The sequence below is a fragment of the Topomyia yanbarensis genome, chromosome 2 (assembly GCF_030247195.1).
Source record: "Topomyia yanbarensis strain Yona2022 chromosome 2, ASM3024719v1, whole genome shotgun sequence".
Classification (NCBI taxonomy): Eukaryota; Metazoa; Arthropoda; class Insecta; order Diptera; family Culicidae; genus Topomyia; species Topomyia yanbarensis.
This window is the reverse complement of record NC_080671.1, coordinates 133,834,706-133,978,884: the sequence shown is the minus strand read 5'-3', so window position 1 is coordinate 133,978,884 and position 144,179 is coordinate 133,834,706. Positions and strand designations below refer to the sequence as shown.

Sequence of the window (144,179 nt, the reverse complement as noted above, 5' to 3'; positions counted from 1 at the left end):
CCAGCAAAAGTGGTACCGATAAAACCAGAAACCCCAACTTCAAAACAACCCCCGATATTACCTTGCTTACACCAGACTTTGACGCCATCATGACCTGGCCCCGATCCACTTAAACAACATCACTCAACATGTCAGGCCAAGAACCTCCACCAACCGATGACTACTTGGACTACTCGGAACCCCCACCAACCGTTGACTACTCGGACGTCATCTCAGAGTAACACAACACACAAACGCTCAACCCAGCAGTCAGCAGAAAACAAAAGCAACAACATTCAATAGCCGAAACCAAACAAACAATCCTCCCGCGTCGATTCCGACCGGGGACGTTCCGGGTTCCCTCGATACACCCCCGGTGGCTGTTGGCGCGGGCCCAAGTTTTTACTCAGACAAGTACTCACACAAAACATAATAGAAAACAATCGACTGCCCTTATGTTCTTCCAACCAATACTTACTAGACGTCACCTTGCCGTCAACCACGCAAATACAAAAAAAAAACAAACAGCAAACGTAGTACTATTACATCGACCCCTGGACGTAGGGATAACAGCGACACCAATCGTCGGCTCCGCATGCTCAACCCCGTCGCTGGTTGCTCTTGGCATCCAGTTCGGTTCCACCACAGGAACAGTGAGACCAATACCGAAGAACGCAACATATACACTAGAGTGGGACATGGTTATATGAAAAAAATAAAATTTGGCTCCGAGTAACTTTTCGGGTCCCATTCAGCTCCCAGAACAACTCTGCAAATTTTTAGCTCGATCGGTGAAACTATATTTTTGCGCCAGCGGTTTAAAGTTTACATGGGATTTCGTATGGAAAAATTGTCTTTTGCAAATTAATTCTTCCATTAGTCGCCCGTTATGCCCTAAAAATAAATGGATGTCTGATTTTTATAGGAAATTTGTCAAGGAAATAAAGACTAGAAGACTGCAAAACGATCTGATGCTTGTGGAAAAAGTTATTAAGCAAAAACCGATTGATGCCCTGAAGATTGATGAAAATTTCACTTTTCATAGCATCACTGCTTCTGACGGTTTTATTATATACAAAATTTTTAACTTTCTCTTATTATGTACAAAAGAAGCCTCAATTTATCCCTCATAACCTTGCGAAGTGGCCAAATAGCATAGATAAACGATTTAGATACGTTAAGAGAGGATTAAAACAAAATTGCGTATAATTGGACAACCAACAGCAGTGGTGCTAGAAAAAATGAATATTTTATCAATCGTCAGATCATCAATCGGTTTCTGCTTAATAACTTTTTTCTCAAGCGTCAAATCGCTTCGTGGTTTTCGAGGCTTTGTTTCCTTGTTAAATTTCCTATAAAAGTCACATAACGATTTATTTTTAGGAAGTAATGGGCGACTCCTGGAGGAATTATTTTGTAAAAGTTAATTTTCCCATGCAAAATCCCATGTAAACTTTAAACAGTGGGCGCAAAAATATAGTTTCACCGATCGAGCTAAGAATTTGCACAGTTGTTCTAGGACCCAAATGGTACCAAAAAAGTTGCTCGGAGCTGGAATCTAATTTTTGTCCCACTCTAATATACACCCATTGCACAAGTATAATACCGGAAGCTATCCACTCACAATCACACCGAGACACATCACCAACAAAACCTGATCTCCGTGCATCAACAAAGCCTCCCTCCCCGGGTCACTCCCGATTCGGGAAGTAGCGGAAACATCCGATGAGTCCCCGGCGGTTACCGGCGGGGGAAAACCAGCGGTTTCCCGGGTAAGTTTCATCAATCTCGGTTGTATCCATCTGCGGCACTTCACTCTCGTACTGGATCCTATGGTACAACATCAACCGAATCAACACCAAACACTAGAGACTCCGAAGAAAACATAAAAACCTGCTCCCCTTGCATGAGCAAAGCCTCCCTCCCCGCGTCGCCTCCGACTCGGGCAGTATCGGAAACATCCGAAGAGTCCCTGACGGTTGCCAGCGCCGGGAACCCGGGGGTTCCCCTGGTAAGTTCCACCGACCCGTATCCATGATCGTATCCATCTGTAGCTTTCTGCTCTCCCTCAGAACCCTATTGCTTCAACACAGCTGAACAAACGTCAACCATCGGAGAAAATATAGGGGAATTGTGGGAAAAACCGACACCCCACAACTTTCCCTAAAAATCAAATTTTTATTCATTTCAGTTCCGACAGCATGAAATAACAAGTTACTTTACGCTTTTCCGGACTTGCCGTAGACTCAGGTGATTCGCATTTCTAATGCCAAAAGATCCTGACTCCTACGGTAGGAGACAAAAAGTTAAGTCGCCGGTGAGCTCTAAGCTTGCATATATCATCCTTCCACGCTTTTCTAAACTTTCTCCCTTCAACTCTTTGCTCTCCATTGAGTACTATGGCTCTTAATATTGAAAAATATACTTCACCTTCCAGTCCCTTGCTAATTAAATGCCGTAACAAATGTTGACAAATTGACTCAATAGGTCGTTAACAAAAAATGGTAAAAATAAAAAAAAATAATTTTTTTGAAGTGCATACAAAATTGAGCCTTGTTAAGAATTTTCTGAAAAAGAATTCTGTGTAATTTCATTGGTTTGGTGGCAACCCAGAAAAAGTGCTAAGCTTAAGGTGTCGGTTTTAACCATAATTCCCCTACAGCCTTCGGAGGGATACGAACCAAATGAGGAGTAGCCTTTGGATACACAGGCCAGGCCCGTGCGCAGAAAAATTTCAAGGGGAGGTTTGATTTTTTAACGTTTATTTTAAAAGAAACGTATAGAAACCCTCAAACTTTGAAGATTTTTTCAGAGGCCTGGACCTAGTCTTGTGAACCAAACGACTCATTGGGTAAATGTTTGTTATCGAGAAGGAGTCATCAAAAGACTTCGCTGCATAGTGGTCGAATACCCCAAAAACGTGAACTTAATTCATTAGAGGCCAAACCATTGAATATATTGACAGCGTATCTTTGGACGAATTGTTCGTATGAGTATTCCCTACAACCTGATAAAAATTAAAATTAGGCATGCATTACTACGATCAAACCAAAAAAACTTTTTATACTGACGAGGTAGAAAGTTGGTGTCTTCGACAAAGTTTTAGACGTGCTCGTAATGAAGAATTTTGTAGAACAACTTGAACTTGTAGGACTTGAGGTTATCGATTTATAAAGCGTTTTCTATGGCAACACCCTTAAATTTAGTAAAAACACTAAATATAACTTTTTCCGCTGTGACTTTTCGAGCAAACCATGTTCCAAACAAGTATGGATGCATTAAAACCACATAATATTGTTGAAGACTGTAAGTAAAAATACTCATTCGTTCCAAAGTCCTACAAGTTCAAGTTGTTCAACAAAATTCTTCATTATGAGCGTTTCTGAAACTTTGTCGAAGACACCAACTTTCTACCTCGTCAGCATAAAAAGTTAATTTTTCTAGTTCAACCATAGTAAGCCATGTCTAATTTTAATTTTTATCAGTTTATGGGGAATGTTCATACGAACAATACCGCCAAAGACACCCTGTGAATATATTCGATGGTTTGGCCTCTAGTGAATTAAGTTCACGTTTTTGACACTTCCGACCACTGCACGAGTGGCACGACTTAGAACAAAAGGTGGTCACATTCGTTTTCGAGCTCTCCATCGAGACAGAGGTTGTTTTTTCTAGTCCGTAGTGCTGTGTGAGGCGATAAAGAATAGTTTTAATCCGCATTCAAGGTTATTTTGCCAGTTCGGTTCGGTCCTCAGTCTTTTGTTCGCGTGTGAGGATTAAACAATAGCCAGCTGTATAAGCTGGATCGGTTCGTCGTTGGACACCAGTTTAAAGCAAAGTGGTTTTTGTCTTTTGTAACACATTTATTGCTTTCTTCCGTCTGCGCGGGCGCTGACCCCGTGCGTTGACGTTTTCTATGGTTCCCTCTCCGGATGGTCAAATGGAAGTTGAATCGGGTTCAACTTCTAAGGCTCCCCCCCGGCCCAAATGCTATCCAGAACTCTCAACTGGTCCATTTGTGGTCTTCTTTCGGCCCAAGACTAAATCACTGAATCTTCTTCAGATTTCTAGAGACCTGACGGAACGGTTCTCGGCTGTGACCGAAATTTCAAAGGTCCGCTCGGACAAGATAAGGGTGTTGCTAGCCAACTCAAAGCAGGCAAACGATATTGCTTGCTGTGAGCACTTTACGCGGGATTATAACGTGTATATTCCGGCTGTAAGAGTACAATCCGAAGGCGTCGTAACCGATGAGAGTTTGACGTGCGAGGATCTGCTGAAGTACGGGGTTGGCCGATTCAGAGACCGCTTACTTCAGCCAGTTAAAATACTTGAGTGCAAACGTTTGCACTCAGTAGTAGTTGCGGGGGATGGTTCAAAAACGTACCCCCAATCAAACTCTTATCGGGTGACCTTCGCTGGTACCGCTTTGCCAAATTTCGTCCTCTTGCACAAGGTTCGTCTGCCTGTGCGTCTGTTTGTGCCGCGGGTCATGAATTGCACAAAGTGTAAACACCTGGGTCACACAGCCACCCATTGTAGCAACAAGGCCCGCTGTGGAAAATGCGGGGAGAATCATCTAGATGATTCGTGCAGTAAGCAAGCCGAAAAGTGTCCTTACTGTGCGGAGAGTCTGCATGATATCTCGGCATGTCCCGCGTACAAACTACGCGGGGATAAACTGAAACGTTCCCTTGCGGGACGATCCAAACATTCTTTCGCAGAAATGTTAAAGAATGCTACGCCACCATCCTCAGCAAACATCTATACTCACTTGCCTCCTGACGAGGGCGAGGCTGGTAACCCACAAGAGGGAACATCTACTAGGGTGCCTAGAATTTATAGGAAGAGGAGGAACACTTCCTCTCGTAAAGTTCCTTGTAAAGGCCAGAAGGTGTCCCTTGAGGGGGCTCCGAAAGTCACATCTATTGGAAGTGTTGCAACCAAACCGAAGCAATTAGCTCCTGGTCTCGGAGGATTAAGCTCAGAGAAGGAGTTCCCAGCACTTCCAGGAACATCAAAAATCCCAAGTGTTCCTTTGTAACTTAGTTGTTTTTTTTAATTTATTGTAAAAAACGAACAATCGGCCTCGTCGAGCTACCGCATTTGGGCCTAAATAAATGTAATAATTATAAAAAAAAGAAGTACAGATTTATCTAGAAAGGATTACATATTTTTGTTAAAAAGTGCAGATTAGTACAAAAAAATTTACCTTACAGCAGCGTAAAATAATTAATCACTACAAACGCAGCATAGTCTGTAAATATTGAGTTGGGCCGCTGACAAAGTGACATCGAGAAGCTGAGCTGGAGCTGTCGCTAACACTGGCATGCGAGACAATTCGCGCAGGTCTGCTCGGTCTTCATTCAGACATCAACCTTTTGATTTGCTGCAAGCAGGTTTCTCGCGTATCGAATCTTAGTGTCAGTTTGAGCTCGCCGGCTCGAATGAAAAATATGCACGTCATATGATTTTTAAACAACCTTGTTATTGATTTGGTACAGAATCCGGTACAGATTTTTCTACATAAAGGTGCAGATAGAAAAGATTTTTGAACTCCCGGTAAAGATTTAATTGTGGCAACACTGATTGGAAGATGCAGCACACATCGCATTATAGATAAGCTTTTCTAGAACTTTGGCTAGACAGTTTAATGTCGGGATTTCTCTGTATTTTTCAATATTGTGCATGTTTTCTGCCTTATGGATGGGAACTATAGCAACTTCTTCCCATGCACTTTGGAAAACATTTTCTTAGATTGAGAGCTGGAAAATTATGCTTATTGGTGCAGAGAGAACTCGGGCACAACGTTTTATAAAAGCAGGAGGAAAGCAATCCGGACCAGGCTCTTTCACCGGATCAACGCTGGACAGAGCACTGAATACGCATCATTTACATTAGGATGAGGTAGGTTGATAGTATACGTTGGCAATGTTTCAAGGTACTGTTGTTGAGGTCTGCCGACTCGGCTGCCGACTGTGGAATTTAATTTCAAAAATAGACATTTTTGGTATATTTCCGGAACGTTTTCTGGTATTAATAAACATCCAGAATGTCGAGGGATTATTTCGAAGGCTGCGTTGAACTTGGTTCAGATACTCACCGAATGCACGGTTTCGGGCTATTGCAGTTCCATTTGACAAAGAATAGTGTTGTTGTCCTCGGTCCTACGACGTAAGTATCGCTTTCGTTGTTTCTGGAGCACGTTGCGTAGGCGATCAAGCTCGGGATTCCACAACGGAAAAATATAATCTGCTTTTCAGCCAACACGTTTTTAGGAACATAGCGGCGCTGAATCTTATATATTGACGCGTAGAACGCCGCAACTGCCTGATTTAAATATTTTCCATCCTGCATATCACGCCAATTGACTGCACCAATGGCCATTGAGACTTCATCGAGGTTACTTCGAGTAAAGTCAAAGTTGAGTTCGTCGTTGATTGTATCAAAAGCGTCACTACTATCAGAACGCGTATCATGTCTTAGAACAAAGGGTTTATGCCGAGGGTCTACCTTCAGTATAGATGTCGGAGGCTTAATCAGTTCAAACACGTCCGTGTCGTCGACGAAGGCTAAATCAAGGGTCCGTCCATTCACGTTGCTAAGAGAGCAGATTTGATACAAACCACTAGCGACCAGCGTTTTTGTGATAGCTATCTCTTGTTCCGATGTTGCCTTTTCAGGAATGTAGCACTTGTAAAAGCCTATAAAAAGTACATTGTCTTGTCAGTTGGTCTTCTCAAGGCTATTCTGGACCGCAGAGGAGTGAAAGTTGTAGAAGTTGTCAAGATCGCTGTTCGGTCTCAGATAAATTCAGCAAACAAATAAAGATCAGCCTGGCAGTGAAACGCGTACGACAACTTGTTCCAAATGTTCACATTCAGGCAACTTTAGTACAGTTTCAGTTAGGGTTTTCTTCATCGCTATAAGAACACCACCTCCGCAGCTTAGATGACTGGTAGAAGAGTTGCGATCGCATCGTTAGATTGTGTAGTTCGTCGATAGCTCAGCGTTTAATATATTATCAAGTGGCCAGGTTTCGGTGAGAACGATAATATCGTAGTCACAGGTAGTGAGGGCAAGCAAGAAGGCGAACGTTCTGGTAGTAGACGGACAGAAAATCATGTGCTGTATGCGATGATGTGCTATGAACCAAACGGTGCAGATGATAATTAAAAGCAACATACTCGTCTGAGAAGGGAGTTCGGAAGACCCCCTCACGACCTCCGATTCCAGGGCTGGGACGACTGAGCTGAGCTATCGATGATCGGTAGCACCAAAAGTACCGTTGAGGCGGCATACGGTAACATTATCAAAAAGAGGAGTATGATGCAACACGGAGTGAGTGGGTGATAGGGTTGTGAAAAAAAAATTGTATAATACTCGACTGAGATGGGTGTTGGAGTTAGGTCCGCAACGAGAGGTTTGCGAAATTTTTGAGTAGAACATTCCTCGAATTGACGGAACAAAATCCCTTCCGGCCAGGTCGATGGATCCAATGCAGGCATTGTAATTCTCTCTCACTCACGCAAGAAGAAGCTTATCCAATGTCCAACTTTTCCGGGATAAGATGAGTCGCAAAATTCTCCGTCTCCACAAATAGCGTGAGAATAATTTTCCGGATAAATTTTTTTTGATTTTTTCCTTCTCACCGGAGACGATGATAATATTTTAATTTCATGGAAATCCATGAAAGCTTCAAAATATACACTTAATTTCAAAGAAAAGCATCAAAGAAGTATGACAGACTTGTTTTTTCGTGTTTTGGAATAGCGACAGCAAGGCAGCGAGCGCAAAAAGAGTACCGTGATAAACTCATTCACTTATTCTCCAGCGGTTTTATTTATCCGGAGAAATACCACGTTGTATTTATCCGGAGAAGTTGTGTGAGTGCCAATAACTTTTCGTGTGAAAATGTGACTTTTTATTGTCGCAGTATCAAATTATCCGGACGCATTTACTCATATGAGCGATAAATGCAATGCCTGATCCAATGCGATCGTTTCCAAGCCAGGGTCCAGACCGGTCTGCGTTGGTAAGACTATTAGCCGTTTCCGCTTAATCTGTGTGTAAACTGTTGGACTTGCGTTGGTCCCATTTGGATTTTTTGTCATAGATACAATCTTTTATGAGACTTCGCAACACGGCAAATTGGAGAAAAACTCGCCCAATTCGGCGCTTGTTAGCGCCAACAATATATAATATAACCGAAAATCCTTGAGAATACACACCAGTACAGTATTGAAAGATTGTATACAAAAATTATTAAAAGATTAATAATTTAGACTTAGAATACCATAACACTTATCGCATTACGAACAAGGCCATAACTTTCATAAGCATGATTAAATGAGCCGCTATAAACACGTTTTGTGAAGATCGCACACATCAGTAGAATTAATTATAGCTTGGGAGAATTTATCCATTCCTACTTTCATTTAATAAAATTAGCAAAAAAGGAAAATACACTAAAATTTCTCGTCTCGATAAGCAAACACACATATTGAACCTATGTGAAGAGAAATTCAAATCCCATTCATTGATACTCTTCCACATTTTCTCACCTTGATTTAAGCACGTGACAGCTAAGGTTTTCTAGTTGGCAACCGCGAAAATCAATGAATACATATTTGCGATTGGAATACACCGCCGAAATCCCCAAACACGTTTTCGAGGTTTGCCAAGTTGTAATTCGGGTCTGGTTCCGTTGTCAAAAAGCAAGCGGTGAAATCGCAAACGCTGAATGAAGCTTTCTCGTTCGGCAAACATTGGCCTTTCGTTCGCTTATTGTTGGCAACAGTCCTCCCAAGGCGGCTCGATCAGCCCTACGCTGTGTGTATGTGGATTCGGTGTATGCAGTTCAGTTCAGGGCATCCAAACTTTGGCAGGGAACGGAAATAAACCATGTTGGTCACTGCAGAACATGTCCGCCTCGGTGCAGCCAATAAACTGTGACTCGACTATCCGATGTGACTATTCGAGAGTCCCCTGGGATAGGGCTTCCCGCTCAAACTCAATTACTCCCGTTTCTGTTTGAAAAAAAATTATACTCATGAAAAAAACAAGTTTAAAATTATTTGTATCCAAGATTTCTTGATTGAAATTAGCTAGCAGAGCATTTTTCCTATTTATTTTTATAGTCCAATAGTAGACAGTCAATTAAGGAAACCAAGTGCATTAATTGTTTCGCAAACCCTGCACAACACCGTCAAAGGCGGCTTCATGCCCCAAAATCGCAACCCTAGCATGTTCGAACTTTGACCGAATCCGTCGGTTGTAATCAGAATATTGAACAACACACAATCAGTCGGAGAATGTAGAGGCGCCTTTTGCGTGATGCAGCGTACTTTCCCCAACGCCGAAGGCCGAATTGGGAAGGTGTGGCGGAAAACTGTAATCGAGGTTTATTTATCGACAGATATTCCGCAAACTTTGTGATTTACGGTGAAAACTTTACGCTACATGTATTTTCACTCTACGTGCTTTTCTTACCAGCTTCCCGTCGGTGACTGCACCGTGCCAACACAAAACCCGCGTGAAAGAGACCCCAGCATAGAAATTGTTCACCACCGGAATCCGGGGAACTAAGGAAATGAGTGTTGAGGGATGTTTGTTGGCAAGAAACTCAAACTTGGATCTCCTCGGGGATGGGGAAAAAATAAGTGCTATTGGCTCGGGACGAAGGCATACATACGGTTCAGTGCTAAGTGAATGGTTTTTCTTGAGTTTTCGGCAACTTTGGCTCGGTTGTGATCAGTAATTGAAATTTACTGGCTGATTGGAACCATGTGACAGATCTACAAAATTTATTCCAGACGCAGCGTAATGGAATTAACATTTTTGTCGAGTTTTGGATAAACAAGCTCGGTTCTGTGGTAGATTGACATGTATTGAATTTGGCACTTGCTTCACAGATGAAGCGTAAGGGGGGAATGTTTTACTTGTTTGGTTATTGTTAGTGAGATGGAACATTTTTGGATTGCAGGAATCTTCGTTGTTTCTGTACGTTTTTTTTCATTTTCATTTATAGACGGAGAAGCGGGGAAGTAATTCAATCTTTTTCAAATTATATCAAGATCAATTTTGAGAAAATCACTATCGAAATGATACCAAAGTTTTTCAGTAGTTCGGTATATGTATTGTTTTTAGCTTACTCACATTGGAGTTTGTGTAAAATGCTCGAGATTTGCAATTGATACCCTCTAGTAAGTTTGTTTTTAGTTTTTTCCACTTCCTCATCATTTCCTTTTCGTTCTTCGCCTTTCCTTTGGTCTTCCGAAGTTGAACCTTCATCATGGTCATGGTGGTTTCGATCGGACAAAGTTCAGGACAGTTTGGTGGGTTTATGTTCCTTGGCACAAAATCCACAGAAATAGCAGCAATCCTACTCCTGCACGATATTAGAGTAGCGGCTAGGAACCAAATCAGGCTAACACATCGATCCTGAATCGCGCTGCCTCAAAAGCGGTAAAAACCGTTTTTGGGGGCTCAGTTTTGTACATCTCGCCGTTTATAGTACTTTTGGTCATGAATGGCTCACTACGCTTGCCACAAGTGCACATAGCCTACCAAATCAGGACTTCGAAGCTAATTTCAACATCTTCTCCCGTTTGAAACGGAACTCTACAACAATCTTGGCCTTACCCACACTGAAAAAATGTATATATTTTTCGAAATATATTTTTCGTACATATGATGAATCATTCGTAGTTCTATTGAAACACTTTTATATTTTATTACGAGTTTTTCGTACAAACCACGAAACGACTTTCGTTGACTTCATTAATTGTTCGAATTGTTCGCTGATATATACGAAAGTCTTTATAATATTCATGAGTACCATTCCTCAAACGTCAAAAGAGCTTCAATAGAACCGTATCCGTGTCCGCCGGTTTATGGAAGATTTTCTAAACCTCTTTTTCTTTTAGTAGATCCAGAATCTGGAGCAGTACGGACTCGACCGGATTCAGATGAGCCATCGCGAATCGTTCGTAATATACACAAACACTTATTAAAACAAACGAAACATTTCGTTTCATTCACGAAAAATAATTTCGTTATAAACGATAACATCCGTGCAATGTACATCAAATATATAAAATTTACGAACACTTTCGTTCATCAAACGACCATTTCTTCAGTTCATGAAATGAACAATGCCTACTATTTACAATGCACGAAAATGCTTCGTTGCAGAAAACGACGAACTCGTGTATTGCACGTTCAATTTCATTATATTTACATATATTTAGTGCATGACATTTTCATTAGCAGCGTTTTCAATCCGGATTGTTTACGAAACATAATTTTTTTTGGCCAAGTCCCGCACCAAAATGACGGATTGCATTTGAAATTAGCAATCAGCGCCCACTCGATTTTTTTTCTATTTTCGTCCAGTTCCTGGCCTGTGATCCACTGTAATTCCTTTTTGGAACCTTTGGAGCGTCTTTGAAATGGTTGAATGATGTTTAGGGGAAGATGGGGTACAATGCACCCCTAAGGCCATATGATCATAATTTAGCTACCGTAAAAAGAGGGAACATTGATCACTCGTAATTTATTCCAAGAACAATCTTTTAGGACAAATAGTCCCGTCAAAGCATGATGCGTCATTATAATGAAAATTGTGAAATAATTGACCTTTTCATGTCTAGAAAACCGTAGACTTTAGAGTTTAACCGTAGAAATAATGTATAGCCCCCTATTAAGACCCGGGGCTATTAAGACCGTGGGGGTATTTCGGACCCCCTCGATTTCTCAGAAAATCGTAAGACTTTGTGACTGTCGTACATATTCGTGGAACCGCTATTTTAAAACATTAATTTTGTCAGCTGAATCTAATTATTTGTTTATTATTTTTTTTTTTGGAATGAAGATACAATTGTTTTATTTTTTTGCTATCCTCGAAACAAAAACTACTATAATAATAAAACCGTGATTAAAGCAACAAATTAAAGTGAAAAAATAAAGGTAAGTATTTTAGATAGTTTTTTACATGAAAAAATTAAAGGTAAGTATTTTAGATAGTATGAGCGTACGGGGTTATTCGGACCCCTATTCCATCATACACCGTTCAACGGCTTGCGGCTATGCAAACGATTGCAAACGCCACAGCAAAGAAAATACATGATGTGCCAAGCGACAGCTGTGACTAACCAGATTAATTAAGTTTTTGTAACGCATTTTTGTTTTCTTAAGGAGTTTCTCTAATAAAAATTTCATAGGTAAACATAACTCCATAGTGAAAAAAATTGACGGTCTCAATTGCCCCGTAGGGAGGTCCGAATTACCCCTACGTTGTTAAAGGATGAAAAAACGTAGAGTGTTGCAAATCTTCGCCTAGCGCTGCCATGGAGTGGTGCAAATGAATTTGCATGGCTTCAAAATGTAGCTGAGGTTCGTAGATAAGAAGAACGAATAAAACCGATTCATATATGTGACACTCAAACAACACCATGCGCATGCCTCGCGCACACCAAACGCTACATTGATTAGTTCCCCATTGAACTAAACAAACCCTAACAAAGAAAGCAGTTTGCTTCTTTCAAATAAATGTTAGCTCGACCAGCGTGACCCGACCGATACGTGCTCCCCTACAACAGCATAAAATCAACGAACATCCAAACCCACATACGACAAGGATTTGAATCACATACGACAAGAATCACCACACGAAATATAGATGATCATGGAAACGAACGAGGATAACCGAACACCACCCAGTTATATTTTTAAGAACATTGTTAGATAAACGATGAAGTTCTACGATACCAATTCAATACCACCACAAGCGCAACAATCCGTGTGCCGTCACTCCACTACTAAGCAGAACTAACTGAGGTTGCAATTATTCTTGGTATAAAATTTCATTTCATATCATGCTGTAAGGACGCCAGCCACTCTTGAATATACCAATCAAGAACGTCCATGTTAGTCCGACACATACGAAACAATGTGTTATTTCTAATTTTGCTGTAGAAGTAGAATACAGATTCTAACAAAAAAAAACAATTATAGATACCATCGATATTAGGCGATGCGAGTTCAAGTTTAGGTAAGGAAACATAGCTGGGACAGTTGACAACATTTTACTAACAAAGCGTCTATGAAAATGTGAAAAAGCGAAAATTTTAGATAAAGAAGATTGCCGTCAAGAAGGATCGAATCCGGCCTTGTACGTCAGATGGCAGAGCAAAAAAAGAAGAAAATCACAAACTAGACAACCACGAAAGAGAAAAACAAATATTACTGATATGTAGATTATAAACAAGAGTGTCGAATTCATTACAGAACTTTAGAACTATCACATATCAAGACGAAATAATCTTTCGATGAATACAATAGAAATATTTTTCTTGTGACATACTTGTACTATTGTACACAGCATAAAAAACGATGATTTCGACTAACATATCATACAGTAACCCAAATGATTTGAATTTAAAGTAGAGAGGCGGTCATGGATATTTGCAATTGGGGGGGTCGCTGAATACAAATTTTGCATTAAAAAGGAGCATCATGAATTCAAACTTATTAGTAAATTAAAACTACGGATATTGTATTAATCGTAGCGGGCTTTCGCCCCGCACGTCGAACACTCCGTACCGATATTTGTTTCAAAAAGGAGCGTAAGCGTCAAATAAATTAATATAAGTCAAGTTAGATTCTCTATGCAACCTAGTTCAAATAGAACTGGACCCACTTGTTCTGTGACTCTCGGAGCGATCGGTCTATCTTTCCCGTTCGTGCAGTGTAACGTTAAAAAGAATAGTGCCATTCCGCTGCAAAGGTTATCTTGCGCATTCTCCACCACGGCGAGGTTTCAGTATTTTTTCCCTTCCTTTGTGTTTCTGCGAGTTCGCCGTTATCCGGCCGTTGAGCAGTGAAGCAGTGTTTTTAAGCCGTCTGGATACCGTTATATACACAAGTTAAATATCGCATAATACTACCCTGGCTCAAGGTTTATCCACGCGCGGCAACCGGGCCTTACGTGATTTTCTTCCCGGCCAAAGATAAAGAGTGTTTGAATTTATTGAAGATTTCTCGTGCTCTGACGGAACGATATTCGACCGTGACAGAAATGTTGAAAGTACGGTCTGATAAACTTCGGGTAAATAACTTAAGCCAGGCAAATGATATTGCTGGTTGCGTGCCTTTTACGAAGGAGTATAGTGTATATGTGTGTTTTTTACATGCTATGATTGATGTGTTTCGGTGATGATAAAAATAAAACCATTTCCGTAGTTAACGTTTCAGCTTACTATATTCAGCTATCTTCAGAACTATTTAGTAATAAGAGTAATCAAAAAAGTACAATCAATTTTACATTTGAATATCTTCTTAAACCGGTACGGTAAATTAACTTCAAATGTAAAATTGATTGTACTTTTTTGATTACTCTTATTATTAAATAGTTCTGAAGATAGCAGAATATAGTAAGCTGAAACGTTAACTACGGAAATGGTTTTATTTTTATCATCACCGAAACACATCAATCATAGCATGTAAACATCCACAAACGGCGATTAAAACTGTAAAACATTAAATCAATTGATCAAGGAAAAAATAGAAGAATAAACGCGATGTTCATCGTGTCAAGAGTAGCAAGAAAGTACAACGATGAGACAGGTAGGCTGACCAAATGCTTACTCAAAACCGCAATCAAAATGGCGAAAATGAAAAATCGACTAAAGTTTCTATTGAACTGTCGGAAGTGCAAACTGGTACCAAAGTGCTTGAACTATAAAGTCGGCGTAATGATGCACAGCGCAATATCCCGCCAGGAACTGAAAAAACTGGAACACCGACATAAAATCAGAATCATCAGTGTGCTCGTTAGCGATACGAAACGTCTTTTGGAACAACTACGTGGCAAAAAACACCATCTTTGTGAAAAAATCCAATTTCTGGTAGACGAACATGATTGGGAAGAAATACATGAGACGGTGGAGAAGAGAGCAGCCAATGTCTACAACAAAACGAAGCAAACCGAAATAAAAAAATTAAACAATCTGAAAAGGAAAAAGATAGAAGAGATCAACCATCAGACCGAATGGATAGAGAACACAACGATCCACGAAATTCCCGATTATCTAGAACGAACGCTTCTCCTGGGCCCCAACTTCAACATACAACCCAAAAAAAACATTCCGTATGTTCGTCTCGTAGCGGACGTTGAGACAGCTATAAAAAACAAACCAGAGGCCGACGACATTCGAGCTGAAGTGTCTACAATTGTTTCCAACTACATCAACTACCAGAATCAACCACGAACGAAGGAAAACGAATGGATACATAAAGACATCGTAAAAAGCCAAAAATATTTGCAAGAGAACCCAAATCTCTATGTGACAAAAGCTGACAAGGGAAATAAAACGGTAATATTGTCAGCCAACGAGTACCACCAAAAAATGACCACGATGTTAAATGATACATCGACCTACAAGCTACGAAAAGACAATCCATCGAATAAAGTGTTAAAAAAGTTAAACACCATAGTGGAGCAGTGGTGGTTAGACAAACACATAGACTCAGCAACCAAGCGCAAACTTAAAGTATACAACTGTAACCCACCGCGAGTCTATGGACTTCCCAAGATCCACAAAGAAAACCGTCCTCTCAGACCCGTTGTATCCACCATCGGCTCAGCAACTTATCGTATGGCCCAATATCTATCAGAAATTTTGAACAATTTGGTAGGTAAAACGGAGTACCATGTGCGCAACAGTTTCGACTTCGCAGAAGAGATATCCAAGGTGAGGGTACCGGAGGGATTTGTACTCTATTCGCTAGATGTAATATCCCTCTACACTAACGTTCCGGTAAACAAGGTGTATGAGTATGTGGAGGAAAGATGGAACGAGTTAGAGCACGAAACGAGCATTCCCTGGCAAAGTTTCAAACAGGCCATGCAGACGGTACTAGAAGCTTCCTTTTTCCAATACGATGGGAAATGTTACGATCAAATATTTGGTGTACCGATGGGATCCCCATTGTCTCCAGTTATTGCAAATATAATTATGGAAAAACTAGAAAAAGATGCAATAGAAAAACTAAAGCATAAAAATATATCGCTCACAGTATACCGCCGATATGTAGATGACTGTTTTTTAGTAGGACGAGAAAACGAAATAGAAACGGTTATGAATGTGTTCAACGGGGAACATAACAGCATTAAATTCACGGTAGAAAAGGAGCAAAATAATTGCATCCGCTTCCTAGACCTGCATTTCACTAGAGAAGGAGAAAAAATAAGCAAGACGTGGTACCCTAAGCAAAAAACGGGTCGATACCTTGACTACACATCAGAGAGTCCGCATAGCCACAAGAAAAACACTGTCATCGCACTATTTGACAGAGCGCTTAAACTCACAGATGTAGAAAAACGGGAAGAAACCATAAAAGCGGCATCGGACATGTTACGCTGCAACAACTACCCGGAGCATTACATTAAGCGTGTGCTTAAAGATCGAGTAGAAATACTTTACAACACCATGCGAACCAGGAGAACAGACGAACGAACAACAAAATATGCAGCGATGCCGTACATCCCCTGTTTGAGTGAGAAGATCGGAAAGCTTCTACGCAAAAATGACGTCATCGCAGCGTACCAGCCGATGGACAAAATAAAACACACAATTTTTACCCGACTGAAGGACAAAATCGCAAAAATGCAACAAACAAATGTTGTCTATTCCATCCCTTGCGGCGGCTGTGACAATAGAGCGTACATTGGACAAACATCACAAACACTGGACAAACGCATAACGCAACATAAAAATTTCATACGCACAAGCACGTCGATCACGGGTTTAACTCAGCATGCGATGGAACATGGACATCAGTTTGATTTCTCCAAGACGCGTGTATTGGAGAAAATCAACAACGAAGCAAATAGGCTGGCAGCTGAAACACTACATATAAAAATTCGAGAGAAGAGCGCAGTGAACTTACAGCGCGACGCTGCCGGTTTCTCCTGTGCCTACAACGGCCTTCTCAACAAGCTGCGAACGACTCAACACTACGAGCGAGAGCGACAAAGAGAGACGCCACATACGTGAGGGAAAATATTCAAATTTAGTTAGAACGTGATAGCCACAGTGAGAACATGAGGTGAACGGGTTAAAATGTGAGTGGATAGGTTTAAGAAGATATTCAAATGTAAAATTGATTGTACTTTTTTGATTACTCTTATTATTAAATAGTTCTGAAGATAGCTGAATATAGTAAGCTGAAACGTTAACTACGGAAATGGTTTTATTTTTATCATCACCGAAACACATCAATCATAGCATGTAAACATCCACAAACGGTGATTAAAACTGCAAAACATAGTGTATATGTACCATCAAGTAGGGTTGAATGTGCAGTTATTGTCTCCGATCCGAGTTTAAAATGAGCGGATCTGCTGATACATGGGGTTGGCTATTTTAAAGACATCAGACTCTTATCGTCTTAGAACTGGGACGATAGTGTGCTAGTGTGGGCATCTGTTGATGGAGTTAATTACGATGCTTAAATGATTCCAGTTTAATTCTGAACGCTTTTATCCAAGATACCACGGAAACATTATTAGAACGAAATATATAGATTTCGTCTTCCAAATTCTTAATCAGCAAACCAGAATATCTGTGCCTACTATCGAGACATCACTTGGCACTAGCCAGTTGTATTTTGGTTTCTAACTGGCGCCGATTGGGTGCTGGTTTGGACTTACCTAACTGAATTTTATTATTGAGGCTTATTTCAGTAACTGTACGATAAGACAATTCTCTTTGACAAAATCATCTAAACACAAAACCAAGTCGCGTCTAAACATGTTCAGCAGATATCGGTGACGAATATTTTCTAGTCGTTTCATGTACTTTCTATGAACCTAAACTCAAATTCAAAATGACAGAACATTTCAGAATCTTTTCGATCAGCTCAAACAATGCCAGATATGTTTTTTTGGATACCGTAATGTTTTGTTTTTGGCACTTAAAGACACTTTATGGCATCTAACTATTAGTATTGTTTTTTTGGAACAGGTCGTGGGGTGTCAGGTAAACCCTTATCAAAGTTGAACCAATCGTAAAAGAATATTTTTCAGTGTTTAAATGCGATTTTGTGAATTCGTATTAATTTATTCCGCGCTTGAAATTGTATCCTCAGAATATAGTGCAGCTGAAGTGGATTAAGAGTCAACTATATAATCTTTTTAAATTCCACTCCCTAGTTCCACGGTTGGCCTAATGATTTGGAATAACAAATTGATAAGAAGCAGCTTCGAAGGGAACAATTCATCCATCGTACGTACAATGTTGAGTATAACGGAGCAAGTTGCTGTAGCGTAACAAATTATCCTTCGTCTGTTTTCCATAAGCATCGTACCCGCATACTACCTAGCTTGGTATCGAAGCGAATGAACCCGGGTCTCGTTTGTGTGATGCAGAGAATATTGCAACGCTGCAAAGAACGTCTATTCCGGCTTCAGATCACTTTGATTCCTTACAAATCATATTAATCAGTTCGGAGCGGATCATAAGGAAATTGTGGGCTAGGAGAAAATTCAATTTTGTGTTCATTTTTCTGTTCGTCGTCTCCACCCTAAGAATAATTAAATTGTTGTTCGTCGTCACGCAAGCCCCCGTCCCTTCTAAGAATAATAGGCTTTCTCGGATTCACTGCATTTCGTTCCGTAATGATGTTAAATAGTCAGTTTTGTTTCGAAGTTATATATAAAAGCTAGAATAAAAAAAAAACAATTGAAAATCTTCAAGCAGATTCCTAATTTTAAGCCCCAAGTGTACTCAATAGTATTTTAATATGCGTTTAAGAAAATCAACTCAGATTCACTTCCGCTTAAGTCATATTAAACCATTATTAAACTGCAAAAAAGAATACCACCCAATTCATTTGATAATTTTGTTTCGAATCATGCAAAATAGTTGCTGACGATCTATCTGAATTTTGTTTTTGAAAAAAAGCTACCTTTGTTACCTACAATACATGTTGCGTACACCAGCACAGAAATTTCTCGTTTTCATTTTTCCGCTTTTTGCGCACAAAAGATGAGTGTCAATTTGCGACGGTTATCTTCACACAACTCTATTTGCCCAACTACGCGCCATTTTATAGAATGGACTTCCGCCCTTTTCAAATGTTAGTCTAGAATTAATCAATTTTCTATTACTTCACTCCGGTTGATAATGCCAGTTTACGAGAAGAAGACCGTTCCCGACCGAGCGTTGACACGAACTGGAACGATTTTGTCAACAATATTGAAGAAATCTCGCGTGTTTTTTGAGAAGGGCCAATAAGCATGTTGTCAAAATTCACTTTGAGAAAAAAAAATCCGGACAAACCGTAACTCGCCGAGAATGGATGTTAGCATTTTATGAAAGAGAAAAGTTTTCTCTTTCGTCTGTTGCTGTGATTTATAATCGGAGATTAATGGTTTGTCCAGAATTTTCTCTCAAAGTGAATTTTGACAGAATGCTTATTGGCTCTTCTCAAAGACACGCGAGAAATGCTGGTTTTGTGACGGGAATGAATAAACCTTTTTAACATACTGTATTACAAGAATCTTGTTGTACGGACAAAAAGTACAAAAATGGGCCAGAAAGCAATACAATTGAATTGTATTTTCATATGTAATCTCACATAATCTAAAATGGAATTCTAATTAAAGAGATAGAGAATCATAGAGCCTTACCAATCCACCGAGGTGCCTTTTATTTCAAATCCTATCTGGTCGGGCGATTTCGTTAAACGACGGTTGGCTTAGGTACTGCCCTACCCGGTCATGGGTAGAATTTCCCACACATTGAAAACTCTTTTCCACCGCTCGCCTCATATACCGGATGGTGTGTGATGCGGTGGTACAAAGGTGCAATCAGATAGAATCCATTATCCGTATTTTCATGCCATTAGTCAGCCGGAGACGGGACCGGCCCAAACGGATAGTACGGTGACCCACTGCACACTGTCGGTTCCTGTACTCCTACCTAGCAAACCGGACAGAAGGACGCAGTCCCCATCGCTTTCGCAGTGCACCTTGCGAGAAGATAAAGGGTTCACAGAGGTAAGTGTCGGAATAAATTTGGGACCAAGCTGTTTGTGTTGCATTCAATTTGCCGAAGAAAACGCAAACAAAGCATCGGTTGAATTAATTTGAGCTGAGTGAACGGAGACAGAGGATGTTTTGTGGTGCGGGGAAGAGGCGAAGGTTTAAAAATAGACAAACTTAGTGCACATCAGTGCAATCGCTTGGATGGTTGATGTAAAATGATTTTCTTCCTAATTCTCATGAACGGTAAAACTGGATTTCTTATTCGAGTGTTTGAGCGAGGTGCACCATAAGATCTAATTCCGGTTCAAGTGAAATAGATTAGCACGTTTATGAAAACCGATTTTCGAACGGATCTTCGGTGAATTCCTCGGGATTGGTTGTCCAATTTGAGTAAAATCGTGTGGAACTCCAAAAAATTAGTTAACTTTAAACGCAATGCGCAAATTTGGGGAGCAACCAATCGCTTATACTTTAAAACGATACCATCAAATAAAGGACTTCTAAGGAGTATACAAACATCGTTGAGAGACTTTCTCTGTATCTTGCGTCATAAGGAATAAACGCAAAACCGTGTAATCAGTAAATTGACTGGTGGTCATTTAGTTGTGTCCGCCTGGAATGGAACAACGTACAAACCTCATTCTCGGCATGATGGAAAATAATATACTTTCAGTTCACAGGCAGCGCCGTCATCCACCCACTCGAATTACACAGCCATTGGTACGATACGATAGTGTCTGACCAAGGGCGACAGTGTCGAAAGTACCGTCGACAAAATTTTCTGCAGAATGCTGTGCATGTTCCGGCTATATGTTTACGACTGGCTGTTTTTGGACAATTAAGTAAGCGAAATTGGCAAATATCACACCTGCCACACGTGATGCAGTTTCTTGCGGTCTGTTAGTTTGCCCTAGGGGGGGTTCTGGTCAGGCAGTGTTAGGATTATAGGAATAGAAACTTGATACACGAACTGAGCGCGAATGGTGCATATCCTGTGTCACGTAGCTATGACGGGATAAAAAGGGGTCGGGTCAATTTCGGACTTCGGATGGGAATTGAATCGAACGTGACTGGTAGTGTTTGAGTTAAAGCGAATTTTTTAAATAATTGAACACGAATAATTGAGCCATGCGACCCATCAACAGAATTTTATACTCTTCCGTATTAAAAATTTTAGGGTGAATTTAATTAAAATGATAACTACTGCTAGTTTATCAAAATGTTAAAAGATGCTATCATTATATAGGGTAATTTCGAGAAAGATGCCAGATTCCCTATATCTCGTACATAGAATCAATTTAGTACGGTAATGTGATATAGCGAGTTTGTCTTTTGAAGAATTACATCACTGGAGATGTAAAATAATCCTTGTTATTAACCGATAAAAATATTTTTAATGATTTTCACTATCACCGTGAAATATAGGATTATGATTACCTAAATATTTAGACGGGCGATATGTATCTAAGTATGGTTACTTCGGGTTATTCTTTAAAGTTTCAGACACTAACTTTCGTGAACGCATTAATTTGTATTGATGTCAAGTTTGAGATAAAAACGAAAGTTTAAACGAATTAGTGATCTTATTTTAAATGAAACTTTTAAGAATCAACCTAAGTGGTATAAATTTATAATACGGAGGAACCGTCAAAAAACTTCTTTTAAGGAACTCCTACTAACACATAGATATATATCGCTCGTTCAAACATATGGATAAATAGTACCCTTAATAAAGTTGCTCCAACTGAACCATTATACAATGTCGTAAAAGATAGAGAAGTTTTATATTGTTGGATAAAAATTGTTTCTAGGCAATATCAAATTCAAGGTGCTAGCTGATTTATAGTCATTCCGCAGCTTCATCAAACTAAACTTAAGACACTTTATCACGAAAACATCAAAAAGAGCTAAAAAATATTTTTGTTCATCATTTTTCACTTCGGGACCAAGGTGCGGCGTAGCACCTGAACATTCGCCATCTCTCCCAAAACGACCTTTGTTTTTAAAATGTTCGTGGAAGCTTGATGAATTTTATTTTTATGACAAAACCATTTATTTTAGATACCTGTCGCAATTCATAAAAATGATTTCATCATATATTTTATGATTTACTTTGATGCAGGATTGATTTTTAGAAATTTGCGACATAACTCCCGAAATTGCCCGACACTTCTCCATTCATAGAGATGTGTCACATAATGAATGTATCCAATGCCTTAAATAAAAAAGTAGGGGAGTTTGGGAATAGATGAACCACAGGGATAGGAGAACCACTAAGGATACTACTTCATATCCTAATGATTTTTACGCCCACATTATTTTTCTTGTTAGCTCTTTCGGTAACCTAACCACACACGCATTTGCGACAGCGCCAAACATTTGTCGACGCTTACAAAAAAGATAAACGATAGTTTTTTATATGTGCTTTTATATTTGCCGGTAGAATGGTTCAACTTTTCTTCTGGGGTGGTGCAAGTATCTCCACCCGTGGGGATTCATGATACATTTAACATGCATTTGTAAAATACTAATAATTATGATCAAACGTTAATTTTCATTGTGAGAGATATTACATAAGGTAAAGTCTGAATTTTTTCCTTCAAATTCATACGCAGAGAATATTGCATCTTAAAAGGCATAAGAATTATTTCAAGTGCCCAAAGTATTATTCGAGGGATCGTTGTGAATCTGAAAACGTAGCTTCATATCATTTGATATGTAACCGGCCTGCAGCAATGCAATAACTGATTTTTTGGTCTCCATACACAAACGAACCACGTACACAGAGTTATATATCAAGGACATGTTATTGTTCCTTACCCAGTATGATAAAGAGCTACAGGATTTATCAGTAGGGTTCATTATTCCTGCGGGAGAGTCGGTTTACTGTTTTGTACAATGATTGTATTGTGCTGTGACTTTCTCTACCTTTTTCTGTCACCTACTTCTTCCTTGCCAACATAAAAGTGATGAGACAACATGGCAGGGCTCGAATCTCCGAATCACTCGGTAAACGTCCCAACTGACCCAGTGTACTCTGATTCCTAATTCCTGATTCATCATCGAATTTTCATACGAGGTAATGTGACTCATATTCATGATTTTAGAAACTTTCTTGTGCGTTAGCAATTCGGAAAAGGGCATCGGAAAAATTGGTTTTTGTCGATTTCAAAGACATTTTCAGTTGAATCTTTACGATCTTAGTCAATTGTATTTGCTTCGTTGTGGTTTGTATTCTTCATTTTTGTTCCATGCAAAGTTGCGGGATTTGCATTCCATTTAGGTACTTAGGTCTTATCATGATTTTCGAACACGGAAAAAATCCGTTTATAAATTCATGAACAAACGACCACGTTTTCGTGAATTGCATGAGTTACGAAAACCGTGACCAAATCCCTGAAGTTATGAATAATAAACCTCGTATTAATGAAACTTTTTGTATGTTCAAAAAAATAGTTCACCCCGGCTTTACATTCGAATGTTTGGTTGGGTTACTGTTGTTTTGTCCTGGACATGTTTTATTTTTATTATGATTCTTGTTCATGATTTGGGAGACACTCAAACGATGTCCATGATTTCAGGAACTTATTCGCGATTTTTGTGATTTTTCATCACGTTACCGTGTTATTTTAGTCAGGAGTACAATATTGGATTTTACTGTCAGACTAGCGAGATTTATATTCATGATTTTAGTCGCGATTGTCGTAATTTATATTCACCATATCGTGATATTTTAGTCATGAGTAGAGTGATTCACGTTCATGATTTATTATTGTCACGAGTTGTGTGATTTGTGTTCATGATTTTAGCATCTTAGTCTTTCGTAATTTCTGTTCATGTGATTTTTTGTTGTAGAGATTACTTTCAAATTACTTTTTTACACGTGGAGTAATGTGACTCATGTTCAGGAACAATTCTCTTCGCCTTATCGCGATCTGTTATGTTTTGGTTACTATCGGTACTGATTCGCTGTATCTTGCTCAGTGAACTGTATCTCGAACACGTTTTGAGGCGCCAATTTCGACTTTCTGTCCAGACATCACACTGAACCAAATGAATAACGATATTCGAGGTCCTAATAGTCTTCTTATATCTTCTGCTCGTAACGGGTGTTCAATACAAAATGAGAATGATTTCAATACCTTTCTGTAATTAATTTTTTTCTCTCCAAGAAGCTCTCTGGACTCCCTAGAAATGGGGTGGCATGTTTCTTTTCGTTCGGATGCTGTCAGTTTAATCGAAGATGGTGTCGAAACAGCAAGCACTCCACGAGCGTGTTGTACGGTTTTACTAAAAGCATGGTCATCGTGGAAAAAAGTTTACGGTAGACCACTTTCGAGACGAAACAGAGACGGACGAAACGAGTTTGCGTGAGACCGGCCGAAAATATCGCTGCTCCCATACCTTGATTCACCGAATCCTCAAGATGGAGGACATCATCTGTCAGAAGAAGTCTCGGTTTCCCCCGGACTAGAAGATAGCGATCGTGAAATCGTAGTGCCGGTGGATGACGAAGAACGACATACGATTCCACATCACATTCGTTCGTCATTAAAGTACTGGAGATGTATAAAGCTAAAGTTTAGTCGTGAGGTTCCTGTTGTATGCGAGAGATGGACGGGAGGGCCGCATCTTGAGGGGACATTTCAAGAAGATTCCTTCAGCCCGCTTTGATTTTCTTTGGCGATGAATCCCATCAGTAGGGAACTCAATCGAAACGGGTATGGTTATCAGATAAGGTATGGAGAAAGCTCACCGAAAGAGGCGATCCATACCTTCTACACAGACGATCTCAAGATCTATGCTGTATCGACAGAACGATTGATTGTAGTCATCAAAAACTAGTCGAAAGGATTAGTGATGACATCGACATGGAGTTTGGCCTAGAAAAATGCCGATCTTTTCAGCTACCATTAGGGCGTTTGGTCGACACTGGTGGCTACGAGATCGACGAAGGTGAGATGATTCGGTACATGGTTCGTGGCGAATCTTATAAGTTTCTCGGATTCCGGCAGCTTCCCAGGATTCACCACACTGACATTTAGCTTGAGCTCCGAGATAAGTTTTTGATTCGAGTGAACTGTGTCTTGAAATCTTTTCTGAACGCGGGGAATAAGGTCGCAGCTATCAACACGCTTGCTGTCACCATGTTGACATACAGTTTCAGCGTCATCAAAAGAAGCCGAACAGACCTGGAAGTTCTTGAAAAAAAAAAAATTGAGTAAGGCGTTTGGACAAGCAGGAGTGAGTCATCCTCAGCCGGTGCTGAAGAGATTAACATTGCTACGGGATGAAGGGGGACAATGAATAGTCGACATCCACGCATTATGCGTAATGCGACGACTGTGTGAATATTTTCGGAAAATGACAACTGACATGGACCAAATCAAGCAATTTCACTTATCGCAGGCGAACTACACCTTTAACTGCAATCTTCAAACTGTGGAAGAGAAGCTTGCACAGTGGAAGCAGAAAGATATGCTCGGTGCATATCTGGTGTACGTCGACAAGGCTGTAAAGAGCTTGTGGCTTAAGCGAGGTGAACTCAGATTGAGACGTTAAGGATATATACCGGATGCGTCATTCAGTGCACAAGACTATCGAACACATTATGGTAGGCTGCCGCATACTAGCCAACGCAGCCTGCCGCATACTAGCCAGCGAGCGCTAGAAAAGCGTTACTTCAATTTTACACCAGCTATTGGCGCTGCAACGTGGTCTTTAGGAGAACCTCTTTTGGAAAATGTCTGTTTGAAGCTGTACTGGGATCGCACTATTGGATCGGACCAATTCCTACACTACAACCGTTCAGATATACTGGTATATGACAAGGGTTGACGTCCAGTCACCATAGTCGACGTCGCCGTTCCACTGGACCCAATCTGGTAGATGGTGGAAAAATACCAGATCTCGTCCAATGACCGTTAAGTTGAAGGAAATGTGGAGGTTGGATGAAGTTCCGAGAATTGTTTCTGCTGTGCTTTAGACGTCTGGAGTCGTTCGGCGAAGCTACTGGAGGCGCTGAAGGAGCTGGAGTTGGAGAAGAGTTGGCCTATCCAGAAGTCGGTGATATTCAGCACATGAGCAATCATCCGAGAGTTCCTGGGACGGGACAATGGGCCGGTTCCAGAGGATTCGCTGAGCAAAGTTTTAATTTATTTTAAGCAAATTTTCGACATGTTCGTGTTACCGTCGTTGGGGGCTACTTTACGCAAAAAACAGGCTTCTTTGAACATGACACTCAATAACTACGATGGCGCAACTTTAAACTTGAAACTTTATAATGTTTTACATATGGTAGAAGTACCTCCAAAGACAGTGAAAAGAACTTATGGAAAATCAAGATTGAACGTGAGAAATAAAGAACTAATATTTTTTCCTAAAATCATGTAAACTTCTTGATGATAATCATGCATTATGCTCGTTATTTATGTGTGAATGTAAATGAAGGTCGTGCTTATAAAAATGAAAGGGTATATGCAAAAACTGCGTAACACGCATCCAGTAACCTTGTTTTGAAAAGTCCTACAACGAAAATCAGCAAGCCGAGAAAACACTGCCCAAGATATGCTTTTTTATTGAGACTTATGATTAAATTAAATTAAAATTATTTAGAGAACCTTGTTTTGGTATTTTTCTCAAAGTAAGATTAATTGTTTTCCGGCGTGCGAAGGAATTCCCGACAAAAAAGCGAATGGATTTGTTGTATTTAATGGTCAATTCATCCATCTTTGACAAGATATCCATTTCCAATATCCTGAGAAGCTTTTGTTGTTTATTAAGGCTTTCACCATAAGATCATTTGCAGAACTATTCTCCGCTACTCTTTCTGTCATTCCACAACGAATTGCTTCAATACACATAGTTTAAATACCTGTAGAAATGAAAAGAAATGAATGCGCTTTTATATTTTTGCCAAAAAAAAAAAAAAATAAAAAAAATCAACAACATATGATCTACGGACATTTTTTTTCTAATTTTTAATTACCAATAAAAGTTAGCGCAATTATTGAATTCACGAATTTGAAAACACATTTCTTTCCGTGTAGAAGGAATGAAATTTCCTACATCTGAGAACAATTTTCAACTGAAGCTCAAATTAAACAACATTCCGTCACAGTTTGGGAAAAGTCTGGAAGCGTGTTAAACAGTAAAGCAAGGTGGCAAACATTTTGAATGTGTTCCATTTCCTACACGATTCCATCACGGCAAAAATCAATTTTCTGCTCCGACCGACATTAGACATTCCGAGCGAAGTTCAAGCTTCCTGCAAACGTATCAGATCTGTCAAATTAAATTAAGTTTGCCAGAAATTCGAGAGACAAAATTAGCAAAGCCAACATATCCCAGCGTTTAATAGATGCTCAGCCTTGCGTCGCCCGCAATACGAAGGATTTGCTTCCCTGTGTGGGATTGTGCGTGCCATGTGGGTGTATTTGATAAATCACAAGCGTTTATCTGACGACATAGAATTTAATTTAAATCAATTGTACCGTTGGTGCTTGCAGATCGGAATGATGTTCTTGTGCGTTGCCTGCCAAAGCATTAATTATTTATGAAAACATTTATCTTTGAACAGTGAACGGAAGCGCAAGGTAGCTACGGATGAGGATGGCAAATCCCTTCGGGAGGCTCGTTCTTATTCAGTAGGTAATACTGTAGACATAAATTTGCATAATTTGTTCGAATCTGGATTTGTTGTTACAATGTTTGGTTGATTTAGTTAGATGGATTGAATATCAACATGTTGGGGACTTTATTGGACGTGTTGTGGCATATATGGATATTTGTTTGTCTTTCTTTGGAGCTTCCAGAAACGAAAGCAAATTTAAAACAATACACAATTCTAGCTAAGTTAGTATTTTAAGATATGAATTAAATCTGACGAGTTCAATAAACCCATATTTATATGCAGGAGTAGTTAAAACAATAAATAATATACAACTTAATAAAAGTAGCATAATAATCCGAGCCGCCTTAAAGCCACTCGGGGCATTAGGCCACTACTGATCTGAGAGGCCGCAAAATCTTATAATCTTATAATGATAGCACTGTATAGAGAATTTCTTCAGCTACACTCGTCTTTTACCAGAATTGTAATATGTTACAATTAGCATGAATTATGGGAAAAAAGTTCGAATTATAATGTGAAGGATATTTCGATTGAAACTTTAAACTCGTTTTTCTCGAAATCAACACGATGTCACTTAGTCCGGTCTGACTTGACACCGACCATATAGACCACATTAATACCCAAAATTTTAGATATTTTTAATTATTTTCAACCGCAATATCAAACCAAATGTTTCACTGCTTTTTATTAAATGAGGTTCGTTCATTTCAAAATGGAAATTTCCACGGAATTCTTTTCTGGATCCGCCTTGTTTAGCACTGAGCCAATTGAATCGGAAGCGCATGTGTTGAGGATTCCATTTAACCATTACCATTGGCTTGACATTTCACGACGACAACCTTTATAAAAAAGTCAAGTGGCATTAAGCCATTAGAACCCATGTACTGTTTACGATTAAATTTGCTGAAACTTGTTTACACTATGTTGGGCCATAGTTTTTAAACTATTCCCAAGTAGCATTTCTAGTTTTATAGCATACTTCAAGTGCATTATAAGTTTTAAGAATGGCTTCAAGAGCCCCATAAAACTTCAATTATTACTTGGGTTTGGCTTTCAGTAGCACGCGGTGACGTTGTTCCATTTAGAGTTGTTCTGAACTTCTTGGTCATGAGATGAATCACGATTATCCACTCCACTTTGCTAACAGATGCTCGAATCTTGCAATATTTTTCCTCGCATTATTTATGGCAGCAACAAAAATAATAGTTCTTTGTTGGCGAACTTTTTGGACGAATAGTGATTGCGGTAGGCTGTTTGGTATAGGATTCAACTGGCGTCAGAGGTGGGAAAATACCGGTTTGTGTTTCCTTTACATTGTGTGCAGTCTTACCGCTGCTTGTGTTTCAACGAGACACGAAAACTAAACCGAGTTTCGTTTACACAGCACCGCGGTTTGGTTTTGATGTTCGTTTACCAGTGCACGAGTATGGGAGGGAAACAAGAAAATAACGAAACCAAACTTCGGTTGTGTTGCGGTTGTGTATTCGGGTTGATGTTTATCGGCTAAGCTAGTGCTGCTAGTATTTTTATTACGAATTCTAAACAAATTTCTTTTGGGTATAATATAAGGTGTTTGTTCGGTAATTGAAAAAAAAATGTCTTCAGACATCTTTCTGTTCAAATAAATTATGTTCGTTGTCATAAATGACGTTCCTTTAATGAATATTGCGACATTTTCATAATGATTTATCATCAGGAAGTTTGTAATATGGGTCTGTTTGGTATGGGAAACTGCCCAAAAATCGAAAGTAAAAGGAAATTTAATAGCCTCCACTATTTTTATATCTAAAACAGCAGATCAAAATTTAAGATGACGGTATATTGAAGATATTCTGTCATCTACAATCACGCGACATGGACATTTTTAGTATAAGAAATATGTCAAAAGATTGCAAATTGACAATTTTGCCGAATCAATTATATCTACATTTCTCGGTTTTATGCAATTTTTCGCCAAGACAAGGTAGCGGTTTTTAGTTTGATGTATGCCATCTTGGTTTTCAGCATTGAAACGAACATCAATTGTGGAAATGTTAACAACTGCTCAGAACCAGCCATTTCGATATTGCCCCATCGACTCTCAATAACTAATTGAACTCAATTTAGTTGTCTATTCGGCAGCACTGCACACGAATTTACTGGTTCTTCTTTTAACCGCAGCACCGTGTATATAAAAAACTAGGTTCGGTTTTCTAAAGCCGAACCGAAACCGCTGCTAAGGATACATCAACACAAGTAGAAACTCGTGCACACATCTAAACTCGGTTTGGTTTTAGATACTGAGACTCGGTTGCGGTTTTGACTTCGTTTTACCGTGTGAACGAAATCAAAACCGAATACGATGTGCATCACTCGTTTACACGTGTTGAGATTTTGATAACCGTACCGGTGAATGTACGTACCAGTTGGTTTTTTTACACACCTCTGACTGGCGTTTAATGTTACTAGTTAGGGCAGATTCTTAAAGCGAACTGAGCTATGTATACTTTTTCATAACTCAGCTATTTGCACGGCTTAATACGTGGGCTTAAGGTATCCGTGCGTTTTTTGTATATTTGTTGTAAATATACAGGGCGTTTGGTTCATAATTAAAGTTTAAATTGCCTTTGATTATTTAAATTATTTGAAGTGTCCCAACCTATACGACACTTTTTTGTCATTTTGCCGTCATGTAGAAAATTGATCCTGAGTCTTATTTAAAATTGCAAGTAAACATCTTCCAGCCACATAATATATCTACAAAATAGTGTACTACAAGATAAAAAGTATTGTCATGGAAACAAGATATTAGCCTCTAAACAATCCCGTTCCAACCTTGACTACATTCCCTTACTAATACATACCGCTAGCAGATTGGGAATTATTTATTTCATGATTTCTTTACAGAAGTTCAAATTTCAACATTGAAAAACTCTTTTCACCTATCCCCGGTGTACCTTATTTGAAGAAATAAATCGCTCTACACATACCATCAAATTTCAACCGTTACAGAGTTATTGAAATTTTTATGTGAACAATTTATTTGCCTCAATGGAGGGATAAAGGGTTTATTGCGATTGTTTTAGTAATTGTAATTTGTTTATTGGGGGCTTGAATCAGATGGTCATGCGCCCAAAATGTATCATTTCAATAACATTATGTAACTATTCTATTCAAAAATATCAACAAGCAACTTGGTGACGAAGCTTTTTGAAGAACGTTTCTGGAACAGCACGATTTGCGATGTGCCATTCAAAAGCATTCAATCGATTTATTTCAAACTTTACATACACATCTATCCATCTATCAAGTCAATATTTGTATGTATATGATTTATAGACTCCCAAACGGCTTAACCGATTGCCGTAAAAATTTGTACATAGTAGACTTTTATTATGGAGCGTGTTTGTGTGCTATTGGTTGGGAAATATCTGCCCGCCAGATGGCGCTTCGGAACAGATTACAATTTCCTCCTATTTCGTTGAAAGTCGCAGCAACGCGCGATGGGTATTAGCTAGTTCTATATAGAAAATACCAATCCCCTACGTTGAGTTTTTGAAATAATCACATGAGGGCTTCTTAATCATGAACCCTGTATAACACGCATACGAAAAACTACTTCAAATTGAGTTCTGTCAATCTTCTGGTATCGTGGAATTAGATAAAAATAGGACACCGTGTTGAAGGTAGTTTCCCCATAAACCAGAAATTAGTTCTTTAGAAGCAAGTAAAGATGTTGATGCTAATTCATACGCATTCCATCAATTGTAGTCCGAGTAATTATTGAAATAGTGAGGCACTCTCCCCAATATGGATAAAATAGGCTCTTTACTCTATTACGCCTAAAACAATATCGCTTAGAACGTGTACGAAACAGAAAGTAATGCAACATAAACACATTGGTGAATGTATTACACAGTACTTGAAAGTCAGAACTTGAAAAAAACGCCAAAAGTCTAATACAAAAAGTAGATTCCGCCAAGTAGCCCCCGACTCCTCTAAATATTATTAAATAAAAATGACACTTATATTCTAACAGCAGCATTCGCGCAAAGTTCGATCTCCCTGGTTGCTTCGACACAGAACCAAAACGAAACTTCGCCTTCCACCACCGTCGCCGCTGTCGCTTGCAGAATAGCGAATTCAGCACTTGCTTTCGGCAGCAAAAGGAGAATTTTGGCCTACCTAAGCCCTACATTTTTGAATAACAAATATATTGGTGTGGTGGTCTGAGGGGTGATTTAAGGAGAGGAGTGAACAGTAGAGGGGGGGGGGGTGTAACCCCTCTCCGTAAATCATCAACTACGCCCCTGTTAAAATCCAGAAACCTTATGCGAGTCGAAAAAAAATTAGGGATTAGGTTGACGTTTTTCAGAGTGATTGCATACCCTTTCTATATGAGAAAGGCAAAAAGGTGCGAAATCGGCAAAGTCCCAAAAAGTCGATTTCAATAAAAAAAATTTTTTCGAGATAACATAAAATCTCGACGTTTCATGCATTTTAGAGATGTTTGGCATCAAACATACGAATTCAATTTCTGAAATTTCATGGGGTCCCCCCTTCGAAAAAAAAATTTGAGTTCCGCCTTATATGGGAATTTCATATGTGACCGGACGGTTTAGTCTATATTTCCGGACCCATATAAGCGATCCGTACGAAATTTTATAGAAATCTGTGGGGATATTATAGCTATCATTTGGGACTAAGTTTGTGAAAATCGGCCCAACCATTTCCGGGAAACTGATGTGAGTTCGTCAATTTTGAAAGCTGGCCGCTTTTCCCGGGCACTTCCGGAACCATCTATGGTGGTCAATGTAGTCAACGAAAGTTTGATTGGCCGTCGGTGACCTAGAACAGCAAATTGAAGTTGTTTGAGAGACATTTTAGCGAAATTTTTACCTTTTTTGCTTTCATCGGAGTATCGATTTGAACCGCAATTTGCTATGTGATCGCACGCCACAACCTGTAACTCCGGAACCGGAAGTCGGATCGGGATGAAATTAAATAGCCATTTACGGGAGCGCAACACCTTTTATTTGAGACTAAGTTTGGTTGAATCGGTCTAGCCATCTCCGAGAAACCGAAGTTACTGCTATTCTGAATTTGGATACTTCCGCCGGGGCTTCCAGAACTGATGATGGTGGCCAATGTGGGCAAAAAGACTTTGAATGGATGTTAGTGACCTAATACTACAAATCGAAGCAGTTGTAGTCATATTTTGGAAAAATTTTCACCTTTATACATTCATTGCAGAATTTATTAAAATCGACATTTTCTGCGTGATTGTGCTCACCACCCTGTAATTCGGATCCATCAGGAATTCAATAGCAGCCTATGGAGACGTCGTATTTTTCATTTGAGACTAAGTTTGTCAAAATCGGTTCAGCCATCTCTGAGAAAAATGAGTGACATTTTTGGTCACATATACACACACAGACGCACATACACACATACATACATACATACACACGCACAGACATTTTCTGAACTCGACGAACTGAATCGAATGGTATATGTCACTCGGCCCTCCGGGCCTCCGTTAAAAAGTCGGTTTTCAGAGCAATTGCAATACCTTTCTATTGAGAAAGGCAACACATGAATAAGTAAAAACATGAGCATATGTTACCAAAAGAAATACACTCTACGAAGAGAGTAACCAAAAATAGGTATATTTCCACCCAGTGCTACATTGTTACTCTGACGGGTTACAACTTCAATTTTATTTCAATATTACACTGTCAGACCCCTTAAGGGAAATTTATACTAAATAAAGGCTATGTCTAGGGACTAAGGAAGAATATTTTAAGAGCTTAGGTTTATTAAAAAGAAAGAAAAAATATATGTCCCGATATCGTCAATGTCCCCGCTTTATCACTCCAAAATTCACCAAGAGGCTTCACTATATTCAGGATCTTGGTTTTAACGTGGTCAAATACTATGTCGTGTTGCATGTTGTTCTTCACAATGAAGTTTTCTGATTGGACTAAACTTTTAAACGTTATCTATATACAATTGCACACATGGTGGAACTGTATGTATGTCACTTCCTTGACATTACGATCCATGTTCACTTTTTATAACAGTTTTCCTACAGTGCATGTAGGTCAAAAATTTTATTTTAAGTCGATCAAAATTATATTTTTCCGCTTTACTTTACGGCACTTTTATTTTCTGGTGCTGGTTCATCAGCCGGAGGTGACGATATAATACTGTTTCTGAAGATCGATTTTATTTGCTATCAATGCATTATTTTGTGTTAGTTTTTCGAAATTTAAATTTTTACGGTTCTCAGTTTTCGTGTGCGTGCGCTAGGGGCAAATGTTGTTTCGGAGCTCGTTTTTTGAAAAATGTGTAAGCCGAAAAACAAAATTTTTTTGGTAACAACAGTTAATTAAATCAATTGCATTATCGTGATTTTGGATCTGCCGGATAATACGTTTTATTTAATATCTTGTTTTGAGCGACTGTATCAACTGTTTTCGTTTAATTGGTGTTTGGTTAGTAGAATATGGGTTGGTCCAATTCGAACCTTTTGCCGTATGTACGATCTGACACGCGATCGCAAAAAAAACCGTTTGAGGGGAAAGTGTTCGCAGTCGGTGGAGCTTTCAGGAAAACATAAGTTTTCGCAAATCGGTTGACAAATTTCGACTTTATATCTCATAACTTGTTTTTAGGTAATGTGGTCTAAGCTCTTACTTTGTATTATATATTTACTACAAAGTTTTAAATATCAAAGAGAATTTTTTCATTTCACAATTCGAAATTTAGTGAAAATCAAATAGGAATAACTTAAGCCAAAATAGGAATTCATTTCTATTGCAAAAAAAAATCGATAAGAAATGGGTGGTCCGAGTTGGAACAGGGTTGGGGAAATTCGGACCTTTCATATACTTTTGCGCAGAACCGTTTATACATAATACGGTAAAAGATTGAAAAAAGCCGGCATAGAAAAAAAATGTGCGCAATTGACGCAATTGGCTTTCAGGAAAAAATATTCATTTGTGTATCGGTTGACACGTTCCAGTTCTATAGCTCATAAACACTTACTGGGTGCAAATTGGCCCAGTTCCCCCTATATTGTTCAATTATTTGAGACAGTGGGGTATACCGATGTTCCTTATGCTATTATTTCAGGTATCGTAGAAGGATATTTAAATGCCATGATTGTCGTTTTAGACCGAGCTGGTACAGATGATAACTTTGAGGCTTAGTAATTGCTATTATTAGTATTTGACAATCATTTGATAATTTTACCGAACACACTGTACGTACACCGAAGAATGTAGTCTCATTTTGCATTTAAAATATTTTAAAATTAATTAGGCACTAGACCAGCTAATATTGGCAAGACGCTAGATCAGGCTAAAAAAAATTGAGAGTTGAACTGTTTCACCAGATCCTCAAACTGCCTGCCAGATCGAAAAAGCTGGGAAAATTTAGACATTCTTTTCCCTTGAGCCTATTTTGGACGGTAAACTTAACATTGACGCTGAAATATTCTTGTTCAGTTAGTTGCCGGCCTTGCCGTTAGCTTTGTCATCTATAACAATGCAACACTATTTGATGAGCAACTGTGGGTAGAGTGTTTTGAGATTGGTTCTTACGATGCCATCTACTCATTCCGATTTGGTGTCTGAACATCTTGTATTTTCTAGGGACATCGTAATCCATTATTTATAACGTTTTTGTTTGGAATTATTTCACTAATAAACTTTTAAAATTTCATTCAAGTTTTAGTGACTATCTCGAGTCATAATGATTAGTTCATTTATGCATTCAATCAAGCCCCTTACGAAATAAAATTCTGGCTACGGGCCTGGTTACATACTTGCAAAAACTTTTCTGAAGTTTGTCAGGTTAATAATTTATCCATACTTCGAATCCTAAAAAAAAATTGAACATAGTTAAGTTTTATATATCTCCCAAACAAATCCATGCAATATTTATGTTTAACCTTCTCTGAATTAGGAATAGCATGCCAAACAGTAAGTTGGCGGCTATTCTCAAGTTTGATTTTTCCACATAGGAAAAATCATCATGTTCGCCGGCGTCGGCGGGAAAACATGATGATGAGTTATGTTCTATCAATGACCATGCGGTAGACTTGGGTGCAATGCCCAGCTCCTACTTAGCAGAAGGCAAAAGATTCTTTCTCCCAAGTAACAATTTAGGTTTTATGGTACTCCTAAAGTCGCTCTTAAAACTTAGATTACACTTGTAGTATGCTATAAAACTTGAAGTGTTTCTTGGGCTACTTAAAAATCTAGCTAAATAGAGGGGTGTTTATTGTTAACATGGTGGTTTTAATACTTAACCATTTATTAATAGTGTTTTAGATGATAATTGCAGGATTTTCACCTTTAAAATTTTCCGCAAAGTGGAATTCTTATAGCGTTTTCGTTTTTACCTGGTGCTACACAACATTCCGGAACCATGGCCCTAGCATCCTTTGTCCATACGCGGTGACGGTACTGATAATAATTCACACGTGGATGATTTGGAAGAGTATCTAAGGTTGAGGAACGCTGACTAACGGTTTGATCATCTTTAGCATTCATCGGTATCACCGACCGTCTTCAACTTTTACACACCACAGAGCGCCGCAAACAGTAGCAAACTTCCCCCATTGCCATCATCATCAAGCCTAAGAAATGTGCAAACTATTTCCCGTCGGAAGTCAGTTGCCAAACCGTCCGCAGGAAGTGGAACTGTGCCGAGTCGAGCTTTCAGCAATTTATAATAAAATTTATCACTCCCTCGACTATCGCAGCTTCTCCGCAACCAGCATCTCATTCAGGATGGCCACAAAACGGTCCATTTTGGTACCGCATAAATTCCCGCGAAGGGACCCACAAGAACCGACCATGCTCGACTGTCCACCGCTCGCCGTCGTCGTCGTCGTCATCGTCGACGCGCAGCAACAAACGGGAGGGTTGAGGAATTTACTTTTTGCGTCGCTTGGCCGCTGTTTCGGAGACACCAATGCTGGTTACATTTTATTCCACTTTTTTACCCAACAGCGGTCCCACTGATGCTGTCTTCTAAATGCATTTACATATTTTTATTCCGACCGTTCTGCGAGCCATATTAAGCAGATGGGAAAAAGTACACACAAAAATAGTGCAACCGAAAAAGCGAATCAAGCAACCAACGCAGCGTTCCTGGCACGGGCTCCGGAACGATTTGCGTATTGTTATTTTTTGTATTCAGTTAAATGAGATGTGGGAATCCCATTTGAGTTCTTTTGCATTTACCAGGAAAAGATTGAAGTGCAGGAAGCTTTCAGCAAGCGTGAAAAGCAATTTTGGCAAAGGGTTGAAACGCCAGGTAAACGAGCGTACTTACTTTTGGCAAACCTAAATTGGTGAGTTGTCGAGACAAAACCGGGGAACGCTTTAGAATATGAGTGAGATATTTGTAGATTTTCTAAAAGGGCAATCTGATTTTCCTAAACTTTTCATGCTTTACCTAGTTAAAAGTCTTACCAGTACCGTTGACAAATAGTTCAATTGGTACTACTGGACTATAGTTGCGCACCCGCTGCTACTTGTAATGAAAAGGTCCGGTAGTTCAGAAACAACAATTCTGTTAGTACGAAAATAAAACAGGGCACTTTATACGACTATTGTAAAAAGTGAAGTATATTTAAGCTCTAAGAAATGATTCCGCATAAAAAATATAAATCAAAATAATCCGTTGGGTAATTGCTCTTGAGTGTAAAAGTAAGTTTAGAGTGTATTATTTACACTGTTTTTTACTGCTGTCAGCTTTTCGAAAATTGGAAGCAACGTCGCGGATTCTCAATGCAAGAGTCATCCTCAAGATTCTCGGTACAACAGCCGAACAGACAGACGATTCTTGTCGAAAAAGGCGTTTTGAAACACCAAAGTTCACCCGAGTTAGAAGGGACACAATTTTGTCCCATCCAATGCGATTTCCATTCAAAAATCTTCGCTTAATGAAGCAAAGGGACCTTGAAACAGCCAGCCCCGTGCTTCAATAGATCCACGCACAATTTCGAATCGGTGATCCCACTGTCGATCTCAACTTGGTAAGCGGACATTTAGACGCGGTAGTCCTTCATACAAGCCTTGTCGCCACTAATGTCATTTGCTTGCTTTAGACAGAATATCACAATTCTTAACTTATCTGGATGATCTTTTCGGATATCTGTCACTGTTGAATATGTCATGTCTATGTCTATGTCTAAAACTACAAATTACAGCGGATTATCTTTTGTCCGGAAAAGGCTCAAATTTGGTCCAACCGAGTTCAATCAATGTTTTTAAACGGGAAGTCGGGTTCTGGGTCTTTTCAGGAGATTTTATTTGTAACCCGTCGCAAAGTGAAAACTTAAAGAGTACGTAGCCAAAGACAGAAATTACGGGAAATATATTAAATTGGGGATCTGCAAGGGATGACATTTCCAACGGTTTTCAAACGAAACTGTTTTCTCAAGTTAGCCAAAATTTTATAAATCAGTGAACATCCGACAGTATTGTAACATTACTTTGATCCTCCCAATTCACGAAAGAAATTGGTGTTATCAAACTGAATCTGCTCTCGAGTTTGTGTCTGTGGAATGTATTCACATGTCTATGTCGAATTCTTTAAACCTTTACATCTGCAGATTTTCTTCGGGGGGATTCATGTCCACCGCGGCATATCCATTGACAATATTGCTAGCATTGGAAAATGCTTTTGTGGCCATCGTCTCAGGAGAGCGGAGCCATTTCCATGTACACACGAACTCATTGTTCAAAAGTCAAACTTAAAGAATGACAAAGTCAACTCCAAATGGGCGCAAAACTGAAACTTCGTCAAGGACACCGGAAGGTCACGCTACGGCTCTGTGTAGAAGCCCGTGGAATGGCACACGAATATTTTTTCTTTAATTTAAATTTTTTTGCCGTTAAGTAATCCCGAAGACGGTACCTGAAAAGTCTAAACAATCGGAACGAACTCACCAATAAACGCAGGGTCCAAAATAATCTATCTTTAATACGGTATCCATGGTGTGTGGCAGCCATTGTTCAGAATGCTGCTATAAACTGCTGTGGGTGAGATTTCCAGAGAGCCAAGGACCGAGAGGAACACTTAGGCATACATACGTATAAAGTGCAGAAGGCTCCAAATCGTACATCCAGATGCTGACGAGGCCTCATCATGGATGATGAGACTTACGTCAAGGCGGCGGATACTGTTCTTCACCGCCCAGCACTAGTTTGATGTTCCGGTGGAAGTAAGGAAGCAGAAATTTTCAAAGTATGCCAATAAATACGTGATTTAGCAAGCGATCTGTTCATGTGACAAACGGAATACGCCATTCGTGACTATCGGGACTGTAAACGGGGAAATTTACCTTAATGAGTGTCCACAGAAGCGTCTGCTTGCTCTGTTGTAGCAACACGAGGGCCCTACAATCTTCTGACCGAATCGCGCCTGGGAAAATCCGATAACGGCAAATGTGGATGGATACCGCAGCGAACGTTAGATGCATCTCATCCAATATTTCTCGGCGTTGCGGTTCCGGATCAGACCGCCCCCACTGGAGCGCAACTAGCGGCCTATCTTCTTCGGGGATCCACACATCTGGTCGTTGTTTGCCAGTTCTTTCTACGCCGTTATTTTCCAGTTCTTTTTACAACACCACGATGGCGTGCGGGACACAGATGCGGAACTCTTGGCAAGACTTTAGCGTTGTCTAAAAGGTCATGCATTGGATTCGGTGAAAAGTCGTTTTTTTGTGGCACAATCAGTACCACACGTCATAGAAACGCTACGGAGGCTGTACAGGAGGCCGGAAATATTAATCCACAGCCTGTTAAATGGACAGCGGAACGTCTCACCGCCGAGAACTGAGAATCTACAGTCGATAATATCCTTTGGAATATCGGTGCGCAACTCGTGGACCATCTTCTAAATCCGATATTACTCCACGAACCGATGAGGAAACTACCATCACATATGAGTGGTCTTGGTATAAGCGGTTGCTGATGGATATCATCCTGGCGACAGTCGGAGATTTCATGATACAGCTAGTCGATACTGCGTCGGACGTGACTCTATTAGTGGGCTGTACGAGTCGACAGACTAGACCAAGCCAAATTGGACCAGATGAACAGAAACTGTACGTACGTGCAGGACCAGAAGGAAATCACGCAATGACGACAAGCAATGTCGAATGACCACTCGACGCGAAATTTTTGTCTCTTTCGCTATTTGCCGATGACACTTGAAAGCAACGGCAAGCAGATTGAGACGTTTGAGTTTCTAGACTATGGATGTCAAACTACTCTTATGGAAGTCGGGCTGACAGCAGATTTAGGCATCGAATGGCCAGCAGAATCTCTATCTTGGGTGGACAAGAAATAACACCCGGGAAGAGAAAGGATATCGGTCGTGAAATTTGGTAAAGGGCACAAGAGCTAGTTTAAGTCGAACAAATTGCGGCCGGAGCAGAAGCTCAACCTTCAAGGACAATCACTTCAGTGCGACGAGTTGCAGAAGTTGTATCCCCATTTGCGGGGACTTCCGTTGCGTAGCTATATGGATGCAGTTCCCAGATTCCGTGGCGGTCGAACAGCTACACGTTCACACGGAGAAGCACATTGGGAACCGTGAGCTACACAAGTTGATGTACCAATGTTTTAAAGTGGAAGAAGCAGTAGTAGCAACTCCAATCGAGTCTGCAGATGACATTTGAGTACGTGGCATTTTAGAGCGTACGGCACGTAGGACAACCGAGGGTTTTGTGGCCGGATTGCTCTGAAAACTTGACCTTTTCAAACAGAAACCTGCTTGCTTTGCGTAGGTTACAGTCGTTGGAGAAACGACTTTACAAAGATCTGTGAGGGCGAGTGATGCAGCTGATCAAGAAGGGTACATGCACCAGATCATCCAGGAGGAGCTAGAATAGTCCAATACTAACCGGGTATGGTACCTATCGCTGGGTGTAGTGCGGAATCTAGAGAAGCCGAAGAAAGTTTGCCTTATCTTGGACGCCGCGGCACGAGTGCATGGTATATCACTCAACGACATGCTTTTGAAAGGACCAGCCATGCTGACGTCATTGTTCGCTGCTCTGATACGTTTCCGGCAAAGAGTGGTCGCAGTATGTGGAGACATTCGCGGGATGTTCCACCAAATCTGCATCATCGCACAGGACAAACAATCACAGAGATTTCTGTTCCGTGAGCTTCGAGATGCATCGCCGCACATCTATGTGAAGAATGGTGTCACCTTCGGTGCTACATGTTCTCACTGAACAAGAACGCACGAGAATTCGAACAGCAGTTTCCCAGAGCGGTCGAAGCCATCATCAACGCTGATTACGTGGATGATTTCCTGGACAGTGTGGATACTGTTGAGGAATCAGTGGAGTTGGTGACTAAAGTGAAGCACGTGCAAGGAGGTTTCGAGATCAGAAACTTCTTGTCGAACTCACAGGAAGTCTAACATCAATTTGGAGGAAGCCCAGAATATCCAGAAAAAGTCTTCAAATCTGGACGATTCCATATACGTGGAACGTGTATTTGGAATGGTATGGCAACCCATTGTAGATCTGTTTACGTTTGACGCTTCACTGAACGTGGATCTGAAAATGATCTTAGCACAGAACATTACGTCAATAAAACGGCAGGTACTACGGTTGGTGTTGTCATTGTACGACCCGCACGGATTTATTGCCCATTTTGTCATTAACGGAAAAATCCTGATGCAGCATATCTGGAGAACTTGCATAGATTGGGACGATAAAATTACGACAGAATTACACGGAATATGGAGGGATTGGACTTGTCTACTAACTACTTTTATTTGGTTCAGTGTATTCCTACCGATTAGTTGTTTACATAAATCGCTCCAACTATTTTTACTTTTTGACGAGATTTGTGAAGTTTTTATTGTTCTTTGTCGTGTTAATCGACTGAAAATTTTGTTTTTAACATTGTTATTGTGCAGTGTGAATGTGTCTCCTGTTTGCTTTTGTGTTGCGAAAAAAACAGCGAAGAACGCAATTGAGTGAACTTCTGTGACTTAACCACCAAAACTTTCCACTGAACGCAGCGCCATCTATATTTCATTGTTCGCATTCTCAGATCGGCACGCATTATGGCAAGTGCATGCGATCACTGCGCGAAAACCGTCAAATCGGATGACGACTTTATCGAATGTATGGGTTTTTGCAAAAATGTGGTACATATGCATTGTAAGAAACAACTTAACAAGCCGTTTTTGAAAAATACTCGCGGAAAACCCAAATTTCTTTTGGATGTGCAATGACTGTGTCAAGCTGATAAAATTTGCTCGCTTTCGCGACACCGTTTCTTCACTTGTGTTATCGCTGTTATCGCTGGGAAAACGGATGACGTCTGTGCTGAACTAAAGGCCGAGTTATACAAAAATAACCAGCAAATTTCGCGCCTCGCTAGAAAGGTTTCAAAATCTACTGCAGTCCGGCCAAACTCCGGTACCTCTCGACCACCTCAGAAACGTCGTCGCGAGGATGACCCTGATCCGAGCAATATTCTTGTTGGTGGTCGAAAGCTAGTCGATAATAGCAACATTGTTACGGTTTCACCTCCCGCACCGTTGCTCTGGATGTATCTTTCCCGCTTTCATCCTAGCGTTAGTAAAGAGACTGTCGAAAAATGTCTAAAGAAGGACTAAATTGTAACGAGGAGAAAAAGGTTATTCCGCTTGTTAAAAAAGGCATAGACGTGAGTATTTTGAACTTCATATTCTTCAAAGTTGGAGTTCACCCAAAGTACCGTGATGCAGGTCTTAACCCTGACACATAGCCGCAAGGCATACTGTTCAGGGAATTTGAAGACAGCCGTACCCAGAACATTTGGAACCCGCCGACTGATTTTCCACCGCCTCCAGAAGAAGCATGTACTTCTCTAATGCAACCCGGCCCATCAATGGTCCTGCAGAGGACCCCGCAACGATTGGCCCTGCCTCTATATCAAGCTACACCGCCCTTATGAAGGAGTATCGATGCCGATCGCATACTGGGATGCAACGCAGTTGGTACTATCGAAGCCCTCGATTCCCCTGCTACAGCCGAGCCCTTGCCGCCAGCGTTCAGCAGTCGTCCCGGTCCTGTATGTGTGGGTGGAGAAAGGGTTTTCCAAGCCGCATTTCTCGGCAAGTATTATACAAATTGTAACGATACAACGGTTGAACCGATTTACGCTGCTAGCTAATCGTACGACTCTCGCCGTAAGCTGCTACCACCCGTTCCTGCTCTCCGCATTCCGCCATCGGGTTTCAACGCATACTGGGACGCACCGCAGTTGGCACTATGGAAGTCCTCGATCCCCCCGCCACAGTCGAGCAATTGCAGCCAGCGATCATCAGTCGTCCCGGTCCTGTGTGTGGGATGGGTGAAAGGGTCTTCCAACCTGCCGCAAATGGCAAGTATACATCTGTTCCGAACACTTCAAGCGCTGATGCATTCTTCGCTTTCAGTTTTTTGCCTTTTGCTCCGACATCTTGTTATCAGATGCCAACCATTTCTCTCGACGACGACGATATTCGTATTTTGTGGCGCGACACAGTTGATTCGGGATGCCTCGAATCCCTCACCACAGTCGACCAAGCGACCGTTAACCGTTCCGATACTGTTCGTGGGATTGACGAAAGGATCTTCCTACACGGCAACATGGCTTTGCTCTCTGCTGTACCTGATCCGTCCTCCAACAACATCGAGGTTTACTACCAGAATGTTGGTGGCTTAAATTCATCAACTGACAGCTATTTGCTGGCGACCACGGGTTGCTGTTACGACGTTATCGCCTTGACCGAGACGTGGCTCGACAACCGTATTCTGTTTCGCCAGGTCTTTGGTTCAACATTCGATGTCTACCGCTGTGATCGCAATGCCCTCAACAACCACAAGACATCAGGCGGTGGTGTGCTTATCGCCGTTCGCCGTGGTATAAAAGCCCGAGTGATCAACGATGACCGGTGGGCGAGCTCCGAGCTAGTGTGGATATCAGTGAAACTTGCCGATCGCAATCTGTTCCTGTGTCTTGTATATTTTCCACCTGATAGAATTCGTGATTCCAGCCTGATCGATGTACAGCTTTCCTCCGTTTCTTTTATCGCCTCGATCGCCGCCCCGTCTGATGATATTGTTATACTGGGCGACTTCAACTTACCTGGCTTGACCTGCTGCCAGGCAAGTCATGGATTTCTACGATTGGATATCGAAAAATCTGCGCTTACTAACAATGCCAGTTGTATTTTTGACAACTACAGCAGTGCAACTCTTTGGCAAATTAATAATGTCACCAACGAGAATGGACGCACATTGGGCCTCTGCTTTGTAAGCGCTCGGGACTACGCTCCGTACTGCGGCACTGCATCGACTCCTTTAGTCAAGCAGGTGCGTCATCATCCCCCACTACATCCTGTATTCGCTGGTAACCTAGGAGTGAATTTTGAAGACGTCTCAAGCTCTATCGTCTACGATTTTAAAGACGCTGACTACGACAGCATGGGACGAAAATCTTAACAATGATGACGCGAACGAAGCAGCGATGACGTTTTCTAATATTCTTAACAGTCAGCACAAATCAACACCCTCCCTAGCAATCAACAGTGCTTAGACGATTAAAAACTGCCAAACGAGCCGCATTTAAAAAGTTCTCGAAGCATAAGACACTTGCATTACGAAATTACTACTTTCAACTCAACCACGAATACAAACAGCAAAGCAGTCGCGCCTTTTTTAGACACCAGCGAAACGTCGAGCGTCAACTGAAATCCAAGCCCAAATCGTTCTGGAACTATGTTAACGAGCAGCGAAAAGAATCCGGTTTACCATCTTGTATATCGTTTAATGGAGTTTTAGGCACCGACACTAACGAAATTTGCCAACTGTTCTTCGACAAATTTTCAAGCGTTTTTTCCAACGAGCGCCTGCCACCACAACAAGTCGCTGCCGCCGCCAATTTAACTCCTTCTCTAGGACGAACCATCAACCGAATTTGTGTCGATAATGCTGCCATTCTTGCAGCAAATGCCAAACTGAAAGCATCTTGTTCCCCGGGTCCAGATGGTGCCCCCTGGATTTTTGTCAAAAAATGCATCAGCGGGCTTCTTGAACCACTTCGGCGAGTCTTCGAGCTATCACTCACTACTGGTACATTCCCTTCCTGCTGGAAAGCAGCGCACATGTTTCCAGTTCATAAAAAAGGAAACAAATCTAACATTGAACATTATCGGGGAATCTCGTGTTTAAGTGCTGTATCAAAACTGTTCGAGCTGGTTATGTTAGATCCTATTTTCTTTCACTGCAATCACTACATTGCAGATGACCAACACGGTTTCATGCCTAGACGATCGACAAAAACAAACCTGCTCTCGTTCACAACATATGTAATGGATGGATTCGCCGACGGATTGCAAACCGATGCTATTTACATGGATCTATCTGAGGCCTTCGACAAAATCAACCATGATATCGCAATAGCGAAGCTGGACAAACACGGTATTCATGGATAACTTCTGTGCTGGTTTCGTTCCTACCTCGATGGAAGGCTACTCCAAATCAGCATTAAGGACTGTCTATCTGCACCATTCTTCGCTACATTCGGCATACCACAAGGAAACCATCTCGGTCCAGTAATATTCCTCCTCTACTTTAATGACGTCAATTTCACATTACAATGACCCCGCCTTTCTTTCGCCGACGGCATGAAAATTTTTCAACAAATACGGGATAAAACCGATGCCGAGCTTCTTCAGAGGGAACTGGACAGCTTTAGTACGTGGTGTGATCTAAACAGAATGGTTTTAAACCCGAGCAAATGCTCAATTGTTACGTTCACGCGGAAACGCCATCCGACTCAGTTTAACTACCATTTCTTTGGCTCGAGTATTCCAAGACACTCTCACATCAAGGATCTCGGAGTCATCATGGATTCGGCACTAACATTCAAACCACTTATTTCATACGTCGTGGAAAAGGCATCACTATAGCTTGGGTTCATCTTCCGAATAGCGAAAAACTTCAGGGACGTATATTGTCTTAAATCGCTTTACTGTGCGTTGGTCTGCTCAACGTTAGAATATTATTCGGCTGTTTGGAATCCGTACTACCAGAACGGGATTTTCAAGGCTGTTCAACGCAGGTTCATACGTTTCGCCCTTCAACATCTCCTATGGCGAAACAGATTTCAGCAAAATAATTTTCCTCAGCCTGCCAACCTGACGGTGCTACGAATTGTGCGATACGAAAAACACACGGATAATCCGATGTCTGCCATTATTGAAACTGATGCCAAAACATTCGAAAAGCTACAACATGTTAACTTGGGTTGGATGCGCTGCAAGATCTCTGATTGTGTAAACGTGCTCCGCTGTTATCGCTGCTCGGAGTACGGCCATAGAGCTGCCACATGCAAGAAGTCCCCATGCTGTCCGATTTGCGCCGAAGGGCATGAGCACAAAGAGTGTGTCTCAGACATCCAAAAATGCATTAATTATCACAATGCAAATGTGACAAGAAATCCTGAAGATCAAACGCCAACTGATCATGCTTCCTGGAGTTCTGAGTGCCCCCTGTATCAAACTCGACTTAGACAGTCACGCCGTATTATTGACTACAGTACATAGCAACTAGTGCAACACGGTGAAGCCGCCCAGTTTTCCGACCGATGTAATCAGCACGATTCTGCCACCGACGCCCATATGACTGGCACGGAACATAGATGTTATAGCAGCGACCTTTACCGGTCAGGTAAAGCTAAGGAGGGTATATGTCCTCACGAAGCTATTCGAGATACTGCGCGCCCTGAATTTGGTCTACAATTGCAGTTTGCCAACGAACGGAATCAGCTTGACGCCATCACCGACTCCCATCTGTTTGCCATGGAACTTGGATGTTATGGCGGAGACCTTTCCCGGTCAGGTAAAGCTAAAGAGGGTATATGTCCTCCCGAAGTTACTCGAGATACTGCGCACCCTGAGTTTGATCCACCATTGCAGCCTGCCAACATACGTAATCAGGTCAACTCCGTCACCGACACCCACCCGTGTACCACAGAACTTGAAGGATACGACATCAACCTTTTCCGGTCAGATAACAACGCTCTAAACAAGTCAGACCAACTCGAAGGACATGGAATTCCTGTATCTGTTTCCTCAGGTAAATACAATGAATGTATAATAGAGTGGCTCGCAGGTGTATGGGAAAACTTCAAAATGATTTAAACTAGCGGGCACAGCACTTTTTGAGTTCCTTTTATGGTCCCAAATGCCTGTGCAAAATTTGGTAGCGATTGGTTGCTTCCCGGGTTTGCGCATTGCGTTCAAAGTTTGTGTGGGATTTTATGTGGGGAAATTCATTATTTTGCATTTACGTTAATAAAGATCGCTATTTCACTCAATATGAAAAACTAGCTTTATAAAACTATAGTTCAAACCACAACTGATTAACAACTTTGTCGAAAACCGTAACTAGCTACGAGTTTTCAAAAAATAGTTATAATGATTTTAAAACTTATGGTAAAATACAAATCCAGAAATTGATTACTTTTTCCAGCACTGCCGGTGCAGAACCGACATCGACATTACAAACTTAAATAAATGAAAATATACTCATCGCAGGAAAATGGGACCATTGAATAAATGTTCAGAATGAATTGCTGAATAACCTAGACGTAGTCAGAAAATGAAAAGAAGAGGGGAGGAGAGCTTGTGTACTCCCCAGTCCCTTTTTTAGATTGTTTGTATAAGACAAAGAATCATTACGTCCTTGCAAATGTCAACTCCTGAACTTTCTTAATATTTTGATAGACCCAAATATGAATCATTAGAATATTTGATGTGGAAATTAACATTTACAATATTTAGGATTTACACCTACAAATTTATGTGTTATTTTGCTTGGGGCAAAAACTAACTCAGGTCTGGAAATCGCGTTGGGTTCTAGCCTGAAGTATATTTCTGGTTCGCTAACATCACCTCTGTTTTGCGTGAGCCTAACTCAATTTCATCATAAAACGCTTGTTTAAAAAAACTATCCTGGGTTCGTTCCTAGATTCTCAAAAGAAAACGTCAATAGAAACAATTCCGAGACTTCAAGGAATCTAAGGATATGCATTTTTTTAAATTCTGACTCTGAACGGCTAAGAAATAGAATTTTAAAATATGTAAAACTTATAAACCGCTGTACCATTTTAAATGAGATAACAGTAGAGCCCTTAAATAGTAGCACTCAAACACGTAATATTAATTTTTAATTCGGCGGTTTGAACCTGCGTTAAGGATGTGTTTCTTATGTTATACTAAACTATCTAAACAGGGAACTGGGGAGTACACAAGCCACACTCCCTCTTGTTATCATTTTCTGACTACGTCTATGTTATTCAACAATTCATTATGAACATTTCATTCAAAGGTACCAAGTCTCTGCGATGAATATATTCTTCCGAAGTAGGACATACAGATGCTGCCCCCGTTGAAAGCCCACCCCATTTACAGGCATTCGCTTCCACAATCACTCGATCTACCACCGTTCAACCGTCAGGAGAAAACTTGCAGGGACATCTTAAAATCTACTATCAGAACGTGAGAGGGCTACGCACAAAAATTGATGAGCTGTTCGTCGCTGCTTCGGATGTTGATCATGATGTTATTGTTCTGACCGAAACGTGGCTGAATGATCAAATCAACTCGCTCCAATTATTTGGCTCAAGGTACTCTGTATATCGTAACGATCGCGATCCTAATAGTGCAGGGAAGAATCGTGGTGGTGGTGTGCTCATTGCAGTGTCCAACCGACTATCATCCAAACACAAAAATGACACTCACAATCTAGAACAACTCTGCGTAAATATCCGTGGCCCCTATACTAATGTCTGTGTGGGTGTTGTATATATTCCCCCCGATTCCGCAAGTGATCTAGAAACTTTTCAGAAGCACATAGACTCCGCACTTGACATTGCAACTTCCATTGAACCCAACACGGCACATCTACTATTTGGTGACTACAACCAGCCTGGACTTCTTTGGAAGAGCACTCCCTCCGGGTATGCTTTTCCAGACCCTTCTAAATCAACCTTTTCGAGGGCGAGTACTATCTTACTGCACGGAATGTCTGTACTGAGCATGCGACAAATGTCTACAGTGAATAATAGGCGAAATCGAATCCTGGACCTCCTGTTTATAAACGAAGAAGCTTCAATGAACTGTACCGTATCAGAGGCACTTGAGCCTTTAGTTGCTGTAGACGCACATTATCCTCCACTTCTGGTAACGCAGATTTGTCCGCAGCTGGTTCTCTATGACGAGATGGAGGATGTTAGGGAGTTCAACTTTTCGAAGACTGACTTCTCTAGGCTTTATAACTCACTACAAACAATCGACTGGGAGACTTTCTTGAATTTCGCGATCGATGTAGATGCTGCCATAGAAAAACTCTCACTGGTGTTAAAACAGCTTTTCAGTGTATATGTGCCTACACCCCGTCCCCGAACAAAACCACCATGGTCCAACAACCGGCTACGTAAACTGAAAACATTGCGAGCTGCTGCGCTTCGACATTACACAATTCGAAGACACCGAATCACCAAAAGGGAGTTCACTATAGCCAGTAACAGCTACAAAACATATAACCGCTTTCTCTACTCAAGACACGTAGCACAAACCCAATCGAACCTAAAACGAAACCGAAAACAGTTTTGATCCTTTGTAAATGGGAAACGTAAAGAAAATGGGCTTCCTTCCAGTATGTTCCTCGCAGGTGAAACGTCCAATACTCCCAGCGGTATTTGTAATTTGTTCGCAAAACATTTCTCGAGTGTGTTTAAAAATGAATCGGCTAGCTCAACTCAGGTGACTGTGGCCTTCAAGATGTCCCTCGCGATGTAATCAATTTTGGAAACATTCAATTTACTGACGAAGACATTATGGCTGCCATAAGCAAGTTAAAGTCCTCTACATCGGTGGGGCCAGATGGGATTCCTTCCATTATACTGAAAAAATGCGCAAGTGCATTGTGTACACCTTTACGACTAATCTTCAACCAATCACTGTCGCAATCAGTGTTTCCCGTGTGTTGGAAAAAATCAGTAATGTTTCCCGTTTTTAAAAACCTATTTTAATCCACCTAGCGGTGCAATTGTGCCTTTCTCAATCATGAATCGCGAGAATGTGTGCGTTGTTTATATTCATTAAAAGCTTTTAAATGCATATATTACATTTTATTATTATACATCACATGACAATTATATACAGGAAAATAAATCATTATTCGAGTTCTAAAATTTTGAAAAAGAAAAAACAGCCACGGTAATATTGAACTGAAAAAAGGTGCAAAATCGGCAAAGTCCCAAAAAGTCGATTTTTATAAAAAAAATTTTTTCGAGGTAACATAAAATCTCGACGTTTCATGCATTTTAAAGATGTTTGGCATCAAAAATACGAATTCGATTTCTGAAATTTCATGGGGTTGAAAAAAAAATTTGAGTTCCGGCTTATATGGGAGTTTCATATGTGACCGGACGATTTAGTCTATATTTCCGGACCCATATAAGCGATCCGTACGAAATTTTATAGACATCTATGGGGATATTATAGCTATACTTTGGGACTAAGTTTGTGAAAATCGGCCCAACCATTTCCGGGAAACTGATGTGAGTTCGTAAATTTTGAAAGATGGCCGCTTTTCCTGGGCACTTCCGGAACCGTCTATGGTGGTCAATGTAGTCAACGACAGTTTGGTTGGCCGTCGGTGACCTAGAACAGCAAACTTAAGTTGTTTGAGAGACATTTTATCGAAATTTTTACCTTTTTTGCTTTCATCGGAGTATCGGTTTGAATCACAATTTGCTATGTGATCGCACGCCACAAACTGTAACTCCGGAACCGGAAGTCGGATCGGGATGAAATTAAATAGCCATTTACGGGGACGCAATACCTTTCATTTGAGGCCAAGTTTAGTCGAATCCGTCTAGCCATCTCCGAAAAAACCGATGTGACTGTTATTCTGAATTTAGATACTTCCGCCGGGGCTTCCGGAACCGAGGATGGTGGCCAATGTGGCCAAATAGACTTTGAATGGATGTTAGTGACCTAATACTACAAATCGAAGTAGTTGTGGTCATATTTTGGAAAATTTTTCACCTTTATATATTCATTGCAGAATTTATTAAAATCGACATTTTCTGCGTGTTCGTACTTATCACCCTGTAATTCCGGAACCGGAAGTCGGATCCATTAGAAATTCAAAAGCAGCCTATGGGAACGTTGCACCTTTCATTTGAGACAAAGTTTGTCAAAGCTGCCTTCGATCGTGTAGACCACTCTCTTCTTCTGGCAAAGATCGAGCGACTGGGTGCTCCATCAAATTTTACAGGATGGCTTAAATCATATCTCGTAGATCGTTCTCTGTCTGTGAAATTAGGAATTAACGTGTCATATAGCTTCATCAACTTGTCGGGTGTACCTCAAGGGAGCAATCTCGGACCGTTGCTTTTTTCTTTATTCTTCAACGACGTCTGCTATGTTATACCCCCAGGGTGCAAATTCATATATGCTGATGATCTCAAACTCTTTCTCATTGTGCGGTCAATAGAGGACTGCATCGAACTTCAGCGACATCTAGATGCTTTCTGTAACTGGTGTAATCGCAACTTGTTGGCTCTCAGTGTGTCCAAATGCTCTATAATATCTTTCACGCGCAGAAAAAATTCAATTCTCTGGAGCTACAACATCGCCGACCAATTGCTAGAGAGAGTGTCAGTTATCAGAGACCTTGGTGTACTCCTGGACTCGCAACTGACATTCAGAAACCATTACTCTCACGTTATAGCACAGGGAATTAGAAACCTTGGCTTCATAATAAGAATCGCCAACGAGTTTACTGATCCATATTGTCTGCGGGCATTGTATTTTTCACTTATTCGGTCTGTCCTGGAAGCTTCCGCAACCATTTGGTGTCCTTATACGAGCATTTGGACTAAGAGAATTGAAGCAGTACAAGCAAGATTCCTCCGCTTTGCTCTTAGAACTTTGCCGTGGCGTAACCCAACAGAGCTACCACCATACATTGATCGCTGTCGTCTGCTCGATATGGAAACTCTGGCAAAAAGGCGGAATACATCCAGAGCGATATTTGTTGGGAAAATATTGACTGGTCAAATGGATGCCCCAGATATTCTCTCACAAATCAACATTAACGTATCCCTCAGAAACCTTAGATCACGTAACTTTTTAAGACTAGACTTTCAGTGCACCGAGTACGGTCAGAACGAACCCATAAGGGCGATGTGTAATGTTTTCAATAGTGTGTATGACCATTTCGATTTTTATGTTTCTAGTGATGTTTTCAAGAATAGACTTAGGAGATTGACTTAGCTTATAAGATTATGTGAAAATATTTCTGTAATGTTATTGAAATGCTGTATACCTTGTATGTAATTTTGTTAATTTGTAATGTCAGTTCTTTGTAATTGTAGAAAAAACGTGCGAAAAGATTATGGGTTTTTACGCGCATTCGAGGTCTGCTTCTGAAGTGAACCTTGAAATGGGCTTTTCCCATACAACAACATTAAATTTCATGTAGACCAACATGGGTCAGATGAAAAATGGAAATAAATAAATAAATAAATAAATAAAGGTGAGCGAGCTGTTCGTGTGCTCCACTTCTGGGGAAAAGACTTGATAAAATTAGGTCCCCCGGGTGAATCGACTGTGTTTGTCCGGCTAAGCAGCAATAGCGAGAAATAACAGTAAAATAGCAATGAGGCAGGCGTGCTCGTGAAATCGTGAGTTTTGCACATATTATTTGTAAATTTAAATCGAGAAATCCTGATTTAAGCTTTCATGCTTCTAAATTTTAAAACCTCAAAGTGAATTCTTAAAATTTATCATCCTATACTCTGAAATTGTAAAACGTAAATTATGTACCCTAAATTGTATAATCTGAATTAAGATGTACAAATAGATAACATAAAACTGTTACTTAACCTATGTTGTTTAATCCCCCGTGAACCCACGATCCGAATAATAATAATAATGGCTATCGAACACCTTGATTTTTTAATGTATCGTGTTTTGGGTGCTGGAAACCTATAAAAAAATCTGTCGATATTTTATCTGATTACTTTCATAAACATAAAATTCTGTAATGCCACCCACGTTGGTGGTATCCCTGCACCCAAATCGGTCGCAAAAACCGTCCAGTAATTTTTTCCCCACTTCGTGTTAACTCTAGCCATCTCCGGCTAGCCGCATCTCTCGGTCCACGATAAAATTTTCCCGACGCCCTGTAGTTTGTTTGCCCGCCTGCTAAATGTGGACAAGCGAGAGTTTGATTTAGGAGGTTGTTTTTGTTTTACGCGAAGATCGTAATTCAAGCCTCTTTTGCGGAGCCAATGTGCCGTGACTGCGAGCAGCGCTACTGCCACCAGTCGTTATTCACGTGAAAGGCTTTCTATCATATCTTCTTTTTCTTTGCGCTGGCTGCTGTTGCTGCTGCTGCTATGGTCGCCACAGAGTCATAATTTATCATGCATGAATTATTTTTGCACTGGAGAACTATGTGTGACCATATGAAAATGTGGTTAGCGAGGCTCCCGTCATCCATTCGAAAGTGGCTGTGCGTAGGTTGTCTGACGGTACTTTCGAAAACAATTTCCACCAGTGTGAACAGCAAAATAGGACAATATATTGTAGCACCCATTACGGTGGAGACATCCCAACTCGTCGCGTTCGAAGGCAACCGAGCCGCTCAAGATCCACACCCGCAATCGTACACAGTAAGGCAGAAATAAATTACGCTACTCAGAGACGTACTTCCGGAACCATTTAATTCATCCTTCACCCAATTCGTGCTGCTAAAACTGTACTCCATTCTTTATCGACGAACATCGTCGATCCTGTTTCACCGTTTTCCTTATCGTATGCGCAATTATGTACTTGCAGCGGTAGCCGGCTTCGCTGTCTGCTACGTAGTCGTTAGGCGCCAGATGCTTTCTCGGAGCCACACGTAGCGCGGCTTGAGGTTTCTTATAATGAAGCCAACTACATATAATAGTGTAGATAGGGGGTGATAGCATAATAATTGCATTGTTCGAGAAAATTAAAAGCAATCTAGAGTGATTAGTGGGCTTATGTTGATTGCAGGGGGCTCCCAAAGTGTTTTTGCTTGTTTTGTTTGCTTTGGTGGTGGATTAAAAAATGTGGTGTATTCTCCCGGTTGGTCCTTATCTGCAATTTTATTCGTCTGTTGTTCTTTATTTTTCGTGGAGAGTTTGTTTATTGTCCTGTATACTGTATGAATCTCTTACAGAGTGAAAATAATGAATAAAATAACGAGTAATATGATGCATTTTGTTTCTCGTAATCAGATAGTTAACTATAGCTTTAAGGTACTTCGGCACTAAATAAATACATACTGAGTCGAAAAACACAGATTTTCGGGTTTACCCAAAAATTAATTAGCATGTGTCTCAATAACAGTTATTGAATATTGAAATAAATCCATTATAAAATAAATAAGGTGTTTTAGTTGAAACAAATATCAGCAAATATATGTTTTTCCTGTCGATAACAATATTTCTCAACGGCATCAGTTTTTTTGGACATTAATTTCCCAGGGCTTATGTCTAAGCCCTATATTTTATAATTTTTACGTGAATGACATTGACGATTAGTTTGCTAATTCATGCACGCTAAGACAACTTGCAGACGACTGTTACAGGGCCCAAAGCTATTTTCCCCGATTTTCACGGACCGTTACAAAATACTTTGGACAAATTATTTGCTTAGACCTTCCAGCTGGGCAACGGGAAGCAATCTCCAGGAAAAAAACTGAGCTGGTCGTCTTTTCTATGCAACACGAGCCGGCGCAACTCCAGTTTCTATTAATGGGTGTAACGATCAATCAGGTCTTCACCTTCAAATATCTCGGGGTATGGTTCGGCTCTAAAGGTACCTGGGAATGTCACATTTGGTTTCTGAAACAAAAATGCCTACAAAGGATCAATTTTCTCCGGACAATAACCATGGTGGGGCTCCCACCTAGGATACCTGATCAGGTGAAACCAAACATCGGTATTGTCAGTGATGGAGTATGGGTATTACTGTTTCCTGGGCTTGAGGAGAGTAGTCTGTGCGCTTGTGACCATTGCTATCACGACATCGAGCCCGTTGTCTGGATATGCGCCGGGTATTGTGACGGCAAGTCTCAGTTTAAGGATTCCCTTTGGGCCCGTGGTAGACCGCCCAATGCCCACTTCGAAATACTCCGGCACATATGTTCTTCATTTACATTTTTAACAAAAACGATAAATATCCTAAATTAAGCCCATCTCGTTCATTTCTCGTTTTTAGAAGTTCGCTGTCCTGCCTTATGGAGCCGAATAGCACTAGAGTGCCACTATATGACTGCCGTCGCCCGTACCACGCCTTCATGAAAGGAATTTGAAGCGAGGGCGAGTCCAGAACCGTAGCAATTCTGATTTCCCGAGGAGAGGGTTCAAACCTGCAGTATTCTTTTAAGTTTTCCTGCAAACTTCAAGTCATGAACGGTATCGTTCTTCCAATTCACCTGAAATTTGTGCAGAACTTGGTGTTTGCAATCGATTAATCATCCATCATCTACTCGCCAACTCCAACCAACTCAAATGCAACAAGCGATTCCGTAATAGTTGAGTCAGAATCAGTAACTGGTTTTGACTCGGAAAACATTTCAAAATTGTTCAGAATTCGAAATTAAATACTTCCACGTAAAATTCCATGTGAAAGTTGTGAAATTTTATGTGGATTTCAAGAGGAATTTCTAGCGGAGTTCCATCCGGAATTTTTCGTGGAGCTTCAAGTAGAATTTTACACGGGATTTCACGCGGATTTTACGTGGAATTGTACATGGCATATCACACGGTATTTCACGTGGAATTTTCGAAGAACTTCACAAGGAATATCACGTGGAATTTTACGTTGAATTTCACGTGGTCTTGCGAGTGTGATTTAACGTGAAATTTAACTTGACGTTTCACGTAGAATTTGAAGGGAAATTTCACGTGAAACTTCAAGTGAAATTTCAAGCCTGATTTCACACGTATTTTATGTGGAATTGAACGTAGCATATCATGTAAAATTTCACGTGGTTTTTCACTTGGAATTTCACGTGAAATTTGAAGTGGAGTATTCAGGAAACTTCACGAGGAATTTCAAGTGGCATTTGACGCGGAATCCCATGTTAAATTTCACGCAACATTTCACGTGGTTTGCACGTGTGATTTCATGTGAAATTTAACTTGGAATTTTACGTAGAATTTGACGGGATGCTTCACGTGGAATTTTACGTTGAATTTCATGCAAAGTTTCACGCAGAATTTGAGGTAGAATTTTTAATAGATTTCATGCGATTTCACGTGGAATTTCAGGCGACATTTCACGTGGATTTGCACGAGTGAGTTGACGTGAAATTGAACTTGGATTTTCACGATAAGTTTGACGGAGAATTTCACGTGGACTTTCGAGTGGAATTTCACGCGCAATTTACGCGGTTTATATGTGGAATTGCACACGGCATTTCATGTGGAATTTCACGTGGAATTCCACTTGGAATTTCACGTGAAATTGATATGACCACTTGGAATTTCACGTGAATTGCACACGTGATTTCATGTGACATCTCAACTGGAATTTTACGTAGAATTTGACGCGGAATTTCACCTGAAAATTCAGGTGGAATTTAACCGAATTTCATGAGAAGGTTCACGCAGAGTTTCAGGTTGAATTTCAAACAGAACGCGGGATTTCATGCGAATTTTTTGTGGAATTTTACGCGACATTTCGCGGCACGTTTGTGGAATTTTACACGACATTTCACAAGCACACATTTCACGCGGAATTTCTTATGGAATTTCAAGTGGAATATTCGGGGTACTTCACAAGAAATTGAACGCCGAATGTCACGTGGTGCTTCACGCGGAATCTCACGTTAAATGTCACGCGGCATTTTACGTGGACTTTCTCGTGTAATTTCACCTGAAATGTAACTGCGAATTTCACATAGAACTTGACGGGGAATTTTACGTGATATGCGTGGTAGTTTACGTTGAATTCCATGCGGAGTTTCAAGAGGAATTTCACGTGAAATTTCCAGTTGAATTTTACGCAGCATTCCACGGATGATTTCACGCCGATATTACGTGGAACATTACGTGATACTCCTCATGCAATTTCACGTGAAATTCCACTTGGAATTTCACGCGGAATTTTACATGGAAAATTCGAGAATCTTCAAGGGGATTTTTATGCGGAATACCTACAACGTTGAATATCACGCGGTGTTTTACGTGGACTTCCACGTGTTATTTCATACGAAATTTTGCTTGGAATTTTACGCAGAATTCGCGGAGAATTTCACGTTGAATTTCATATGAAATTTCACGCGGAGTTTCACGGAAAATCCGCACGGAGTTCCACGTGGAATTTTAAGAAATATATTACTGGGAATTTTATGACGAATTCAGCGGAAAATCTTTGTAGGTAACTGACGTGAAATTTCATGTGGAATTTCAAAAGAAGCTTCGCTTGGATTATACACGCGAAATTTTACGTGGGATTTCATGTGAAGTGTCACATGGAGTGTCACGTGAAATTTTACGGGGGCTTTCACATGGAATTTCAAAAGGGGATATCACCTGGATTTTCACCTGGTATTTGACGTGGATTATTAGGGGGAACGTCACGAGAAATTTCTCGTTGTATATCAAGCGCAATTTACATGTAATGGCAAGCGGCATTCCACGTAGACCTTCACGGGTAATTTCACACGAAATTTCACTTGGAGCTCACGTGGAATTTAGCGCTGAAATTTAACGGAAAGTTTAACGTGGAATTTCATGGGAAAAATCAAGGGGAACTTCATGTGGAAGTGTCATGTTAAGTGATCATTCATGTGATTTCATGTGAAACTAACCAAGAATTTCACGTAGAATTTGACGGGGAATTTCACGTGGAATGTCATGGGAAATTTAACTGAATTTCTTGAGGAAGTCCACGCGGAAATGCGGGCAGAATTTCAACCAGAATTTTACGCGGGATTTCATGCGATTTTTTGTGGAATTTTACGCGACATTTCACGTAGAATTTCTTCCAAATTAAACTTGGAATTTCACGCGGAGTGAGGTTTTACATGAAATTTCACGTAAAATGCCACGTGGAATTTGAGAAAGGAATTTACATGGAATTTCAGATGGGATTTCACGGAGAATTTATGGAAAAAAACGTGAAATTCTTCGTAGAAAACCACGTGAATATACACGCAAAATTTCGCGTGGATTTTGACGAGGAATTTCAATTTTATGAAAAAAAAAACGTGCAGAATTTTACGCAGATCGTCACTAACAATTTGACGCGGATATTTATGTAGAATTTTACGTGCTCATTTAATGAGAAATTTCACGTGGCATCTCGCGCGTATTTTCACGTGAAATTCCTTGTGGAATTTCATGTGTAATTAAAGGCAAAGTTTTACGTGGAATGTCATGTGGAATTACGCGCGGAACGTGTGACTTCAGGCGGACATTCACGTAGAACTTTACAGGGAATTTCACGATGGATTTCACGTGCAATTTCATTTGGAATGTTAACTACAAGGATTTTCAAAAATTGAACAAAAAATCGTAAAAAATGACAAATTTAAACTAAACTGCTTCTAAAAGGTTACTGAGCCTTAGCTGAAACATCTGAGAACATCATTCAATAGGAATTTTTTTCACCTTCTCAATGGAACTATAACATTTGAGATACAAAGTATGCCTTATGAGTTAGATGTAATTAAAGACTAACTAGTTATTTTCAGAAAATATTTAATAACTCTGTAACGGTTGAGGTTTGTTGGTGCGTGTAGAACAATTTTCTTCCCGTAGTACAATCCTCTATCATCCCTCGAGAGTTTCTTAACCATGATTCAAACACCCTATGTCGGAATTTGATGTCTGACAGCACTCTTCAACCCGTAACTCCGAAATGAGAACACCAATTCAAATACAATTTAATGCCGCCTATAGCGATATTTCACTTTGCATTTGTGTATAACTTGCTAATTTCGGCGCAGCCATCTTTGAGAATGTTAAGTGGCATTATTTAACCCATGCATACATACACACACAAACACGCATAATCACACACACACACCCACGCAGTCATTTTCCTATCTCGACGAACGGAGTCGAATGATTTGATGCTCAGCCCTTCAGGTCTCGGTTAAGAAGTTGGTTTTCAGTGTGATTGTATAGCCTTTCTTAAAATGAGTAAAGCGAAAATGTTTATCAATATTGTTTGTTTATTTCGTACCTACTTTTATCACGTTTTTGCCGCTTCCAACTACAGTTGAAATCATAAAATAAACATGAACAGACGGAAGAACAGGGTCAATCTAATCTAGTATTATCATCCTACCAAATTAAACTTGCCACGAGAAGCACTCAGCAGTAACTCTACACCGAACTGAAACCACTCTATCTCTCAACGATCAAAATAAAACCCAATAGTTTGCAGGTTAAAAAAACTCGAACCAAATAATTCCCTTCCAACCAACAATGCTGTTCGCTAGGACCAAATGCCGTCGCCGCCGGTCGAAAGATCGGTGTTAGGAAAGAAAGATTTTATATCGCTTCGATAGACACAGTGATGATAATTTTTTGCCGCCATCATCCGAGCCCAACTGAATTTGCATGCTGACATAAATCGAGTTTTCGGGTAGTAACTTCAGAGCGTGTACGGTCCGCGTCCATACGTCAGCCACGGAGTCCATCGCTCGGTGAAGAAAGCTATGCTTTCGGGACCGAGAAGCACGTCCCAAATCCAAAATTAAATTTCGATAAAATTTAATAACAATTTTCATCATATCTATTTTCAATTTCCCACTTTCCACTCCGGATTGGATTGGATTCGCAGATAGAAATCTAGTGCCTCGTTGGAATAGGAACGTCCCCTGCCACCACGATGCCCCTTTGTTCCTTTGCCCGTAGAAAAAAAACGGTAAAAATCAAACGAATGCATCGGATGCATTCTTGGTGTGGTGTGAAGCGAATGGAACAATTGAAGCCTGACCTGACTTGAGTCCTGATGCTAGTGAACCTCAGGTGTTGATGGGTGACCGAAAATGATAGCGCCTGCAGAGCGATAGTTTCCGGACGGACGCATTGCAGTAGGATAAAATCAGATAGGGTCAGTTCAACCATTTCGATCGATTCGCTCTAGCAGTGCCTACCCCTACTGGAATTGGTAAATGTGTCGGGTTGTTGTAGTACACATATAGACACCAGAAATTGAGTATACCGACAAAAATACCATTATCGCTACTGACACGAAGCATTGTGATATAATATCGTTATTTCTTTGGAGTTTACCTTTGGAGGATTTGATTTCGTATGTATACAACCGACTGAGCAAGCAAAAATGCTGGCAATGATTGTCAATAGTTATTCGATAAAACTGATTGAAATGAAATTTTCCCTATAAATATATGCTCAACTATAAAAAGTTATGGAAATATACCAAAAACCAATATTTTCTGGCAGATTGTATCAATCACTCTTAGTGATCGGTTGTGATTTTCTTATCGCTGTGGTTCTGCGATTGCCCGAAAAATCCCGTCAAGGTCACGCTATCGGGACTTTTTTTGATCGAGCTCAGCCACCTGGATTTTATCAGCTCGGCCCCCGCCATTTCGCATATATCGATTAGCTACCCCAAGTGATAGTTCTACGCGAGTGTAGTATCCCGTAACAGATAGTAGTGCGAAAAACAAGTGATCCAGATCTCAATCCTTGGCGGATCTCCGTCAATCGGAGGGACGGCCAAGCCGCCCAAGGGCTGTCTCCCTCCGAAATATATTAAAAACTCAGGTCTACTACGACATTTCTGTGAAAAATTGTGCAGTTATAACAGTGCACTATGGTCCCAAAGCTGTATTTAGGAAGACAAAACTGTTTGCGCCAAAACCGTTGGTTTTAGATATATAGTATCTTCGGCAAACTTTCTTAGAACTTTCTTGCCGATTTTTTTTATATTAGGGGCCATGCATAAATGACGTAGCATTTTGGGGGGTAGGGAGGGTATACTAAATTTGTGACGAAGTGTGACGAGGGGGAGGGTAGGGTCAAAAGTTGCGCGACGTAGCATTAAATTTAAAACCCATTGTTTAGAGAAAATAATTTATTGATTCTCCATTCCCAAGAGAAATGAATTTAAATTCAAATAAGTTACTTTTGATGCGGTTTTTCATGAGGTAAATTTTACGATTCGTGGAATTACAAGTTCACAAAAATACGAAAAGATTTTGTATGCGGATTTAACTTGCTACATTAGTTAGTTAATGTTGCTAACTAGTAGACTTAGTTTGGAAGCTGAATTAAATTTTCACTTCGGATTCAGCCAAACAAAATTTAGTAATTTAGAACGTATGCTTCTTAGAATCATTGGCAGCTGCAGGATTGTGAACTGAGAGAACTTCTTTTTATGCTCCCCTTGACAAATAAAATTCAAAACAAAGCTATCAACACAATATTTGTGATGAAATGGGCTTATTTTGCACGCAATTTGCTGTTATAATGAAAATGTTGATAAAAGTCGTCAAACATTTTGAAAGGACATGTATTTAAAATAATTGAAAAACATGTAATTTTTTTTCATCACCCGGGTGCTTTGCATGGGACGAGGGGGAGGGGGTACGTAATTGCTACGTTATTTACGAGGGGGAGGTTAGAATTTTGTGACCAAATGCTACGAGGGGGGAGGGAGGGGTCAAAAATCTCCGAAAAAAAGCTACGTCATTTGTGTACGGCCCCTTAGTTGAATTAGGGTGGTCCTTGTGGTTAGGGTGTTCAAAGTATCAACTTATTAGATATGTAAAATTCAGCTACATAATGTTCCACAAAGTTATAAATCAATCAAATTGAAGCAAATTTTCTTAAGAAACTATGTGGCTATCTCTAATGGTTCGTGTGCTATAATTTTTGCAATATTTAAGGTAGGGTGGCTCTTTAAAAATTGGTTTTCTATTAATATCTTTTTATGTGTTGATTTTTCGCAAATACTTTGTTCAAGAGGTTTTTAGAACTTTTGTAAGTACATATTTTTGCCGAAGTAATGAAGTTTCTATCTCTTTTGTTTGCATAGTTACAGGCGATTTTCAAAACAAAAATTGTTTTTTTCAAAGCTATATATCTTCCAACATTGCAAATGGATTTTCAATCTTTTAATTTCATTTGAAAGATCGGAGCTTTTGTAGTTTTTGGTGGAAAAACTGCGGGAGCGTTATTTCTGTAAAATAAATAATTAATTTTTGAAAATGGTGTATTTTTCAACAAAAATCGTTCATAACTTTTCAAATAGACGAGATAATAACTTTGTTGCTTCAGCAAAAATATTCGCCATACAAAGTTCTAAAAGTGCTGCAAACAAAGTATTTACGATAAATCAATGTATGAAGTGACAAATGAGAAATAGTGATTTTAAGGGGTCACGTTTTCAACGTTCAATTTCTTATGGTAAAATCAACTGAGAAATAGTCAATGTGTGTTATAATGAAAATCTATTGAATATGTGACACTGTTTGAAAACACAACATTTTACCGTACAACTACATGTTAGCGTGAATTCACAATAGTGTTAATAGCGTACTATAGTAAACTCTAAATAAAAGTTATCTATTACGGGGCCAATAAATCAAGTACCGTCATCATATATAGATGCTAGGGCCTTATGAGTTATTTTACCAGTTCGCGGTTAGCGATTTTCAGACCTTTTATTTGTTTTGAAGTAACAAAAAATTGAGAATCTTTCCTTAACTTACCCACAGCTGTCATTATAGTCGATAATTAATTTATACTTATTATCACACTCAATGACTATTTCTCAGTTGATTTTACCATAAGAGATTGAGCGTTGAAAACGTGACCCCTTAAAATCACTATTTCTCATTTGTCACTTCATACATTGCTTTATCGTAAATAGTTTGTTTGCAGCACTTTTAGAACTTTGTATGGCGAATATTTTTGCTCATGTAACAAAGTTATTATCTCGTCTATTTGAAAAGTTATGAACGATTTTTGTTGAAAAATACACCATTTTCAAAAATTAATTATTTATTTTACAGAAATAACGCTCCCGCAGTTTTTTCACCAAAAACTACAAAAGTTCCGATATTTTAAATGAAATTAAAAGATTGAAAATCCATTTGCAATGTTGGAAGATATATAGCTTTGAAAAAAACCATTTTTGTTTTGAAAATCGCCTGTAACTATGCAAACAAAAGAGATAGAAACTTTATCGCCTCGGAAAAAATGTGTATTTACAAAAGTTCTAAAAACCTCTTGAACAAAGTATTAGCGAGAAATTAACACATAAAAAGATATTAATAGAAAACCAATTTTTAAAGAGCCACCCTACCTTAAATATTGCAAAAATTATAGCTCATGAACCATTAGAGATAGCCACATAGTTTCTTCAGAAAAGTTGCTTCAATTTGATTGATTTATAACTTTGTAGAACACTATGTAGCTGAATTTTACATATCTAAGGGGCCGTACACAAATGACGTAGCTTTTTTTCGGAGATTTTTGACCCCTCCCTCCCCCCTCGTAGCATTTGGTCACAAAATTCTAACCTCCCCCTCGTAAATAACGTAGCAATTACGTACCCCCTCCCCCTCGTCCCATGCAAAGCACCCGGGTGATGAAAAAAAATTACATGTTTTTCAATTATTTTAAATACATGTCCTTTCAAAATGTTTGACGACTTTTATCAACATTTTCATTATAACAGCAAATTGCGTGCAAAATAAGCCCATTTCATCACAAATATTGTGTTGATAGCTTTGTTTTGAATTTTATTTGTCAAGGGGAGCATAAAAAGAAGTTCTCTCAGTTCACAATCCTGCAGCTGCCAATGATTCTAAGAAGCATACGTTCTAAATTACTAAATTTTGTTTGGCTGAATCCGAAGTGAAAATTTAATTCAGCTTCCAAACTAAGTCTACTAGTTAGCAACATTAACTAACTAATGTAGCAAGTTAAATCCGCATACAAAATCTTTTCGTATTTTTGTGAACTTGTAATTCCACGAATCGTAAAATTTACCTCATGAAAAACCGCATCAAAAGTAACTTATTTGAATTTAAATTCATTTCTCTTGGGAATGGAGAATCAATAAATTATTTTCTCTAAACAATGGGTTTTAAATTTAATGCTACGTCGCGCAACTTTTGACCCTACCCTCCCCCTCGTCACACTTCGTCACAAATTTAGTATACCCTCCCTACCCCCCAAAATGCTACGTCATTTATGCATGGCCCCTAAGAAGTTGATGCTTTGAGCACCCCAACCACAAGGATCACCCTAATTCAACTAATATAAAAAAATCGGAAAGAAAGTTCTAAGAAAGTTTGCCGAAGATACTATATATCTAAAACCAACGGTTTAGGCGCAAACAGTGTTGTCTTCCTAAATACAGCTTTGGGACCATAGTGCAGTGGTAAGTATCAGGAGCGCAGACTTTAAAGTAGTTGAACTACTCGCGCCTCCACCGAATTTAAAAAATTAAATCTGTGAACAGATCGCGCCTCCACCACCAAGAAAATTTAAACCTGATAAACAGCTTGCGCTCTCATCAAAAATGCGAACTGGTTTGGTAGAGTCTTCGGACAGTTCAATTCCGGTCTTCCCTGATTTTTCCGTGTAAATCTGCACTGCATCCCTTCACCGGGGATTGCAAACCAGAATAGAGTGGGCGATGGAAGGTAATTCGCCTTCCCCAGGGGAGGGCCCACCGCTTAGTCACTCGATACCAGCCTTAATGAACTCTGGTGATTTGATCGACCAGCAGACCCTACTGCTGCGTGCGGTGAAAGACTGTGAAGGTAAAAGTGTACATTTACCAAACTCACCGCTGTTACATTTACTGCTGAAAGATGCAATTGGCCCTGATCCTACTAATGATACCAAGGTGGCAAGAGGGACGCAGTACATTTTGCGCACTACATCCAAAAGGATACTCCAAAAATTGCTCAGTATTAAACAGTTATCCAACGGTCAACAGGTTGAAGTGATCCTCCATCCTCACTTGAATAAAGCCCAGGGAATAATTTATGACCTGGACACAATCAATATTCCCACTGAAGAAATTCTTTCTGCGCTCAGACCCCAAAAAGTGGTGGAGATGAGGAGAATTACCAAGGTTACCAAAGGAATGCCGACTAACACACGACTGTTAGTACTCCCATGAACATCGACAAGTTTGCACACGTGTACAAAATTTCGTGTACAAACAAACATACTTTGCCTTTGTGTACAGGTTTTCATCGAACACCGAACACAAGCGAACGATGTGCAAACTTGAGGATTAAGGCTCAAGTTACCTCAAGGCTTGGTAGTGTGCGTAAGAAAAATTGTGTTCAGCTTTAAACTTTTTCAAAACTCTAAAAGAATAATATCAGTCAATTTATTAGATCATCACGATTCAATTCATGCAAAATACCTTCTGGAAAAAACATCGGCTTAGCTGAATGGTGCTTTTGAAAAAGTGGCTGTGGTTTTTTCATTGCGCAGTTGTGTTACGTACCCCAGCACGGTGTGGTAGTGTGACAAAAATCACAGCCATTTTTTCAAAAGCACCATTTTGCGAAACCGATAGTTTTTCCATCAGCTATTTTGTATGATTTGAATCGTTGTGATCTAATAAATTGGCTGATATTCTTCTTTTAGAGTTTTGAAATGGTTTAAATGGATAATCCGGTGGCAAAACTAAACACAATTTTTCCTGCTCATACTACCCAGCGTTCAAATCTAACACACGCTCAAAAAAGGTAACTTGAACCTTAAACACCTTGTACGTACATTGTGTGCGTACACAAGAAAGGCATACACAAAACTGAATGAGTGAGCGCTAGTGATGATGAGTGAGAGAAAGAGAAAATTAGTGTCTTCTACCTGTGTGTACGAACACCGTGTACGTACATGGGGTTCGAATGTGTAGTCGAAGGTGTGCATTTGTTTTGGTACGCGTCAGCGCATTCGAGTTTGTACACGAAATGTGGGTATAAGATGAGCACAGAACTAGAGCGAACATGGTGTTCGATGTTCATTTGGGAAGACTGGTTAGTACTTTCATTTGCTGGGTCTCACCTGCGGGAAACGATCTTCCTAGGCTTGCTTAGAGTAAGAGTGAGGAAATATTACCCTGCCCCCATGCAGCGCTTCCGCTGCGGGTGCTTCTGACACGGAAGTAAAACATGTGTGCATAAGCAGATATGTCTTAACTGCGGCACAGAACACGACACCAGTAACGAAAACTTAATGCACCAAACCCAGTAATTGCACTAACTGCAAAGGTAGCCATTCCGCCTGAAATAAATCCTGCCCTATCTATCAAAAAGAGAACCAGATTGTTAAAATGAAAACTGACAACGTACGTAGCAATAATAAAAGATAGGCTATCCCCTAGAAAGGACGAAAAAGACCGCACCATACAGATACTCAGGGAGGAGATTGCACAACTAAGAGGACTGGCACCCAAAAAACGGAGAACGATAGCAAAGATTTGATAATAGCCAAACTAAAGCTATTAGACGAAAAAATACAAAATAAAGATTTGCGTAATTAAATGGCGGCCCTCCGCCAGGCTTTCACGGCACTGAGAAGACCCCCCTCAACCGGCCCCGGTACCAGTACATCCCAAACGATGACGACAAAACCGGCAACAGGGTTCTTAGCTCCACAAACTGCGGCTGTGAAACAAAACACACTAACAACATTAACATAACCAGAAGGCGAAACAGATCGAAAAATCCAGGAGCCCCGTTCTGAAAAAGAACCAACAAAAACCACCCGAATTTGCACCAGCAAAAGGAAACCCAACAAAACAATTCTTCAATCGCCAACCGCACAACGTTAAGAGGCTAATCAACAAAAGTGGTGACCTAGCCATCGACATTTAGGTCTAAGTAGCTCAATATCTACAATTAAACAACTACTTAATACCCCTTGCCGCAAAAAAAAATCGGCAGCAACACCAGAAATGCGACCACAGAGACCTCGTCCGGGGAAGTACCAGCACTCACCGACGAGCCCCCGGTGACTGTCGATGTGGGACCATCGGTATCTTTCCGGCTAAGTACCGGAACTCAATCAAATTCGAACCGAAGAAACAGCCCCATCTCTACCTCCCACAGCATCAAGCGACACACACCAAGCGAAAGAACCGGTTGCCTCCATTTCCTCAGGCTATCGTGGCCAATTGCGTGGGCGGACCGCCCGCCATACACGACCTATACCTCCGGAACGAATGCAACTGATAAAGGGAACGTCGGTCCACTCGGTCGACCACCCAATTCATACGCTAACTGCAACACCCACCAACCCATTTTCTGGCGAACTGGAAGCTCCCGGCCGGCATCCGCTTGGAAGCCCCAGAAGAAGGCCTGTCTGGCAAACACAACGAAGTTCGTTGAGGAACGACAATGAGAGAAGCAAAACAAACGACTCAGATGAGTAGTGCACAAGACCCGTCTCTGCGGGCTCTTTCACTCACTCCGGCAGACAGTACAACCGCACCGCCAACTAGACTAACTCCGATACAGAGCAGAGCAGATTACACAGTACCAAGCGGAAACGCCACAAACTGTGACCTCTTCAGCAACACGCCGGCATTAACATATCCATCCCTAAGCCCGGTAGAGGGCCCCTAATGGCGTACAGATAGCTACAGAATTCGCCAAATAAACCCTGATGTCCCAAGTGCCGCGGACCCCTTACCAAACCCCTTGATGTCCCTGGGAGGACGATTTTTTAGCCCGACGCCACCTCACCGAAGACCGGAGAATAAAAGACACAAGACAACCAGCAAGAACAAACACCTTAGCCTTCTCCCCTGCACTGGCCCCGACCGCGGATGTCCTGTACCCATTCGATGAGCCTCCGGCGGCGGCCAGTGCAGGTAGCCGGCCGGGTAAGTCTCCAAACAATAATCACTAACCAAGACCAGATGAGTGCCCGGCCTACTTTTCAATCTATTATACTGAACAAAACAATACAGGAGACGCCTCGACAACCATCCAGAGGGCTCTGGGAGAGAAAAAGAGCCGCTGTTCCTCATCCACTAAACCCGAACCAAGGAGCAATCTAAACAACCAAAGGAGACAAGTTAACGACTCAGATAAGTCGTTCACAAGCTTCGTCACCACAGGTTCTTTCACCCGCTCTGGCAGATTATACAATCCTCCATCAACCAGAACAACCTCGGTACAAAATAAAGCAGTCTTCACAACACTCAGCGAAAAGACGACGAACTACAACCACGCCATCACTACGCTGGTAACAACTCCTCCATTACTAAGTACAATGGCGGGGTCGTGGCTCACCGATAGCTATGGAGCTTGCCAAATAAACCCCGAAATCTCAAGAACCGCGGTTCTCTCGCCAAACCCCTTGTTTTCCCCGGGAGAGCTATCCGTTAGTTCGACGCCATCTCACAGCAGCCCGACGGACCAAAGACACAGCATAGCCAGTAATAACAAATACGTTGCCAAATCTGCTAGGGAAAAAGCTCTCTCTCGTGCACCAGCTCCGTCCGTGGATATCCTGTACGCAATCGATGAGCCTCCGGCGGCTGCTTGTGTAGGGGTCCCGGCTCTCAGCCGGGTAAGTCACCCCACAATAAATCCTAACCAGGACCAGTTGCATTCCCGGTCTACTTTTCAGCCAATGAAACTGAGCAAATCAACTCCCTAAGACCCCTGGGAAGGTGGTCCGTTAGTCCGATGCAGCCCCATACGAGCCTAGAGGATCAAAGAACAGCAGAGTCAGCCCAGTTGTATCAGAAATTCACATACCGACAAGCCCAACAAATACCGCTAACCGTCGGAGATGCTCTAGCCTCAGCATACCACCATCTCCACCAGACGAAAAGGATTCTACCCTAGCAATTCGATGGAATATCAATGGAATATGAACTTCGAGCCAATCTAGGTGAGCTACAGAAATTCCCCTATTTACCTCGCGATCCAAGAAACCCATACCAATAGCGATATAGATCTAGCAGCATGATTCGGCAACCGCTATCAGTGGGAAACAGCTAGAGGATCTAATCTCTACCAAACAATTGGCCTCGGCATCAGGGCAGATACACCTTCGGAACCAATCCAATTGACAACCGAGTTGATTGCCACGGTGAGTCGGATCACCTATCTTTTCAACTGTGCTGTAGCTAATGTATATCTACCACACACACAATTAGCGATTTTGGAAACAAATTTAGAAACCTCGTCAGACAACTACCCAACCCCTTTCATTATTATGGACGACTTTAACGCGCACCACACTTCCTGGGGCTCAGCAAAAGGCTGCCACCGGGGCAACATAATTCAACATTCTAGTGGCCGAAGATACCAACACCATCATACTAAATGACGGCAGTATCGCATCCGCGCGTCGTCGGTCATAGATCTGACCATTAGATCCAGCAATCTCGCTGAAACACTCGGCTGGAGGGTACCGCCGGATATGGGTAATAGTGATTACTTTCCAATCGTTATATCGTACACACACTTATCACCAGCAACCACACGCCGAAGACAATGGATTTTCGACCACGCCGACTGGCCGGTCTTCGAAGAAGAAATCTCGGAAACCTTAGACCTTGATGCTAACTACGCTACTTATGAACTCACAGAAATCATATTGAGAGCAGCGAGTAAAAGTATTCCGCGGACCAGCGGCGCCCCCCCAGCCAAGGCAGTACACTGGTGGAACCCTGAAGTGGTTGCAATCCTTAAAGCCTGCCGAACTGCACTGCGCGCACTCAAGAGAACACCCCGAGACCTCCCCATTTGGGAGGAATGATCGTCCGAATACCGGCGCCTCAGAAACATGGGGAAAAAGGCCGTTGAAGAACCCAAAGCCGCTATTTGGACGCCCTATGCGGTAAACGTCGTCAATAGACTTTACACTAACAACCGATGGAGGCACTACAATGGACCCACAAACAATATCGAATCAGATTGGCACTTACTTCCAGTTCCTGTCAGCCGACCAATGGCTCTTACCTGCCATCATTCCACGCAAAGCTGCATTAGAGGCATCTCCTACAAGGTTCTCACCGAACTCCGGTCAAGAATACAATAGAGCCTTCTCTGGTATCGAATTCGCTACAGCCCGAGAGAAGTCTAAGGTCTTCCCACCAAGCGGGAAGAGTACACTACTACGCAGTTTTAACAGAATCCTCCACGATAGCTGGCTTGAGGCTCTTATTGTGCCAATCCCAAAAAAGAAACGACCCAGAATATAAAATGATTTCCGCTCAATCAGCCTTCTCCCGTGCACATGGAGGATTGTAAGCCTCTGTGCCGGAGTACATTTGGAATCCTCCGACAACTTAGGCAATGGGAGATTGAAAGAAATTTAGGTCTCTTCGTGCAGCAATTTTTGAGTAACAGGCGTTTTCAGGTTGGTATAGGTAGAAACCGATCTAGCTCATTCCAAGAAGCAAATGGGGTACCCCAAGGCTTCGTCCTGGCGGTGACTCACTGTTCGCCATTTAACCAAAGGGCGTTTTTGTTTTTGTAGATATGCGGATTGCATTATCTTAGTAGTCATCGGGAAACATAAGACGCGCGTACGAATCAAACTCCATGCTGCTGTAAGAGCCGTCGGCATTTGGACGGAATCAGTCGAGTTCAATATATCAGAAGAGAGAGTTATAAGAAATGTCTCGTCACACTGTCAGGTGAATTAAAAGCGATTTGTTTTTTTTTAAAGCAAACGATTTTTAGAAAAGTTACATCAATTTTTGCGAATTATTGTTTGTCAAATTATTTTAGGTATTAATGTTTTAAAAAGGTATAATAATTTTTTCGTCATTTTCTCAACGTTATTCTATTGGAAATTTTGTGCATTTGATTAATAAATCTTTAAAATCGGTTGAGTCATTCTTAAGTTTAGTAAACGCAGTTTTCAAAAACACGTCTTAATGACTTGAATCCTATCAATCACATCTAAAACACGCCGTGAGAAAAAAATTGTACCTTCCACAATTTTTCGAATATTGGCCTGAAATTGTACATGCGTATTTCTGAATGTTGAATTTTTATTTATTTCAGGTCATCAGCACCTTTGAGGATATTTTACCGGATTTTTCAGCATGAAAGTTAATTATTACATAATGAAACGAAAAAACAGATTTTGAACCCTCTTAAGCTTTAAAGCACATTTACTGTTGAACAAGTTGAACGGATTACAGAATTAAATCAAACAACTATCTGCCGGAAAAGTGCAATACAATTTCGAACAGTTTTTGCAACTCAGTACAAAAATTTATTACCATGCTAGTCACTCCCTGCATCGGCAATTTAGACACCCGTCACGCCTCGAAGGAAGGGGGGGCAATTTTGAGCACGTTGAACATTGTGCAATGATTGTCTATGTTTATGGCAGCATCCAAACCGGTACGGCTCATGAATCACCAACTAAACGTGACCAAAGCGACTTGTTTCCAACGACAGGAGGAAGATGGGAGAATTTTGTCCAACAAACAATACGGCGTGAAATAGGCACAACTTTATTTGTTTTAATAACCGTCGCCTGCAGCAGCCTGCAATTTGGTCGAGTCCGTCGAGTGCGGGCGTCAGCCCCCCCGCATAGGATTGCAGCAGTTTAGCGTAGTGTCAAACATAGTTTGCAGTGTTCAAATCTCGCGGGAAATTAATCCGCTGGAACGAAGTTGGGCAGAAAATTGCAAACGAATGGCTCTAATGGCTATGTATTGTGTCCTGTATGGTGGAATGGTTCTAATTGAGTTAGGTTTTTGGAAAGGTAAAATAAACTTTCTGACCTAGCTTTCGGAAGTCTGACATGTACAAATAACTTTTATACCTGATTTACTGCTTTTCAGCGTGACTTTCAACTTAACACTTGTAGTTTCCACATTAAATTTGAACTTGTTTGATGCACATCAAAACTAATCTTTAACTTTACAACCGGAAATAAAAGGCTTTGAAATGAAGAACAGGTGCCTTCCAGATTGACTGACTGCCACTTTCGGTTCTAGTTTCTTATGGCTTTTGTTGGGCGAATGTAGAGCAAACATTTATTAGTGGCAATCAAGCACAGCCACCAGCTCGTAAAAAAATTGTGACAAGCACGGAGGAAGTAATTTGGGATCGGGCTTTAGCGTGAAAGTGCTGTGAGGTACTCTGGAAAAGTAATGTTGTGAATCAGATTTTGTCAATGGTTCAACTGGTAGATCTCTAGATACTAGATCTGGCAAAATCGATTTTTAACGTATTTTCTTGTTGAAAGTATTCACGTGAAATGAACATAATCAGTATAATTGATTCGAAGGAGGAGTTGTGAATCGTAGTGAAAAAGAGAAAAACTGATATTTATTCCTGTTAGTGGAAACTTTGTCGCAGCGACTACAATTCAGGTTGCTACGCATCGTATGATGCATACCAAACTAAAGTTGTAGAAGGTTACATTTGAGCAATAGTGTTGAAAATATTATACATATTGTAGATTTATTTTATAAGTTGAAATAGTTGTTTTGCGACAGTTAAACCTCAAAATCGGACATCTCGGAGCCTGTCGGCAGTCTTTGGCCTTGTGGCCTTCTTCCCCGTACCTTCTGCATAATTCTAGAGAAAAATTTTAATAGGACGTAAGTAACATCGAGAGCCTCTCTTTGTTTACTTTCTCTTTCGTTTATTACGACGTCATTACAACACTTTGCACTAATTTTCCAGTACATATCGAAAGCCGACGGTTTTTACTAAAATATTATGCAAAGAGTAGTGTAGTAAATGTTGAAATGGCCGAGTAATGAACAGAAGAGAAAGACCCCAAAGAGAATCTCTCATTGTTACTTACGTCCTATTCTAAATTTTCTCTAGAATTTACTTCTGTCAGGTCCACTGCAGTTTCTCGCCAGGTGACCGAACTCTTGACCCTTGAAGCACACTTCCGGTCGGTGAGAAACACTCAATGGACATACCGACCAACTTTGATCTTCCGATCTTTAAGTGCCTGTTTGCTGCTTCGAATAAAAGCCTTACCGAAGCCACTTGCGTGCCGAAAGGTTCTTTTCTCATTCGGATCGTCATTTGTCCTTCTCCAAGCTCGCAATATTTTTTCATAGTTTCTCTTAGCTCTTCTTCTGAGGTTATTTCTAGGTCCTGACATTCGATGGTTGACTCCGGGCACTCACTTCCACCGCTTCGCCCATAGCTTTTTCAGTGAGCTCTTTATAAATAGAGTTGTTTGACTTCGGATCTTTTTTCCAGAATCATCTCTCCAGTGCAGGTGCGCATGATTTTCTTAACATCTGAGCCCAGCTTCTTGAGTACTGGCCGTGGCGGATCCAGAAAAGAATTTCGGGAGGGGTCAATTTTAAAATGCACTTTGTACAATTCGTAATACGTAAAAACCTTATTTAGTAAATATATGTTTTGTTGGTCAAATTGGGTTTGGAATGACTTTGAGTTTGAAACCAATTTAAAACTGAAACCAATTTAAAATTTCTCATCAAGTAAAAACATTTCGGAGGGGGTCCGGACCCCAGGACCCTCTTCCGGGATTCGCCACTGAGTACCGGGTTTATCCGAATTGTGCGCAGTACCTTCTCGTACGAGTCATCGTTAGCTTTGACTATGATTGCTTCACTTTCGTTTCGTGCTTTGGAGAGCTGTGGATATTGCCTTGATGTCAAAGAAAAAGCTACAGAAAATGTTATGGGTCATTTGAAAAACCTATTGCTGTTGATGAAGAAATGCGAATAACATATTAAAAGATCGTAATAAAACAAAATAATTGTGTTGTTGAAACAAAATTAAAAATATCTGGAGAACTACTACATTTTCAACTATTTTTGTTATGAGAATTTTGACTTAAAATGGTATTTAGAATCATATTAAAAAATAAAATTCGTATTTTTGACTGCAGATAATATGAATCTGCATATGTCTTAATATGTAAAAAATATGTCAAAAGTTGCTCTTAGGAAAACTTTTTTATTGAAAGCTTTTACATGATCCAAATACACTGAAAAAGGTTCTTTTATGTCTTTAAATCGATAAACTCTAGATTGTTAACATTTTATTATGGGGTAACATGAATAACTGTTAAAAAGGGCATAATTACACGAATTTATTATTTATGTTGGAGGCAGTGGCGTAGCCAGAAATTTGGTTTGGAGGGGGTTTTGATGAAAATCGCAATTTTTTTGAAAAAATGCTAAAATTTAACATGAGTTTGATAAATTATTGAAAACTCAAAAACATAAGTAGTCTAACAGATGTCATTCCAGTCTACAATCAAGAAGGATCAACATGGAACAGTTTTCAAACCTCTATAGATTATTTTCTTGTATAATATGTCAATGAAGTCAAAAATTGCGATCTTTTAAAGTGGGATAAATGATCTAAAAAAATTTCAACGTTCAAGATCACCTAATATAATAATCCTTGACTTTGAAGGTTTGACAACTTCGGGAAGTTATCAACATAAAACAGCGCCTGCTTTGATATAGAAATTTTAGTGATTAACTATCATAGAGGTAATTATGGTGAATTAATTTTTCAAAAATATTAAGAGACATGGTGCCTTCAGCAAAGTTTTTGATAATGTCATTTCAAACAATTTTGTTGAAAATATGAAGGCTACATGAATTCAACATATAGGGATTTAAATGGACTGGGCCTGCTATATTTCTTCTTAGTGAAGAAAAATTTAGGTGAAAACTATTTTTTTCTGCGCTACGGATAAAATTGTTTGAAACAATCATTGCGAGTTGAGAACACAAAACCTATAAATTATGGATGGATGGAACTGAAACTTGCGTTTCAACTTCATCTCATCAGAATCCGACACTAACTTGGTGGGCGGACTAAGCTAGCGCCGAATTGATGCTAGCTCCTGAAAATGGAATCACTCTTTGTGTTTTTGAGTCCTTTTAATATCTGGGAATTATTTGTTTTAAATCCAGTTCCCTTACTTTCTTTGTAAGCTTCAAAGGCACCTTGAACGTAATGTGAATTTATTATTTAATTACCGCAGAAGAGATTTATCAAATATAGTAATTTCAGAATAGCTTGTTGAAAAGGTTTTCTACTACTATATTTCGATACTCTGAATATGTGGGATATTTATGTCTTTGACAAAGTTGTTTGAAATAGCACTTTCGAAAACTTTGCTGGAGACATTAAGTCTCGACCCAAATTTGGTTGAAGAGTAATTCTTGTCTATAACTACTTCTAGGACGATAAACCGTCAAAATTATTCTATCAGCAGATGAACAGTTTTACGTTTTGAAATTCTTCAATGTTACTTAACATCGAAATTTGGCAGTTTCGAATGAATGTGATCGTGACCGTTAAAAATTTATCGAGCATTAATTTTACTTTTCTTGATTAGTCAACCTAACAACTTGCAGTACCAGTACGTAGCACACAAAATTTTAGTACGCCATTCATTGCATCCTGCTAAGAGGCTATTCATATAGTTGATAATACAACAAAAATCCAATGCTCATAAAACCGATCCTGACCTGCTAGAGACAAAATTACATCAGCTTTCAACTAGTTTCTGATATGTTATTCTTGTTGTTAACTATATTGAATTGTTGTCTAAACTCTACACAATCTAAAAAAATACATTTTCAGCAAATGTTGAAATGTATGTAAGTTTTCGGTAAACAAGCTTATATTTAATATGCAATCAACCTATTCAAATTTAGATTCCCATTCGAAAAATTGTTTCTAATCCATATTTTGAAGCATCTTTCCAAAAATGAGCTCATAATAATTCAGACAGTTATTTTATTTTACATTGAAGTAATTTGACAACTATGGGATTTTGGCTAAGAGATAAGTTACAAGATCCCCTTCCCACAATTTTCCAAAAGTTCTCATGACGCTTTAAACACAGTTCTCAATGTAGTGATCAGAGAATATTTTTCCAAAAATATTTTGTGGAATATTAAATTAAATTCGCCAGCATCAATTTTTTTTTCAATCCAATTAATTTTGGTTTGGGGGGGGTTTTAACCCCCAAAACCCCCCCCTGGCTACGCCACTGGTTGGAGGAAAATTCATAATATCTCCAAAACTATCGCATTTTGGAAGATTTTTGATAAATGCATTTTGATTAACAATGATACTTTGAATTGTATTCCGTAATTAATTTATAGTTTTGAAAGTCAATTAATATGAAATTTGAAAACATATATAAAGTTATTGTTAGAAAAGCTTTTTCACCGATAAATTCTCCATCATGCAATTATACTCAAAATGTTTCTTTTCTCTTTAGGTTTCTGTTGACAAAATATAAAAAGGATTTTTTGCAATTTAAATTTTTTAACAAATTTTTGGTTTTGTGAAAAATGGTACAACATTTTTTTCAATGTATATTTTTTCGTAGTATTCAGTCTTTGTAACTCGTTCTCAGATAGTTTTGCTGTATAAAATAAAATAATCGATCAAAAATTTTACGAAATTCATGCACGTAGAAACGTCTACGCCCTTTTGAAAAATTGTTCTTGTATAAAAATATTGCAATTGCCAGAGGAAATCATGGAGATACATAAACCAAATACTACTGCAAAGTTTCGTTCGAATCGACGATAGTCATATTTTGCGGTCGGTCGGTTTCTGATGGAATTCCTCTTTTCGGACCAGTGTCTTCATGACCTTGTGCACATTATTCCTATTATCGACAAAGTTATGCAGTTCGTCCACCAGTTTTTTAGCAACTGCTAAACTCGACAAGCTTGGTATTTTCAATCAAGCGCTGGTCTCCTGCTTTTGCCGCTTCTGTTGAGGCTGCCCAACAAACAATTATGCTTGATAATGGCTTGTCCAGTTCTTGTTCAGCTTGTTCCCTCGTAATAAAGGCTTGTTCAGCTTTCGTTGTTTGTTGGGTGCTCTTGTTGTTGAAGCTGCTGTTTCATCTGGACGTGCTGTTGTTGCACTGGTTAGCTTTGCCGAGGTGGTGACCTCAATGTTTGGCGAAGGGATTTGCCACGCCTACATCATATGTTATGTTAGGTTTTTTGCTGCATATTTTTGGGTCCCAACTCTGGGCCGCTACACTTGTTGTACATAGTCGCCTCTTGTGGTCCCATGATTATATATACAATAAAAAGGTCAAACTAAGGTTCACACTATCCTTCATGGGGAGTAGTGTACTGAGTCGGATCGGCGTCAAATCGGGAATCGTCAATCCGAACCTAGTGCCACCAACAAAATGGTGACGAGTTTTGGACGTACTCGGAGACCTGACGGGACGGAGGCAGCCGTGCTGTTTACCCACTTACCATTTCAAGTCAGTGTCATTCTTCTTTGACGTTCGCAGTGACCAGTACGCCGTAATCAGGATGTTATTGGCGTAGATCCTGATGTATAGGTTGGTACTCCTGTTGGACTAGAGTGATTTTATTGCTACGATCGTTGATCACAGAAACCTCAGAATCGGCACAGACACGCTTCGTCGGATCTGCTTTCGGAACTATGGCTTTTTTTGGAGGTTTAGCAGAGCCTAATCCAAACCAAATCGCAGTTCGGGTGTGGGGGGATCATTAAGTTCCTGAACTCCCGTCCTTCCTGTTCCTGCTGTCACCCGCGTTCTTTTAGAGAACAGAAAAAACGGGTTTGGGCTGCCACCACCCGACCTGCTAAAAACAGGGCCTTCTTAAGACTATGCGGGGCCCCTGAGCACTATTGAGCTAGGGGGCCACTAAAATTGAACAGGTATAAACAGCTGTAAAGTAGAATGATCAAAACAGGTTTCCAACATTACGGAACTATTTCTACTCTATACCATCCTGAGACTTTTTTCCAAATTTGAGCCTAATCAGTATTGAAATCGTTTAAAAAAATTAAATGTGATTCAAAACATACGGAGAATAAGGACAATTTTAGATTTCCACAAGCAATTATTGTTGTAGATGTCCAAACATCGTTAAAAAACGCAAGATGAGCATCGCAAAATTCCATTTTAAAAGGTTATTGGTTTTTCTGGCCTGCAAGTTCCAACTCAGGTGAGTTGCGTATAGTACAACGGACTTACCAACTACGCTATAGTATTTGCAGACGGTGTAATCTGACCTTCATAGTTGTAAGACGTTGTTTGATGATTAAGGGTGCCTCCATCAACAAGGAGGAATGTTGGAGTAGGGTGGGCCAAACATCCATTATTGGAACGTTACCAAGTGTAGCAAAAATTTTATCGCGCGTGCTCCATATTGTGTACCCATAAACGAAGCGTACTGCTGTTTATAATTTCTAGAATACTTTATGTAATTTGCACATGTTCAAATTACCTTTGTTCGGGTCTTCTCCCATTGCTCTATCCCCGGGCAATGAAAAGGCCGACTCTTTAGCACAGGTGGGCGCATTAGATGGTGACATATACGAAAGACCAATCTGCTTCGACGATTTTTTTAGTATATGTCGTCAGAGGACCCTCAACAGTTGGCAAACCTCGTGGAGCAATGGGGAACTTGGACGATGGCTACATTCGATTATCCCGAAGGTATCAACGAAGCCTTGGTTCAGAGGGATGGACGTGGGTCGGGATTTGATTCGTGTAATGTCCCGGTTTATGTCCAACCCCTACATCGTGGATGCACATTTGCGGCGTATTGGGCTTGCGGAGAGTAGTCTGTGCGCTTGACTACGAGCACGTTTTCTGGGTATGCGCCGGATATTGTGGCGCCAGGTCTCAGTTAAAGGATTCCCTTCGGGCCCGAGGTAGACTACCCAATGTGCCAGTTTTTACTTACTTTACCTTACCGTTCAGGCTAGAGCCTTGTTGTCTCTTGCTGTATGCAGAAGCCGTCTTCACTCCACTCGGTCCATTGCTGCTTGTCGCCAGCCTCGCAGTCTTTGAAGGGTCCGCTGGTCGTCCTCTATCTGGTCGATCCACCGTGCTCGCCGTGCGCCCCGTCTTCTTGTTCATGTAGGGTCGTCGTCAAGAACCATCTTAACCGGGATGTCGGACGACGATTCTTACTACGTGTCCAGCCCTCGTGCCAAGCAAAGTTCCTGCAGTGCTACGACTTTAAAGTTTCGTGGTTTGAGTTCGTCGTAGATTATCCTGTCGAAAGCTGGAAAGCAGAGTGACCTGCAGTTCCATGTTCCGAATTTTCAATCGTAGTCCTTATTTCGTCGCGTAGGTCTTTGCCGATTGTTCCAAATCGTATTTTCTTCTGCATTGTTCGTAACGGTTAGTTTTACAGGGCGGATTGTTGGGCCTTCTCCAACCCCCTGTATTGCCTGAGGACCATCGCGTCAGCTCTGTTTAGAGTCCCACGCTGACACGAGGACTATACATCAGCTGCCCCTAACATGGAGAACTGACGCTGTTTTGAGCCGCTTATAATATGGGGAACAGACGCTCGGATGGACTCACCCTCCGAAAAGAGTAGCCCCGTTTCCCTGTCAGTATACGACCATGGTCTCACCGGGGTTGGTTACCCGATCTTTCCTAAGGTTGCTCGAACACCAGCTGGCATGTAGGGATAGGAGTTACTGGACAAGAGGTTAAGTAGCGAACCATCGGGTCTATATTACGCATTGCCAAGTCATTTGCCAACCATGTCCCAGTTCGGGATATGCTGGCAAATCGTGATCTCCTCTATATGCCCCTTATTTACATTTTCATAAAAACTATAAATATCCCAATTTAGCCCTACTCTTTTATTTTTCGTTTTTAGAAGTTCCCTGTTCTGCCTTGTGGAGCCGATCAGAACCAAAGTGCCACTATGTGACCGCCGTCGCGCTTACAACGAATTTCGAAGTGAGAGCGACCCGATTCTTCGCAGGTCCGATGAATCCCTCCCATCAACCCGGATCTTGACGTCTGGCTCTACGTTATGCCGCTGATCTCCCGTTTGCCTGATAGTGCCAAGTTTGGTCTTCTTTACCTGTCCCCATGTCCGCTTACTCTCTTCCAGGGCCGGCGGAAAGCGTGGGTAGTACTACCCACTATAAAATAACCGAGTGGGTAATTACCCACTCGAAATTTTGAACCATTTCAAAAAATTTAGATGCGCAACGCATGTATTTCGCACTACACACATTTGAAAACATCGATGTACCACAATTCCGTTTGCATATACGAACGTGATTTAATGTGAATGTAATGTAAGCGTGTGCATTGCGAAATGGAAACAATCCTTACTAATAGACCCCTCACCCTATGCTTTCTACCCACTCGGGCCTAAAGTGTTTCGCCGCCCCTGCTCTCTTCTGTCCCTGATGCAACACCGATGTTGGAAATAAACCAAATTTTCATTATGTATTTATTCCTAGTTTTAAGAGATCTGTATTTTTGTCTTAAGAAACTATTCTTTCCCGCCTTGTATATCGAATTGTATCCCAGTTTTAACCCTAGAACGTTGCACTGGGGTACAAATGTACCCCACGCCATCTTTGGGGCCGTGTAAAAACAAGAATTAGGCATTTACCGACCTAAACATAATTTAGAGTTCCTAGTAAGAGTAGGAAAAGATGGTATAGCCAGCTTGCTTATAGCCTTCGTGGAAGCAGGTGTTAAAGTTGGCGTGGGGTACATTTGTACCACAGTGTACGGTTGCCGTTTAGTGTTTCGTCAGGTTTCGTACTGTCAGTGTAAATGTGATTCGTGACAATACCAGTTCAAATACTGGTTGTTTTAGAACGGTAGTAACAATTAGTATTATATAATCGTTTTCAATCGTTTAATTAATTTAATTTAATTTTGAAGCGGAACAAAAAATCATTCTTATTTTTGCTGATTTTTATTGTTTTAGTGTTAATTTTTTATAGTTTTTCAAAGCAATGGCTCTCAAGTATAATTTGCGCACATTAACTGCTGTAACAGTAACATTGCGTGTTACCAATGTATTACTGGTCAGAAATATTTTTTTTCATTTCAATTTCCACCCCATTTCTTGGTATTTTCCAAAACCCGATTTTTAAACTTTCACTCTTCAAAATAATTGCAGTTTTTCAAAAATATCGAAATTCCATTTTATACCGTATCAAGAACATTCTTTCAACTTTTCGAATCATTTGATTTTTTTCAAATCGGTTGAAAATTCACAGAATTATAGGAATTTTTGTGAAAAAGCCAAAGCAATGATTTTTTATTTTTTATTTTGTTCAAATTAATTTTCGTATCATTGATTCAATAAATTCCGAACTTTCACTTGCACAGCTGTTTTTGCAACTAATAAACGAAGATAATGGTGTATTATACATTTCTTTTGTTTGAATTTTTACCTGCAAAAATTGCGATCATTCGCGTGGGGTACATTTGTACCCCAGTGCAACGTTCTGGGATGAAAAATGCAAGTGCAACGTTCTAGGGTTAAGAATGTTGTTAAATTTCTCATATAAACTTGTTCCCCTTCTCATATATCAAACTGAATTCTTAGTTTTAAGATAGCTGTAAAATTTTTCGTAAAAAAACTTATGTTTCCTCTTTTGTATATTAAACTGGATTCCTAGTTTTAAGATAGCTGTAAAATTTTTCCTCTTTTATAAAAAAAAAATTTCAACTTTGTAACCCACTAGTTTTAAGATTTCCAAAATGTAAAAACAAAAGAATTTGGCACCGCCAAGCTAACGCATTTGTGCCTATCAAATAATCGAACTGAATAAAAAAACCCATCACCGTTAGTAACACGTCGTACGCGAAACCCACGATTTTCACTTTCCTAGGCAACCGCATTGTTAAAACCCCATCGAATATCCCGTTCCAAAGAGTTGGCACTGTTAAATGCATTATTCATATCTATCGTGACCAGTAATGTTATATCGATTTCCTCTTCGCTTCTGTTTAGATGCCTTTTCGGCAATCTCGAGCACTGTTCGAATTGCATCCACTGTCGATGTTCCTATGCGTACTCCGAACTGCATCTTGGATAGTCCGCATTCATACAGTTAATTCGCCTAAATATCAACTAGACGAAATTAAGAATACAAATACTATTTTAGTTGAAACTGTGATAAATCGGCTTTTAGTGAATGTTCCAGTAATTGGTCTCCATTAAACCGTATGTGCTGTTAATAGAATAATTTGAGACGGCGCCGGTGGTTGAGTGGTAAGCGTAACTCATTCCAGTTGTCCTGGGTTTAATTCCAGCCGAGGTCGTTGAGATTTTTCTGAGGTGAAAAAATCTGTGGTCACGTCTTCCTTCGGAAGGGAAGTAAAGCCGTTGGTCCCCAGTCCATCAGTTGATGGATCGATATCTAGTTTTTGATCAATACCGGGGCCTGGCCGGCGCCGGTATTGATCAAAAACACCTTAGGATTACCAGGAGTTGCACATTGAAAAATGTTTCGCTACACCCAAGCATAATTATCTACTGATTCCCTGTGCAACTTCAGCTAGTCCCGATAGATAACGGAGTAGCAGCCAGGGGTGGTCGCACAAGCTCAAGCTCCATTAAACCGTATGTGCTGTTGTTAAAAAAAACCACTAATAACTTGTACTCCTTGTTTAATGACACGTTTAGCACTGCTAAATCTTCTAATCGTTCTTTGCTCCAATATGGACATGTACCACCCACTAGATATCTGCACAATAACATTGTGCACAAATATAATCCGGAGTTTGCCGAAAAAACGCCAACATTGTTAAACTTTCCTCATTTTCGAGTAAAATGACATATACTCCTGTCTAACACGTACGGCTACTACGATCGTTCTATTAATTAGGTTTTACACCAACTGACATAACCCCACAAAATGAGCCGGATGAACTTCGTTTGACAATTCTCGGTGGTTTGTTTACATTGTAGTTACGTGAGTTCGAATGTAACAGGTGAGCACCCGTTGCACTCGCGCTCACGCAACTGACAAAGTAAACAAACCACCGAGAATTGTCAAACATGAACTTCATTCATCATGAGTTCATTCGTGTCGTCATCTTGTATAACTCAATTTTAATATTGTATTTAAATATGAGAGATTGACAAGGAGATTGAAAAATTTTCGCCGTTAGAGATGTTTGGCGGAATATGTTCACAATAAGAGTTTTATCTGCAATTATTTAAAATATTCCATATCACCACCCGTACCACCAAATTGAAACATTACACTTACCTACATCATTTTTATTCTTGTTCCGAGGCAGATTCCAACTTCTTTCACAATGGAACAACCAAAAGATCTTATTATAATTGACACGTCTCCAGCGACCGAAATCAATTAAAATTCGGCCCATTTTCAACAAATCGTGAACTGGGCTGTTGGCTCGAAGGCACCCAATTCGGCGTGGGTAGTGTGGAAAATTTGGCTTTCAACAATTTGATCACGTTTCGACACCAGCAGCTGCTACCAATTGGAGATTGTTTATTACATTAATCTTCCATACTATGTTCTACGGCGGCCCGGTACCCATACGAAACATATGTACCAAAACTCGAAATTCTCGAACCATGGCCGTTGTTGATATTCGATTCCTCCGCCCGGTGCGCTGCTGACTTGTAAAGGGAAAACGGGTTGTTGTTCTTTGTATTGTGTCTTTATCACTTTGGTCTGGTTTGGTGTTGTTGATGTATTTTCGTTTCCGTAGCGTGTAATGTCGGTGTTTTTGAACGGCTCGAGTGATAAAATTTCTTGTCCGATCCGTTTCTGGCCGTTGCCTTTAGGGTGGTGAAGCGGATCTTTCCAGCAGAGACCACCACCCCCCAAAGCAACCATTAAGAAAACATAGCTGCTATTTAATTTTACAGCACCAACATGGTCTTTAAAAGAAAAGAACAAGCAGCAAATGTGTTACTCACCATTTCCAGCAAGGATCATGTTTTGTTTTCGTGTGAGTCGGTGAATTTTTATCTATTCAAATTTGGCAAATAGTGAACCGAACTGTGAACCTCATCATTGAGGGCCGCACCTGCTCATCTTAACCGTCGTGTTTTGAAATTTAATATCATTCCTATGCGAAGAACGAGCAACCCTCTGAGGAGCTGTTCCCTGGCGCTATTTACTTGTTGTAATTCCTACCCAGGTTCGATGCTTCCAGCGATAGGAAGTGGAACTATTGTCGTCATTATGTTCTAGGGGAATGTCGCCGGTTTTGAAACAGGTATTGTTTTCTTTTATTGAAGGCTATCTAAATTTTAATGTTGGAATACCATTGTAAAGCCTTACTGGGTAAAAATTGGAAATTGATTTGATATATGAAATATGTTATTCAGTCAAAATGAAGATATTTTATAACATAAAATTACTAAATTACTCCGACAGCGTGTGGATGAAATCTTTCTTCAAAATTTCCGTACTGCTCAATTTCATTTTTTTCTTCATCGAGCCGTCTGTGCAGTGTTTGAATTCGCACAACTCTTATCGATTAGGCGAAATTGCAAGAACTTGGTTGGATTGGTATCACGGTAGCACTTTCCGGCTGTAATAGTAGCTTTCCAAATCATGTCAGAAGATCACTGGAAAAACAGTTACGAGTTCATCGTTCTGTTCGAGCTGAAAAGCTTGGTTTTGAAGTGCAAAACCCTTGCCAGATCATCAGTTTCGGGGCGAATTCGTCAACGACAACAAAAATGAATTAGTTGGGAACATCACTGGTTTCATCGTCTAATCTCTGTACTTAGTTAAAACCAAGTCGTGCAACTTCCAGGCGCGTATTCTGACCGTTAGATTATGCTTCATCGTCGGTAACCATCCAGTTCAGCTAGGGTTCGTCGCGGTGCGGATGTGGGCGGTAAATGGATAGTCCGCACCGCAACCGCAAAAAAATAATAAAACCGCACCGCTTACCGCAACCGCACTGCATTTACCGCACTGCACCGCGCGGTAATGCGGTAAATGCGGTAAAAATAATGTTTTTTAAAAATTGTGTTGAAAAATTATTCATTTATTTTGTATAAGCATATATAATAAAATGTTATTCTTATTTACACGAAAATTAATTTTGATGGACTGTTCAGAATGTAACATTTATGAAAAAAATTAAAATTTGCAAGTTTTATTAATAAAATGCCGTACATTTTTAGACAAATACTTTCCAGACAAGGTAAAACATTCTCATTTCTCTAAATATTAGCATAGGACTGAAGTCCTATGAAATGTATTTCATCATTATTCATTCAAAAACCTGTTTTAATCCACCTAGCGGTGCAATTGTGCCTTTCTCATTTCTCTAAACTATGGCACGGAGGCTTTTTATGTTCAACATAATTGTGGAAATGTCCATTACATTCTTAGTACACTTTGCACTTATACACAATGGCATGCCAGCCACGAACTTGAGTTGACGGTGAAACACTTGAAATAAAAAAATATAATACTCCATTAGCCTAATCAGCATTAGATCAATGTTATCTGCTTGCTAACTCATTTTGTCATGCGGGGGTGGGTATGTGAGGAGGGCGAAAGTCCCATGAACGAACGACTCCCGAGCTTAAATTGGTATGCTTTGTGATATAGTGGTGGTTTAAAGATGATGGGGTTGAAAGGGAGGGGTATGAGGGCTGGATGGGGTGGTGGTCTGAGGGGTGATTTAAGGAGATTTTTAAAGGAGGGAAGTGAACAGTAGAGGGGGGGGGTGTAACCCCTCTCCGTAAACAATCAACTACGCCCCTGTTAAAATCCAGAAACCTTATGAGAGTCGAAAAAAAATTTGGCCAGGATTAGGTTGACGTTTTTCAGAGTGATTGCATAACCTTTCTATATGAGAAAGGCAAAACGTTCTTCCGCAGCAATTAATAGAAAAACTTTTAATTTAATTATCCTTCAGTTATTTGAAAAAATGGAATAATAAAGTTGTATATTTTTTTCTTTAATTTTTTATATTTTCAATGACTGCCACATGAAAATGAAATGAACGTTTTTCGCATTTACATAGCAAAAATCACTTTTGACTCTTAAAAGAAATTCACAAAAAATTTCAAGGAAAAACACCAGTAATTCTATATATTATCCCAATACAGTGATATAAAACATGTTGAATTTCATCAATAAGAACGTCGCCATATTTGAAAAAAAATCAGGAATCCATCTCATCTCAACAGGTATAGAGTTGTCGAACATTTTAAAAAAACCTGCAAAAGATGTATGATTTACAGCATACAGCAGAAATATTATTACAAATAGGAGATTTTAGGAGCAAAATACCCCAAAAACCTAACTTCGTATTTTTCAAGAAACGGCAAAAACTTCAATTGAAGTTGGCAGGTGTCAAAAGTTGTCCAAACTGTGCAAAATTTGCTATCTGGGCTAACTTTGACACTTGAGAAACACAAAAAATCACAATACCCTACTAAAATCGAAAGTTGACTTTCAAAAAGTTACTTCCTAACTGAAAAATATTATTTGTTAATTCGGTAGAAAATATCCCAAGTTGGACGAACAACGGACGTTCGTGAAAAAAAGTTATGTAGAATACTTTTTCAGAAGGAGTCTTATAAAACGGACTGCAGAAAAATTCATTGCGAATTTAAACAGAAATCAAAAGAGATAGAAATACCATGTTGATGAACGAATAATAGGGTAATTAGCCTAATTTGGACCCCTCCTTATTTTGGACGCTTTTCATACTTTTATCTCCTTTACTGCCAATTCCTCCAAATTCGTTTGATTTGATGATGATTATTACATTCTTTGGGTTGTTTTTAAGTCGCAGTATTATAAGTTTATCTTTAAGTTCTCCAAATTAATCGAAATTCACAATTGAGAAGATGTCATCAAAAAAGATTCATAATTTTACAATTGCCTAGAAAAATCGCGAAAAACGAGGCATTTTTAAATTGGATTTGACAGTACAATTCAATTGTTATCAACATTCGTTTTCGAGCTCTCCATCGAGACAGAGGTTGTTTTTTCTAGTCCGTAGTGCTGTGTGAGGCGATAAAGAATAGTTTTAATCCGCATTCAAGGTTATTTTGCCAGTTCGGTTCGGTCCTCAGTCTTTTGTTCGCGTGTGAGGATTAAACAATAGCCAGCTGTATAAGCTGGATCGGTTCGTCGTTGGACACCAGTTTAAAGCTAAGTGGTTTTTGTCTTTTGTAACACATTTATTGCTTTCTTCCGTCTGCGCGGGCGCTGACCCCGTGCGTTGACGTTTTCTATGGTTCCCTCTCCGGATGGTCAAATGGAAGTTGAATCGGGTTCAACTTCTAAGGCTCCCCCCCGGCCCAAATGCTATCCAGAACTCTCAACTGGTCCATTTGTGGTCTTCTTTCGGCCCAAGACTAAATCACTGAATCTTCTTCAGATTTCTAGAGACCTGACGGAACGGTTCTCGGCTGTGACCGAAATTTCAAAGGTCCGCTCGGACAAGATAAGGGTGTTGCTAGCCAACTCAAAGCAGGCAAACGATATTGCTTGCTGTGAGCACTTTACGCGGGATTATACCGTGTATATTCCGGCTGTAAGAGTACAATCCGAAGGCGTCGTAACCGATGAGAGTTTGACGTGCGAGGATCTGCTGAAGTACGGGGTTGGCCGATTCAGAGACCGCTTACTTCAGCCAGTTAAAATACTTGAGTGCAAACGTTTGCACTCAGTAGTAGTTGCGGGGGATGGTTCAAAAACGTACCCCCAATCAAACTCTTATCGGGTGACCTTCGCTGGTACCGCTTTGCCAAATTTCGTCCTCTTGCACAAGGTTCGTCTGCCTGTGCGTCTGTTTGTGCCGCGGGTCATGAATTGCACAAAGTGTAAACAACTGGGTCATACAGCCACCCATTGTAGCAACAAGGCCCGCTGTGGAAAATGCGGGGAGAATCATCTAGATGATTCGTGCAGTAAGCAAGCCGAAAAGTGTCCTTACTGTGCGGAGAGTCTGCATGATATCTCGGCATGTCCCGCGTACAAACTACGCGGGGATAAACTGAAACGTTCCCTTGCGGGACGATCCAAACATTCTTTCGCAGAAATGTTAAAGAATGCTACGCCACCATCCTCAGCAAACATCTATACTCACTTGCCTCCTGACGAGGGCGAGGCTGGTAACCCACAAGAGGGAACATCTACTAGGGTGCCTAGAATTTATAGGAAGAGGAGGAACACTTCCTCTCGTAAAGTTCCTTGTAAAGGCCAGAAGGTGTCCCTTGAGGGGGCTCCGAAAGTCACATCTATTGGAAGTGTTGCAACCAAACCGAAGCAATTAGCTCCTGGTCTCGGAGGATTAAGCTCAGAGAAGGAGTTCCCAGCACTTCCAGGAACATCAAAAATCCCAAGTGTTCCTTTGTTTCAGTTCGAGAGTAATCACAGCACTGGAATTATAAAACTCTCGGACATAGTGGACTGGATAATAAAAACTTTCAATATTACTGATCCTATTAAAAGTCTTATGTTAGCTTTTCTCCCTACAGTGAGAACATTTTTGAAGCAGTTGACTGCTAAATGGCCCCTCCTCTCAGCGATTGTATCCTTCGATGGCTAACTCATCGAACGAGGTCACGGATTTGATCACTGTTCTACAGTGGAATTGCAGAAGTATCATCCCGAAAATCGATTCCTTCAAAATTTTAATAAATAATTTGAGTTGCGATGCATTTGCATTATGTGAAACTTGGTTAACTTCCGACATCGATCTCAACTTCCACGACTTTAATATTATTCGCTTGGATCGAGACACCCCTTATGGAGGAGTGCTTTTGGGGATCAAAAAGTGCTATTCCTTCTACAGAATTAACCTTCCCTCGATAACAGGTATTGAAGTTGTCGCTTGTCAAGTAACTACCAAAGGCAAATGCCTTTGCATAGCTTCCATATATATTCCCCCCAACACCGCGGTTGGGCACCGACGGCTACAAGACATCTTAGAATCCCTGCCAGCACCGCGACTAGTTTTAGGAGACTTTAACTCTCACGGTACAGCATGGGGTTGCCTCTATGATGATAACCGGTCTTCCTTAATTCAGGATCTTTGCGATAACTTCAATTTGACAATTTTAAACACGGGTGAAATGACACGGATTCCTGCTCCTCCAGCGCGCCCGAGCGCCTTAGACTTGTCCCTTTGCTCAACATCGCTGCGGTTAAATTCCACGTGGAAGGTAATTCCTGATCCCCACGGCAGCGACCATCTGCCGATTGTAGTCTCAATCAATAACGGTTCAAGGCCATTGAAATCAATCAATATTTCGTATGACCTCACACGAAATATCGATTGGAAGAGCTATGCTGCCGCGATATCCGACAACATCGAATCTACCCAAGAACTTCCTCCGGAGGAAGAGTACAGCTTTTTGGCTGGTTTGATTCTCGACAGCGCGAATCAAGCTCAGACTAGGCCAGTACCCGGCGCGAACATACAAAAACGTTCTCCCAATCCCTGGTGGGATAAAGAGTGCTCAGACGTGTACGCAGAGAAGGCCGCCGCGTTTAAGACCTTCCGGAACGACGGGTTACCCGCCAGTTTTCGACAGTACGCGACGTTAGACAAGCGAATGAAGAGTTTGATGAAAGCCAAAAAACGCGATTATTGGCGCCGGTTCGTCGACGGATTAACGAGAGAAACATCGATGAGCACTCTTTGGGGAACAGCCCGACGTATGCGAAATCGAAACAGTACTAATGAGAGCGTGGAATATTCAAACCGTTGGATATTCGATTTCGCCAAGAAGGTTTGTCCGGATTCCGCCCCGGCACAGAAGATTTACCGCGCCGCGTCTCCTCACGATAGCGCGAACGAAACACCTTTTTCGATGGTGGAGTTCTCACTTGCTCTCTTGTCGTGTAACAATAAAGCTCCGGGGCCAGACAGAATCAAATTCAACTTGTTGAAGAATCTGCCTAACTCTGCCAAGAGACGCTTGTTGAACTTATTTAATAAGTTTCTCGAGGCTAACATTGTCCCACTCGATTGGAGACAAGTGAAGGTCATCGCCATCCAAAAACCAGGAAAACCAGCCTCCGACCACAATTCGTACCGTCCGATCGCAATGCTATCCTGTATCCGGAAGTTGTTCGAGAAAATGATCCTATCCCGCCTCGACAATTGGGTCGAAGCAAATGGCTTACTGTCAGATACACAATTTGGCTTTCGCAAAGGCAAAGGGACGAACGATTGCCTTGCGTTGCTCTCAACTGAAATTCAAATGGCCTATGCTAGCAAAGAGCAGATGGCATCAGTGTTCTTAGATATTAAGGGGGCTTTTGATTCAGTTTCGATCAACATTCTTTCAGAGAAGCTGCACCAGCATGGTCTTTCAGCGACTTTAAACAACTTTTTACTAAACTTGTTGTCGGAAAAGCACATGCATTTTTCGCATGGTGACTTATCGACATCACGATTTAGCTACATGGGCCTTCCCCAGGGCTCATGTCTAAGCCCCCTGTTATACAATTTCTACGTCAACGACATTGATGAATGTCTTGACAATTCCTGCACGTTAAGGCAACTTGCAGACGATGGCGTGGTGTCTGTTACGGGACCCAAAGCTTTCGATCTACAAGGACCATTACAGAATACCCTGGACAATTTGTCTGCTTGGGCTATTAAGCTGGGTATCGAATTCTCCACGGAGAAAACTGAGCTAGTTGTATTTTCAAGGAAGCGTGAACCAGCACAACTACAGCTTCTATTAATGGGTCAAACTATCGCTCAGGTCTTCACAGTAAAATATCTAGGGGTCTGGTTCGACTCGAAAGGTACTTGGGGATGCCATATTCGGTATCTGAAACAGAAATGCCAACAAAGGATCAACTTTCTTCGTACAATAACCGGAACATGGTGGGGTGCCCACCCAGGAGACCTAATTAGGTTGTATCAAACAACGATACTGTCGGTAATGGAATACGGATGCTTCTGCTTTCGCTCCGCCGCGAACATACATTTCATCAAACTCGAAAGAATTCAGTATCGTTGTTTGCGTATCGCCTTAGGGTGCATGCAGTCGACCCATACGATGAGTCTCGAAGTGCTGTCGGGCGTTCTCCCGTTGAAAAATCGATTTTGGGAACTCTCATATCGATTGCTCATTCGATGCGATATCTTGAACCCGTTGGTGATTGAAAATTTCGAAAGGCTTGTTGAGCTCAATTCTCAGACCCGTTTTATGTCCCTGTACTTTGACTACATGGCGCAGAATATTAACCCTTCTTCTTACAATCCCAACCGTGTGCATTTCATAAATACTTCTGAATCTACTGTTGTCTTCGACACATCCATGAAAGACGAGATTAGTGGAATTCCGGACCACATACGCCCACAAGTGGTTCCAAACATTTTTTATAATAAATTCCGAGAAGTCGACTGTTCTAAGATGTTTTATACTGACGGATCAAACCTCGAAGGATCCACTGGCTTCGGTATTTTCAATCAAAAGTTCACCGCCTCCTACAAACTCAGTGACCCTGCTTCAGTTTACGCCGCAGAACTAGCTGCCATTCAGTATACCCTTGGAGTCATTGAAACATTACCCGCAGACCATTACTTCATCGTTTCGGATAGCCTCAGTTCCATTGACGCTATTCGCTCGATGAAACAAGGCAAGCACTCCTCGTATTTTTTGGGGAAAATACGGGAGCTACTGAGTGCTTTATCTGACAACTCTTTCCAGATTACCTTGGTATGGGTCCCTTCTCATTGCTCCATTCCGGGCAATGAGAAGGCAGACTCCTTAGCCAAGGTGGGTGCCTTAGAAGGAGACGTTTACGAAAGACCAATTTGCTTCAGCGAATTTTTCAGTATTACTCATCAGAGAACCCTCGAAAGTTGGCAAACTTCGTGGAGCAGTGGAGAGCTGGGAAGGTGGCTACATTCGATAATCCCTAAGGTATCGACGAAACCTTGGTTCAAGGGGATGGATGTGGGTCGTGACTTCATTCGTGTGATGTCCCGACTCATGGCAAACCATTACACGCTGGATGCACATCTCCGGCGTATTGGGCTCGTGGATAGTGGTATCTGCGCTTGTGGCGACGGCTATCACGACATCGAGCACATTGTCTGGGCGTGCACCGAGTACAGTTCCGCTAGGTCTCGGCTAATGGATACCCTGCGGGCCCGAGGAAGACCAACCAACGTCCCGGTTCGAGATGTGCTGGCAAGCCGCGATGTTCTCTATATGTCCCTTATATACACCTTTGTGAAAACCATCAATATACAAGTCTAACTGCCCCTTGTTATCTCCTTATCATTCTCAGAACGCTCTTCCACCTGTATCAAACCATCTGTATCGAATGAGCCAACAAACACGGGACCTACGGCACGAACATAACACGCTTAACTCGAAATGTAGCCGATCCACATCTGAGCCGTACTACGAAATCGTCTGGAAAAACCCCTGCCATCTTGAGGAGGACCACCCGGCGTCCCAGTACATGATTCCCCTGATGAAGGCCACCCGAGTTTGTAATCCATCCGTTGATCTCACGATGCCTGAAACTGAAATAATTTTCTCTCCCTGCCATCTTTGTCTACCCTCCCTCCCCTGACTCTTATACCCAGAAGTAACACCCCTACCCCCCCCCCCAATATCATCACGAAGCATTTAGCTCTTCTTGTCTCTTCTAGTTTTAACTATTATATTATATAATCTCGTTGAAATTGCCCAACTCTACTACCCACAAAAATAACTATAATTACGAATCTTTACAAAATTCAATCATGCCCTCTAGTTATTCCTAGTTTTAAGTTAGTCGTAAAAAATTGTCCCCCTTAATTAAACATTATTTGCTTCAATAATCTCACTGATAAAAATGTCAAACCATATTGCCACAAAAACTAAATGACCCCCCTAATCTTACGAAAACAATATTATCCCCTTGTGTAGATATATAAGATAGCTATAAAATCGCATTAGTTTCATTTTAAAAAAATCAATATGTAATCCCCTAGTTTTAAGCAATTTAAAATGTAAAACAAAACAAAATTGGCACCTTTAAGCTAACGCAACGTGCCTTATCAAATAAACGATTTGAATAAAAAATACAATTCAATTGTTTTTTTTTTCAATGATTGGATTGTGCGTTTTATGTAATTGAAAAGATTCTTTAGTAAAGTGTTACTTTGAAGTATAAAATAAATAGGAAGACGGGCATAGCGTAGTTGGTAAATCGATTGCCTTGTACGGAGCTCACCTGTGTTTCTTTCCCAACCCGGCACATAGGGTTATAGATTTTCCAAAAGAGTTTTCTCTACCCCGAAAAGAGGCGAATGACCCTAAGGTTAAAACCTCTGTAGTCAAAAATAAAAAATAAATAAAAATATAAAATAAATAGCGTTCAAAATATGTCGTAAAAATAATGGTGCAAAATTATATTGGACACAGCTTATAGATGTTATTTCTTAGTAACAGTAACAAATACAAATACATAACCAAAATCAAGTAGCGATAGGTCTAATACAGATTGTATTCGAATTTCTTTTCAAATCATTGTCAAGTCTATGGAAATTAGAGCAATCAAATGTTTATTATGTTTCTCTATTGTAGGGTAATAATAATGACATTGCTAAACATTCGTTAAGAAAATAAATCTAGTTGCGTCCTTCTCAAATAGTAAAAGTCATAGTTTTAATTTACTTTTTAATACAGACTGCAGACTTTATCAATTATTTTTTGAAGTGCGGTTGCGGTAATACCGCGCGGTAAAAGATCATCTCCCGCACCGCAACCGCGGGAAAAAATGACTCACCGCACCGCAGTTTTTGCGGTGCGGGTGCGGTAAATACCGCGCGGTTGCGGTAATTACCGCAACCGCGACGAACCCTAAGTTCAGCTGTCGATCGGTCATCGCAACACACCTTGACTTATCGATTCCTGTGCCCCATACGACATGGGAGCTGGAACCCAGGAGATAATGCGGTTTAAAAATTTTCTGAAGCTACATCTATTTGTATTTGACTTTTCTTCTCCTTAGTTAATAAAAATAGCTTCTGGCTCTCGTTAGTCAATATAAATACTTAAAAAGATACAAGAAAGATTTTACTACAGTTTTCACAACAATTATAATAGTGGTGGGAAAACACTTAATAAATGACCGTGGTTCCAAAAACGGGAAGATTCCCCTACTTTTCTACCACGGTGATGAAAATGCAGAAACCCGTGTGCGGCAGTTGTTTATTACTGCCAAGAAGAACAGTGTGGTTGCTGGTGCGAAGAAGACTGTGCCTATCGTACCAATTACTGTGCTAGCACGCACGGGGGCGCTTCCGCTGGGGACAAAACGAGACGTGATTAGTTTAGCATAATGACGCTAACAAAAACAACCACTTAAGTCAGGAGCCCAAATTTGCATCCATTTTGTGTTCCAATCAGGGAAAGCTAATACTGTTTACGCGATTCAAGGAAACTACGGCAGAGAAAGGCACATTTAGTGAGAGGGTAGCGGAAGATGTGCCACTGGGGTACCCTTTCTTTTTACCAAAAGTTGCTGAATTTTTTAGAAAAAGGTAACACCAACTGGAAATTCGTCATAGAAAACCTACACTGTCAAAATTTGATATTCGTATATCAATAGCAGCCCGAGAAATAAGCATTAAACAATTACGTGCTCTTCTCGTGTAATTATTTATGTGGTGCATTTCATCTCTGCACGGATGCGTTTTGCCCTACCTATATTTTGAAGAGTAATTAAAAGTGAATTTGAAAATTTATTTTTTCGCGTTTTTGAAAATTTTGCAAAGCACTATGCTTGCGGTTACAGAGTAAAATGCTGATTAAAGGATTAAATTAAATTAATTAAATTAAATTCACTAGATTAATGTTCTATAGCTATGCTATGCTAATATTTTCTTAAGTGGTGCGTTTTACCGCATCTTCCGCTAAATGGCAGTGATTGGAATGCCTTTGAGCGATTTTTACTCAAACTGTATGCTTAGTAAGCATTAGGTTTGTTCCAGAACCAGGAGAAACTGGAAGTATTCCGGAGAAAATCGTTCCTGTACTCTCGTCTGTTCTTTTTTCTTCTTCTGGTAGCAAACCGGAGTAAAAAGGAGCAAGTATTTTTAGCTTCTGTTTGCTCCGGAGTGACTTCCGTGTACTGGAACAAACCTATTGCTTACACATTCCTAAAGTTCTTTGTCAATTTTTGGTGGGGCGTAGGTCTCATAAACCAGTCGTCACATATAGTTCACCGACCAGAGAAACTTCTCTGTGCCAGCAATATAAAGAAATGTTGCATTGTATTATTTATAATGCAACAGGATCCTGCTGTTTCATAAAGTTTTTGAAAACATAAGATAATTTAATAATTAGAAATTAGAGTTTCGGAAAAACATCTGTTATCTAACTTACCAGGGAAGTCGAACTTATAACGAGTTGTGAGGAAAAGGTGAACGGGAGCTGCTGGAAATCTACTTTCGCATAGGTCTCGTCACCGTATGGTAAATTATGATATATCTCATAAGTCTAATAACTTGGAAAGTGGTGTTTTCGGCAAAGTTCTCGAGGAGGTCAAAGGCTACTAGATTATGGATAGATTAAATTGGAATGGACCCGCCAGGCGGCGCTAGTGAACATTTTCTTTCAAACCATGTATCTCGAGATCATGATCATGTGGAAGGGTGGTGTCTTTGGCAATATTCATAGGCAGGTCGAGCACTGTCCTACAGGGAACAAATTAGTTCAGAACTCGCCCACTAGACGGCGCTAGTAAGACTGAAACTTTATGGACATATTTCTAATGTCTGATAATATAGGAAAACGCTGTTTTTGGTAAAGTTCTCCAGGGCGACAAGTACTGTTTGACAATGTATAGAAAAAATTCGATTTTACCCGCTAGGTGACACTAGTGAGTACGCATTTAACTTTTAATTTCTGCATCTCAATATAAAGGCAGTTTAGAGGGGTGGTTTCTTCAACAAAGTTGCTCTAGTGGTCGTGGATTAACCAACGGTAACATATTAGTTTAGAATACTCTTACTATGCGGCGCTAGTGAGCGTTCATGCTTTCTGCATGTGGTAGATTGTGATATATCTCAAATGTCTATTAATGAGCTTTCGGCAAAGTTCTTGAAGAGCTAAAGGACTACTCGATCATGGATAGATTAAATTGGAATGGACCCGCAAGGTTACGATGGTGAGCAAGTATATATTATATTCTGTATCTCGATATCATGATAATTTGCAACGGTGATGTCTTTGGTAATACTCATCGGCAGTTTGAGTTCTGCCTTACGGTGAACAGATTAGTTTAGAACTCACCCATTTGGCGGCGCTAAGGAGGATAAAACTTTCAGAATATTGTAGATCTTTTTTTGAAGTATGGTAATTACTAGGTTACGCTAGTAAGCACGTGTCCTGGGTGACACTCGTAAGTACGCATTTTTTTCAATTTCATCATTTCAATATTAAGGCAGTTTAGAAAGGTGGTGTCTTCAACAAAATTGTTTGATAGGTCAATGACTACTCAATGGTGACCGATTAGTTTGGTAGACTCTCACTATGCGGTGTTAGTGGGCGTGGAAGCTTTCAGCATATGGTAGATTATGAATTACCTCAGATGTCTAATAAATTAGAAAGATGGTGTTTTCGGAAAAGTTTTTGAGGAAGAATAAGGGCTACTCGATTATGAATAGATTATTTACTGCTCTGATTCTTGTTAATTTTATTTAAATTTCTGAAGTAGCCTCAAAACGGATAAGAGAATAAATTCATCAACCCATTCTCTGGCGCATTATGAAAGTTTTCAAAAACAATTTGCCATCATCAGACAGCTGTAGAACTACCGATGAATTTTACTGAAGAAAGCCTTCTTCTATACTGTCATGATTTTGAGGTGCTAATATTCGTAAATATTTTTTTTCTCTCTAATGCCACCTAGTAACTGAAATCCACGTTAATCTGATAACACCATTTTCATGAATTATCAAACTTTTGACTTAAGCTACTACGTAGTAGAAGTAGCAATTCTGAACTAATCTGATCACAATAAGATAAAACTCAACCTGTCGATAAATTTTGCCAAAGATATCACTCTTCCAAATTATCCTGATCCCGAGAAATAAAATTTGAAAAAGAGCTTGCTCACTAGCGCTGCCTTGCGGGTCCATTCCAATTCAGTCTGTCTATAATCGAGAAGCCCTTGATTTCCTCAAGAACTTTGCCGAAAACACCATCTTTCTAAGCTACACTCGTGAGATGTATCATAATTTACCAGGTCCTAAAAGTTTCTGCGCTCACTAGCGCCGCATAGTGAGAGTATTCTAAGCTAATCGTTGGGTAGTTCTCGACCTCTCAAGCAACTTTGTTGAAGATACCACCCTTCTTAACTGCCCTTATGTTGAGATGCAGAAATTGAAAGAAAAAATGCGTACTCACTAGTCACCTAGCGGGTTAATCCAAAATATTTTTTACATTGTCAAACAGCACTTGTCTCCCTGGAGAACTTTACCAAAAACAGCGTTTTCCTACTTATCGTACTTTATCTATAATGTTGAGAAAGTTACATTCTCATTAGTGACGTCTAGTGGGCAATTTATTCGCCTTAAAACGGAGCTCGACCTGTCTATGAATATTGCCAAAGACTCCACCCTTCCAAATGATCATGATCTCGAGATACAGGATATGAAAATAATGCTCACTAGCGCCAACTGGCGGGTTCATTCAACTTTAATCTATCGATAATCGAGTAGCCTTTGACCTCCTCAAGAGCTTTGCCGAAAACACCATCTTTCTAAGTTATTAGACTTTTGAGATATATCATTATCTACTACATGCTGAAAGCATCTACGCTCACTAGTGCCGTATTGTAAACTAATCTGTTACCGTTGGGTAATCCTCGACCACTCGAGCAATTTTGTTGAAAACACCACCCTTCTAAACTTCCTTTATATTGAGATGCGGAAATTGAAAGGAAAAATTCGTGCTCACTAGCGTCATCTAGTGGGTAAAATCGAAATTTTTCCTATACATTGTCAAACAGCACTTGTCGCCCTGGAGAACTTTACCAAAACTGTTCTCACTGTTGGACGAGGTTGGGGAAGGCGGGTTGTTCTACTGGCACATAAAACGGCGGGCGGGAAATTCCGGAACAGACTCTCAGACTTCTGGATCAAATTAACTATCATCGGATGTAAATTAACGTAACGTAACGTAATTAACATAAATTCACATAACGCGATCACTGGAAGATGGAGGGTAATCTTCAGCACAAATTCAAATAACTTCCACGAAATCGAATTAAACTTCATTGCGTTAGGACTCAGATGTATTTTACGATCGAAACTCTGCGGTGGTTGGACCAGGACTGCCATGAAATATATTAAGCGATTATGTGGACACCTTGCATACCACATCTTGCATACAACTAACTGCTCGAATAGCTATTTAGGTGGTATAGGTTTGTCATCAATTAAGAGTTGCGCCAAATGCTAAGTGCGTTTCCAAAACTGTTCTACGCCACCGTCATTTGGCACAACTACTATGTGAGCCCGAACAGTCACCTTTTTGACGACTTACGGTAGATTGGACCATTTTCAGACTTAAGTTAAAAAAAACATTTCTTTACCGTGTATGAGAAGGGGAAGAAGGGAGATAGAAGAAGATAGTGAAAGAAAGAAACAGCGAATGAAAGGGAAACATAAAAAAAAGAAAGAAAAAAGAGAAAGAAACAGAAATAATGAGACAAAGAGAGAATGAAAAAGAGTGGCTTGGGAATCCCTAATCTGCACATTCCGAGTGTTCTATACTTTGAAACGTAATAAGGGGCCGTTCATATACAACGTGGACAAAAAAACCTTCGTTTCTGACCCCCTTCCTCTTCCTGCGTGGACAATTACTAAACCCCTACCCCCTACGATGTCCACGTGGACTTTCAAAAAATGGGTAGTTTCATAAAAATGGGGTTTAGAAAGTTGTCCAATGTCGAAGACTACTATGAAGCACAAGAACCTTATGAAAATCGTTCAAACTTTAACCACAGAATGTCATACACACCTTTAATCGTTTGTAAAATTTCCATGAAAATATATCATTTCTCAACGACTTATGATCTTTTATATTTACGTTTTAAAGATTCATCACAAAATTGAAGTAACTTTTGAATTCTTGAATTGGTTCAAACCGCAAGCTTTGAAATCCAAAATTAATGCGATTAGACCAAGTTACAGATGATTGCATCAAGTGATTCAGATAAAAACAAATTCTCTGATTCTTGTTCGTGCGAGTTTTTATGATTTTTTGATGATAGTTGTCATATATGTTTTTAAATTTCACACATGATGCACACGCACATACTATGCTGTTATAAGTAGAGCTTCCATTTCCCGACGGTTTTCAGCTTCCCGGGATTCGGGAAATAAATTTTTTTTTATAATAAATAAAAAAAAAATTTCCCGGGATCCCGGGAATACATAAGAAAAATAAAAAGGTGAATGATTTTCTTGAAAACAAAAGAATAAATTGAAAAGTGTTCAAACCCGTTTGATTGTATGTATATCTGTCCTAAAGCAGTTGTCAGAAGATGGCGATTTGGTGGCCTACACATAATTCAATCATTTGATAACTCGTCAATAAGTTTACGCAACATCAACTTTTTCTTGGCTATATGTATATCCTAAATTTTAGTAATTACTATTACGATTGAGACGATATGCTAAACGCAGCTGCTGGAGTTACTGTCCAAAATTGGAATTTGTTGTTCTGATACGATGGAATGTGATCAATTTAATGCAAAGCACCTTCTTTGGTAATTTTGAATGAAAAGATTGAACTGCTTCAGGGTAGTGTGCAGTTACTTCCGATCAAAAGAGGAAAGTTTATATATGAAATCCATTTCCGAAACAGTAGAATCAGCATCATTTCGAATTAAGTGCGAATCAAAATCAAGCAGATAATGGACGAACTGTGCAGCGATGGATGAAGCCTACCAGGGCCGGCGGAAAGCGTGGGTAGTATGGGTAGTATTACCCACCCGAAAATAACCAAGTGGGTAATTACCCACTCGAAATTTTGAACCATTTCAAAAAAATTACATGTGCCACGCATGTATCTCGCACTACACACATTTGAAAACATCGATGTACCACAATTCCATTTGCATAAACGAACGTGATTTAATGTGAATGTAATGTAAGCGTGTGCATTGCAAAAAGGGGAAAAAATCCTTACTAATGGACCCCTCACCCTATGCTTTCTACCCACTCGGGCGTAAAGTGTTTCGCCGCCCCTGAAGCCTGCCATCGATTTCCTGTTACAGGCAAGTAGGGGAAGATGGGGTAAAACGCACCCCCGGGGCAAAATGCACCCATTGCTTATATCGAAAACAGCCGAAAATTTCGAGAAAAGGATAACACCAGTCGGAAGTCCGTCATAATTAACAAATACTGGAAAAGTTTGATAACCGTACATCAATAGCAGCTCGAAAAATAAACAAAAAACAATAACGTGATCTTTTCATGTAATTATTATGGCTCGTGCAACAAAGATTTTCAGCTCTTATGAATGCTGTTTTACTATTATATCAGAAAATTCCAGTTCTATTGATACCGTTGTTCATTATTCTGTCGCACTACATATGAAAAATCTACTAAATAATTCACTTTTTGCTATATTTATATCTCGGACCCATCGGGGGCAAAATGCCCTCTTCTTTGATTTTGCTGGTTTTTTAATCGAAAACAGCAAAATCGTTCTGAAAACCTGCTGATTGCATAACCTAAGGCTATTTAATGGCACACTTTTGTGATATCCCGTCAGGAAACAAAACTACTTGCTTGTTCGCCGAGCATTCTGCCCCGTTGTTGCGGTGCATACTGCCCTGTTGTTGTGGTGCATTTTACCCCCGCATAGGTGCATTTTGCCCCGCTTATTTTTGAAAGAGCGATTTTTAATGATTTTGAAAAATTGAATATTTTTCATGCTTTTGAATATTTTGCAGTGTTATGATTGTGATCGCAGAGGAAAATGTTGGCTAAACGATATCATTAATTAAATTCTCCCAATTGATGTTCTATAGCTGAGTTATGATCATATTTCCTTAGGGGGTGCGTTTTATCCCATCTTCCCCTATCTGGATTACTTGATCGTATCCCTTCAAAAATCCTACACCGAGCAAAATTTACATTGAATTTCCATAAAAACGTCTTATGACTTTCAGACATAAGGATTTTAAATAGATTTTATAAGACTGTCTTATGATTTGGAGGGGAAATTTTCCAAATCTATCTCTCATTATTTTCATAAGATAGCCTTATGAAATTTATGAAAATGTCCGAATGAACGCCATAGGTGCCCATTTATGGAAATTGCTGACATTTTTATGGGGAAAACATAGAAAAAATAATGATTTCCACAGAATGGTCTTATGAAATTCATTACAATGTTGGAATGAATTCCATAAGTTTTTTTATTCATGTATATTATTGTGCATTTAAATAAAAAAATAGAACATGGCTGACATTTCTCGATCATTTTTAGTAGACAAAAAATCAACAGTAAAAATCAACCTTGAGAGGACATTAGGTTTTACACCAACCGATATAACCCCACAAAATGAGCCGGATGAACTTCGTTTGACAATTCTCGGTGGTTTGTTTACATGGGACTTACATGAGTTTAAATGTAACAAATGGGCACCCGTTGCACTTGAACTCACGCAACTGACAAAATATACAAAGCACCGAGAATTGTCAAACATGAACGTTCATCATGAGTTAATTCGCGTGGTCATTTTGTAGAACTCAATTCGGGACAAATGAACCGCCAAGTGTAGATCCCTTTAGAAGATTGAAGAGAAAACTCTCATTAAATATTAAATTTTGTATATAATAAGCAACGCTTCGTCAATATTTCCTGGGAAACTGGGCTTAGACAACTGGACTTGACAACTGTAATAATGATTGTTACTTTCAAATGATTTCGATAATTATAAAATACGCGTCAGACACTAATTATATGCACAATTTATTTAATTTCAAATAATCGGATATCTTCTGTAAAGATCATAACCATGTAAACTGATTTAATTCTCACAGTAATTTATTGAATAACATAAAAACAATTATTTAAAATTTTGTTGAAATTTGACAAAAAATCTCACTTCTTTTGTTTCAAACGGCGGTAACCAAAAAGTGCTGGCCTATAACTGTTAGCTCCTGGGTTGGCCGTCCAGGCCAGTACTGAATTCATAAGAAATAATTATGAACTTTTCACAAAAGTGACGTTTATGAAAAACAAAATATAATTTAATAGAATGAATAACAGATCTCATATGGGTTTCATGAGAAGAACTTATGAAATTCATAAATGTATATATTGGAGCGAAGTCATAAGACTGTTTTATGAAATACATTATTTGTACGTCTATGGAGTGCATGAATAAAGATAAATGAAAGCATAAGCCTGCCCATGACATTCTAAAGCGTTCAATGGCATTGTCAGAAGGCTGGTTCATATGTCGAGACTTATGAAATTCTCTAATGCTTTTTGCTCGGTGTACCTGCATCCTTGAAAGCGTTTGGATGCGCATGATATTGGACAGATACAACGTTATGTATTTCTTTTCATACATCCAAAAATTTACACATATTACAGTTACGGTATAACAAATAAGACGAAATATGCATTCGATGAACCGACCAAATATTTCTGCAGACGGTCTAGAAACATTCGTTATTTTAAATAGCCCTAAAAATGCTGCTCAATTAATGTTATCGCGAAAGCAAGGAATGTTAGTTAAATGTAACAAACGTTATTTTGAAAACAGCATCTTCACGATTGCCACGGAAAAGAGTGTTTGTTAGTTGGATGGGAAACACTTTTATAAGTATTATATGCAGTTCTCAGAAGAGTTACCATGTGTTTATTGCTCTGTGCAGCCGGCTGCCGAGCATTTATGATAGATTTTTAGTTTGATGAATTAAGGGGTTATATACCTTATTTTAAAAAAAAAATGATACAATTTTTTCCCAATTTTCAAAGAGATGTGAGCAATAGATCGAAAGTTACTGTGCTTTGAAGCGCAGCGGTAGCTTGAAATTTTAAACTAGATTATCTCGAAATGTCGTTTTTCCAAAAATGGCTGTTCCGTGCTCACGATTGCCGAAAAACTACTCAGCCGATTTTCTTCATTTTTTTTCAATCGTTCGTAATTATTTCTTCTCGTACCTTACCTTATAGTTAAAAACATAGTCAGTTTAGGGAAAACGTTCCCGTAAGCAGGAAAAGTAATCATTCATGCAACAAATCGTTAAGAAACGAGGAATACACCTATACTAACATCATTTGGACTTCCATCGTGATCATGGGAGCCTCTTAAATAAAAAGGTTTCATGGAAGAAGACATAACTTACCAAATTATCAATATATTTTTACAAACTAGAGTAGAGTGGGGTCAAGTAGGTCAGTTTTCTTTGGCGAGCTCGAGTGATGTTTATGGCACTGATTTTGACAAACAAGCACTCGTTGGAAAGGTTATACATCTGGCAAAGTTTTGGCAGTAATTTTTTTATGGCTGCCTAAATATTTTTCAAGATAAATCCAATAAGGCGAAGGTACTTTTTTCGATTTTTTTTTAAATCTGGGAGTACGATAGAACTCACTCATATTCGAGGTTAAATTGAACAATTTACTCGCCCAGAAAATCACCGTTTTATTTGAAGAGTATTAATACTGCAAATTATTACAAAATTTTATTGACGTCATTCAGGTAAGAAAATAAGAAGTGGCAAATGATTTGAAAAATCATGAGGAAATTTAAAAAAAAAACATGATGTTTTTCATTCCGGCTCACGTGGTTGATTAGCTGTGAGACGATCATTAGTGACCTATAGTGCCCCCAAGCGTATGTTTTATGTTGATGACCGTATTTTTTTCAAAAACAAAAATATCAAATTTAAAACAACGCAATATTCGTGTTCAGCATTAATTTTTACTTAAGAGAAAACTTACTTGACATTTTTTACATTGATTAAATGTATTGTACAGAGGACGAAAGTAGTTTTTTAGTGAAAATACCCAAGATGGGAGCCGCCATCGAATGTAATTTCGGAAACACCCGAAACAGTTTATCCTCGATTGGAAGTGAGTCAGGGCATTTAGTTTCGACGATTTTTGGATGGAGATTTCTTCGTTTCATGCAAATTTTCGCAAATGCCTACAGAATTAAAATACAATTAACGGGAGCTCCAATTTCTTTGTCAGTCGCTTTTAAATTACATCTCAAACGAAAAAAAAATGCCTACCCAAGGAAGCAACCCTGCGTAATAGATCCTATCTGCCAAAACCATTTCCTGTTCATACAATGGAATTCTGACCGAACATGACTTCTCACATCTTCGGTTCTTTGCGAGTGTTGAATGGTACGGGTGGCCGCCGTATCAGGGCTGGACCTGCCGTCTCATGAACAATAGAAGGGATGGCTGGTTCCGTGTAGTATTGTACAAAAGATCCTTTTTATTTCTTATTACAAAATCGTATTACCTCTCCCTCGCTCCAGCTCGTTACCGAGATTGTAATGGGCTTTCCATTTCGACAAAACCATTTATCAAAATCCAACAAGATTCAGCCGGCAAGGTGCGCTCAGTATCGCAGACATTTTCCAGTTTGGTTCACTTGCTCAACGATACCTACATACTTTCAACAATTTAGTTTGCCGGACTGCGGCTACGGTAAAATCAGAAGGGATGTTTTATTTTGTTTGCTCATTTTCTTCACATTTCCTTCCGCTTCTAGCTGGCGATGCCCACCGGGTGTGTGAATGAGATGATGCAAAAATCCTGGTTATCATTTCCCAAATTCTTGCCTTTGTAATTGTTGGGGTGGAAGCGTTCCCCCAATTGTATTTTCCTATGGTTAAGGGGAAAAGCGATTAACTAATCAAATGTTGCAGGAATGTCACGAATCTAGGGATAGTGTTCCTTGTATGACCTCTTGCCAGCAACCGTAAAAGGGCGCACAGAAGGATTCTTCTTCAAACATACTTTCCTATTTATTAACCACTAATATCCGTAGGCGGCTCCAGACCGCTGATACAGGAGGGGAAATCAGGAATCAGGATATGTTCCCTTAAATAACGCGTTTAAAAATCTAAATTTCGTAGCTGGTTTTCTACACCCAGAACTCGACCTTAATACCCTTACGGTAATAAGATAGAAATGCTCTAATAGCAAGACGGTTAATACTACGCACAGTGGGACGAGCCCGGACTTAAGTCTATATATGAATGTTAAGCGATATTCTCGCTAGTATTTTTCTTCTATCAGAGACATTTTTGAGAGATTTTAGGTGATTTGAACGTAAAATGAATTTTTGGCAGTTTTTTCAAGGGCAGAATTCAAGTGTTTTTTTCATAATTTGATCATAGGAACTGCATCCGGATATTTTCGTTTTTCAAAGAAATGCTTGATTTTACGCATTGCATTACTTTATTAAAATTATCCGTGTGATAAAATTACATCGTAAAATCGTCAAAAATAAGTCACTAGTTGGTTTAGTTAGTGTTTAGATAACTGTTTGTCTTGAATTTTTATTGAATTCGAACTTCTAATGCGATAACAACAAAAACGCCCGTGAATGCCCGCGATCACACTATACTCATTCGAAAGCTTTTAATTTTCTCTTTAAAATGAGTATATTCTAGTTTTGTGAGTATATTCTAGTTATCCGATACGGCAAAGTTTGGACTTTAGTCCACTAGAATTTACTCATTTTAAAGAGAAAATTAAAAGCTTTCGAATGAGTATAGTGTGTCGCGGGCATTCACGGGCGTTGTTGTTAACGCATTAGAAGTTCGAATTCAATAAAAAAAATCAAGACAAACAGTTATCTTAACACTAACTAAACCAACTAGTGACTTATTTTTGGCGATTTTAACATCAAGTAACCCACTAATGAATTAAATGTTCCAAAATTCTTATTTGATCCGTAAAAACAAAATAGTCATTTCTGAAGCCCCATAATGAGATATCAATTAATTCGTTTCAATATGGAAAATAAATTCCAAAATTACTATTGAAAAAAATCATTATAAAAGAAAAAATACTTTTGGGCCACTCTAATAAGTAGTAAAGTTAATTTCTATTTTTATAATTAAAATAGAAATTCAGCGCACAACTTCTTTAAAAAAATTTTTGAACCTTCACAACAAAATATTTGTTTCGAGCTCTTCTAACATATAATGGAATTTTTTTTACATGTGTTAATATCAAAAACGATTTAGCACACGAAAATTAATGAACACAAATTTTAAGAACGATTTGGAAAAAAATATTTTTGAAGCACCCTAATGAATAGTAAACGCTTATTTTCGAAATGTTTTAATATCAAAAACGAATTCAGCGTACCAAAATTACATAAAATCGTCCTATTTTATCCGATACGGCAAAGTTTGGACTTTAGTCCACCTTTTGTTCTAAGTCGTGCCACTGTGCTACGGTTCTAAAATAATCCCTAAACGGAAATACCGACACGTTCCAATCCTCTCTGCGTCGCACTCTTGTTTCATCAATTCTTATACAATAAATCTTAACGCGCCGGATTGCATTTGTGCCTTTGAGTGTGTAGCATTTAGCTTGACATTATATTACGCTTCAAGCAAAGCGAAAACAATGCGGATAAAGACGAGTTTGGATTTACTCTACACGACACATTTCATACTTGAAGATCGGCTCAAGCTTCAAAGCACAATCAGAAAAAACCGACCCGGAATAGTGGTGGGGTATTTCGGTCGGTGTTAAATTGGAATTTCTGTTCTACCCCGGACATAAACAGCAAAGTAGCGACTTGTACTATACCTGTACTATACCATACCCCAAAAAATAATACTAATTGAGTAAATGACATTATACGTAATCCCCAACCAATGACGCTACATCCCATCTCAAACATATAGCTTTCCACGATCCGAAAAAAAACAAAAATACCTCACAGGAATTCCTGATAACGATAACATAAATCAAATTCTTAGACCATGCATTCCATTCTTAACGTATTGCCAGGGCCGTCGAGAGCCGCGGCGGGCCCCAAGGATAGATTTACTGCTGGGCCCTTCTAAACTTATTTATTTGAATTTTGGTTAGAGGAATTGTATACATTCAACTGTTCAAATCAAACTGTTTCTGCTAAACTTGCTATGGTTACGGGTACGCGGATACCCTTCCGGCCTGTTAAAAATGTACACAATGGTTAACAACGTTATTAGAGGTACACGGATCTAACTCGTGTATTAGCACTTCTATTGTGTTATCGCTAGAGGTACTGAATTCTTGTTGCCACATTCAACGATATATTTCGTTTCGCGGAACTAACGCTTCTGCTTGGTTAATAGTCTAAAGAATAATCAATATGCTGTCTAACATGGTGAAATTGTAGGGTGTAGATATTGATCATCTTTAGCTACATTTGTAAACTTGATATTTTTTCCACTTCTCCAACACGTGAATTTTAAGGACATATCTCGAAAAGTAAACAGGAATAGAGTTTGACACACTTTCTACTTTGATCGACACTCATTATTGTTCATGTTCAACATAGTAGGTTGGGGCAGGATATTTTGCTTCTGCGGTTTAGACAAAGCGATACACGGGTAGATTTATCTACTGGTAGCGGTGGATCAGTTTTTAGCTTTTGTTGTAAGCAAGATGAGAAGGTAGCAGATATAGCTCGTCATTCTCGTTTAAAAATATAAAATCGAAAAGATTTTATATTTATATAAGTTTGTCGAGAAAATTTTCTAATCAGAATTTTCATTTTATTTTTTTGGAAAGCAATGGATGTGTTAGTGTAAGAGCCGGTTTTGATACACTGTTGGAATATGTAGTAACTGACCAAAATAAAGATACAGAACGCAGTAATAAAGAATCAGACACAAATAAAACAAATGCGAGTACATCGCTCAACCGACTGCTGGTGCTGGTGGCTGAATTGAACTGATTTGATTTCTTTATTTCGCACATAACAATTGGGTTCTTATAGATATCATAAACATCTTTAGCAAGGCCCAAAATTATTGTTCTATCTTAACGCAATGCATTTTAAAAAAATACTTTAAAGTGCTATAAAAACACAAATATACAAAAAATATTCATTTCAATTACCGGTTAATTAAGGTCAGTCTACCTTCTCATCTCACTCATAGTCGAAGCTAAAAATCGTTCCGCTATAGATACACGTCAAAAATTAGCCACACTGTAGCCGAGTTGTACTGCTATTGGTTTCTAGACAAGTTGTATAAGACCAGCTATTCGAGAAATTAAACAACTTGCTTAAAGTGCAGAAGGTGCTCAATCTGGCAGGAGCTAATACACTGTAATTACATCATATCAAACATTAACCAAGAACAGTCATTCGTTCCGCGAAGCACCCGCCAACGATAACTACAGCATCTCCGGATATATATATATATATATATATATATATATATATATATATATATATATATATATATATATATATATATATATATATATATATATATATATATATATATATATATATATATATATATATATATATATATATATATATATATATATATATATATATATATATATATATATATATATATATATATATATATATATATATATATATATATATATATATATATATATATATATATATATATATATATATATATATATATATATATACATATATACAACGGCTCTAGACAGGTGCGCTTACATGATTTATCTCCGCTCACTCCTGACATGGTGATAAAAAAATATGTCAAGATACGAGGAAGTGGATCACTTAACTTTGAGGAACATTTTCCCGGGTATTACCAACTCATTTCCTGTGGTAAGAATGCTTGTCAACAAACAATTTCCTATTTACATAACTATTCTATGCAGATCAACCGATGGTCCTGATAAGATCCCCGCTAGTGTTCTTAAGAGTAACTGTACCACTTTTGCAAACATCCTAACCAAAGCTTTTAATTTAATAATTCAAACCGGCAGGTACCCAGACTGTTTAAAAATAGCCCGAGTAATTCCAATTTTCAAAGCTGGTGATCCAAACCAACCTTGCAACTATAGACCAATTTCAACATTGTGCGTTTTCAATAAAATTCTTGAGAAATTGCTCATCACTCGACTACTCGAGTTTTTGAACAAACACAACATAATTTACAACTACCAGTATGGGTTCAGACAGGGCTGCAGCACTTTAATTGCAATGACCGAACTAATTGACTCCATCATTAGTCAAATTGATAGCAAAAGAATTGTTGGTGCCCTTTTTCTGGACCTAAAAAAAGCATTCGATACTCTGGATCACTCAATCCTGCTTAAAAAGTTAGAATGCTATGGTATCAGGGGATTAGCAAATCATATTATTCGTAGCTATCTGTCCTATAGGAACCAATTCGTATCTATTGGAGACTCGTGTAGCTCTTATAGACCAATAGAAATAGGAGTGCCCCAAGGCAGTAATATTGGGCCACTGTTATTTTTATTGTATATCAATGACCTAGGTAGACTCGGGTTAAAAGGGACTCCTCGTCTTTTCGCGGATGACACAGCGTTGTTCTACCCTAACAACAACTGCCTGGATATTGTACGCGACATTGAATCGGATTTAAAAACACTAACGACGTATTTCAACGAAAACCTTCTTTCCTTGAACCTATCAAAAACTAAATATATGCTGTTTCGTTCATCTAGAAGAGCTATAGGCGTGCTTCCAGACCCAAGAATGGGACAGTCTGTAATTCAGGAAACTAACTGCTTCAAATATTTAGGACTTCACTTAGACCCCACACTCTCCTGGATTGAGCATATAACATCTATAGAGAGAAAAGTTGCATCGTTATGTGGGGCTATGCGTAAAGTATGCTCTTTTGTTCCCCAGCATGTACTTCTAAAATTTTATTATGCGCACATCCACTCATTGCTGAACTACCTTGTATCTGTGTGGGACCGTGCCAGTATCTCGAATCTGAAAAAGCTACAAACGCTTCAAAACAGATGTCTTAAAATTATTTATAAAAAACCATTTATGTTCCCTACTATTTTGTTATACAATAATAATGCCCATAACATTTTACCTTTGCTTGGGTTGATTAACTACCAAACAATAATATACATCCACAATGCTTTGCATAATACTATTGCTCATAATAATCTAGAATTTACAACAGGCATTCGAGCTCGCAGCACTAGACAAGCCAATCATTTATTATACTCCAGAGTATCCACGAACCTTGGTCAAAGACGCATTTCTTTCATCGGACCTAAGTTATTCAACCAGCTTCCTACTGATTTAAAGCAAATAACATGTCGCACTCGTTTCCAAGCAAAATTGAAACTAATTTTAAAAAATAAAATAGGAGAATTTTTAATATAAACTTCGTTCACCACCAATCGAGCTTATTCCTTTAGCTATAATTGGTTAACATTTTTTTAATAAAAACAATTGATAAATGCATTTTTTCTAGCAATTAGTAATAAATAAATTTAAATTATTATGAGCTTCCTGCAAAGCTACGATGGGACCCTTAAAAGGATTTTTTTCCGCTGGGTACTCGCCGTAGCTTCTTGTCAAATTTTGTGTTTTGTCGGTCTCGTATTGTTTTTTTTGTTCTCAGCGTTTCCGCGATTCGTAACTTTGTTTTGTTGTGCTGACCTTTTTTTTGTACGCTGAGAACTGATGTGTCCACTACCAGGGGGCTCCGTTTGTGAGCTTTTTGTTGTTGGGGTAAGAAGCGGGCTATTAATAAAAAAAAATGTAACCTCTCATCAGACAACATTGGTTATGAACGCAGGGCAAATTCATATGCGCAAATTCTGCAAAAAGACACTGCACCACGGAAAACATTGCACAGAAGTAGCTTAGAAAAGTCCGCCCACTATAACCGTAAACAATAGATACTTTCCTTGTGGCAACCCACAAAAAGCTTCAAAACCAAGATTTACGGGTCTTACAGGAACAAAAATTCATTCAATAAAAATCGTTCTCAGTATCTCCAAATCAACAACCGGTACCACCAACAAAGAATCGAACGCAGAAGAGGACGGATACGTCCGTGTGCTTGCATTCCTGTTCGGCGCGTATTCCGTTGATTCAAACAATATAACTCGGCTTTTTTGATCTAGTACATAAAGTAGACAACTCCCTTACGAAAGTTTGTTTTTTAAAAAAAAGTCAAATATCAAATAAAGTTCTGGTATCCACAACAGGAGTTCGAATTCTCAAGTTATTAAATTAAAATGTCTTTCGATTTTTTCCGCTTTCATTATATGACTATTTAATAAAATGAATAATTACAAAGAAATCACCATTTTTATTGCTCTTTTGTGAATACGTTTTCGCCCATCTTCCGGGAAAAACCGCGGGCCCCTAAATACGATCCGGGCCCCGGGGCAATTGCCCCGGCTGACCCCCCCTCTCATCGGGCCTGCGTATTGCTTCTCACGACGCAAAAATCTACTTAACAAACGATAACAAGTACAATCCCAAACATCGCCAAGAACCCATCTTTCTCACAGCTAATACAAATCTTAAACAGCGACCTACATACCCTCAAAACAGGACTCACATTCTTAACACCTCAACCAAAAAAAAAACAATTAAACCCCAGTGCCAAAAACAAACTTGCCTTCTGCATCAGAACAGCCAGTCCGTTATAACATTGTCAAACAAACCTAAAGAGTATTCCGCACAGCGACTAATGAAAATAAAAAAGATAACGGTTGTTGCGGCACAGCCTTATTTATGGTTGCTCCCTTTGTTGTCATCCCTATCATCAACACAGTTAGTGAGCACAATCTCACTCCTCTCACTCGCGATGGTGAGGAAAATATGGAATACGAGTGGATAACATACATCGTCCGTGTTGCCAGGTTGCTAATCATAATTTGAATAATTTACTTATAATTTTAAAGAAATCTTGAGCGTTTTTTCAAAACGTCATATCTACAATGAGTTACTCTCTTTGTTTACTTTCTCTTCTGTTAATAATTCGGTCACTTTAACATTTATCCCTCAACTCTTTGCATAATATGCTAGTTAAAACCACCGTCTTTCGATCTGTACTATAAAATAAGTGAAAAGTGTAATAGTGACGCCGTAAAAATCGAAAGAGAAAGTAAACAAAGAGAGTAACTCATTGCAGATATGACGTTTTGAAAAAACGTTCAAGAAATATGTTTTATGCCTTGAATAAACTAGTTGTAGTCTAGCCACTGCTCTAGGCAGTCGGTCTTTAACCCGTCGAGGGCTTTAAGGAAAATTACCCGTCGTGGGCTTTAGTGGAAGATTTACCCATCACCGGGCTTAGAAGAGTTTTCACCCGTCGCTGGGCTAAGTAAAATAAAGTTGTACGAAGATAATTTGTATTTATTTGTAACGGATTCCTAGAACTTGTCGCGCCAACCTTGAAGTCTGCCAATGTTCATTAGTTCGCTACGATGGGAATTCCAGCTTTCGACCGATTAAACTTCGTACCTGGAACACAACGTAGGGCAGATGCCTGACGAAACAACGGTTCACATTACGAAAGACCCACTTCCAACAAGTGGCAATAACAATGACACAGACAAAGACACTCAGTAACTCACGATAACTCACGCTTAAAATCCCAAAGCCAACCAAGAGAAAATAATCCACGCATGCGCAAAACGATAGCACAGTGCAAGAGAGAAAAACCAACCTAGTTCCTCCCTTTGACTAAAGCAAATAGGGTGATGAGCCTATTTTGGCACCATTATGGAGAGGGTCGCACTATTTTTTGAATAACTTAAAAAGAAGCCATATTACCTATAACCTTTTTCAGAATAAAGTATCAGTGTACTGTTTCTTAAACATCTGTATAATGCTTATTTGGCAGAATTGTCTCAATTTTCAGCATAAATGAAAATAAATGTTCTATTCTGTGCATCTATTCCCACCTGAACGTTCCAATTATCGCCTCATGGGTGTGCCGATTTCCACCTCATCGAAAAACAATCTAGTTGAAACGCAATGCCTCATATTTCATTTGCGTCGATTCTAACTAGGTATCCAGATCATGGACGCCAACGCGTGATTTGTAAAACGAATTATTCTGCTTTTTTCAGCCGATCAAAACAAACGTAAACATTACGCACACGAAAGAAACTCATCAGCTGTTAGTAGAAGAGCGCCCAGAACTGCGCATGCAGGAAATAACCATGCGAAAGTTAACAACTGGAATATAAAGTTCACATCACACATTACTTCCTCCCGATCCAAATTGTATGTGCAGATGAAAATAAAATATCTGCGATCAACAATTAGTTGAATAACTTGAAATAATTGATTACTTATACCTGAAATTGCATAACATTATGTTTTCAAGTTCATGTTTTGGTTTGGCCGCACTGGTGATTCTTTTCTGTATGATGGATGCAAAAAGTTGGTTTTGATTGTGGTAGTGTATCAGCGAAACATGCCAATAATAGGAACCCCCGTATTTAGTTTTATCCTATTATAACACTAGGCCTATTCTAGTGGTTGACGAGTGCTTTTAAAGTGAAATAATCGTAAAAAGGTTCTCCAGCTAAAATAAAGGTATGTATCAGTGCAATATTTAATATATTTGTGCCAGAATAACGAGATATGAGGCGGTAAATGCTGGCTCGAAAGTGTTTATTTTGCTAAGCGCCGTTGCGTCCTGTTTCGGTTCACTACGCGAGTGAGGCGAATCAGCAGATATTTCAATAAGGTGATTTTGTTTTAATTAAAAGTTGGATTTAGTGGATAGTTCTGAATACGTATGTGCACAACAAATAAAGAATATAACTTGAGCTTTTTTTGCACACCTGTTTTAGCCAAATCGATATTGTCATTATCTCATATGCTTGGTTCGAAACCAAGGGGTACGAAATAGGGTCACAATAGGCTCTACTGCCATAATAGGCACATCACCCTACCTGCACTACCAAGATAGCCATAGCAGTAACTTTAGATGTAAGGAACAAGCATGGCGAGCTTTTCTAAGCCACGCCCGCTAGAACTTAGTTATCTATTGGAAATTAGCTGTTAGCTGTTAATTATCAACTAAACGTTACTAGTCCATGTATTAGGATTGACAAACCTAAGTTACTGGAATCTGACTTTTGAATATTTGTTCCATATTGTCCATCCGAAATAGCTCACCATGGAGGAATTGGTTACTGGTAACTTAAAATTGATTTATTGTCCATCCAGAAACCCTGAGGAAGGTGGCAAAGATTAATTTATACTAAATGTAACTAATGTAAATTGCAAACAAATTAGATTCAAAAAATGCTTTTAATCCACCTAACAGTGTGATGATACATTTTTTATAACTCTTATCGCTTTCTTCGGGTATTATATCGATTAAGAACATTTAGAACTTGATGCTTCGCGATGTTTTTGATAACACATACTACATGGGATGATGGCAGGACTCAGAGAAACGCTGAAATTAGCATAGGACAATATCATTGCAAGAAATCTCAAAGCCTAAACCAATTTAATGGTAAAGCTGAAAAATGGCCTATACAATAGACATACAAGCGAATTATTGCTAATGCTCTGTTAATAACATATTTAAATTCTTCAATCAATGTATTATGTAGGGAAAACTGAATTTTTCTAAAGGGGTTATATATGTTGTGCTGAGTCAAAAAATTCAAAAACAAATTTTTGAATGGATTTGAAGTTCATACTCTCAATAGCATTTACTCAAACTTCCAACGCGGCTGAGAACTAAGCACTGAAATTTCAGCTCTTGATCTCTGGCTACCTCTGAAGTGCACAGTTCAAACTTTATTTCGATATCGAGTTTTTCTAAAAATGGCTACCCAGTAGTATCTTTGATCTGAATTATTATCCCTAATCCTAATACCAAAGAATGAATAAAAAACTCCCAAAACCCGTTAGGAAAATCATCATCATTACTGGAATTTTCTTTTTCACGAAACTTTACGATAACCTTCCGTCACTTCTATTACAAATTTTCAAATACTTTATAATTTTCACAATCTTATTAGGGAAAGTTGTTTAATAAGCTTTTGTAATATTGTGTAGGAAAAAGCTGAAAATTTATGAATTTTCTTTATCTGCAACATATGAACCTTTAAGTATACAAATGATTTTAGGATACTCTTTTAACATGAACTATCGCACAAATGGGAATAAGTTAGCCGAATTTTGGAAGAAGTCGATAAAATAACCCCTTGAAAACTATCTAAAAATTGGTGTAGTTCGATGCAATTGAAAGAAAATATCCTCAAAAAATGGGATGTACCTATTAATGAGAATAATAAATACAGTAAAGACCCGTTTTTATCAGCTCCATGGTGTGTTTTAGGCTGACAAAATGGGAACATTGACTAAATCGGAACATTTTTTTCTTCATAATAAACTGAAGCTGTTAAAATATTCTTCCCTTCTCTTGATGTAGTCTAATAACTATTTCTGATTATTTAATATAGTCTTCGAGCACAAAAATATAAAAAAAATGTTTTTTTTATTTTTGCATATTTGCATCTTTAAGATAAGGAAAACTGTTAGAGACCATCAATGTATTATAATAGATAGGCAGTATTTGAAGAAGTTTCTTGTGGACGAGTGTAAAGCGACTTTGTTTCTACTTACTTGTAGTCAGCGGCGTAGTCAGAAATTCGGTTTTGTGGGGGTTTGGTGAAAATCTAACTTACTGTCCAAATGGCCTACTTACGAAATCGCCATATTCGAAAAAATGTGAATTTTATCGTTTATAAACAACAGAAAAGATTTATCACAATCAGTAAAATCATAATAATTTATTTTAAAATTAAATACAAATAGCCTAAAATATGTTAATACCCTGAACACATGGAGCCTTCATGTCTTCATCAAAGTGGTAGTATCACTCCCCAAAATTTTGCTAAAGACATAAAGTCTGGAACTAAATTTGTTTGAAGAGTAAATTCTCCATAATTGCTTCTTGGAAATTCAATTCAAAATAGATATTTGATGTCTTCAGTAAAGTTATTCGCAAAAGTAAGAGCTACAAATTTGCTGAAGACATCAGTTCAATACAATCACTTCCAAGAAAATTTATGAAAATATCTCACTCGTAGGTGGATTAATCAGCAAAAAAATAATACCAAAATAAAGGCCATATTACATCTATCAAATTCTCCGAAGATACTAATATAAGTAGCAGCACAAATATTTAACTTTTTTATTAATTACTACACACCAAAAAATAATGAAATTTAAACAACATGTAAATCAATACGAATATAAACATACAACGATTAAATCCAAAATTTGATTGAAAATTACATTAAAATCAATTGGAGCATCAAACAACATACAATTTTACACTTTCATTCGTGTAATATTACACGTCATTCATTTTACAACAATATTCGAGTAAAAATACATTGAAGTGCATTGGTTTTCCGTTTAAAGAAACTGTAATTTTCAGTCCACGTGTAAAATTATAATAAAATTCGTTGAAGAAAGTACGACAAGTCGTGTGTATTTGTGGTGGAACTTAATTTTACATTTATATCCATGCTTCAAATATGTGCATGAAAATAAACTTAAAATTACAAAATATTTTTATCTGTGAGAGTAAGTCAAATTTGTAACGTTATAACGTCATTTAATTAGCAAGGGATTGGACACCATAAATCATTATGTAACTTTACGCTTGTCCGGACATGCCGTAGACTTGGGTTATTCGCATTTAATGCCAAAATATCCTGACTCCTGCCTGTAGAAGACAAATGGTTAAAACGCCGGGAAACTCTAAACTTGCTCATATGACCCTATTCCACGCTTTTCGAAACTACTTGCTCTCCCTTGAGTACTATGGCTCTTAATATTGAAATATATTTCACACCTTCCAGTCGCTTGCTAATTAACCCTTTCATGCCCAACTTTTTTCTAGTGCATGAAGGGTTTCAAAACTATTTTTCCTTGAAAATGGTTGGATCAAGAAACACGAAAAGCCTATTTTCATAAAGATAGGTGCTTCCATGGCAGTGCTATAAGCTGGTCAATTTTTACCTTCTAATGCTCAATGCATTTCTTCTAGAATAATTACAATAGTCCAATTACGTAGAAAACGTAGCCAACGACAGTCTAAATTGATAAGTTTTATCAGTTTTCAATAATATTGCACCATAACGAAGATATATGAAAAAAAATCATTTTTCGACGTCAACGTAAACTATCCCTGGCATCACTGCTCCATCGGAATCCAATCAGACTAATTGCAATAACTTCAGTTCTAGAGCTGATCCTTGTAACTGTTAATACTAAAATTAAAGGCAATGATCACATTAATGAGCCTTACTTGTTTTTGTGAGCAAATCTCGCCTCAATCAAAAATTATAGCTTTTTAAAAATGTTGTTGTCTACAAACAACATGGGCATGAATTGGTTAAATGTCATTGCAAATATGTAACAATGATTCGTAATAATGTTCTCTGTAATGCGTACGTATTTTTTCTGCGCAAAATAGAATAAAAACTTTATTCTTTAATTTTGAAGATATTACCGCACCAGGGGAACCCCCCTGGAACTGCAATCTTAAAGAACCGTTGCGTTCGATATTACAATTCAATGTTGACATAATACCAAAAAAGTGAAATATTGTGTTATTATTTTGAACAGATCGACAGCTTATTTTCTGCATTGCTAATGCTATTATTGAGCAGAAATGTAGAACTGCTACAATTGAAAGCGTGTTATCGGCACTACTCATGCTATTAGACAGCTTTAATTGCCAGTCAATTTCCGCAATGATTTTTCTAAACTTTCTCCTGTTTTCTTTTCAGTATGTTAAAAACGGTGGGGCAATAAAAATTATGTTTGGAAATGCAATTATTTCTCCAGCGGCCCTTACACGTCCAATATTTTTGTCAATACAAAATATTTAAAATACTGCTTCAATACGTCGATCCCATTCGAACGCACAGCGTCAATCCAACGTTTTTCCATTCATATGATAGCAATAATGTTTCATGAAAATTACCTTCAGTGAGTCTCGAACAGTGTCCAGGGATGTAATGCACCTCAGAGCAAATAAAGAGAAGAATAACAAACGCTCTTTGCACTTTTCATGCGAACCACCGCTCTTCTCTTTCACAATAAACCTCTTCACTCCGATGTGTGTGGCTCCCATACGTGCATTCTACTCCTTGGCTGCACACTAGAGATGGTCGGGTTCGGGTTTTTGGACCCGAAACCCGGACCCGACCCGAACCCGACGGGTTTCGGGTCGGGTTCGAGATCTGTAAATTTAAGCTTCTCGGGTTCGGGTCGGGTTCCGGGTTTCCAAATTTGAAATTCTCGGGTTCGGGTCGGGTCCGGGTTTATGAAATTTTGGACTTTCGGGCTCGGGTCGGGTTCGGGTTTTTCAAATCAGAAATTATCGGGGTCGGGTCGGGTTCGGGTTTTGAACAAAACAACCCATCCATTTCATGACACTGTTTGCGTCTATACACAAAACGCAGTCTTTTTTTGTAGTAGTGAATTATACTTCGTAATACGAATGGATGACACATATAACCGTGCCAAATGTTAGCACCTCTGAATCGCTAGAATTCGTCGTATTTTCTGGTGCTCAAATATTGTATTTTTCATTCTTGCATAAAATTCCGTCTCTTCAGGTTCGCAAACTATATGAATTATTTAATTTTTTAAACGAACATTCATGAAAGATCATTCAACAATACGTGTTTCACATACAAAATCTCTTTGCGTATTATTTTTCATGATAATTAGTAATAAACCAAGTCAACAGGAATTTATCGGAAAATATCGGTTCAACTTTCTATAATGGAATATAAATTTCGACAGGTACTTCAAAACCGATACTTAGGCCGCGGTGACTTTTTCTCTACGTAAACGGTTTTGTGGGGTACATTCGTACCCCAGAACTAAAATCGCTCTAGTATGTCTAATTTTTATTAAATTTATGATTAAATTGGATAGTTTTATTCTAAAATCATTCGTAAAATAACCTGTTTAAAAATATTCAAAAAATAAGGATTTGGACTCATAAATTTGGTGGTACTTTGGTGTCATTATGGCGGCTCAAATTTAAAAAGGGCACATTATTTTTTTAAAAGCAGATAGTTTAGGCCAAATTTATTTTCTAGAAACTGTCTTTGTTCCATAAGACCTAAACCTAGCTTCACTTCCGCCAGGTTTCGTTGTTCATGACACTCATATGGTGATGGGATAATAGCACCATTATCAAATCAGTGGCACATATATGATACAAGCACTTTCTGTCAGATTGTTCCCGGGCTGAGCTGTTGCATGATCCGGATTCCTTCATGAAAATACATGAATTTCCACGAACTTAACTTAACTTAACTGATCGCAAAAATTTTGTGTGTTCTGTTGAAGCCATTAACGGATTTTTAAGTTTGGAGTCGTTCCGAGAGCTCCATTGGAGATGTCGAAGCATCTTTATTGGCGCGCATACCGTATAAAAATAACTTAGATACCCAATCATAGATCGTCCTAACGCTAATGATGGGACATCAAGAACACGTCGGAAAATGCTTGATACCCTTCGATACAGGTTTGACCGTTCCAACCAGTAACGTGGGTGACGTCATGTAAACTGTCGAATACGAATTGCCAATTGCCATAGCTTAATTTAATACATGTAATAAATTATACAAAACTGCCTTGCAGGAATGGTTTCTGATAAAAAAATAGAAATTTTGGTACGACGGGCAAGGTTGTTGGAAACTGACTAAACATTAAGCTTTCTGTTTCCCCATGAGTTAGCCGCCGATTTAACTTAATTTCGGATTCTTCTCGGGTCGGGTCGGGTTCGGGTTTTAAATTCTCGGGTCGGGTCGGGTTCGGGTTTTACAAAATTTTCATTCTCGGGTACGGGTCGGGTTCGGATTTTTAAGTTTTAAAATGTTCGGGCTCGGGTCGGGTTCGGGTTTTTCAAATTTTATAATTTCGGGCTCGGGTCGGGTTCGGGTTTTTAAATCTTCATGCGCTCGGGTTCGGGTCGGGTTCGGGTTCGAAAAAATTGAAACCCGACCATCTCTACTGCACACCTCAAAGAGTAGAAATAATGAGGCTCTTTAGTGTGAATCTTGGTCCCACGTGCACGGAAGCAGAGAAGGCAACCAAAAAAACATTTTAAAAACCTTCTCCCGATCAAACTTTATCTGAATTGTAGTTTGATTCGCCTTCCTAGCTGTTTGACAGTGAGGGGAGGCACAAAAAAGTGGCTCTTCAAGGTGACTCTTTGAACGAAATTGTGCAACTCTTGGTGCACAGATCTTTCTCTTTTTCGTTTTCAAGTTTCTCTTTGTGCGGTCGTTCTGCACATCGCAGTGTTTTTGTGCAGCTCTATTTTTCATCGGTGTATTTCGCTCTTTGGGGCACATTGTGTGAGCAAATAACAAGCCTGTCAGTGTCATTCACGACATGTGCGCTGCTATTGCTGCCAAGGTTATATTGGATATGTTCCAATGCAATAAAATATGTCGAATATAATACACAAGAAGAAAGGCATAACGGATAATTTTACAGAATTTCGTTAGCATTATATTGGCTTTATATTCGCTCTAAATTAGTACTAAATGCATGTAAAACATACATGCCTTTCATATCCTTTTAAATATAAATATCACGCTGCTACTAATGCTCGATTGCATTGTCACTACCGAGATATGGATTTTATCAAATATTAATGCTACTTTACAACCAATGGCTTAAAGCTTAGCGCGGTTACTGGGGTTCTTCTAACATTTGTTCACAAACGAGGAAAGATTCTTGGTATCAGTAGGAAAATTTCACAATTTCTGAAATAGTCCTGTACGCAATAAAGAACGTTATCAATTTCCGAATCGGAATACGAAACAAACTATTTGCCAAACTTGGATTTTTGTTTGTTTTTGGAAGCCCTGGATTTTTGCATATCCCTGGACTCCTGAGTCCAGGTAAATTAGTTATTAATTTTTTGAATTCCGAGAAGCTGAAAATCGTTGGGAAATGGAAACTCTAACGCCAAGATTTTTTTCGTGTTCCTTAACCTTTATTTAATTGGCTCAGAAACGATTCGGTGGACTATCAGATAAAATTTATCGGTGTATCGAATATTAACCATTAATGCTGGTTAGTTAGGTGAATCGTAGGTCTATAGGGTGTGTATCATGTCATTTCTTTTCATCTTGACGGGTATGGCAGCAACTTATTAATATGATGAATTAAACCAACGACGTTCTGGAACTAATGATGATATCTGCTTGTGATACCAGAATATGATGTTTGACTACACTTCAACAGCCAATGTCCACTGAAAACTACGTGTCCATTCAAATTGCACGTCATTATGGTCCAGGAATTCTCATGCCTAACTTCGAACTAACCTGAACCATTCAGTTGCACGGGGTAGCACCCCGAAGAGCACCAGCTACGAAACAGGATGTGCCGTTGCTCCGTTTTCAGGAAATTAAAAAAAGTTTTCCCACATTTAGCACAATGTAACACTCCGGCAGTCGCATAACACCCCCATCGGCATCAGCCGGAGGGGCATGTGGAAAGACAAAGACTCAAATTAAATGTTGGACCGCACACAGCTCCCGAATCGAGGACAAAAACCTTCCCCGGAGTGTGGCCTTCCTTTCATTCGCTGCAACTGTACCAGCAGGTCAGGAAGCAGTACCGGGTAGCACGGGAAATCCGAGAACAAAATGGCAAACAATAAATTACAGAGAAAGAGGTAAAAATCTGGATGATCCTCCAGTCAAAGCTCCCCCCTTCGTGTCGCCTGGAAACTGGGTACAGTGCAGCACGTCCAGCAAAAATGCAGAACAACCAGACTGGGAAACCTGAAAATGACAGAAAAGTTTCACAAAAGCTGAAATACTCACAATGAATCAGGGAAAATTTAGTTTTTTAGCTTACACTTTCGAATAACTTTTCGGGTGTTGTGTTACACCTACACAGCTGCAGGTGAGGCGTGCGTCCTGCAGTAAAATACTTACGGAAATATTACGATTGCACACAGGAAAGCATTATAATTCTCTTCCACGAGGAAGTGACCGACCTGCCTTCACAAAAAAACAATGGCTTTCACACAATTGGGTCATACTTGGAGATACTGGACTGGAATGAAACTCGAAACTAATCCGCTTAGGAGAAGGTTACCAAAAAAAGTGGACAGTTTCTCTTGCATTGTTCCTGAACAGAAAAGAAGAACCGTAATAATTTAGAGAACTTTTTCTAGCGGAGCTCGAATTCTACGATTGCGAATTCTAAGGGTGATAGACGCAAGGGGATTGTCAAAAATAATAGAAGTTGTATCATAAATGGTCTATTTCTGTTACATTTTGAGTTGAGATTTTGTGAACTGGATTTAAATCAGTGATTGGTAATAGTGAGTGGTGTTAATATGACAATCAAATGAACCGATCCTCTACTTGATTGGAATTGATGATTTAATTGTCCACATTGAATCTAGATCGATAAAGCAATCGTGACCGGTAATAGTAATTATTGTTTATTTTTCGAAATTAGAGCAAGTACTACAGTGTCAGTAGAATTTTTCCATGTTTCAGTAACAAATTGTCTTGAATAAGAAAGAAGTTGATAATTTCCATATTTATTGATTTATTAGATCAGTATCGAATTCTGATTGATTTGCAGAAATCAAGTTTTTAATTTCTGGTGGGCATGCTTCCTCGGATCTATCAGGGTATCAAAACAATATGTTCTTTTTTACGTTTTTCGATGTTTTTGGGACTTCTGATAGCAGTTTTCATCTTTTTAAATTCAACAGACTGTGGGATATTATTAAGGGGAGGTTCTCAATCAAAATTTTCAAGAATTTGACTTTTTTCTTTGCATTTTTTGAAAGGTATAAGTGTCTACTAGATTGTGTTAGGGGCGGGCATAGCGTAGTTGGTAAATCCATTGCCTTGTACGCAGCTCACCTACCTGGGTTCGATTCCCAAACCCGTACATAGGGTTAGAAATTTTTCTAAAGAGATTTTACTAACCCGAATAGAGGCGAATGACCCTCAGTAAAGCCTCTATAATAATAAAATAGATTGTGTTAAACGGGTTTTTCGATACGCGCATCAAAAAATTTTTCTACAGGTTATGTGATTTGCAACTTCGTCACTATCTTCAGCCTTCTTAAATGAATGCTTAGATTGCACTTCCCCAGAAGCAATTCGAGGTGGAGGAAAGACTGTTACACGGACCTGGCATTGCAGACTAATCATGAGTTATCAAACATCCACAGAAATAGTGAAAAACGAAAAAAATTGGTCAACGTTTTAAAAGCAACAGGAGGAACGAGATCGCGAAGCGATGGAACAACTGTACCGCGTAAACGACACACGGATATTCTACGAGAAGCGAGAACAGTTCGTGCAAAGGCTACGTTCGTGCCTGCTGTTCAACGTTGCGTTAGAAGGTGTAATAAGGAGAGTGGGGATAGACACGAATGGAACGATCTTCTGGAAGTCCGTCCAGCTTCTTGGCTTCGCCGACGACATTGACATAATGGCACGGAACTTGGAAGCGATGTCGGAAACGTACATCAAACTGAAAGGTGAAACCAGCAGGATTGGACTTGCCATCAACGTTTCGAAGACAAAATACATGAGAGCAAGAGGTTCTAGAGACGACAATGTGAACCTCCCATCCCGAGTTCGGATTGACGGTGACGAAATCGAGATGTTCGACGAATTTTTGTATTTGGGCTCACTGGTAACCGCCGACAATGATACCAGCGGAGAAATTCAGAGACGGATCTTGGCTGGAAATCGTGCCTACTGTGGATTCCGGAGGACGCTCCGGTCGAACAAACTTCTCCGCCGCACGAAGTTGATTATCTACAAGACGCTGATAAGACCGGTGGTCCTCTATGGCCACGAGACCTGAACTATACTCGTGGAGGACCAACACGCCCTTGGAGTTTTCGAACGAAAGGTGTTGCGTACCACCTATGGTGGCGTGCAGATGGAAGACAGAACGTGGCGCAGGCGAATTAACCATGAGTTGCATCAGCTGCTGGAAGAACCATCCATCGCGCATACCGCAAAAATAGGACGTTTGTGGTGGGCTGGCCACGTCGTAAGAATGTCGGACGACGACCTGGTGAAGATGGTTCTTCAGGGCGACCCTACAGGAACAAGAAGACGGGGCGCACAGCAATCACGATGGATCGACCAGATAGAGGACGATCTGCGGACCCTTCGAAGACTGCGAGGCTGGTACGGAATTTCGTATGGAATTTCAAACGGAATTTCGCATGGAATTTCGCACCGAATTTCGCGTGGAATTTTTCGCGGTATTTCGCACGGAAATTTACACAGAATTTCGCACGGAATTTTGCACGAAATTTCACACAGAATTTTGCCTTGAATTTCGTACGGAATTTCATACGGAATTTTGTACGGAATTTCGCACAGAATTTCGCACGGAATTTCACACGGAATTTTGCACGGAATTTCACACAAAATTTCGCACGGAATTTTGCGCGGAATTCCGCACAGAATTTCGCACGGAATTTCGCACGAAATTTTGCACAGAATTTTGCAGTGAATTTCGTACGGATTTTCATACGGAATTTTGCACGAAATTTCGTACGTAATTTCGTACGGAATTTCGCATGGAATTTCGCACGGAATTTTGCGTGGAATTTCGCACGGAATTTCGCGCGGAATTTTGCGTGGAATTTCGTACGGAATTTCATTCGGAATTTCGCACGGAATTTCGTACGGAATTTCGCACGGAATTTCGCATAGAATTTCGCACGGAATTTCGCGCGAAATTTCGCACGGAATTTCGCGTGAAATTTCGCACGGAATTTTGTGCGGAATTTCGCACGAAAATTTTACACAGAATTTCGCTCGGAATTTCGCACGGGATTTCAAACGGAATTACGCACGAAACTTCGCACGGAATCTTGCATTGAATTTCATACGGAATTTCGCTTGGAGTTTCTCGCGGAAATTTACACAGAATTTCGCACGGAATTTTGCGCGGTATTTCGATCGGAATTTCGCACGAAATTTCGCGTGAAATTTCACGTGGAATTTCGCACGGAAATTTACACAGAATTTCTCAAGGAATTTCGCTCAGAATTTCGCACGGAACTTCGCACGGAATTTCTCACGAAATTTTGCACGGAATTTTGCATTGAATTTCGTACGGAATTTCATACGGAATTTTGTACGGAATTTCGCGTGAAGTTTCGCGCGGAATTTTTCACGGAATTTTGCGCGAAATGTCGTAAGAAAATTGATGCAGAATTTCGCACGGAATTTCGCGTGGAATTTGGGTCGGAATTTCGCACGGAATTTCGCACGAAATTTCGCACGGAATTTTGCATTGAATTTCGTACGGAATTTTATACGGAATTTTGTACGGAATTTCGCTTGGAGTTTCGCGCGGAAATTTACACAGAATTTCGCACGGAATTTTGCGCGGCATTTCGCTCGGAATTTCGCACGAAATTTCGTGTGAAATTTCGCGTGGAATTTTGCACGGAATTTCGCGCGGCGTTTCGCTCGAAATTTTGCACGGAATTTCTAACGGAATTTTGCATTGAATTTCGTGCGGAATTTCATACGGAATTTCGCGCGTAATTTTGCACGGATTTTTGCGCGAAATGTCGTAAGGAAATTCATACAGAATTTCGCGTGATTTCGCACGGAATTTTGCATTGAATTTCGTACGGAATTTCATACGGAATTTCGCGCGGAATTTCACACGGAACTTCGCAAGGAATTTTGAGCGGAATTTCGCAAGGAATTTCGAACGGAACTTCGCACGGAACTTCGCACGGAATTTCGCACGGAATTTTGCATTGAATTTCGTACGGAATTTCATACGGAATTTTGTACGGAATTTCGCATGGAGTTTCGCGTGGAATTTTGCACGGAATTTTGCGCGAAATGTCGTAAGGAAATTGATACCGAATTTTGCACGGAATTTCGCGTGGAATTTGGCTCGGAATTTCGCACGGAATTTTGCATTGAATTTCGTACGGAATTTTATACGGAATTTTGCATGGAATTTCGCAAGGAATTTCGAACGGAACTTCGCACGGAACTTCGCACGGAATTTCGCACGGAATTTTGCACGGAATTTTGCATTGAATTTCGTACGGAATTTCATACGGAATTTTGTACGGAATTTCGCGTGGAGTTTCGCGCGGAATTTTGTACAGAATTTTGCGCGAAATGTCGTAAGGAAATTGATACAGAATTTCGCACGGAATTACGCGTGGAATTTGGCTCGGAATTTCGCACGGAATTTTGCATTGAATTTCGTACGGAATTTTATACGTAATTTTGTATGGAATTTCGCTTGGAGTTTCGCGCGGAAATTTACTCAGAATTTCGCGTGGAATTTCGCATGGAATTTCGCGCGGCGTTTCGCTCGGTATTTCGCACGGAATTTCGAACGGATTTTCGCACGAAATTTCGCACGGAATTTTGCATTGAATTTCGTACGAACTTTTATACGGAATTTCGCGCGTAATTTTGCACGGATTTTTGCGCGAAATGTCGTAAGGAAATTCATACAGAATTTCGCTCAGAATTTCGCGTGATTTCGCACGGAATTTTGCATTGAATTTCGTACGGAATTTCATACGGAATTTTGCACGGAATTTCGCGCGGAATTTCACACGGAAATTCGCAAGGAATTTCGAGCGGAATTTCGCAAGGAATTTCGAACGGAACTTCGCACGGAATTTTGCACAAAATTTCACACGGAATTTCGCACGGAATTTTGCGCGGAATTTCACAGTAAAAACCCCTCAGGACCAATGGCGGCGAGTGGTTTTAAGACGACTCAACCCGATGTATATTTTCAATAGTACGACACACCATGGGGTAACTAGGGTAAGGAGCGGGATAAAATTATTTTCTTCTTTTCTTTGTATTACTTTGCATTTATAATTCAAGGGAAGCTTAAACAATTAATGCTGAGCACGTTTTCGATAAAAAATTCACCTAAAAGTGTGAAATTTGTTTTCTTCTAATATAACTACAACAACCCAACCTAACAACAAATTGCAATGGTTTCAGGCCATAGTTACATTTCTCGACAAACATATGATTACGGATTAAAAACCAACTGTCAAAGAATTTTAACAGTTGGCTTTTAAGCCTTAATCATATGTTTGTCGAGATTTGTAGGGTTGAACAAACTAGTGCCGGATTGACTGTAGCTCCAAAAACGAAAACACTGTGTTTCTAGCAAACCCCTAGTCCTGCGTGATGTCCCTCAAGATTCTATAACTAATTTAGTTATAGGTTTTGTGTCCTTTGCGCGCAAATGTGGTTTAAAACAATTTTCTTCGATGTGGAGAAAACTATTTTTTGCCTTAAATTTTTCTAAATTAAGGAGAAATACAGCATACTGTAACTTGAAGTTATAATTCCGATTAATTTTGAAGTTTGGAGCTCCGCGTTCCTTTTTTGGGCTTGATGCTAAGAGTGTTAATTTGAATCTTGACAGTTTGACAGTATAACCAATATTTTCAATGCTATTCTAATACTAATTCACCAACCGAAGTACGCGAGAAAAAACTCTCTGAACTCTATTTCTGTGATAGGATAGGTCATTCTTAGCGTCCACTTTGGCATTTTCAAGAAGTTCACACGTAGTGTGTGAAACTGATCCAGCTTTTCGCAGCATAATACTTTCTTCACTATGATATGGGAACCAAATGAACTGCCTGCTCTACCTACCCTGTTAAAAACCATACGAGCTCACCTTCAGGTGAGCCGCTTTGGAAAATTTTGCACGCAAGTAGCCATCGCATCGGAGAGCTCTCGATGATAGAATGAGATCATCATTTACATATTCCGGTCCAGCGGGTTTATTATCTGGCCAATAAATATGCAAATGAAGAAGTAAAATTACCTTGTCCTCCCGTAAAACAGCATCAGTCTATCCGTTCGACATCACCGGAACGGTTTTCTTCGTATGGTGGAAGGGGTGGGGGGTTACCAATCGACTAGCACGTGAAATCATCCTGGCAGGTGGTAAAATTACTGTCTAAGCCTTCCCACAGGAGTTGGGATGGAAATCTCTGTGTTGTCGAAGGTTGTCTAAACTAGTCAAGGCACAGGGCTGTAGCGGTTATGTTTGATGGAATTAAACATATTTCTAATTACATGGTGTTGTTGGATAGAGGATGTACGTTACATGATTTGATTGAACTAACTTGTATCACATCTGGTGAAGTGATTTCAGCCGATACATCTAATGAGTGTGTGCCTATGCATTACGTGCTGATGGATGACTAGTTTTCTGACTGTATCAACAGTTGTTGCGGTGTCTAACTGTTGATGTTCTAATCTTTTTTGTATTAAGTAATTTTGAGTAGTTTTATACTGCTGGATATCATAAATGAAATTCGCTTACTAAGTAATCAAATGTTACATTGTCTCATTATTTCACGTCCACTGAAATATATACTATCGAGGTATCAGATGACGTAATATGATAATGTAAAAGTAAAAATCAAAATAAATTATACATGAAAAATGCTTTACCGATTCTTACCAACGCAGTTCAATTTTCATGCTATGATCTCGAGGCTACTAATAAAATATTTTATTTCCTTATTTCACTAGTAGGTAAGCCGAACAAGTCTAACACTAATGAATAAAAAAATGAGGCCATACCAAAATGCGAGAATTTCTAAAGGATGTATCATCATGAGTGAAATTCAAACATCCCCCTGTTCATGCCATGTTGGGTGATGATTTGTGAGAGAGACAAGTGTTATAATGAAAATAAACACTCGCTCCTTTCCGAATTTGAATGGAAGCTAGTAAATTAGGCATAGGAACGACGAAGTTTGTTTCCTAAAGCGAATATTTGTTTGTATACACTTCTAATTATGATGCTAAGCAAACATTATCTGGTGTTTGCGAAACCTTGCGGAAGGTGGTTTGACTTTCCCCTTGTGTGATTCTTTGTCGGAAAATCTTGACCGTAAAATTTAAGTGACTGAGATATTAAAGAAGGTGATTAGGTGCAATAAGGTCATTAAAGAAGAAAGAAATCTCCTTTGATTGTATGATTTATCCTTTATCCTTTACTTTCTAAACCAAACGATGTGTAGATAGAGGCCTTATAATTTCGAAACGATTTTTAATAATACTTCACGAAAATGTAAGCAGATCTTTGACAATATTTAATGGTCCCACCTCACATCCTCACAAAGGTGTGAGTTGGAAGATTTATCTAGAAAACACTCGTAATTATTATATTGAGACATGAAAAAATCAGCAATAAGCTATACATCTCCGTTTATACTTTCGTAGCTAAGTTATATCGTGTTAGGATTTTCTCGTATAGAAAGGTTTTGTAAGCGCTTCAAACTTCGACTTTTTAACCGAGGTTCTATGCAGAAAAGTTTTTGTTTGAACGCAAGTTTGCAAGCTACATCAATAGTTGGCATATTCGTATGCAGCCTAAGAGCAAATCTTGTGCTTTACCAACTTATCGACAGTGGTAGAACTGGTTCTGTACCAACGAAGTCAATCACAACTCCCGCTCTAGCCAATTCGTTTACCAATCCATTTCCAGTAATATCAGATTGACCGGGTACCCATAAAAGTAAATGGCTGTCGAAGTGCTAAGTTCTTTTATTTTAGTTCGACATACAACTACTAATTTCGATCTCGATTCCGCCGAACTAAGAGCTTTTAGGGCAGCCTGACTGTCAGAGTAAAGCAAATTCTTTTACCGCAAATTCACACACAGAGTTGCTAAGATTTCTGCTTGGAATACGGTAAATCATCTACCAAGCGAATGGGATTGGTCTACTTTCATTTCACGACAATCGACACCAGCTCCGGCTCGGCACTCCCACGAAGAATCGTCAGTGTAACAAACTACATATACTTCAAGTTGTCGCCCCATACAGTCAACCAGCCATTCCTCGCGAGGAAGAATTCTCACATTAAAAGTTTTAATAGAAAAATTACAGGTCACTGGGAGCAATATATATATATATATATATATATATATATATATATATATATATATATATATATATATATATATATATATATATATATATATATATATATATATATATATATATATATATATATATATACTCATCCCAAATATGGCTAGAGGGAGGTTTTATGGGATTGCTGTTTCAGAGACTTGAAACCTTAAGACGGTATGCACAAAAAAGTGCTTTTCGTTTCAGCTATACATATAGTGGTTTTATAATCAAGAGTGTGTACCCGACGACTCAGCGAAAATGTGTTTGTTGAATACTGATGCTCCACAGCTAAGTACCAAATACTCTATTGTTTTAAATTTCATAGCATTAACTTTCTGTTTCCTCCGATAAAGCCTTCTTTGCGTGGGTACTGAAGCCCGCATGATAGTTTTGACTAATAGGAAGGTATCTCCGACAACAGACAGCCCCTCTGGCTCAATCAGGGTTGCCACTATTTTTCAACGAAAATCTGGCAGTTCAACTAAAAATGTCTGGCAAAATCTGTCACTTGACAGCGACCTCAAAGTCATCGAAAATTGGCATACATTTTGGTCTTCATAGAACGTGAATTTATCGAATAAGACCCAGATTTCCAAAATTTGTGTGATACTACTTCTATAGTTTAAAAAATCCGATAGAATAAGAGATTTGACTTTTTGCTAGAAGCTTTAAAAAAAACTGGCATAATGGTATCCCCGCTGGGTTGTAACGTAGAATTCTGAATATCTGGAAAAATCTGGCAAAATTTAAAAAATCTGGTAAAATGCCTGGTTTGAACGAATGTCTGTTCAGTTGGGAAAAATCTGGAAGATTCCAGATAAATCTGGAACATTGGCAACGCTGGGCTCAATGGAGGTCGATTTGAATATTTCTCCAATGGCAAAATAATTCCGATAACTCTTCTTTTAGATATAAATTATATTCATCTAATAAAACAGGCCCCTGGAAGGTCTACTTCCCAACCGAATATAAACTATTTAACCCCCTGCTGCACACCTAGAAAAAATAGTGTAAATTTACGTCTCCTGACCCTGACATATACGAGCATCAAAAATGACTTAGTTTTACGTTTGATTTTAATTTTACATGACGTTTAATTTCGTAAATCATGTAATTTTACTCCACATACAGCGTTTGTTCTGAATGGTAAGAAGTGTAATTTTATGTCATTGTGCATGTAAAGTATATGTTTCATGTAAAATTAAACGGACCACGGTAATGTTCCGTCATTTCGTAAATTACGGTTTGTTGAATTGTGTCATGTTTGCAATTACGTCAACGATAAAATTCAGATTTTTTTGGTGTGTGCCCAAACCCGCCTTTTCGCGAGTTACGGGGAAATCGCTGAAATCATGATGTTGAATACAGTCAACGTTGAAAGTTGAAAATTTGAGGAAAGCGAGAATTTTTTTTTGTGTATGGCAGTGTAATTTAGTTAAATAATGTTTATTGTTTTTTAAAATTTTGGAGAAAATAAAAAAAATATTTTTAAATCGCTAGCTTGTAGTACTTCTCTGTAGCTGTGAAATTATGTTGTGAACGATGCGGAAATGAAAGTTACTAGTAATAAAATCTTGATTCATAAAAGGGCTATGGTGGACGTTTCGAGGGTTAAATGATAAATCCGTAGCTTTCGTGAGCTGACAATATATTTTTCGGCTTTCTCATTACAAAAATAATCTACAATAGTATTTTCAAGCAAAGCAAAAATTTTGGCAGCCGAATAACACTCGGCCTTGTACGAAGAAGTATCTTGTCTACGTACCCGCCTGGGATGTATAGATTGATGATGTAGTCTCCAACAAGGGCCTTAATTGCGAAATATGGGGTTGGCTCCTTCCAGAAACCCTTTGCTTCAGTCAGTGAAAACTTTGGTTTGCAATTAAAAGCGTTCAGCATATATCGAGGAGCATAAATCGAGGAGTATATTCTCAATCAGTCTCATGACGAGCCTTTCGCCGGTTCTACTCTTCCAAGCTTTGTTCTGTTGAACGGGGCTCGTCTACCTGGTCGCCTTTTTGTGCCTCAGAGCATTCCGTCATTGCGAACAATTGGGCTATCTACCCAATGTAGAAACGTAGAAATCACGATCAATTTCTACGCCCCCTTGTCTACTAAAGAGCGAGAGTCTGACAATCCCACTGAGGGAACTTCCGAAAAAAGAACATCATTTCCTCTCCTAAGCTGCCTAAGCCTAAGTCATGAGAGTGTCTTTTGATGGGTACTATTACAAAACCGAAGCTCATCGTCTCGGAAACTAACAGGCTGGGGCGGATCCAGAAAAAAAATTCGGGAGGGGTCTGAAATTTCGATTTTCAAATAAACATTGTACAATTCGTCATACATAATAACCTTATTTAATGATTATATGTTCTGTGGGTAAAATTTGGTTTGGAATGATTTTGAGTTTGAAACTAATATTAAATGTAAACTAATTTAAAATTTTCTAGTAAGTGAAAAAATTTCAGAGGGGGTCCGGACCCCCAGGACCCTCCCCCTGGATCCGCCACTGCCAACAGGAATTTTCTCGTGGGACATCAAAAATCGAAAGTGTCCCTATATTTCACTCCCATGATTATCGTAGGTTTAACAAGAAGTATTTGGTTAACTTCCGACGTAGATCTTCCACAGTTTTAACATTATTCGCCAAGGCCGAATTAGTCCTCGGTACTAGATATTGAAGTTGTCAGTTGTCAAGTCCGAATCAAAGGCAAACATTGGTCCTCTATACATTGTCTTCACGTCGATAACCGATGATTCTTACTGTATGATATTTGCGACAATTTCAATATGATCATGATTACTTCACCACTGCGGCCAAGCGTGTTGGATTTATCATTGTATTCGACCTCAATTGGTGGGCCTATTGATTGTAACAGCTACGCGTCCATTATATCCGAAATAATCGAATCAAAACAAGAAATTCCCCCGGTGGAAGGTACAAGGTACAAGGTTTTAACTGACTTGATTATCGACACTGCGATTAAAGGTCAGACAAAACGAGATCCAGCGCAAACAGCAGTGGACGGTCTCCTACTTCGTGGTAGGTAGAGAGCACTCAGAATTGTACGCAAAAAGGTCCTAAGGACTTTGTTACAGCGGAAGCAAATCTAAACGCCGTTCACGAAAATCAGCTTAACCTTCAGTCGTCCTAGCCAACTTTATTTCGCTCGATTCGAGTAAACAACCATTGTATCTCAATTTGCATTGTTTTTTCTTCTACTTTGATTGCCGCACTAAGTGGGTGCTATAAAGGGAGACTGTAGAAGGCAGTCATGATCAGTTTGAAATTATACGTTAGAATGGTAACCGTCGTATGCACATTTATCCGAACGCGCTCCATCGATAAATTGAAACTTTTCGGTCGTTTTTTTTTGTAGCTCGCAAATCCATGCGAAGGATTTTTGCAAAGACTCTCGCAGTTTCGGTAAATTATGTCGCTAGGATTGTCTTGCTTCTCAGTTACGTACTTTCGTGATTCTGACAACCGGTTGCACAGTGAGTAAAAAGTGACTGAAATTTCATCGACAATGGAGAAACTAATTCGCGAATGAAAATCCGAAAATACATGACACGGTGGTGAAAATCCAGCCAGAAGCGGCTGAGGAAATTGACGTGCAATCGGAACTCGATACGCTCATTGACATTTGGGCCGCGTATTGTTCAGTGCATAAAAGAATTGTAGATGCTTGTACGAATGATGAAACGTACGAAGAGGCCATTGAATACCAGTGTAGATTCGAAGAAGCTTACGTCTGGTTAAAAAAACTGACTGTTAAAATTGCTTAAAGTGGTTGATAGTAATCGTGAGGAGCGGCCGCCGTACCAGAATGACGTGATCACGCAACTTGTCCAGCAGCAAGCCGAGCTGCTAAATATGATGTCCACACGGATGGTTCTTGCTACCAGTAGCACAGCTGCATCACCAGAAGCTGCCATCGCTCCCACTCCCTTGTCGGACCTGAAGCTGCCCCTGATGACCTTGCCTGTGTTCAGTGGTAACTATCTCCAGTGGCAGTCATTCATTGATCTTTTTAATAGCATGGTTCATCAAAACTCATCGCTGGCTATCCCTCGCCAGAAACTATACTTCCTGAAAACGAATCTTTCAGGTGAAGCTGCATCCCTAATTTCTCACTTGAAAATCGAGGATGTAAATTACAGTCCCGCCTTACAAAAACTAAAATCGCGCTACGACAAGCCCCTCGAGATCGCTCACAATCATATTGAACGCTTTCTAAGCCAGCCAGCCCTGACATCATCGTCTGCTGATGGCTTACGTTCACTGCATGACATCTCAGACGAAATCGTTAGAGCCCTCCAAGCCATGCAACGAGAGGATCGGGACACATGGCTTTTATTTATACTCATTGAGAAGTTGGATCAGGAAACCAAACATCTATGGTACCAACGAGTTACTGATATGCAAGAAGCGAACATCACGCTGCAGTGTTTCCTCCACTTCATAGATTTTCGCAGTTTGGCCTTACAATCGGCGCAGCCCCCCAAACATGGAACAGTTGCTGCCCAAAAACCTCTTGTGAAACCATCGTACAGAGGAGCAACTGTATTCATCACCACAAATGCACCGCCAGTATGCAACGTTTGTGAAAAATCGCCCCATCCACTTTATCAATGTGGCAAGTTTATTCACATCAGCCCCGAGGAAAGGCTGCCAACACTCAACAGACAAAGGCTGTGCAAAAATTGCCTGAAACAGCACCTTGGAGTAGTATGCAGATGGGGAAATTGTAGAAAATGTGTCCTACTGCACCACACGCTTCTGCATGCCGCATTTGAGCCATCAGATCCTCAACCAGGCCGTTTACGTCGTATGCCGTACATGCCAACAATAGTCCGGCCGCCCAGTCGCTAATTTCGGCCCTTGATCCCACCGCTAATCTCGACGCGTCAAATGTTCTTCTCGCTACCGTAGCCATTAATGTGTTGGACAATTATGGACGACCGCATGCATGTCGCGCAGTTCTGGATTCCGCATCTCAAGTAAGTTTCATTAGTAAGAGCTTTTGCGACGAACTTGGCCTGGATCTAATGGAAGCAGACATGGATCTGGAGAGAATTTCCTCCATGTCTGCAAACGCCGACAAATGTGCGCAAATCGTTATAGCACCTCGATGCACGGATTATCGCAATGCCGTCCCGTGTATGGTGTTGGAAGAAATCGTTAAAACATTGCCAGCGAAACCAGCCGATATTGTCCAATGGTCCATACCTGATTCAATTGAGCTAGCTGATCCACTTTTTAACCGCACCGGTAAGATTAGTGTTTTGCTCGGTATAGAACTTTTTTTTCCATTTGCTCGAGCCAGGAAAAATCAATCTCAGCACGGATGATAGCCTACCTACCTTACAAAACACCAAATTAGGGTGGGCGGTAGCCGGACGCTATCGAAACAGCCCTCCGCTATCGAACATGAAGGTGTCGACGTGCTTGTTGGCTTCCTGTGATGATGGTCTTTGCCAACAGCTGCGACAATTTTGGAAAATAGAAGAGTACGCTGCACCCAAAATTCACATCAGTGAGGAGGAAAAGCGCTGCGAGGAGCATTTCTCAATACATACGGTTAGATATAACAGTGGAAAATTTACCGTTCGTTTGCCATTTTTGCACCCACCGAGTCAACTTGGCGAATCGAGACAGATGGCTGTTAGACGTCTGGAACACATGGAAAGGAAATTGCACCGGAGTCCACACCTCAAGCAAGAGTACCATGCATTCCTCCGCGAGTATCTTGAGCTTGGGCACATGACCATTTCTGAATATGCAAGTCCTACAAAGGCCGTCTACTTACCCCACCACTGTGTGATAAAGGAAGCCAGCTCAACGACGAAATGCCGCATTGTATTTGATGTGAAAACCACAAGCGGAAAATCTCTTAATGATATTCTCATGGCTGGTCCAGTCCTGCACGACTCGCTGGTGAACATTCTTCTACGCTTTCGAATTCTTACTATTGTGATTACCGGCGATATCAAGCAAATGTATCGAATGATTGAAGTGCACCAAGATGATCGTGATTTTCAACGGATTTTGTGGCGATGGTCAAGCGACAAGCAAGTGAAGGAATATCGGCTAAATACTGTAATCTACGGAACTAAAAGTGCTTTCTATTTGGCCACAAAATGCGTGCAGCAGTTGTTGAAGTCCCACAGACTGATGTATACGGAAGCAGTGGTAAAGGCGGAACGGGGCACATATGTGGACGACATTTTAACAGGTGCCGATTCAGAGGAGGAAGCCATTCTACTTCACCAGCAGCTCTCAACAATTTTAGCTTCTGGTGGTTTTCACCTCCGAAAGTGGGCGTCAAATAGTATAGAAGGTCTCAACGCGATCCCGGCTGCTGATCGGGAAATAAACACAACTATAGAACTGAACAACACCCGCACCATCAAGGTCCTCGGCATCTACTGGCAGCCGTGCAGCGACGAGTTCCTGTTCTTCTCTACCATACCGAATCAGATCTTTCAGCCCACGAAGCGGACCATGCTTTCGCAAATCGCCAGTATCTTTGACCCATTAGGGCTTCTGGCGCCAATAGTCATCAAGGCGAAAATGGCCATGCAACAGATCTGGGAACTGAAGGTGGACTGGGACGAAGCTCCCCCCGGTGAGTTAGTTCAAGTTTTGTTGACATTCGTGCAAAGTCTTTCCGATCTTAATTCCTTACAGGTACCCCGACAAGTGATCGGCACGCAAGCCACCTCTCGATTATATCTGCACGGCTTCAGTGAGGCATCCGAGCGAGCCATGGATGCGTGTGTCTACATTCGTGCGATAGACAACGACGGCAACACATCATCACATCTGCTGTGTGCGAAATCTAAATTGGCGCCCATTGGAAATGGACGAACAACACTACCTCAGTTGGAGCTGTGCGCCGCAGTGATCCTGTCCAGACTAATAGCGAATGTGAAGGAAGCCCTAACCATACCCTTTCATGAAATACGTGCGTACTCGGACTCAACGGTGGCGCTGGCTTGGATCGTGGGTAGTGCTTCAAGGTGGAAAACGTTCGTCGCAAATCGTGTGGCAGAAATAACTACGCATCTTCCTGCAGTGAGCTGGAATCATATCGACACCCATAGCAACCCCGCCGATCTAATCTCTCGGAGTACTCTACCAGAGCAAACCATCAACAGCGCTCTCTGGTGGCATGGCCCGTACTGGAATGATTTCCAAACATAGATAATTCCGCGCCCACGGTCGCTCTTGACGATAAGCAACAACGACATGTAGAAAGGGAACAGCGCTCTGCAGCAGTGGCGTATCTGGTGGTTTACGAAAACGACTTTCTCGACGGGATGCTGGCCAGATATTACCCCAAACTCCAACATCTTTTACGTATTACTGCCTGGATGATTCGCTTTCGACATCGCGAGTATCGATCCGCCAGGTTAACAGCATACGAAATCGACAACGCTATGTAACTCTATGTGAAACACGTTCAGAGGTTGCATTTCGCGAAAGAAATCAATCAACTAGAGAAGCATCATGAGGTGCATTACACCAGTCGACAGCTGAAACCGACAGCTGAAACCGTTCCTGGATGAACCACATCTCCTCAGGGTGAGCGGTAGGTTACAGCTGTCAGATCTCAGCTACAACACCACCACTCAATTCTCACTGCGCTCGTTCTCCACCATGAGCATAACCAGCTGTTTCATTGCGGCCCACAATCGCTGTTGGCAGCTGTACGAAAGCGTTTTTGGATTATTAGCGGTACCAGCGCCGCTCGCAAGACTTGCCGATCCTGCGTCGAGTGTGTACGAGCGAAGCCAGTACCAATTCATCAGCTAATGGGCCAGCTACCAGCAGATCGCCTGAAGCCAGTTTCTCCTTGCTCCATCATCGGTCTGGATTACGCTGGGCCAATCAATGTTGTCAGTCGTCGAACGCGTGGTGCTGTGGCTACAAAGGGCTATATCGCACTATTCTAATCTCGAGCGGTACATCTACAAGCAGTTTCGGATCTCACTACGTCCGCATTCATTGCGGCATTCACTCGCTTCAGCTGCCGATATAGACTGCCGAACAAGATGTACTCTGACAACGCCACTAATCTTCGGGGTGCAGCTAGAAAACTTCGTTAGTTATACCAGCAGATTCCTTTAATCGAACATGAGAACCAAATAGCAGATTATTTTGCGGACGAAGGCATTGAGTGGTCATTTATTCCCGCTCGTTCTCCCCACCACGGTGGACTGTGGGAAGCAGGGGTAAAGGTGGCGAAGAGCTAAACAAGCTAGGAGATGATTCTCGTTTCACGTTCGAAGAGTTAAGTACGGTTCTCTCGCAAGTAGCAGCATGTATGAACTCTCGTCCGATCACCCCAACGTCGAATGATCCCAACGAACCACAACCTCTCACGCCAGTGCACTTTCTCATCGGTCGGACCTTGAATGCTGGTCCAGAGATCAACCAGCTGGAGCGACAGATCGGATCTTTGAACAGGTGGCAATATGTACAACGAGTCACCCAGGAATTCAGAGTTCGGTGGCAGAATGAGTACGTTCTATTGCTTCAACGTATGGTAAAATGGCAGCATACTACACCGAATGTTCCTGTCAGTGAGTTTGTTCTGCTGATTTCCGATAACGAAAAGGCTAAGCAGTGGCCGATAAGTCGTGTCGTAGACACCTTTCCTGGCCCTGACGGACGCATTCGAGAAGTGGCCGTTAAAACTACCAACGGTATTTCACGGCATGATGTCAGGAGAATTCGGAGAATACCAGGACGGAACGGAGCAGAAATTCCTCGCAGTAATTTGGTGGGCGGCTTATGTTACGGCGGAAGAAAATCTAAACGCCGTTCACGAAAATCAGCTTGACCTTCAGTCGTCCTAGCCAACTTTATTTCGCTCGATTCGAGTAATCAACCATTATATCTCAATTTGCATTGTTTTTTCTTCTACTTTGATTGCCGCACTAAGCGGGTGCTATAAAGGGAGACTGTAAAAGGCAGTCATGATCAGTTTGAAATTATACGTTAGAACGGTAACCGTCGTATGCATATTTATCCGAACGCGCTCCATCGATAAATTGAAATTTTTCGGTCGTTTTTTTGTAGCTCGCAAATCCAGACTTTTTGAATGTTGGATTGCCCGATTTTTTACGAATATAATCAACGTTTTAAACGCAAATGAAAAACTTAATGAATGATGAAAACGCGGTTATTGGCACCGGTTTTTCGACGAATTGACAAGAGAAATAATGCTTCATCTGGTGGCTAGGTTCTACGTTGTGTATTCTACTCAACGGTTGCTCGGAATACACGGAACCAAGAATCCTTTTTCGGCGACAACAGGATCACGTCAGGTCATTATACGTTGTATGAGCCTCTCCGGTGTAGTGGGGTCGTGGAGAGCTGTCTTTGCGCTTATAGTGACGATTATCGCAATATTAAACATGTTGTCTTGTTGTGCACCTAGTGCCCTAGCGCCAAGTCTCCGTTAAACGAATCCCTTCGGTCTTGTTCCAGTCCGAGATGTGCTAGCTATCCTCGATCTCCCTATATGTCTCTGATATATAGAATTTCAAGCACAATAGAAAACCAAATTTAGTTATCTCTTCTCATTTGGTTGATATGCTAACATCAACCTGGAAGTCTGGCCACAAAAATGTTCCCAGAGGATTCAAGGAGTGCAGTCAGCGATTGGGTTCATGATGTCCTATAGTATTCTTCCGTTCGACAAAAAGCTGCAAGTTTAATTTCTTCTTTTCCCTAACATTGTTGTCCGCCTTCTCTTCACATTCTCTGATACGGTCTTTCCTACTCTGATGTTGAAATCAATTCCTCTTGTGTATATTTTTGCCTTCCTTTTAATAAGCCTTATTGTGTTTCTTCTTGTTTCAATTGATAATTAAACAATAATAACATTGCATATCTGATTCCTGATAATAACATTGCATATCTAGTCTTTGAAAATATTTCTAACTGCTTCCAATAGTTTGAATAAAAATGCACTAAGATTTTTTCTGCATATCGATCTGAATTTCTTGTTTTAAGATGTAGATGTGTCAAAATATATTCCCTTAGTATTACGAAAAAATAAGTTTAAATTTTCAACAAATCCTAATTATTATACCATATTTTCAAGAAATTTCAATTGTGAGCCAAAAGAAATTTGCATCTCAATTTCAGACACATGCTTTGTGTGCGCAAGACAAATATTAATTTCAGGTTTTAGTTTGTTCCAAACTTTCGAGTGGGTATTTCCCCTCACTGTTATTTTCGAGTGGGTAGTACTACCCATACTACCCACGTCATCCGCCGGCCCTGGTTGTATCCAGTCTGGGACCTTATGCCTTTCCAACTACCAGACGCTGATGTATAAACTTAAAAACTTTACTGTTTTTCTAACAAGTTCATGAAGAATGACGTGCGTCTTTTTACAAATTATTCCTGACAAAACATGATCTATTCTCCGGTGGATATTAAATAGTTTTCCATTCCGATCAAACACGATAAGATTAATTTGCATCGAAACATTTCAAATTTGTTTTTTGCCTGTCTTGGTCTCGACCTGCCCATTGAAATCGCTCATTTTTCATATTCTCTCTTTTCTTGTTGATAAAGAACCAATCCACCCAAAATCATTAGTATGTTCGGCAACCTTCTCCAGCTGAAACAGCCTTTGAACTCGCAAGAGAAAAAAAAACGCTTTACTATCTGCTATTTCTCAGCGACTCCCACCCCTCACACCTTTAAAGCAAATAAATCTGCCAGGATATCATAAATTCTAAAATCCGGGTCGCCCAAGGATAAAAGCAATTCATCGAAGGAGGATGTGCAAATGTCGATGCCGGTAAATCGAGTGGAAGCGAGAAAGGTGGAACGATAGATGAATAAAAAAGGAAATTACTTGGAAATCCACCGAAACCTTTCCATCAGTCCGCTTTTTTATTCTGCAAGGCTCTCGCCCACACTCACCACCCCCACTCCACTGACAAAAAGAGATCACACCTCAAATCTATAGACACCGATGACCGAACCGGGTTACCCCCCACACCACAGTGAGTGAGTTTCCGTTCCACGCTCTGAACTGAAGGGTGATCTTTCCTCAAAAGGAAATCGCAAGTTTAAATCATCCGATCCACCTGTGCGATTCGGGGAAGCCTGCTCTTACCCTTTTTCCGCTTGAATGGATCATTGGTGATTTGAGATCTATCGCGGGGGATGCTTAACTGATATTGCCTGCTGCTCCGTTGCTGTTACTGCTGCTGCTGCTGGGTGTGGCCTTGATGGCCGACTGCTGATGGTGTTGTTCTTCTCCTCTTCAATCGAAAACACTGTTCGATGGGCGAGAAAAACCACAAGATGTAATATTCTTTTATCTGGTATTCGGTGAAAATTTTAATTTTTTGCATTTGTTTTATGTGAAGGCGAACAACCGTAGATTTCGTTTTTGCGTGGTTCTGATTCGACGGACAATATTCAATCGATTGAGCCTTTATTAAAATTAAAAATAGCTATTTAAAGCTAAATTGATGAAAGTTCATTTTTGATCGAGAATATTAAACTTTAAACTTATTAGACAATAAAATAAGGTCACTTTCACCATACTCCATGCTACTAAGCCCATTTAAATCCGTTATTGGTGAGAGCAACGCTTTCTATCTCCGCAAGTGTATTGCACATTTTCACCACCTGCTTGGCTTTTATTCTGCATCTCAGGAACGCAGCATAGTAATTGATAAAAAAATATAGAATCAATAAGATTACCCTAGTACAATAACTAGCAAACCAACCCAACCGACAATCTCACTCACGCATACTCCGATGGGTAGTTTTCGGAGAAACTTCACTTTAGTTCTTTTACTTTCATACTCTATTATGGTAATGTCCAAAAGTCTGGAACCCATGGTCGAAAAAGTTGCCAGATAAGGAAATGTGGTTCGACACCCGGGAGTCGTGAATGAACTGCTTGTAGTAAACTCATTTGCATAATACCACTTGGAATGGAGTAACTCAAAAAAGCTGTCCGTCCACCAACCCTTGAGCTTCGGCATCTACGGCAGAGTAGCCGGTAGTAGATAAAGTTTGAAAAGAAGGCAAATGGTTCTCCAGTGGGTGAAAGTAGTCCTCAGGAAGGATCAATCATCAGCTTAGCTTTTCACTATCTCTATCTCTTTCTCTTTTTGCATCGACCTAGCACCAGATAGTGACCAAATGGCAAGTGGAGTTTTGAGCTCGGTAGAAGTGATGAAAGGGCTTTTTCAATGAATCGGGACCAGTCAGGTGGACCGGAGTGAATCGAAAGAAAGTTCCGAATGGACTACCAATGGTTGCGTTGCGAAGCAACGGCAAGGAATAAAGTTATTCTTCTTTTCATTAGCCCTGCTGGCCGTGATTTATGCACGAGGATAAATTTGCATATTTCTATTCGCTGCTGGCCCGTGTCGGGCGGTATAAATCAGGTAGGTAACGGGATTGGTCTAAATTGTCGGTCCCGTCCTGTGGATGATAAGAACTTGTAAATGACGTTACAGGGATAATCCTTTTGTTAGCGCAATTCGGAGCTCGAAGGATTGGGAAAAAAAGGTAGGAAAGTGATGGGAATTTTGCCGGTGGTGTCTGTTTCATGGCAGAGCAGATTTCATTTTGATTTGCGTTAGGAGGGAAATTAGCATTTCCTGGAAAGTTTTTTCTCTTAGTTCAAAGGGGTTAAACGAATTGCGGATCTTAAAAAGGGATTTGCTTTGTCTACACTAATGGAAAGGGTGCATTAAAGATTATGGAACAGTTGAAAATAAGAACCAATTTGTTTTTTGTTTATTTCAGTTCCTACCTGTGGCTGTGTTGCAGATAACTGATTTTAGCTCGAGAAAATAACTTTAATTTCAGTATATTTAAAGTCATCATCAGAGGTTACTTTACGTCAACAACAGTTTTTTTGTTGAATTACATTCAATAACTACTTTCACGAAACTTCAAATTAGAAACTGTTTGATTTTCTACGTATGGTCACTTCACTTCACTTCAACGACAGAGATAAGAAATTTCGGAAAGTCGAGGTTGAACATAAGACAGGCCCGTGCGCAGAAATCTTCCAAACGGCAATACATACCAATCTTCTCGGCGTCGCACTCGTGTTTCAGCAATTCTTATACAATAAATATTAAGGCTCAAGAAACCTTTTTTGAGCATGTGTGAGAATTGAATGCTTGGTAGTATGCGTAGGAAAAATTGTGTTCAGCTTTGATACCGGTTTATCCATATAAAACCTTTTCAAAACTCTAAAAGAAGAATATCAGTCGATTTATTAGATCATGACACTTCAAATCATACCAAATAGTCTTTGGAAAAACAATCTACCTAGCTGAATGGTGCTTTTGATGAAAAGTGCCTATGATTTTTTTTATCACACTACCACACTGTGGCGGATCCAGGGGGAGGGTCTTAAGGGTCCGGAGCCCTTCCAAAAATTTTTGAACTTGTTGAGAAATTTTAAAATAGTTTTCATTTTAATTCGTTTTAAGCTCACAATCATTCCAGACCAGATTCGCCCACTAAAGCTGATTTTTATTAAATAAGGTCATTAGTTATCACGAATTGTACAATTAACATTTCAAAATCAAAATATCGGACTCCCTCCGAATTTTTTTTCTGAATCCGCTCCTGGTGCTGGGGCACACCACACAACTGCGTAATGAAAAAACCACAGCCACCTTTTTAAAAACCACCATTCCGCTCGATCAAGTGTTTAGCATAATTTAAATCGTCATAATCTAATAAGTCGACTGATGTGTTCTGAAAAAGTTTTTTGTGGATAAACCGATCACGGTGTCTTTGTCGAACAACTTTATTCAAAAAAAAAAAATTCGGCATCTGTAAAACTTCGGTATATGAAGGAATGGACTTTTCCCTTTCATTTGAAATTAAAATGAAAATATTTTGTGGGGGTCTAGAACAATTTTTTATTTTAAAATTTTTTGATTGAAAACTTAAGTTTTTTATTCAAATTAAATCGCATTTTTGCTACTAATTGGTACTATGGACATTCAAAAAATACTAAAAGTGAGAATCTGATGAACAATCCCATTGTCCACAACTTCGTAGAATGCTATAAATCTACATAAAATCACCCGAAAAAGTTATTAAAATTTTATCAGTTTTTAGGTGTGTGCGGGTCACATGGATTAAGAAATCGATTAACAAGGACTTACAACAAAAAAAATGTTGGGTTTAAATGAACAGTAAATTCTGATAAATTTCAATGTATGCAAAGTCCCATTCTCAGCAGAAAAAATATATTTTTAGAATTCTCCGGGTCTTGGGCGAAAATGACACTTTATGAACAAAGAGGGGTGGTAAGATGTTGATCAAATTTATTCGATAATCTAACATCTTGTTGATTAATATAGTAACGAATTTTATCATGCCTTTTTCATTTCTTTTCTCGCTCTAGGGGATAGCTAATGTAAACTAGAATGACCCTTCTTCCTGATCCTATCTTGCTGGTAAAATACAATTGGCTTAAATTCAAAGCTCTATATTTGGATGAACTAAAGTAGACAGTTCGAGTCATTGTAATAAACGACGGATTTTATTGCAATTTTGGGTTGAGAATCCTGTTTGTCTTTATCAACATTAAAAGAAAGATGATTGAAAAAGAAAGAAAGCTCTTTGAGTTTTGGATCCATGTTTGTTATCTTTTGGGGTAAATTCATTTCATCAG

At 39.7% G+C, this 144,179-nt stretch overlaps 2 protein-coding genes across 2 annotated transcripts; both read left to right on the top strand.

Moving 5' to 3' along the window:
• Window positions 1-14,645: 14,645 nt before the first annotated feature.
• LOC131679778 (uncharacterized) lies at window positions 14,646-17,039 on the top strand. The gene has a single exon (XM_058960521.1). It carries the CDS (start codon window positions 14,646-14,648, stop codon window positions 17,037-17,039), a length of 2,394 nt encoding a protein of 797 aa, XP_058816504.1.
• Window positions 17,040-40,901: 23,862 nt separating this feature from the next.
• Window positions 40,902-137,052, top strand: LOC131679777 (uncharacterized). The gene is made up of 8 exons (XM_058960520.1): window positions 40,902-41,029; window positions 41,097-41,289; window positions 46,647-46,806; window positions 133,269-134,080; window positions 134,137-134,228; window positions 134,298-134,752; window positions 134,865-136,486; window positions 136,951-137,052. The coding sequence occupies exons 1-8, from the start codon at window positions 40,902-40,904 to the stop codon at window positions 137,050-137,052; spliced, it is 3,564 nt and encodes a 1,187-aa protein (XP_058816503.1).
• Window positions 137,053-144,179: the final 7,127 nt, after the last annotated feature.

Bases quoted from the DNA above. Each gene is read 5' to 3' on its own strand.
- LOC131679778 (XM_058960521.1), top strand. From the start codon at position 14,646: ATGGCGAAAATGAAAAATCGACTAAAGTTTCTATTGAACTGTCGGAAG.
- LOC131679777 (XM_058960520.1), top strand. From the start codon at position 40,902: ATGTTCTCACTGAACAAGAACGCACGAGAATTCGAACAGCAGTTTCCC. The intron at 46,807-133,268 runs GTAAATACAATG...AATTGCTTAAAG, and splicing joins TCCTGTATCTGTTTCCTCAG to TGGTTGATAGTAATCGTGAG. The intron at 136,487-136,950 runs GTGGGTAGTGCT...AAACACGTTCAG, and splicing joins CGGTGGCGCTGGCTTGGATC to AGGTTGCATTTCGCGAAAGA.